Genomic DNA, 144,179 nt, shown 5'->3' with positions numbered 1-144,179 from the left:
AGAGAAAATTTTACAGATTCTCAATGAATCCATCTTTCCTTTTCAAGGCCAGTGTTTCCAGTTTGAAAAACCCATAACTTATATGTATAGTGGGCATATTTCCTTTGCTAACTTTCATCTGCTTTTAAGGTGATCCTCAATGTCATGTGGTTTAGAGGGCTATTTAAAATAGCCATCTAAAATAGACAGATTGGCCTGATAATTTCATCTGCAGTTGCTTCTCAAGGAGAATTAACTGATCTTTTCTCTTAGCTGTTACAAAGACAGATAATATACAACCAACTGTTGTGGATGCCCCTCCCTCCTATTTTAAATACACAATTTCACGGAAAAAAAATGAATAAAAATAAAGAGGAAGGGATCAAAGAGGTTTACAATATTTGGTTATGGGTTACTTAAATGGCTATGTTAAATATTTTCTACATTAGGATAAAAAATTAAGGAACAGATTGATAAAGACAGGAGGTGAATAATTTTAAAAACCCATGAAGAGTTTTGAAAAAAGACCTTTATCACGACACAGTGAAACTAGGGAGAGTGAAGAGCTATTGGCTTCATAGCCTTTTTAGACATACATTGAAAATTCACAGAGCCACAGAATTTGAATGAAGTGAATGACCTCTCCACAGGTTTGCAAAAGCAAGACTATGGCTGCTGAAGGAATTTCAATACAATGAAAGCATTTGGGGAGAGCAATTTTATCACTGTTGATAACTAAAAAGTGCACCTGGCTTCTGAACTGCAGAGTTATTTTTTTTATCATTATGAAAAGCTTTTTAAGATTAAAGGAAATCATCTAAGATTTTATCTGTAAGAAGGTAGAGGAAGAAGTAGGACACACAAAAGTACAGCGAGTGAGCAAAAATAGCAACGCTGAATAAAACCAGATGAAGCTTGAAGTACGAACATATTATTTATTCATTTGACAGTCTTTGGAATCAAACAAGAATTACATGTTCTGAATACATCAAATATTAGAATTATCCAGGGATCACAAATAAATAAAAAGAAGGAAAGCAGTGGCAAGGATCAAATTATATCTTAAGATGAAGCTGCAGGAGGGTAGCTGTTCTTGCTCTCACGGTTGCAATTAAGTGCTCTCACTACCACCTTTCAAATGTTACTTCTTCTCAACATTTACTTTGTTATAAAGAATCTCGTGAACTGTAATTGTCTAGCTTGGGCTCTAGGATATAGTGATAAATTTATTGAAACTATCCAGTAATGGTATTTTACTTAGATTATCTTATGTAAGCCTCACAAATATTTAAGAGACCCACATAAGTACACAGCTTTTCCAGATGAGGCAATGGTAGTTAATTATGTGACCAAGGAACATAGTAATTGCTACAGCATAAATTTGGACATTGGAATCCAGAGCCCCTGCTGCAAGTGGTGAGCCTCACTGTCTCCTGAGGAAGCACCAGCAGGATTCTGATTATTTCACCAGGTGAAGCAGGGGCAGCACTAGTAGCGACAAGGTCAACTAAACTGAATAACTGAATAGGCTTTGACACTTTCTCCAGGCTTTTGAGTGGTTGCCAAGGTGAGCTGGAGAAGAGATAGAAAGCGAAGAGAAGGCATGCGATAATACAGTGGCTACGGCATACATCTGTAAATTTTCATGTCTCTTGAAACCCCCTCCCTTTTTTTATAAACAATATACTCTTATTCTATGCTGAGCTTAAAACTGGGATTTGCATTTTTAAAACAACAATGTTGCTTAAAGGGGGTGATGGGGCTCAGTGTTTTAAATGAGGACTGTTTCTACACCTGTAACAATAGCTGACACTATGTTCCAAGTACCGTTTAGAGAAAGCACTTTATAGATATCAAGTCATTTAATGCTAGCACAATCTTAAATTTAACCTGTGACAAAGCACACAAATAATATATAGCAGAGCTGCGAAAAGAATCCAGGCAGTCAGGTACCAGAATCCCCCTGTTTACCATTACATGGCACACAAAAAAGATTGAAGAGTGAAAGAAATAGAGCAGACCACAGTGGCAATTACTCTGTCCACAAACTACTTTGAGCAAGGAGAAACATAAGCCTCTGGATAAAGAAAATATAGCACATGTACACCGTGGAATATTATGCAGCCATAAAAAAAGGATGAATTCATGTCCTTTGCAGGGACATGGATGATGCTGGAAACCATCATTCGCAGCAAACTAACACAGGAACAGAAAACCAAATGCTGCATGTTCTCACTCATAAGTGGGAGCTGAACAATGAGAACACAGGGACACAGAGAGGGCAACATCACACACCAGGGCCTGTCGGGAGTGGGAGGCTAGGGGAGGGATAGCATTAGGAGAAATACCTAATGGGGATGACAGGTTGATGGGTACAGCAAACCACCATGGCATGTGTATACGTATGTAACAAACGTGAGCATTCGGCACATGTATCCCAGAACTTAAAGCATAATAGTAATAAAAAAGAAAGTCTAAGATTTTTATTTCAAAAGTTAAGTTTCTTCATCCAAGAGGCCCTCAACATTTTGTGATGAAGAGTTAAAGCTTTTAGTAAAGTTGAATGATAATGGAAGATAGTTTACAGCACCTGGAGGCACTGCTAAAAGACATCAAATCAGGTATATTTTTGGTGATGGTGCTTGTAGCAAAGCATTTAACCAAATTCAAAAGAAAATTACTACTAGTGGAATCCAGACTATCTCAGCCATGTCAGTGTAGAAAGGTCTCCTGGTCCAGAAAATTGTGGTATGGGCAGCATCTATAAAACTGCTATTGATCATCAGGTTCTTCAGGATCTATTGTTCTATGACAACTGATCACTTAAAAACATCAGTTCTAAACCTCTAGGGTAACCCAGACCAGGGGAGTGCAGATGCACAAGTATGAGTTTTCACTACTCCTAACTCTTTTCATTACGTGGGTTGCATATAATATTAATTCTCCATCATTTCAGTGCATTGATGGCAGAAATGTGACTCCATTACACTACAAATAACACAGGGACATGGAGAGAAAAAGATGGAATCCTAACCATCTCTCCGTCTTCACATTATTATAAAGATAATTATTTTAGAAATTGAGAAGTGGATTGTAGAGAGAGTTTATTCAAATTTGGAGCCTAATAATAAATACATCCATTATAATGCAAATGTAGAAATCATCCCTTTTGAAAATAAACATTTATCTCAAATGGATCATTTAAAACTGTCTAAAGTTTAGGCCAGTTTTTGCAAACACTATAAGTATTCACTATATTATTCCACAAAACAAGAGATACTTAAAGAATTTGCCAGTCCAGAACTTGAAAGATATTTCATAAGAAAAACTTATATATTTAATGAAAATATATCAAATTCGAAAATGGCTGGGCACAGTGGCTCATGACTGTAATTCCAGCACGTTGGTAGGCTGAGGTAGATGTATAGCGTATAGCTTGAGCCCAGGAGTTCAAAAGCAACATGGACAACACAGTGAAAGCCTGTCTCCACAAAAAAAAAAAAAAAAAATTAGCTGAGTGTGGTAGCATGCACCTGTAGTCCAAGCTATTTGGCAGGCTGAGGTGGGAGGATCACTTGAGCCTGGGGAAGTCAAGGTTGGAAGTGAGCACGATAGTGCCACTGCACTCCATTCTGGATGACAGAGTAAGATACTGTCTCAAGAAAAAAAAAAAAAAAAGCAAAAAAATCTATGGTTATGTGTTAGATTATTCAAAGGAAGGTATTGTCATGTAGCCTTGATGTAACTTTGGGTTGAAATCATGACAATGATGAAGAAACATCAATCAAAGAAAATAAGAATACACACTCTGTGACATCAGTGACACCAAATTGTCCTCTCTTTGCTAAGTTTTATATTTCTGTCTCTATTTCTTTTAACTTTATCTCTTTTGACAAGATCATAAAGTAGAAAGTGTCTAAAAGGAACCATAAAAATAGGAAATAGGCAAGCAAGTAGATATGGTTGTTTAGTATTTTAACTTTTTCCTTGTCATTTTTATTAAAGAAAATCTATCAATATTTATTTATCTTACAAAATAAACACAACAAAAATCAGCAAAACCTCATAAAAGCAACTACTGGAATTTTAGTTTAGGAAAATATATCTAGTTTAACTGGAAAAATATTACTTATTTTTATATTTATGATACATTTATAAAAATATATTGAACATTCAAATGATTTTTCTCAAACTGAACTAAAGAAAGGTGCCAGGGAAAAGCTAAAAGCACGTGAGAGCTTTGCAGGATGACCTGCACAGTGATGGTGAAGTGAAAATATGCGGGAATCCAGGAGACTTAAGTTTTTGCCATATACTCCCTTGGACAGTACTGTCATCAGGACTAATGAAATGAATGTGTATTAGCATAAGTTTTGAAGTCTTTATACACATACACACAAATACACACGCACACATCATGTATGTCGCTTGATGATGGGAATGCATTCTGAGAAGTCATTTGGCCATTTCTTCCTTATGTGAACATGATAGGGTATACTTACACACACCTAGAAATACAGCCTACTGTACATCTAGGCTATATGGTATAGGCTATTGATGCTAGGTTACAAACCTGTACAGCAGGTTACTGTACTGAATTATAAGCAATGGTAACACAATGGGATTTGTATATGTAAACATATCTAAACACAGAAAAGGTGCAATAAAAGATTGTTATAAATCGAACACCTTTTTAGGGCACTGACAATGAATGGAGCTTACAGGACTGGAGGCTGCTGTGGGTGAGTCAGTGAGGAGTGGTGAGTGAATGTGAAGGCCTGGGAAATTCCGGAACGCTATTGTAGACTTTATATGCACTCTACACTTAAGCTACAATGAAGTTATTTAAGCAATACTCTCTTCAAAAATAGCTTAAGCTTAGTTCACTATACCATTTTATTTTGAAAATTTATTTTTTTTAATTTTTGGACTCTTTTGTAATAAGAGCTTAAAACACAAACACATTGTATAGCTGTCCGAAAGTATCTTTTTATATCTTATAAAGTATACGTATATTTACAATAATTCTATAAACTTTTTTCTATTCTTTTTAAGGTTTTTAAGCTGTTTTATGGAAAACAAAGACACAAACACACATATTAGCTTAGACACACACAGGTTCAGGATCATTCATATCATTGTCTTTCACCTCTATATCTTGTCTCATTGGAAGGTGTTCGGGACAATAACATGCTTGGAGCTAAATCTCCTGTGATAGCAATGCCTTCTTCTGGAATATCTCCTGGAGGACCTGCATGAGTCTGTTTTACAGTTAACTCTTTTTGTTTTATGAATAGAGGGAGTATACTCTAAGATAATGATGAAAAGTATAGTGTATATGTAAACCAGTAGCATAGTCACTTAGTATTATTGTCAAAAATGGGTTACTGTACATATAATTTTATATGCTATACTTTTATGTGACTAGCAGTGTAGTAGTTTTGTTTACACCAGCATGACCACAAACACATGAGTAATGCATTGTGCTATGTCTAGGTGATGGAAATTCTTCAGGTCCATTACAATCTTATGGGACTAACTCTGTACATGCAGTTCATCATTACTGAAATGTCATTTTGCAGGGCATGTCTATACACACACAACACACACATACATATTTTTGTGTAAATACATTATTTTATGTTTGAATTTAGCAACTAACCAGAGGAAAAATGTGCTCGACACAGAAACAGATATGTAATAGGTACTAACTATGCTTTTTTATTATTTTAATTTTTATCTATTTATTTATTTAGAGACCAGGTTATAAGACCGACTAACTTTTGTATTTTTGGTAGTGATGGTGTTTCATCATGTTGCCCAAGCTGGTCTCGAATTCCTAGGCTCAAGTAATCATCCTGCCTCAGTCTCTTAGAGTGCTGGGATTACAGGTGTGAACCACTGCCTGGTTTATGTTTTTAGTTTTGATTTTTGTTTGTTTGTTTAGTGAGAGCAAAAATAATAAAAGCCAAAAAAGCCTTGTAGCACATAACAATTCGGGACTTGGGTTTTGGCATGTTAAAACAAGAAATTGTAGTGCATCAGAAGAGACACGGACTGGAAACCTGCCTCTGACATTCAATGGGTGTGACCAGAGAGGAGCGATTAGTTTATTTAGTTTCAGTTTCATCAACTTTTAAAATGTACTTTTGTTAAATATCCTTTCATTTGTAAGTAACAGAATTAAAATTTAGAATAACTCTATAAAATGGAAAATTATTAGCTTTAGTATGATCAGTTCTAGAGCTGAAAACATTGTTTTTAAGGCTCTCTCTCTGAAGGCTCCTGTGCTTCTGCAGAAACTTCAAGTTTGTTTGCTTCTCTGTGTCTCTGTGTTGTCATCATTATGTAAATATATGCCTTCATATGGCCAGGGGGAGGTTTTGCAGGCATCTCTAGATTTACAAGGTCTCTATGGTTCATGATTCCAGAGAAAGATAAATCTTCTTTCTTCTGGAACCTATGTGTCAAATTCTCGGTAAAGTTCTCCCTTAAGCTGGAGGAGTTGCACGGCTATTTCTGAATTGCTCTCCATGCCAAGACCATACAGTACTCTAAAGTATAAGTTTGCATGGCCTACGAGTACCCCTATGGCTGGAACCCAGGCATGCTATGATTTCAGTTTCAAAGAGGCAGTGGGCTAAAAGTGAACTTATTTCCCAAAGGAAAGAAAGAATAGGCAGAACTGGCCAGGCATGGTGGCTCACGCCTGTAATCCCAGCACTCTGGGAGGCCGAGGCGGGAGGATTGTCTAAGGTCAGGAGTTCGAGACCAATCTGGCCAACATGGTGAAACCCCATCTCTACTAAAAATACAAAAAAATTAGCTGGCCGTGGTGGTATGCAACTGTAATCCAGGCCACTCCGGAGGCTGAGGCAGGGTAATTGCTTGAAGCAGGGAGATGGAGGTTGCAGTGAGCCAAGATCGGGCCACTGCACTCCAGTCTGGGTGACACAGCGAGACTCCATCTCAAAAAAAAAAATTATTTGTAATTATACACAAAAACCACATGAAATCCAATATGAAAGTGGAAATAGGTATTTTTCACACATACAGGCCTCTTAACATTTATTTCCTATGTCTTGTCTTTCATGAAACTATTGGTGGATGTATTCTAGATAGATGAAGGATTAAACCAAGATAAAAACATGTACATGAGAAAAGTGGGAGTAACAGGGATTCCGAGAGAAAGGTAAACAGAATCCCCAAGATGGTGGCAAAAGATGGTCCCCTGGCAAATACTATACAGTTGTGTTAGAAAAATTGGATAAAAAGACAGGAGGTTATGAAGCAAATTGAGAGAATACACGATGTATTTAATGAAATTCAGAAGAATTTTAAACATCTTCAGAAAGCTTTGGGACTAAATTAATAAACAATATATAGAAATTAAGCAAAAGAAAAATGAGACAATTAATACACAGGAAAAACAACCGTTGTTCACGATGAGGCAGGATAATTTTGAATACTTCTCTATGAATTGCTGTTTATATTATCTTTAGTTTGGATGCAGGTTGGATTTACGAAAAGTTTCACAAGAGGATTGTGAGGCTGATTAAGTAATAAATTGAAAGAATAAATCAAAGCACTAAAGCACTAAAAAATGTAGATGATTCAGAGAGAGAGAGAAAAAAAACAACTTTATCTCTATTTGAGCATCTAATTAAAGAATTGTTCACTATATGGATAAAGCTTTTCCCCAACCTCAAGACTGTGGTTAAAGAAAGCTTCCATAATCGTTACTGGGTCAGCCCTGTGTTAATGTGAGAATTAACCAGAAAGCAGTAGCCACTCTCAAAGTTAGTATAAATGTGAGTCAGCATCACCTGGAGAGATGGCAAAAGGCAGGACCAAGGCCACAGAGAAACGAGGAGGGAAGGCCAGCATCAGTGCAATCAGAGGTGAATGTCACTGGCTGTGGTGAGAAGATTTTAGTAACTCAGGAACTCTAACAAGAGAAAGGAGAGAACTGGAGCAAGGCTAGTGTGATGACTGCGATAAGGAAGTGCCAGAGTAGCCTCTGAGACAAAGGCTACTTTAGAGTACTTTCATTATAACCTATATCCCCTAGCTCTTTTTTTTTTTTTCTAGTTGGGTCACACTGGGAAATGTGAATAACAAAATTATTATAGACAAATATGAGGCATGGTAGGCAAGTAATTTGTATAAAGTGCATTCTGCCTATATATCAGCAGTCTTCTATCTGGGAACATAAAAATGTAACTGTACTTTTTTTATGGATTTGACTTATAAGAGATATCACTTTCATGTTAGCTAAACTTGTGTCTATATATCTCTGTGTATTCAATTTCATACTTGTTCAATATTGTCCATGGAACAAAATAATTTTAAAAATTATCATGGCCTAAGGCCTCCCTGATTTATTTACAGTGCATCAGTGGAAACATTGATGAGAGAGATATTAGACAGAATTCATAAGCACTATTATCAGGATAAAAAGGAGAGATCTTTAAACTGATGCTGCAAATTGCATTTATAAATACTGAGGGATAGTGAGAAATTTGCCATTGAAAATAATTTTAAAAAACAGTAGAAAAAATGAAATATTTTAAAAAATATGTAATATGCAATTATGCTTCTAAAAAGTTAGATGTATATGTGTCTGTTTGTGTCTCTATGCATTTAATGTTGTCAGTCTTGGGAACTCATTATCTTCCATTCATGCGGTTTCCTGCAACTGATGCTGTATATTCACTGAAAAAGCTGACATTACTGCACAGTCGGCTTGAAATTTTCAATGCACCACAGTGCAAAGCCTTAAAGTTAAGCTCTGTTTCCACAGCAACCACAGTTGAGCTCCTCAAGCATAGTTAGACCTTTTTTGTGGTCTTAACCTACATGTACACAGTAAGGATTGCTGATCTTTGACGCACCATTTGTGTTTTATTGGTTATATAAGCCTATGTTTGTGGGTTTTTTCCTGCATTTGAAAATTCACTGACAGTTTTGCATAGGAGAAACTGTTGAAGTACATATTGGGGGGAAAATCATAATTGTGAGCAATTGGGTGGGTATTCAGATACATTTTCTGTAAAACTGATGACTAGTTCACTCAAAAAATAAATACTTGATAATTCATCTATGAAAACAAGTTTGACCCAATTTTTGAGGGCCCTCTTCTTCACTCACACACACGGGCATACACACACCCTAGAGTAATTATGTTTTTTTCCTGAGCCACAAATGCTCTCTTTACAATTAATAATCTTAGTTATCACTGTATGATGACTGTCTTACAAATCTACTAAACTAAATGGTTCATGTGCACTGCGGATCACAGTCTTTTAATCACTCTTCTTCTAAGTCACTAAGTCTCTTGGCTTCCTATAAATTAAGTCACCCTGAGTCTATCACACTTACAGGGCTACTTCACCCTCTGCAGAAAAAAAAAAATGCCCACTTTTTGTATTTATAAGTGATCCCCACTTCCCCATTGTTAAAGAATCAGGAACAACGGAAGTGAACCCTGGACAGAGCTTTATTATACACATGGAAACATTCACACGGGAGCAGTCAAGAAAATGATTCCCAAAAAATTTTAGGGGAAGAGTTTTCATAAAGCTAAGGAAAAGTAACATTAGTTATCTACCAAAATATCACACTGGTTGCTTCTAAAAGAATGATACTTTGTTTTGATCTTTGCTGATCAGATTTTTAAAAAAATCTTTTGCAAGCTTTATTAAATCATAATGCAAACCAAAATCTACCAAGCAAATAGAAAACAGTTCTTGATCAGATCTTAAAGACACAGCTTACACTCAGATTCCATTCACAACACTCCATGTTCAGAAGTTTTTGTGTCATACTTGAGAATTATTAGATACAATCCAATTGTAAGATTTCTTCTCAGTGATTTCTTTTTACTACCATGATCACAACTTTTATTTACCATTGGAAATTTATGTTTTACACACACACACACACACACACACACATATCATATTATCTTTTTCTCCAAGTTGTCCAAAGTCATGGTCAAGGCACATGTGAAAAGAAGGCAGACGTTTCTATTTCAGATGTGCAAATAATCCTTTTCATTGTGTAAATACTTCACTTATTTTTTGAACAAAATGACTGGACAAGATCATTTTACTGGGAGGATTGGTAATCCTACAAAATTGTGATTCATAAACACATCTACTGTCAGTAATTCTTAGTAATTAATCTATTTATAGACATTGAGAATCTTTCACATTACTCGGAGCTGTATTCAACATCTTTCACATTATTCTCTAGCTTTCTAACCTCTTCTCCTTTAGCATAACTTTTTTTCTATTCTGTATGAGAAACAGATATCATCCTAAACAGTGTCTACCACCAGCTGCTTTCCTCATCCAACCTGCAAACTTTTGTATACCCATGATTATTTTGCTCTCATCTCTAAAGAAATAAATCTATTCCTTTTTGAAGTATGTTACCTTTATTGACTAAGTTCACCAGCACTCTATTGACCTTTTCTCCAGTCATTAACATATTTTGTTCTATATTGACAATGTTTTCCAATGCTAGTTCTTCCTCTCTGCTTATGTGTCAAGTGTTTTCTACCTTAAAAATTAAAATATAAATAAAAACGTTTTTACATCTGCCTTTGAATTTATCTCTACCTATTATTTCTTCTTTCTTTCACTTCTAGAGTGACCAAAAAATACCTTAAACTCGTTATCTTTCTTATATAACTTTCTCTTATTAGTTCATTATGTTTGGATTCTTACTACTGCCTCATCATTTCACTAGAATTGCACTAATTAAGTCTTAAAATAATGTGCTGATTGCTAAAGCAAAAGTTATTTTTCTATTCTCTTCTTATTTGACTGTCACTTTCAGCACTGATTACTATGCTTTCTTAAATGTCTCATCCCTTGGTTTCCATAGTATCATATTCTCTTCCTCATCTGATTCTCCTTCTAGCTCCTTTACAATATTATTTGCAATTCTTTTTTGGTTGCTTTACTCTGCCCTACTCTCTCATCAGCCATTTTTTCTTTCACTATGTATTCTACTCCCTGGAGATCTTGTACACTGTAATGGCTTTGATTGTCTAAATTTGAACCAAATGCCTTCTCTTCTTCTCCATCAACCTGTATTTTCTACTTTTATCTTTATTTTCTTCAGTGACAAGGACAACCAAAAGGCCAAAATAGAATACTGAGAGTTACAGTCCATCCAGTTCTACTTATCACTTCCTTCATCCATTGTCTAAAGTTCTGTAAGTTCTTTGCTTCTAATTATAACTTAAACGTACCCTCTCATCTGCATCTCTGCACTTATTATTTTGCTTCAGTCTTACATAGATCGCCTGGAATATTGAAATTGCCTTTTACTTGCCCTATCTCCAGTCTCCTTCTTTATCAATATATTTTACATACTTTTCCCAAAGTGATTTTCTTACCAATACAAATATGACTATGTCAGATAGTACCTAAAATCCTTCAATGACTTCCATAATTTTTTGAATTACATGGGAGACTTTTCATGGGATATGTACAGTTCACCATCACTTATTTTCATGATTTTTAGCCTTTCTAAATTAGTCATGATCTCTAGTGGAAGAAGGAAGAAGGTCACATGCTATTCAGTATTTGTATTCCCAGTGCCAATCACTGTCCCTTAGAAACAAACAAAAATGAACAAATGTTGCTGAAAGGATGCAAGTGTGAGTGAAAGATACACACATAAAAAATACAGTCCAAATGCTATATTTTTCAATTGGATTTATCAATTGGATTTAATCTCCACTCTATTTTTTCTGTATTTTTATCAGCTAACATAGTCATTTTAGTTCAACAGGATACAAATATTTTTAGGTAGGTGGCTTATTGGGGAATTAGATCAGCACCTATAAGAGAGTGAGAGAAACAGAAGATGAAGGCAGAAGTTGAACTACAAAGTTATAACAGGCTTCATACAATCCTACAGTGGACTCAGCTCATAAAGGCAGCCGTGGACCTAAAGAGTGAGCAACAGCAAGATTTATTGCTAAGAGAAAGAACAAAGCTTCCAAAGCTGGGAAAGGGACCTGAGCAGGTTGCCACTGCTAGCTCAAGCAGCCTGCTTTCATTCCCTTATCTGACCCCACCCACATCCTACTGATTGGCCCATTTTACAGAGAGCTGATTGGTCCATTTTACAGAGAGCTGATTGGTCCATTTTACAGAGAGCTGATTGGTCCGTTTTGATAGGGTGCTGATTGGTGTGTTTACAAACCTTTAGCTAGACACAGAGTGCTGATTGGTGCATTTATAATCTTTTAGCTAGACACAGAGTGCTAGACAGAAAAGTTCTCCAAGTCCCCACAAGATTAGCTAGACACAGAGCACTGATTGATGCATTTACAAACCTTGAGCTAGACACCGAGCGCTGATTGGTGCATTTACAATCCTTTGGCTAGACACAAAAGTTCTCCAAGACCTTACTAGATTAGCTAGACACAGAGCACTGATTGGTGCGTTTACAAACCTTGAGCTAGACACAGGGTGCTGATTGGTGCATTTACAAACCTTTAGCTAGACATAAAAGTTATCCAAGTTCCCACCCTATTCAGGAGTCTAACTGGCTTTGCCTAGTGAATCCTGTGCTGGGCCACAGGAGGAGCTGCCTGCCAGTCCCACTCCACAGGCCTGCACTCCTCAGCCCTTGGGCGGTCAATAGGCTCTGTGGAGCAGGGGGCAGCACCCGTCGGGGAGGCTCAGGCTGCCGGAGCCCACAGTGGGGTGGCAGGGGGAAGGGAGGGTGGCTGGCAGGGGAAGGCGGGGGCGGTGGTGGGGGAGACATGGCTGACGGCAGGTGCGGAGTCCTGCCCCATGGGGAGGTAGCTGAGACTTGGCGAGAATTCAAGCACAGCACGGGTGGACTCGCAGTGTTGGGAGACCTGGTGCATCCTCAGCAGCTGCCAGCCCAGAGAGGGGCTCCCACAGTGCAGCGGTGGACTGAAGGGCTCCTCAAGCATGGCCAGAGTGGACGCGGAGGCCGAGAAGGCACGGAGAGCAAGCCAGGGCTGCTAGCATGTTGTCACCTCTCAACTGTGCATGGGTTGCCTAGTCTGCCCACCTTGACAGTGCAAGGCTTGGACTGAGGAAACTTCCCTTGTCAATGGGAATCTGTGAGCCATCACCACATCACACTCCTGACAGCTGGATGAATAAGATATGCCACTTACCATAGCAAGAACTCTCCAGGTTTTTGGTGAATGCTTCAATCTCTCTTTCCCACTATAAATGCTGTCGTTGCAACTGTCCAAACCCCACATGAAACAATAAGCTACTTAGACTCCTTTGGCGTCTTCATATATTTCCGAGACACGTTCCCCATGCCCAACCACTACCTCCTGAGAGGATCAAACTAATAATGTTATTAACCAATTAAATCACAATTGGGGAGACACATACTGCCAAAAAAGTATGGTATACCTTTCAAATTGGGAACTTAATTAATTTTTAGATAATTTTCTCTCTTAGAAGATAATCTGGTCATAGACTTCCCTTTAGAAAAATTAAAGAGATGACTTTAAACTGCTTTAAAATAGTGTCCATATATAGTGAGATATATCTATATATACGTTGGAGGTTATATAGATATATATCTCTATCCATAGAGATCTATATATATACTTAGCAATATATCTATAGAGATATATGAGTATATATGTATATGTATGTATATATAGATATACACACGTGTGTGTATATATGATTTTATGTATATAAGTATAATTATTTATATTTATGTGTACACAGCATATAATGCTTACCTGGTACCTTGAAAAATAGTGGATATGAGATATAAAAATAGTGGAATGAGATATAACTGCCTTTTGTTATTGCCCTTTTTAAACACATAATATCATGTATAAATATTCACTTGCCCTAAGAACTGCTTGAATACTGTAGTGTTTCTGTTTCTAAATAATCCTCACCCCTATGGCCATCGGTTAACCCACGTATGCCAGAACACACAGCTGGCAGACTTTCTTAAAACAAACAAATGTAATTTATTTAAATACTTTTCTTGACTTCTAATTGCCTGCATATTAAAATACACACTGGTACCCCATCACATAGAAAGTCATTTTAGCAGCCTTTTTAATTTTATGTTCTCTTGGTCTCTGTGCCACAATTTTTGAGGACTTTTTCATGACTGAAGCAACAATGACCTTGTGATAATCTAAATTTTACACATGTTCTTTCCTCTTCCTGGAGCTAAAATCCTCATCCTCCATCTTCAAGGAGCATTTAAAGAGCTCTCTCTTTTTTTTTTTTTTTTTTTGGAAGGCCTCCTCCAGCATCCTCAGATGTGATGAGTCTCTTCTGTGTTTTCACTAATTTGTTCATCAGCAATGTTAGAATATTCAATGTTGTAATTCCATAATCTGCCTTAAATGGTGCTCTTTCTTCCTGTTTTAATCTCTGTAATATCAACCATATTTTTGATCGTCAGTATCAAATATAAGTTTATTAAATGAATGAAAGAATATGTGAATGATTTGGTTGATTGAGGAGGCAAATATGGTGAACATATATAAAATATTTTTATAGGAAGATGTGTCAAATGTACTTTCTCTGTTTTGCTGTTGTTTATGTTCTTTTTTCCCATCACTTAAAAAGCTAGAGAAACTATTGCTTTCACCAACATTTTCTCAAATGCCTGAAAAATCACCAAATATATGAGTCATGTTTTTCAGGCGATATTCTAGGAGCAAATCAATATAGTATAATATTAAGGGATTTTCTAAGATTATATATTTTCTGTTATATTCTTATAATTTACTTATTCCTCTCTGTAAATATTATACACTTAATCTTATGGGTAATTTTGTTTGATCATTAAATAGTTATTTGGATATCTGTTACTTTTAGCATATATTTTAATTATAATGATAATAATAACAATGAAATATTTACGTTGTTAAATACAACTTTTTCAAAGCTTCCTGTAGCAACCATTAATTGATTTTTTAAACAAATATTTTATGGTCCTGATAAACCTCACACTTATTTTCCAGGACTACCTAACACAAATTTTCCAATATTATAATAACTTTCATAGAACATTATCAGAATTAATCACATCTTTACCTCTGTTCACACTAGTCATAAGAAGTCCAAGACTGAGGTTCATCCTTTAGTATTTAGATTCTCGATGCCATAAGAAAATCTAATTCCATCTCTTAACCCTTTCCAACTTCTGAAAGCTTTTCAACAAATCTCTAGAACTCAGACTATATGGTAAGCAAAATATCCCATATAATTTACTTCTTCAGTCAACATTCCCTCATCTCCTTAATCTACCTGTAATAACGACTTTCTCAGAGGATGGTGTTCATCCCAGTATCAGTTAATTTGGTCTGGAAAAGGGAAATTACTCTAGAATTCAAAGTAAAAAGGCATTAACAAAGGAAATTAGAGACTTGCTTGTCTGCTGGAAGGGTAGAGTTTATGATGATCAGGGAATATTCTGCTAGAATTTATGAAATCAAGAAATGCCTGCACCACCACTTAGTCATCACCAATCATCTCAGCAGCCTATAACACCATAGAAGGTGATCTCCAGGAGCACTCCCGGAAGCTGCTGAAAACCATTTTCCGTCCACTCATATGTCTGCCTGTAGGTGTCCCAGAGAATAACAGCTTCTCTTTTTCCACCATTCACATCTTAGAGGCCAAGTACATCCTCTCAAAACCTTTTCCGTATAGATAATAGCATAGCCATTCTTCCAGTTGCTTAGAACAAAATTTTTAGAATCTTCCGTGACTCTTTTCTTCTCATATTGCACACCTGATCAGAAAGCTCTCATGTCTCTACTATAAAAAATGTTTTTAACCTGACTAATTTTCTAGCTCTGTCACTATGACTCTGAGCAATGTCACAATCATATTTATCCAGGATAGAAGTAAAGGTTTCCTAGCTGATCATTTGCTTCCATCTTTGACACCAGATCATCTACCAGATAGTATAAAAAAAAGTTGTAATTCTCCATAAAGAGAATATATTATATAATGCTCTATAATGTACATGAAGATAGATATTCATATTTTAATATTCTGGACCAAATTTTAACATCATTGATCTACAAATATTATACTAAACATCTTCAAGGCAACTTGATCTAAAAAATATCGTTTTTCTTATTATTTTGTATTTAAGTGGGAGAAAGATGTAGGTACATAGAATAAGAAGAAGAATCAACTGAATTTGGAAAGATTATAGACATAAGAGAGACAATATAATTGGATAAATATATTCTACAGGAATTTGAAAGACTAAGAATCAAGAAAAACTAAAGGATTTACTATTTCAAGAGGGGAAACATCTATTATGAGACAAAAGGGAGAAAAATTAGACATTGAGAGTGTGGTCAGACTTTATTATGCTCTAATTGTGAGCTGTGTGATAGCATAAATTATTCAAATACTGTGTCTCAAAATTCTTGTTATTTATCATTTTTTAAACAAACACTATTCCATCATTTGTCACGTGCTGTCATGCTGCTATGCACTGAAGATGTCTTGGAGAAAATGGAGCAAGGGTACATCGATTCAGCTTATGATCTTATTGTACTGGGTCCAAAAGAATTGCCATGCAAATATGTTTAGAACTATGATGAGAGAAGCACAGGGTGTTGTGTTATGGAGGTAATAAGGGAGGTGTATATAACAGTGGTAGAGGTCAGGACAGCACTCTTGAAAGATTTGCGAGAAGCAAATGGACTTAACAAACAGAGTTTGACTTGGAAAGGATATATTGGTGTGAAAGTAAATAATAGTGCTCCAGGCAAATCTAATAGTATATTCAGAGGTCTAGAAGAAAGAGTTGCCCATGACTTAAAAAATATGTTGGGGCTGGATCACAGAGTATGTCAGAGAATTAAATGAAAAAAGATCATACTGGAGTAGTGGGTAGGCGCTAGGTGAAAAGACTATAAATCAGTGCTTCTCAAAATTGATGTGCACAGCAATCATCTGGGATCTCGTTAAAACCTAGATTCCTATTCAGTAGATCTTGAAGGGAGCACTGATATCTAACAGGCTTTGCAAGTAATGCCAGTGCTGCTGGTCCACTTGTCATTCTTTAAGCAAGAAGGATTTAAATCATGTTCACGGATTTCAGTCTTATACCTATTCTTGTGGGGACTCAGGAATAAACTAAAATAGAAAAGTAACTTGATCAAACTTACATTTTCACAAGATCTTTCTCATTCTTTGTGAATAGTAGATTAGAAAGTAAAAGTTCTGGAGATAAGACGACGTATAAAAATGTAATAATAATAATATTCAAAAGTATAGGGTAAACCTGGAAAGTTAAACTGGGGACAATGAGATACATTTAAGAACTAGAATCAAGAAGATATGATGATAAATTAAATGCATGTTGAGAGAGGAAGGGAGGTATCAGGTATAATGCCCAAGTTTATGGTTAGTAAATGTATGCATAGTGATGACAATGATGACGTTGCTAATGAAACAGCTAAAGCTTATTCAATATCTACTACATACAAGGAACTACATTATTTAATTCATAAAAAACATGAAAATGTATAACTGTATCCCCACTTTATTCGTGAGGAAGCTGAAGCATGAGTTTAAAAATTCAGAATTACTAAAGTGCAAAACAAATTTTCAGAAAAAATGGTTAATATTATCATTTATATTATTGATATTATTATTCAAGTATGTCTGGAGTTGGAAAATAAAATTATTGAAGGAATCCTTTCATGAAAAATAATTATTTTTTCTTGGTGTTGTGAGAGGTAAAGTCACACCCTGACAGGGAGTTAGGATTAGGTAAGAAATGCTTGAAAGTGGAGAAAATTTGGATATCTATTATCAAGAGAGGGGAAAAACCTGATTATAAATAAACAAAGGCACTGAAAAGTAGCACCAACAGCCCACCAGGCCAGTCTTTGTGAATTTTTAAAAAGTTAATTAGATTTATTTTACAGATGTCAGTAGACCTATGGTAGAAACAGAGAAAATGAAGGGATGCTTTTATCCAAGGTTGAGACAGCTTCTGGTGAGACCTCAGAGAGATTTTTGATCATGGAAGAAGGTGAAAGGGGAACAGGCATGTCACATGACAAAAGCAGAAGCAAAAGAGAGAGAGTGAGGTGGGAGGTGCCACACACTTTTAAATGACCATATCTCATAAGAACTCACTATCATGAAGACAGCACCAAGCCATGGGGTATCTGCTCCTATGATCAAAACATTTCCCACCAGGTCCTGCCTCCAGCATTGGAGATTAAAATTTAACATGATGTTTAGGTGGGACCAAATATCCAAACTATGTCAGCAAGCAAACAAAATTAATCAGCTGGAGTTCTCTGACCTCCAACACTCTCTGGCCTAGAGCTTATTCCTTGCTTTCTTTTAAAACTCAAAGAGATTCATAAAGACTAAGGATTATGATCCTTCTGTAATATACATTATCAGACTGAGTAACCAATCCTCAGCCTTCATCACCCTGAAATATGGAACATGGACTTACAAGCCTGAGACATACATGGGTTTATATACTGAGACATTTTTAAAAATTTCAGAACTCTAAATGTATACTTTTCAAAGCAGATGAAGTAATAATTTAAAATAGGTATGATAAATATGCTTAAAGACATAAGAAAATATATTAACAATAGGAAATAAGAAAAAATTGGCCGGGCTTGGTGGCTCAAGCCTGTAATCCCAGCACTTTGGGAGGCCGAGGCGGGCGGATCACAAGGTCAGGAGATCGAGACCACAGTGAAACCCCGTCTCTACTAAAAATACAAAAAATTAGCCGGGCGCGGTGGCGGGCGCCTGTAGTCCCAGCTACTCAGGAGGCTGAGGCAGGAGAATGGCGGGAACCCGGGAGGCGGAGCTTGCAGTGAGCCGAGATCGCGCCACTGCACTCCAGCCTGGGCAACAGCGTGAGACTCCGTCTCAAAAAAAAAAAAAAAAGAAAAAAAGAAGAAAAAATTAATTAGCAATAGTAAGAAAAATATTAAAAATAAATATTAAGAAGAAAGGTTATAGAATGATAAAATAGTATCTCAGATTGTGTTCTCCAGGAAACAGACAATGAAATGGAGGTAGGAGTGCAAAAGGTTAATTAGAGAGTAACAAGTGCGAAAGTATAAGGGAAAGAAAAATAATTGCACAGGGGGAGCCGTCCGACCATGCGACAGACATGAGGACCATCTCTGTCAATCCACTGAGGAACTTGTAGATAAACACTGGCTATGTGAGAAATACCACTTCTGATAGAAATATCTAAGTCCTTAGGCCACAAACTTTCTTTGTTGTAGGTTAGAGACAGGCCCAATAAGAGCAAGCCCAATAGCTGAGACCTATTATAAATAAATTAATAGCTAGGTCCTCTCAGATAACCTCACTCTTCAGTTCTTTGTGTGTATCACTCATTGTTTTCTGGCAAACAGTGTGGCAATTAAGACTCTAACATCAGTCAAGAATCTGGTTCCATTTTGATGATTTTTGCTTTTATCTGGAAGCTTTTACAATTGTTTTAGATTGATATCTTAAATTTATGAAAATATGTTAAAGTACATTTTTATGGTTCTCAATCTTCAATTTGATATATTATAAAACATTTCAATACAAGGTCTTTCATCTTATATTGTTGGAAAATTTTCTTCATTATTTCTTCAAATATTTTCTCTCCTCTATTCAAGATGTCTCCCTCACATAGCTGGCAAGTTGGAAGCAGGTATTGTCAGTGGGCTCAACTTGGGTTGTTAGCTGGGCATTGATTCTTCTTCACCTGGGCTGTTGGAACTTGCTCATTGTATCACTGGGAGCAGTGTGGGTTCCAGAAAAGTGGAAGAATTATGCCAGTCCTCTTAAAGTTCAAAGTGAGAACTGGCTTAGGGTAACTTCCATCAAATTGAATGCTATTAGTCAAACGAATAAAAAACCCAACCTCAATGCAAGGGTTGTACTTCACACCTCTGATATGAAATGCTTTTATTTTGTGTGACTTACATTGGGTAAAATAAATGATTGGGTAGGAGACAGAATATGTATTTTACTTACATAATAAATTTTAGATTTTGGTCAACTATTATTTTGCCTTAACAATGTAAGTAACAGAAATATCAAATACAAATATCTTTCTTGGTTCATTTCCCTGAATCTTCTGGCAACTACTTCCTTCAATTGTTCCTACTATCTGAATATCTATTCCTGGGCTAAATTAATAGAATTTTATTTATTTTTTCTTTTTCTTTCACAGGTGAGAGGAATTAGATAGACAGCTAGATAGCTAATAGATATAAATTAGATAGATGATAGATAGATAGATAGATAGATAGATAGATAGATAGATAGACAGACAGATAGATAGGTGTTCAGTCACGTGTTCAGGTAAAACGATATTCTACTCTTGTATTTTTGACTCATCTTTCACAAATAACTGGAGAAGGAACCTAATACTTTTTTTCTTCTTGCCAAATGAGTGTAATGTTGAAATGAAAGGATCAAGAAACATTTAATATTTTTATTTATGTATTTATTTTTTTAATTTATTGAGATAGGGTCTCACTCTCATCACCAGGGCTGGAGTGCAGTGGTACCATTATGGCTTACTGCAGTCTCAACTTTCAGGACTCAGGTGATTCTCCCATATCGGGATAATTTTTTTTTTTTTTTTTTTTTTTTTTAGTTCAGACAGGCGTTTTACAATGTTCTTCACATGGTTGGAAAGTTGGAAGCACGTGTTGTCAGTGAGCTCAACTTGGGTTGTTAGCTGGGCATTGAGCTTCCCTCAGTCTTCCAAAATGCTGAGATTACAGGGGTGAGCCACTGCCCCTTGCCACATTTAATATTTTGACATAGCTTCAGTTTTGAAATGGTTTATTTCCATCTGATTCAAGCGTTCACTCTTCCTTACTTGTTCTGTTCTCCTTTAGTCCACTGATTGAACTCACTAGTGAAACTATTTTTCAGTTGGTGTATAAAAAGGAAGCTTATTTTTTTATTTTTTTTCTTCAACTTATTTCTTCAAGTTGAAGAAAGATTATCCACGAGACGATTTTAATGTTTTAGATTATTTTGCTTTATATTTTTATGAAAAATGGCTGGATATGTTTATTGGTGACACAGTGAAATCGTGAATGATTTGTTCCTCCAAACTAGCTTCTAATATATATTTTTTAATTTATTTATTATTATTATACTTTAAGTTGTAGGGTACATGTGCATAACGTGCAGGTTTGTTACACATGTATACTTGTGCCATGTTGGTGTGCTTCTAATATATCTTACATCTCATTCCAGTGTTTGTGTTTTATTGCAAAAAAAATTTTTTAAAGATGCAAATGTGTGTCACATGCTTCTTTCCCATTCAGAAATACAATTTCATTTTATTACTAACTTTCAAATGAGCTCATCATCTTTCCTTATATAAAGTGATAGGAAAAAGTCTTTCCTGAGATTAGAGTTGATTCTACAAAGGGCACTTTATTTCCTAACCTGATTTCAGATGAAAATTATTAAATGCTCAAAACATATGGATATGTAGCTATTTGGATGGTACATTAAATATGTACATAATCATACACTGTTCTCTGCTTTCTTTGATATCATGCGTATGTTTTTTTCCCTAACTGTCCTCCATAAAATGCACGTTTCCCATTATAAAGCAATTGTTCTTTCCTTCTTTCAGAGAGTATCTTCTTTTGTATCATACACTTATATATACAGTAAAAGTAAAAAGCAGCTACTTTCACATATATGAAAGGGAATAACAAGGATAAATGTCGCTCCCACTTGAGTCAACTGATTGTTATAATTGGAATTCATTTGTTCATAAATAACTCTGGACCATTTATAAAATTAAAAATATATTTACTCACTTCTGTAAATGGGATATTTCTAAAAACATTAATAGCATAATAAATCAGATAGCTTCTCTTTAAATATATGTGAAAATTGATGCAGAAATAACAGGATTTCTCTCTGTATCTTATGTATGACTATAAAAATAAATATTTAGATAAATATTATTTAAAATAATTTTCATTTTATATATATATTATATATATACACATATAAATATATATATATATTATATATATATATTATATATATATACACACACACACCTGGATGCTTCTACCCAATTCCAATACTGAAAATTAGAAAATATACAGTTTTAAGCTTTGAAATACCAAATAATATTTATATTTATTGGCTACTTTTCTACGAACTGTGATTTCATTTACACTTTTCACTATATTAAAAGAAAAACTTAAAATGTAGCCAATTTTGTACTCAATGGAACCAAATATTTGTGCATTTGCTCCGTCTATATACAAAATTGAATAATTTGTGTGTTGTACCTCCTTTGGTGCTTGCTCAACCAACAGACTTTTAAGTGATACGTATTAAACAGGTCCCATTTACCCAGCACTATGCAATGGAGGATACTAAATAAGACACTGTTTCTGTCTTTAGAGAGCTTATCATGTAATGGGGAAGAAAAGAAACAAAAAGTAATGAGAAAGCACTTTAAGTGCTCAGGAATTTGGTGCTTAATATAAATACACTAGCAATTCAGAAAAAAGAAAGATTGATGTGGAACAGAAGTATAAGAGTCAGTCAAGGGCACAATAGATATTGTGTTGAACTTACTACTCTTATCTTTCTCTTCTCTCCTTATCCTATTCACATTATGTTCATTCTTCATTATCAAAATCAACTCAGAGTTCATATTTGAAATCAATCTGGATTAGGTCTCTCTACTTCTCTTACCTGAGCTCCTGTTTTACTAACCATTTTAGTATTTATTGCCACATATATGATCATTTCCTGTATGGAAAATTATTTTATTTACATATGTATTTTAGCACACATCCTCAATAATTTTCAGAAAGTCTTTTTCTTTTATTTTTCTTTGAGGTAGGGTCTAACTCTGTCACCTATGTTGGAGTGCAGTGGTACAATCTCAGCTCATTGCAACCTCTGCCTCTGGGCATCAGATGGTCCTCCCACCACAGACTCCCAAGTAGCTGGGATTACAGGTATGCACCACCACATCAGGCTAATTTTTGTATTTTTTGTAGAGACAGGGTTCCACATGTTACCCAGTTTGGTCTCGAATTCCTGGGTGCAAGTGATCCTCCTGCTTGGGCCTCCCAAAGTGCTAGGATTACAAGCGTGAGCCACTGTGTCCTATTGAACCTTCATACGTTAAAGATTGTTCCACATTTTTATATTTTACTATTGCCCCCCAGGAAGTTTGTGTCTATTTACACTTCCACCAACCAGTGTATTTTACATTTACTATTTTTTATATATTTGTCAATAATGGGAAGGAAGCATGATTAATCCTTGCTAATTTTAAAGAAAAAAATATTTAGTTTTTGAAATTATTTGATTATTAATAAGGTTAAATATTCAGCCAATATGCTTATTAGTGTTTTCACTTTGTAGGAGACTCTTTTTGTGTATTTCACATACTTTTTACTCAGTGTGCTTGTCTTTTCCTTAAAATTCAAACATTTAATTAATGTGTTTCTATAATTCCTTAGCTTTTTAGTTTAATAATAATAATTGGTCTTTTAAAATTTAACCTTCTGCTAACATTCATGTAGTTTTTAATTGTATTTCCAGAGGAAAAAAAGTCACTTTTTTTTTAGGTATGCTTTTACTTTTCTTGTCTTTCTTAGATAGTAGAACTATGTAATCAATGAGTATATATTAAGTGCTGGACAAATATTTCTTGAACAAATATTGGAAATCAATGATCCTATTTACTGATAACATCAGCTAGCTAAAGGTCACACTTAATTGAATTTAAGTTTCCTGCCTATTGCTTTATGGAAATCTTGACCTAAGGAGTAAAAAATATTTTCAGTCATCTTGAGACAATCACAGTTGATAAAATATAGTGAGTTATTTATTTTCATAACTCAAAAATTAGTCAATATTAAATAAAAATTGACATTTTCTGTGCAAACAGAAGAATAAAAATTAGATAACAATTTGCATACATGCTGTGGTGGTTTTTAAATACGTTTTCAAATTCAGGTAGAATCAAGTTCTCCTCCCCTTGAACTAGGGCTGGTCTTTATGACTGCTTCAAGGAATAGGATTTGATGGAAGTCATACTGTGTGACTTCCAAGGATGGATTTTTTAAAAGCCATGCAGCTTCAATCAATTTCTCTTGGAACATTTGTTCTGACTGCCTTCAGCCTTCATGTAAAAAGTCTGACTACATGGTGAGAGAGAGACTTACGTTTTAAGTGTCAGACATGTGAGTGAAGAAGACTTAGAAATGACTCCAGCCTCAGATCTTATTCTGACTACAGTCCCGTGAGAGACCCACATGAGAACTGCCCACAGCCCAGACAAGCCACAGAATTGAGAGCAAAAGAAGTGATAGTTAATGTTTTAAAGTACTCACATGAGGTGGTTTTTTTCCCCCTAGTAATAGATAATCAGACACACGGCAAATGGCTTTGTAAGATGAAACAATTTAAATGTTGCCATTATGTATTTTACTGAAATGTCTATGTCTGAAGGATCAAAAGCCGTCTTATAATATATTGTTTTACTTGTACTAAAAGTAACTAAAAAGTAGACTTATACTTAATTCTGGAGGAGGGTGGGGAAAATTAAATCAACTGTACTTAAATTAAGCTTTTAAAGTTTTATGTTTTATACTAAATTATCAAAAATAACTACCATCTATACTTTTGTTCTATTTTAAATATTTGGTCTCTTTCAAATGAGAATTTCATTTGAAGTAAATACGGTTGGCTCTCTCTGTGGGCTCAGCATCTGTGTATTCAATCAACTGCAGATGGAAAATATTCAGAAAAAAAATTCACAAAGTTTCGGAAACAAAACTTGAATTTTCTGTGAACTGAGTACTACAATGTATCCACACAAATGAAGAGATATGTATGCATTGTGTTAGATATTATTAGTAATTTAGGGATGATTTAAAGTCTGTGCAATGATATTTGTTGTTTATATGGAAATAATACACCACTTTAAATGAGAGACTTGAGCATCCACGAATTTGGGTCTCCATTGGACGTCCTGAAACTAATCCTCCCGTGAATACTGAGGGATGACTATATATAGAAACAGGCATACTCATTCAAAAAGGAAATAGCAAATTAATCTAATTGTCAAGAGCTAAAACCACATTCAGTACAAATCAATGTTCTTTGAATCAAATTTATATAGAAATAAAAATAAAACTGGTAGTTAACTAATTTTGTTTTAATTATGAAAAGCCTTTGTCTTTATTTTCCTTAATAAGTATACACAAAGATGGGAATAGAAAATAAACTTAGCAGAATTCAAGTATACCACATATTCCAGGCTTGGATGTAACAAGGTAAAAATAACAACTAAGAAAATAAGTAATTACTTTGAGTTTTTCCTAGTTTCTCCCATTCTCCTGATTTGTAAAATTGATCATGGTTTAGGATTTAGTTTATATGTGGCTTTTCTCCTATTATTGTACAGTTCCTGACCACACATGCCAAAGAGGCTTGTGAGTGTTTGCTAAAGAATGCTTTCCTGCACTCTACAATCACATTTAATAAAAATATGCCCTTATGTACAGCAGCATAAAAGAAGAATGGACAATATTTATAATTAATGTTCTTTGATTTGCTTACTTAACTTACAATGAATCCATGTCAATTATAACTGACTGCAGAAAGAATTGCAGCCAGGGAACTTAAAAAAAAAAGAAGAAGAAGAAAAAGAAAGCAAAGTGAGTATTTATTTTTCTTTATTCCTTTTCTTCTTATTACATGTACTTTTAATCAGCTTCTCTGTAATGAGAACATTTAAAGGTCGAATTAGAGTTCATGAACCTATGAGAAAGAGGATTTTGAAAGGGATAAAAGTTCAAAATATATTTGGTAGGAAGAATCAAATGATACATAGTTCACTGATAAGGTAAGACAGATTAAAATATCCAGATAAGAATTTTTTAGTCCAGCTGCGGTGGCTCATGCAGATAATCCCAGAACTTTGTGAGGCCAACGCAGGCAGACCACTTGAGATCAGGAGATGGAGACCAACCTGGCGAAATCCCATCTCTGCTAAAAATACAAAGTTAGCCAGGTGTGGTGGTGCATGCATGTAATCCTAGCTATTTGGAGGCTAAGGCAGGAGAATCGATTGAACCTGGGAGGCAGAGGTTGCAGTAAGCTCCAGCCTGGGCAATGAGAGTGAAACTCCATCTCAAAAAAAAAAAAAAAAAAAAAAAAAAAAAAAAAAAAAAAAAAAAAAAAAATTAGAAAAGTACAAGAGCAAAATATAAAAAGAATCATTTTAAGTAACAATCAGTGAAAGGAGATAAATTTGATGAGGAAACCAACATTTGGTGGAATTTTTTTCATCCTTCAATTTTCATCTCTTTCATGAATTCAAAACAACACGATCAAAACCATTGTCTACATCTGTCATACTAGGCACACTACTCTCTCCTCAGATGCAGGTTCTTCATTCCTCCCTAAATGTTCTTCATACATTCTTGTTGCTAAGAAATCACAAAGAAGCTCACATGCTTTCTCTCTAGGCCAAACAGCTCTTTGCTGTTTCTCTAAATCCTGCATTTCAAATTCCAAGCCATGCAATCCTAAAATATTATACTCCTTTTGATTATGCCATTTAATTAGACCTTGCATAGATAATTTTGTATTTTATGAGAACTTTCTAGGCTTTGGTTTTCTCATTTGTAAAATGCAAATAAGACTATCTTAAAGGATTTTAATAAAAACATAACACATATAGTGTATAAATATAGTAAGTTCTGTATCAGTGGTATTTTTAACATAATATTAATCTTGTATAGCCATTTATATTTTAAGTATATGTCCTCCTTCAGCAAATATAAGTCATTGAATTTTTGTTGTGTTTCCAGCATATTTCTCATGAAATATGTTCAATAATAATTTACTGTCATTTTCTATGTCCAATTATATGTTCCCTATTTTTAAGAAATCTATTTGGTTCTATTTTGAGCTTTGTCTCTCTTATCTCTCTATATTATACCAAGGAACTATGACACAAAAGATGATCAAGCTGAATCTCAAAGTTGCACTCCAGCTATATAATAACCAACAAAGCAATTTCCTTAGCATCTAATTTTGTCTCCGTGTCTACAATCATGTCTTATTGTTCAGTCTTTTACAAGCTCAATTCTAGAATAAGCAAAATCTCACAAATTAATGTTAGTTCCACAGAATTCTAGTTTAATCATTTGTAGCTAAATTCAGACTATAAGCATGTATTACCTTTTTCTTCTTAGAAGAACTGGTAATTGATGTGGGGCCAAACAGCACAGTACAGCAGAAAGGATCTAAATTTGGGAATTATACTGAGGTATGCTATTTTTTCATATATAGCTTTTTTTGTCATGTAACCTCAGGAGAACTACTCAGACTCTTTGAGTCTCACCTAACACATTATTGTAATAAAATATTTCAAATTTGATCATTGTTATGAATACTACTGTGCTAAAGGATTTTTAATGGTATCTGAAACAGCCTAGGCTCCCAAGATATGCATGAGTTCCTCTCTTCACCAGGGTAGCTATTACAAAAACACATTGGCATTGCTTCTAATGGAATGTCTGCTTTTCTGGAATACAATAGGCCCAAGGAGATTTACATAGTGCTAAGTAACCAGGTATGAAAATAATTAATTGCTTTCATTCCATCTTCATTCTAGTTACCTAGAAAGCAATCTGAATACTCTTAGCCCAGAAAACAATATGTACATGTTACTACGAGTACATAAGAAACATTGTCTAGAATTGGAAATAAACTCATAAACACCACACACAGTGTTAAAGCCAGTACAAATAAATATAGAATAGTTAAAAAACTAAAATCAGATTTTTTTCAGAGTCGTTACAATTTCCAACTTTTGTGTGACTATGTATTTTTAATCGTAACGTAGTTTTTTTCAAGATGAAAGAAGAAAGAAATATAGAAATACTATTTGCTGAAATTGTTCCAATACTTTAATTTCAAAATGAGTCTAGGTATTTTGAATGGTTATATAAAATAGAAAACATTTACATTATGTCTCAGAAATGTTTATAGCCTTGGAGGCAACTTATTTGTTTTCTTAATATGAGAAAATGCTCAAGTAAATTATACTTTAAGTATTTGCATACAAACAGTAAGATCATATCTGGGACTCCAGTCAAATTTATTTGGCTACAGATATTCATTCAAGATAGTTTGGATGTTAGTGACTCATGCTTTATTGCTTTTTAAATGGTTACTTAATATAAGCTTCTTTGAATGTTTCTTGAATTCCCTATCTTCTTTACGGCTTAATCTTTATGTTTTATTAAGCATGTATATAAAATACTAGTTATTCAAGGATTATTTTACAAAATACATAAATTGTGTTGTTTAAAACTTTTACTTTTAAAACTTAAGAAAGTTTACGTGTGTGCTCTTTTCTTAGAAAATGTGAATGTTATCCTTTAGAGCAACTTATTGATGAATTAATTTCCTTTTTATACAGATTCAGACCTGTTAAATACCACAGATTGTCTTTATTATTTAAGGATTATTAAATAGTAAATATGATTAAGTATTAAATTTTCTTCAGACTGTATTCCTGACTACATGAGGAGGAGAAAGGGGAATTTGGAACCTGAATTCTGAATCTTCTTATCATTCCACTCTTCATTTTGTGTTATTTAATATTGACATTATATTATCTCAAATCAGTTTAATCATAAAATTAATGTGGAAAACATATCCAATAGCTCCTCATTAGCAAATAAAACCAATTATTTATCCCAAGTCAGACATGCCACAGAAATAGTAATAGCTAGGTTTGTTCGTATCCCTACCTAAAGATTTTTAATTTCCATCACGCCTGGTATAGTAGTATGTCTAATCAATTTTTAAGAACATAAAATACAAATGCTGGGAGCTATACACTGAATGTTTGTGTCCCCCCAAATATCATATGCTGAAATTCTAAACCTCAAGGTGATGGTGTCAGAAGGCAGGGCCTTTGAAGGCGATTAGTGCTTTTATGAAAAGGAACCCCAGAGCTCCCTCATCACTTGTACCATGTGAGGTTACAGTGAGAAAATGATAGCTTGTAAGCCAGGAAATGGACCCTCCCCTGACACGGAGTCTGTCAGTGCCTTAATCTTGGATTCCAGCCTCCACAACTGTGAGAAACACATTTCTGTCACTTAAAAGTTACCCAGTCTGTGATATTTTGTTATAACAGCCTGAATAGACTAAGATAACAGGAAATTTTATGTGAAATAAAGGGGTTACTATTTGTATAATAAAAGAAAGTGAGCCTGGCACACATAGTGTTACATGTTTGGAGATTAAAAGTAAAATATCTCTTCAAATAGATGATGATCACTACTTTCTAGACAGTAAAGATAATTATTAAAAATTACTTTAAAAAACAATTTTGATTAATACTGTAGAGGTCCCTGGGACAGGGCGATTATACTCTTGACTGCAACCATTTCTTTACTAGGGACTTATCTGTCAGCAGCCATAGCTGAAGTGGGCAATTATCCCCATTAACCTCCACCAATGCTTATCATTATTGTTGTGCTAAAACATGGTTGAGGAATCCATTCAACTAAACATAAATATACAAATGGTCACCAATTTGACAGTTTATTTACAGATAAAAGTAATATTTTACAGATTTTTCTAAATTCTTTAAATCATTTTTAACAAATCTTATTTATAAAATGAACAAATTATTATAGGCAAATTTAAAGCCCCTTCCAATATTATGGATGTGACACATACGCAAGTTCATTTTTTTCCCCACAGTGTTCCTTATGTCATTAATTACAGAAAATACTGTCTTTTTCTACTACTCACACTATGATGCATTGCTCTTTGCACAAAGTAATTGATGGGAGAATTTTTTTAGAGATCTAGCGTGGACATACAGTAATTGCTGCCTGTTTCTAGGTGATAAGTTCCATGAAGCTCCAGGCCTATATTGCTCACCACTGTATTCTCAGTGCTTACTATACTGCCTAGCACATAGCCAGAGCACACCAAATATGTGACAAATGAATTAATGAATGTTTTCCCTGTTCTCATCTGAGACTCAAATTTTCCAAAGAAATCTTTGTTTCCCTGGGAGGTAGAAAAAAATATATTCTTTCACTAATCATTGCCATTTAATTTTTAGTCCACTTTAGTAATGTTCAATCCCCAGAGTTATCTTTCTCCCTTGTCTCATGTATTTCCCAAAAGACCTGCCTTTTGATAGGTAATCAGTGCCTGTCTCCAATCACTTTATACCTCTAAACTCTAATTCTCTTTTTTATTGGCAGCTCTCATTTATTAGTGACAATGATAGAGAGGAGGAAATAACTACATTAAACTGACATATGAATTACAGATATACAATTCAAACGATTATTTGAATCAAAAATCTTATTTGAGAAATTAACTGGGGTTTCTTTTTCTCTTCCATATTTTGCCATTCACCTTGTTAGAAGTGTGACTGAGAAAGGAAAGGATAAGATGCCTGACATAAATAATTTACAGAAATATTGAGAGGTTGACTTTGATTATGATGTTAAGATGATCTTGACTTTTTTGTTCACTCATACATTTTCATCTACGTCTCATGTAACATTGTGGGAATTACAGTGGTTGATTATCAAAAACACATAGATGTTCCATATGGACGGTGATGCAAATATCTGTGTGGAACTAACCCATCACACATCATCACTGAAACCTTGGCAATAAATGGGGGAAGATAAATACCATAGACAATGGAATTACTTGTTGCTGAGAAAAGTGTTATCAAAACTAAAGGTACCAAAACCTTAAATGTTCTAATTATTTTTGTTAGATTTTTCATTTGTCAAAAATTAGGAGTACTAATCAGTAGTGTTATGAAAATAATATCCTAATTGTTACAGTCCGGAAGAAGAGATGATAACATCTGTCCCTAAAAAAAGGTAAATTCATTTTTTAAATGACTGTTTACAATAATTACTTGTTATGGTTTTGATTAATTTATCCAAGAGCTCAGATGATGTTACAACACCTGGTACCAGAATTCCTCTCAGGGCAGGATAATCTTGGTTTGCTGAAACACTTTTTTAGCCACTTGGGAGACAAGTTAAAATTTGAAGAGCATGGTCTTAGTAGAAATCTATTAAAGAATACGCTAAACTGGCTTGCAGGAAATGCAGAAGAATTTTATTTTCTTCCTGTGAGGTATGAGAGAAAAAAAAATTATTAAAAGTAATGTAGAAAAAAGAAAGGGATAATAAAGGAACCAGAGATGTGGAATGGGTTAAGAGAAATACAGAGAAAGCCCATTGAAGAAACATCAGGGTGGTGTAACAGAAAAAAACTTTATTTTAAGCAAAGATGCATATAATTTTTAAGATTCTTTTTTGGGCTGAGCATCAGCAAAATGGTGGAATAGGACTTTCCACTCCTTGTCCTACTGCATAAACATCAACTTGAACAACTATCCGAAACACACACAAAAAAACCATTACAGAGCTAAGGAAACCAGGTAAGAAATTACAGCACCTGGGTGTAGCACAGAAATAAGAAAAAAATTCATCAAAGAGGATAGGAAGGACAGTTACTTGTATCACTCCTTTATCACCTCCAGGCAGCACAGCATGGAGAGAGATACGTCTGCTTGGGTGAAGGAGAAAACAGTGAGTACTAGACTTTGTTTCAGATCCCAACACTCAGTGTTGGACAGCACCCATGACCCCAGACTTCAGGCCAATACCTACAGACTAAGCCTCCGGGGTGGTTCCAATGCCAGGCCAGATCCCACAACTCAGACTCCAGGCTTGTTCCGAATACTTGGTCTCTGGGCCCATAGCAACACCAGGCCAAACCCAGTGACCTAGCCTCCAGACTGACCCCTTTGGATACAGGCTCTAGGCTGATCCAGCATCAGGCCAGCCCCTGTGATCCTTGGCTCCAGGCTCACCTCAAGTTCCAGCTCAGCCCTGACATATGGTCAACCCTATAGCCCCAGGCCTCAGGCCCATGCCAGTGCCAGATAAACACTCATGGCCTCAGGCACCAGACTGGCACCTGTAGATACAGGCTCCAGGTTTGCACAATGCTAAGCTAGTCCTTGCAGTTCCACACTCTAGGTCAGCCCCTATGATCCCATTCTCCAGCAGAACCAGAGTACAGGTTTTCTCTAGATGACCCAGGATCCATGTAGACTCTAGTACTAGGATATCTCCAATGGACTCAGACTCTAGGACTGCCTCCTGTGCATCAGGTTCCAAGTCCACCTCCACAACCCTAGAACCAAGGTCAGACTTTGCAGACCTAGCTTCCAAACCAACAACTGCACAACCATCCTCTGTAAACCCAGGCTCTAGGCACTAGGATAGCACCTATGATGCCAGGCTCCACAGTAGCCCTTTTGGGTCCATTTTCTATGTCTGTCCCAGTACCAGGCTAAACCTAGGCTCCAGGCCAGGCCTCAGACTCCAGAGGACCCAAAGTCCAGTAATACTCCAGCACATCTAGACTACAGGCCCACCCCAGTAGACCCTGGTGTCAGGCCAGCTACCAGAGACAGACTGAAGCTCCAATACTACCCCCACAGACCCAGGATCCAAGCCAGGCCAACCCCCTTGGGTCCAGAACGCAGATCTTCCTGAACTGACTCAGGCTGCAGGCCTACTTCAGCACCAGGTCAGCCTCTGTGAACTCAAGCTTCAGGCTTGACCCATTGGAACCAAGCACCAGGACAATTCTAGCAACTGACTGACCTCTAAAGACTCAAGCTCAAGATCAGTCTCAGAGTCAAGTTAACCACTGTGGATTCAAGCTTTAGGAGGGCCCCAGCTGATGAAGACTCCAGGTCTACCCTCACATACTCTTGCTCCAGGTTTATCGCCAGAAACCCAATCAAAATATCTACTCCAGTGGGTCCAGGTTCCAAACTCGACCCAGTTGACCCAGATAACAGGCCCACTCACCTGCTAAACCAAGCACCAGACCTGCCTACCTAAGGACCCCAGCAACAAGCCAGCCTATGAACCATGCCAGACAGCCTGCTCAGAATCTCTAGATGGACTGACTGGTAAAGAGCTTTCCCAGACACAGCCAATCTGCAGAGAGGGGAATAACTCCAAACTTCTACAATAAACAGACACCAATACTAAGCCACAAAAATTAAGAGCAATCAGGGAAATATAACACTACCAGAGAAACAAAATAAAACACCAGTAACTGACCTTAAAGAAATGGATATTTATGAGCACCCCTATTTAAAAAGAAATTCAAAATAAATGGTTTACAAAATCTCAGTGAAATTCAAGAAAATACAAAGAAGCAATTAAATAAAATCAGAAAAATAATAAGCAACTAAAATTAGAACTTAGACAGATACACTGAAATTGGAAACATTAAAAAAACCAAAAATTCTATAGCCTAAAAATTAAATAAAAGAAATAAAGAATGCAACAGAGAACATCAACACCAGAATTGACCAAAGTTAAGAAAAAAGTATGTGAACTCAAAGGCAGATTATTTGAACATATGCAGCCAGAAACGGAAAAAAATAATAATAAAAAGGAACAAGGAAAGCATACAAGATTTTTATGGCAACATCAAAAGAGCAAATATTTGAGTTATTGGAGACAAGGTGAAATGAGAAATAAAGGGAAGAAGGCTTATTTAAGGAAATAATAGCAGAAAATTTTCTAAATCCAGGAAAAGATATTAATATCTAGGTAGAGAAAAGTCAAAAGTCTCCAATCATATTCAATCCAAATAAGTTTAAACCAGGACACATTATAAACAAACTGTCAAAACACAAAAAGAGAATTCTAAAAGCAGCAAAAAAAAGAGAGAATTTTGTTTGTTTGTTTGTTTGTTTTGACAGAGTCTCCCTCTGTCCCCCAGGCTGGACCCCCATCTAGGTTCACTGCAAGCTCCGCCTCCCGGGTTCACGCCATTCTCCTGCCTCAGCCTCCAGAGTTGCTGGGACTACAGGTGCCCGCCACCACGCCCTGCTAATTTTTTGTGTTTTTAGTAGAGACGGGGTTTCACCGTGTTAGCCAGGATGGTCTCGATCTCCTGACCTCGTGATCCGCCTGCCTCAGCCTCTGAAAGTGCTGGGATTACAGGCATGAGCCACCGCGCCCTGCCAAATAAGGGAGTTTTAATAAGTCTAGACAAGGAGTTCTTGGCAGAAACCTTACAGGTCTGAAGAGAGTGGGATGATATATTCAAACTGCTACAGGAAATAAACTGTCAAGCAAGTATACATTACCAGAAAGATGTCCTTCAAAAACAAAGGAGAGAGGAAGATTTTCCCAAACAGAATCTGAAAAAGTTCATTGCCAATGGCCTGTATTATAAGAAATGCTAGAGGAGATTCTTTAACCTGAAAGAATAGGATGCTGTTAATAATTAGTAGCACAATGAAAGTAGAAAACTCACTGATGAAGGTAAGTACATGATCAAACTTAGAATATTCTAATATAATAATTACATATCTTTAGTATGAAGGCTAAAAGAAAAACTACTAAAAATAATTACAGTCATAATAATTTGCTAAGGGAAAAACAATATTTAAAAACATACATTATGACAACACAAATGTTGTAACGTGAAGGGAGCGAAGTAAAAGTGTAGAGTTTTCTTATGTAATCAAAATTAAGTCGTTATAAACTTAAAATTATTTACCACAACTGTATTTTATAAAAGCCTTATGGTAACCACAAAGCAAAACCTATAGTAGATACTGAAAAGACAAAAAATGAGAAATCAAAATGTACACTAGAAAAATCACCTAATCACAAAGGGAGAGAGCAAGAGGAAGAAGAAAGGAACAAAGGAAGCATTCAGAAAACATTTAATGAAATGACAATAGTGTGTCCTTGCTTATCAATAATTACTTTTAATGTACATTAATAATATTATTCAATCAAAAAACACAGAGTGACCAAATGGATTAAAAAAAAGGACCCAACTATATGCTGCCTACAAGGACTCACCTCATCTTTAAGAACACACATAGATGAAAAGTAAAAGGATAGAAAAAGATATTCTATGCTAATGAAAACCTGAAGAGAGCAGGACTAGTTATGATTATGCCAGATAAAATAGACTTTAATTTAAAAAACTGTAAAACAATATAAGGAAGGTCATTATATAAGAATAAAGGGGGCAAAAAGAAGAGTATATAACAATTGTAAATATATATTCACCTAATATCAAAGCACTTAAATAAACAAAGCAAATATTCTTAGATTTGAAAGGAAAGATAAACTATGATACAACAATGACAGGGGACTGCAATACCTCACTTTCAGTATAAGACAGATTATCCAGACAGAAAATCAATAAGGACACACTGATCTTAAATGACACTTTAGACCAACTGGACCTAATAGAACTTTCTATCCAACAACAGCAGAAGATACAGCCTTCTCAAGTGCACATGAAACATTTTTCCAGGATAGATTATATGGTAGTCCACAAAACAATATTTATCATATTTAAGAAGATTAAAATCATATGTTTTTTTTTTCAAATACAATGGTATAAAACTAGAAATCAACCAACAGAAAGAATTTTGAAAAATTCTCAATTGCATGAAAATTAAACAACATGTTCCTGAACAATCAATGAGTCAAGGAAAAAATAAAAGGAGAGATTAAAAATATCTTCTGACAAATGAAGATGGACACACAACATGTGAAAACTTATGCAATCTAGCAAAAACAGCTCTAAAAGAGAAATTTGTAGCAATAAACCCCTACAGCAAAAAAAACCAAAGATATGAAATCAACAACTGAATTTTATAATTCAAAAAAGAGCAAACTATAGTCCCAAAGTTAGATATAAATAATTAACCAAGATCAGAGCAGAAATGAATAGATACTAGGAAAAACAACAGAAAATATCCACAAAATTAGATGTTGGTTTACTGACAAAAAAAAAAAGGAAAAAAATAAAACTTCAGCTGGACAAAACAGGGGGGATAAAAGAGAAAAGACACAAATAAATAAAATCATGAATGAAAGAGGAGACATTACAACTGATCCCACCAAAATCCAAAGGATCATAAGAGATTATTAAGAACAATGATATGCTGCACCGTGCAGCACACCAACATGGCACAAGTATACATATGTAACAAACCTGCACGTTATGCACATGTACCCTACAACTTAAAGTATAATAATAATAAATAAATTTTTAAAAAAAAAGAACAATGATATGCAAAAAAACTGGATAAAGTAAAAGAAATGGATAAATGCCTAGACATGTACAACCTACCAGGTCTGAATCATGAAGAAACTGAAAATCTGAATAGACTAATAATAAGGAGACTTAATAATGAAATGAAGTCTTCCATCCAAGAAATGCTCAAGACCTAATCATTTTTTAGTGCTCAATTCTACCAAACATTTTAAAAAGAGCTAGTACAAATCCTTCTCAATTTTTTTCAAAATATTAAAGAAGAGGGCATACTTCCAAACTCATTTTATGAGGTCAGCATTACCCTGATACCAAAGCCAGACAAGGACACTACAACAAATAAAATTACAGAACAGTAATATCCCTAATCAACATAGATACATAAATTCTCAATAAAACACTACCAAACCTAATTCAACAGCACATTAAAAGAATCATTAATCATTATCAAATTGGATTCATATTAGAGATGTAAGAATGTTTCAGCATATGGAAATATAAATATGATAGACTACATTAACTGGATAAAGGACAAAGACCATATGATAATCTTAATACATGAAGAAAAAGAATTTGAAATAATTCAACATCTTTTAAAATAAAAACTGTCAATAAATTAGGTATAAAAGGAATGAACCTCAACACAGTGAAGGTTATATATCACCACCCACATCTAAGATTATACTCAACTGACAAAAGTTGAAAGCTTTTCTTTAATAACAGGAACAAGACAAGGATGCCCACTCTTGCCACTTGTATTCACCATTACTACTGGAAGTCCTAGCCAGAGCAGTTGGGCATGAAAAAGAAATAAAATGCTCGAGACCAGCCTGACCAACATGGAGAAACCTCATCCCTACTAAAAACAAAACAAAACAAAACAAATACAAAATTAGCTGGATGTGGTGGTGCACACATGTAATCCCAACTACTCAGGAGGATGAGGCAGGAGAATCACTTGAACCCGGGAGGTGGAGGTTGCGGTGAGCCAAGACTGCACCATTGCACTCCAGCCTAGGCAACAAGAGTGAAACTCTGTCTCAAAAAAAAAAAAAAAAAAAAAAAAGGAAACAAGTAAAAGAGGAATAAATGACTTTTTTTTTGCTGTTTGCAGGTGAAATAAACTTAAACATAGACAATTCTATAAAAACTTTACCTAAAAACTATTAGAAGTAATAAAGAAGTAATCTTGCCTGGCCCAAAATCAATTCACAAAAAAATAGTATTCCTATAAACTAACAAGGAATATCTGAAAGAAAGAAAGAAAGAAAGAAAGAAAGAAAGAAAGAAAGAAAGAAAGAAAGAAAGAAAGAAAGAAAGAGAAAGAAAGAAAGAAAACAATACCTTTAAAATAGCTACAAAAGTAAAACCCTTAGGAATAAATTTAGCCAAGGAGTGAAAAGTCAGTACACTAAAAACAAAAAATTATAAAAGTGATGAAAGAATTTGAAGAAGACATAAATAAATGGAAAGTATCCCCTGTTCTGCAGCCAATAAACATATGAAGAAAGCTCAACATCACTGATTATTAGACAAATGTAAATCAAAACCACAATGAGATACCATCTCACACCAGTCAGAATGGCAATTATTAAAAAATCAAAAAATAACAGATGCTGGCAAGGTTGTGGAAAAAAGGGAATGCTTATACACTTTTGGCGGGAATGTAAATTACTTCAACCATTGTGGAAAACAGTGTGGTGATTCCTCAAAGACATAAAAACAGATATATTATTTGACCCAGCAATCCCATTACTGAGTATATACCCAAAGATAAATTGTTCTATCATAAAGAGACACTTCTCAAAAGAAGACATTTATGCAGCCAACAGGCACATGAAAAAATGCTCATCATCACTGGTCATCAGAGAAATGCAAATCAAAACCACAGTGAGATATCATTTCTTGCCAGTTAAAATGGCAATCATTAAAAAGTCAGGAAACAACAGGTTCTGGAGAGAGTATGGAGAAATAGGAACGCTTTTACACTGTTGGTGGGAGTGTAAATTAGACCAACCATTGTGGAAGTAGTGATTCCTCAGGGATCTAGAACTAGAAATATCATTTGACCCAGTGATCCCATTACTGGGTATATACCCAAAAGATTATAAATCATGCTACTATAAAGACACATGCACATGTATGTTTACTGCGGCACTGTTCACACTAGCAAAGACTTGGAACCAACCCAAATGTCCATCAATGATAGACTGGATTCAGAAAATGTGACACATATACTCCATGGAGTACTATGCAGGCGTAAAAAGGATGAGTTCGTGTCCTTTGCATGGACATGGATGATGCTGGAAACCATCATTCTGAGCAAACTATCACAAGGACAGAAAACCAAACACTGCATGTTCTCACTCATAAGTGTCAGTTGAACAATGAGAACACATGGACACAAGGCAGGGAACATCACACACTGGGGCCTGTCAGAGGGTGAGGGAGGGGGGAGGGATAGTATTAGGAGAAATATCTAATGTGAAAGACGAGTTTATGGGTGCAGCAAACCAACATGGCATGTGTATACGTATGTAACAAACCTGCATGTTGTGCACATGTACCCTAGAACTTAAAGTATAAAAATTAAAAAAAAGAAACATGCACATGTATGTTAATTGCACCACTATTTACAATAGCAAAGATATGGAATCATCCTAAATGCCCATCAATGGTAGGCTGGATAAAATAAAAAATGTGGTACATCTACACCATGCAATACTACTCAGTCATTAAAAAAACAAACAAACAAAATAAAACAAAACAAAAAAAAAAGAGATCATGTCCTTTGCAGGAATACGGATGGAGCTAGACGCCATTATTCTTAGCAAACTAACGTGGAACAGAAAACCAAATACCCCATGTTTTCACTTATAAGCTGGAGCTAAATGATGAGAACACATGGAAACACAGAGGGGAACAAAAGACACTGAGGTCTACCAGGGGTTGCAGGTTGACAGGAAGGGGAGGACCGGGATAAAACAACAAATGTGTACCTGGCTTAGAAACTGAGTGATGAAATAATCTGCAAAACAAACCCCCATGTCCCAAGTTTACCTATATAATAAACCTACACATGTACTCCTGAACCTAAAAGTTAAAAAATACATATCAAAAAAGGTATCCCATATTCAAAGATTAGAAGAATTTACATTGTTAAAATGTTCATACTACCCAAAGCAAACTACAGATTTAATGTAATCCCTATTAAAATTCCAATGACAGTTTTCAGAGAAATGGAAAAGACAATCTTAAAATTTGCATGAAACCACAAAAGATTCCAAATAGCAAAAGCAATCTTGAGTAATAAAACCAGAAGCTAGAGGCATCATACTACTTGACTTCAAAATATACTACAAAGCTGTACTAATAAAAACAACATGGTACTGGCACAAAAACAGACACATAAGCCAATGGAACACAATAGAGAACCTAGAAAGAAATCCAAGCATTTATTGTCAAATGACATTTTGACAAAGGTTCCAGGAACACAACATTAGAAAAGGAAAGTCTTTCAATAATTTAGGTTGTGACCACTGTATGTTTACATGCAGAATAATGAAATTAGACTCTAATCTCATACTAAATATAAACATTAACTCAAAATTAATTAGAGATTTAAATGTAAAACCTGAAACTGTAAAACGACTAGAAGAAAACATAGGATATAAGCTTCATGACACTGGTCTGGACAACCAATTTTTGGATATGACCTCAAAAGTACAAGTCACAAAAGTAAAACTAAACCAGTAGGGCTGCATCAAACTGAAAAGTTTCTGCATAGTAAAGGAAATAAATCAAAAGAGTGAAAAGCCAATATACAGAATGGAAAAAATATTTGCAAATCATATATCTGATAAAAGTTTAATATCCAAAATATATAAGGAACTCAACTCAATATCAATAAAACAAATAACCCTATTTTAAAATGGGCTAAAGACCTGAATAAATATTTCTCAAAGTAAGACATTTGAATGGCCAACAGGTATATGAAAAACTGCTCCGTATCACTAATACTTAAAGGAATGAAATTTAAACCACAATGAGATATCACCTCAAAACTGTTAAAATATATTTTATCAAAATATGAAAGATAAATATTGACAAGGATATGGAGAAAAGAAAACCCTTGCATATTCTTGATGGGAATGTAAATTACTACAGTCATTGTGGAAAATAATATGGAAATTTCTCAAAAATTAACAATTGAACAGTTGTTCGTATAATCCAACAATTCTACTCCTGAATATATAACCAAAAGAAATGAAATCAGGATATACAAGAGATATCTGTACTCCCATGTTCACTGCAGCATTATTCATAATAACCAAGATATGGGCTCAACCTAAGTGTCCATCGGTGGATGCATGGATTTAAAAAAACATGGTATATATACTATTCAGCCTTAAAATAGAAGAAAATTCTATTCACTTGTAATAACATCGATAAACTTGGAGGACACCATGTTAGTTAGAATATGACCGGCAAAGAGAGACTGCATAATCTCACTTACATGTGGAATCTAAAAAAGCTGATCTCATAGAAACAGAGTAGATGATAGTTACCAAGGGTTGCAGAGTGGAGTGGGTTTAGGAGATGTTGTCCAAATGATACAAAATTTCAATTAATCAAGAAATCTATTGTACAACATAGTGACTATAGTTAATAAAAGGTATTCTTGAAAATCTCTGAGAGAGTAGATTTTAAGTGTTCTCTCCACAAAAAATTGTAAGTTTGTTAGGTAATGCACATGTTAATTAATTCAATTTAGTATTCCACATCGTTCACAATTTTCAATACATCATTTTTCAATACATAACAAATATATATGTAATTTTACAATTAATTAAAAATTAATGAATTTTTTAAAATATTCTATTGGGGCATAATGAGAGCCTCGCCACAAGCTGTCACTATTCAAATATTGATTTTATTTGTATGTTTGTTTGTTTTTGAGGTTGAAAGTCTCATGTCTTCATTGATATAGTGTGGGATTGGGACATCAGGAATAGTAGCAGTAATTACTATTAATGACTAAATACTAATTTGCATTGACTAAACTATCAAAGGACAGGCCAAGAAAGTTGGAGAATATATAAGAAAACATGTATTCAAATTTTATTACACTGTTAATAGACTACTAAAGATAAAACTCAGAAAAGTGATACAATACATTTCTTAGTTGCCTTTCTAAAATAGGTATGACTTAGTTAAAGAAAAGTAAAAGGAACATATTTATGTCTAGGTGTACATACACACACACAGAAGTCTGTCTAGGTGTACACACACACACACAGAAGTCTGTCTAGGTGTACACACACACAAATACATTTATACATATTTGAATTATTTGAAAATTCCATGTTTTGGGGAGGAAAATTAGGTAGTTGGTGAGATGATAAACCATACTCAAAAAATAATTTTCATTAAAATTATACTTCAGTCAATAAAATTATTTTCATTTATTAAATATAGTTTATCATCTCTTCAACTACCTAATTTCCCCCACAATGGAATTTTCCACTAATTCACCTATGTATATATGTATTTGTGTGTGTGCGTGTGTGTATACACCTAGACAAATGTTCCTTTTACTTTTCTTTAAGTCGTACCTATTTTAGAAAGGCAACTAAGAAAATAGATTATTTTCAATAGATTATACAAAATAATGTATTCTATAACTTTTCTGAGCTGTATCTTATCTGAATATTGAACAAGTACGCTAAACATTATTAGCTCAGGTATCAAGTACAAATTTTATTGTTTCAACATGAAAATACATTGGTTTTTTTTCCCACTTTTTTGTTGAAAATTAACGTGACTAAAACATATCAGATGATTTTTTTCAAATTGCCTGACACATTAGTAGCGATTGAGAAATCAGCCTGACAGCAGGATTAAACCTCCTGATTAGACCTCACTGGGAGAACAACAACATGCTTGACTGTGTGAGTTCCCAGGAAGTAGATTCTGAGAATTTGCACTCAGAATGTTTACTAAGGGAGGGCTTTTAGGATGAATAACTTAGGAAGGGAGATTATGGAAGCAAGATGGAACAAAGGGAGAAACTGAATTGTGATAAATGCCCAACTGCTGTGGGAATGCTAAGGCAGAGATAACCTGCAGGAGTTGTCCTATCTTGCCCCATGTGGTTGTGCCCTTATACCCAACTGAGAGGGGACAACGTTCTGGCGGCCCTCGCTTGCTCTCAGGGCCTCCTGGATCTCAGCGTCCGCTCTGGCCATGCTTGAGGAGCCCTTCAGCCACCCGCTGCACTGTGGGAGCCCTTCTCTGGGCGGGCCAAGGCCAGAGCCAGCTCCCTCTGCTTGCTGGGAAGTGTGGAGGGAGAGGTGTGGGCAGGAAAGCGGGGCTCCCAGGCCAGCGTGAGTTCCAGGCGGGAGTCGGCTCCACAGGACCTTCATTTGTAGCTGCTGGCGGGCGCCGCCAAACCCGGGGCAGTGAGGGTCTTAGCACCTGGGCCAACAGCTGCAAAGGGCGCGCCAGGTACCGCAACACTGCTGACTCACCCGCGCCGCAGTCGAATTCTTGCCAGGCCTCAGCCGCCTCACCGCGGAGCAGGGCTCAGGACCTGCAGCCCGCCATTCCTGAGCTCCCCCTCGGTGGGCTCCCGCGCGGTCCGAGCCTTCCCAACTTGGGTGCCGCCCCCTGATCCAAGGCGCGGGGTGCCATAGACCACCCAAGGGCTGAGGAGTGCAGCCCCCTGTGCAGGACTGGTGGGCAGCTCAGCCCATGGCCCTGTAACGGGATCCACTGGGCAAAGCCAGCTGGGCTCCTGAGTCTGGCAGGAACTTTGAGAACTTTTATGTCTACCTAAAGGATTGTAAATGCACCAATCAGCACTCTGTGTCTAGCTCAAAGTTTGTAAATGCACCAATCAGTGCTCTGTGTCTAATCTAGTGGGGACTTGGAGAACTTTTGTGTCTAACTAAAGGATTGTAAATGCATCAATCAGCACACTGTGTCTAGCTCAAGGTTTGTAAACGCACCAATCAGTGCTCTGTGTCTAGCTAATCTAGTGGGGACTTGGAGAACTTTTGTGTCTAGCTAAAGGATTATAAATGCACCAATCAGCACTCTGCGTCTAGCTCAGGGATTGTAAACACACTAATCAGCACTCTGTCAAAACAGACCAATCAGCGCTCTGTAAAAGGGACCAATCAGCAGGATGTGGGTGGGGTCAGATACGGGAATAAAAGCAGGCGGCTCCAGCTAGCAGTGGCACCCCCTGGAAGCTTTGTTTTTTTGCTCTTTGCAACAAATTTTGCTGCTGCCTACTCTTTGGGTTCCCACTGCTTTTATGAACTGTAACACTCACCACAAAGGTCTGCAACTTCACTCCTGAAGCCAGTGAGACCACAAACCCACTGGGAGGAACGAACAACTCCAGAGGTGCAGCCTTAAGAGCTGTAACACTCACCGGGAAGGTCTGCAGCTTCACTCCTGAAGCCAATGAGACCACGAACCCACCAGAAGGAAAAAACTCTGAACACATCCGAATATCAGAAGGAACAAACTCCACACACGCCATCTTTAAGAACTGTAACACTCACTGCGAGGGTCTGCGGCTTCCTTCTTGAAGTCAGTGAGACCAAGAACCCACCAATTCCGGACACACAGCCTTTATCATGCATCAGACTTGGTTCATCCGTGAAAGAGCTTTACCTTGGGGAAGGTGGCTCTCTACCTGCTACTGAGAAAATGAAGGCTGTCCACTAACAGCATTCCAAGTAATCAGACCCAATTCTCCCCATGAAAGCCAGGTTTGTGATGATTATGGGCAATAAAATTAAATATTATGGTAGAGTTATTTAGTTTAATTTGTTTTTGTTTTACTTTGACTTTGTTCCTATTGTGGTGAAATCACAACATGACATCTATCCCCTTCCCTCTTTTTTTTATTTTTAAACAGGGTCAGCTTCTGTCACCCAGGCTGGTGTGCACACAGGACTCACTGCAGCCTCGATCTCCAAGGCTTAAGCGATTCTCCTCCTTCAAACTCCTAAGTGGGTGAGACCACAGGCACACAGCACCATGCCCAGATAATTTATTTATTTTATTTATTTTTATTTTTTGTTGAGACGAGTTCTCACAATGTTGCCCAGGCTAGGCTCGAACTCCTGGGCTCAAGCAATCTTCCCACCTTGGTCTCTCAGCGTGATGAGATTATATGAGTGAGCTTTCATGCCGAGCCAAGATCTAACCTCTTAACATATGTTTAAGCATTGAATACAGTATTGTTAACTAAAGGCACAATGTTGCACAGCACACCTCTAGAACGTATTCACCTTGTATAACTGAAAGTTTACACCCATTGAACATCAGCTCCTCCCTCTTCATTTCCCCTTGTGCCCAGACCCTGGCAACCATCATTCTAACTTCCTGTTTCTGTGAGTTTGACTCTTTTGGATACCTCATGGAAGTGGAATCATGCAGGTTTGTTATTCTGTAACTGGCTTATTCCACTTCCATAATGTCTTCCAGGTTCATCCTTCATGTTGTGTATGGCAGGATTTCATTCGTTTTTAAAGCTGAATAATATTTTATTGTATGTTATACCACACTTTCTTTATCTATTCGTCAATGGGCATTTGAGTTGATAATCATATCTTGACAATTGTAAACAGTGTGCAAAGAACACAGGAGCGCCAATATTTATTTGAGATCGTGATTTCATTTCCTTCGGATATATACTCAGAAGTAGAATTGCTGGATCACATGCTACTTCTATTTTTAACTATTGGAGGAACCACCATGCTATTTGTCATAATGGCTGAACCACTTTTACATTTCCACCAATAGTGTAATAGTGTTCTAATTTCTTCACATTGTTGTTAGCACATATCTTTTGTCTTTTTGATAATAGTTATTCTAACGGTTATGATAAGGTGATACCTCATTGTAGTTTTGATTTGCATTTCCTTGATGATTAGTGATTGGGAATGTATTTCTATATACTGTTGTCCATGTGTATGTCCTCTTTGGAGATTCCCATTTATGTTTTTTCCCATTTTCTAACCAGGTTATTTGTTTATTTGCTATTGAATTGTTTGAGTTCCTTATATATTTTGATTACTAACCCCTTACCAGATGTATGATTTCCAAATCTATTCTCTGAATTCCTAGATTATCACTTTGCTTTGTTGATTATTTTCTTTGCTGTGGACTAATTTTTCCTGGTTTATGTAACCCCATTTATCTATTTTTCCTTTTGTTGCTTGTGCCTTTGATGTCAGATTCAATAAATCCTTACCAAAACAAATGTCATGGGGCTTTTCCCTCTATGTTTTATTCTAGGAGTTTACACTTTCAGGTCTTACTTTTAAATCTTTAATCTATTTTGAGTTTGTATGTGTGTGCGTTGTGTGTACAATGTAAAGTAATGATACAATGTCATTCTTTTGCATGTAGTATCCAGTTTTTCCAGTACCATTTGTTGCAGAGTGGATAATACACCATAAGCAAGTGAGATTTATCCCTGAGATATAAGCATGGTTCAATTAATGTGATATACCACATTAGTAGAGTGAAGGATAAAAATCACGTGATCCTCTCAATAGATGCAGAAAAAGCATTTGACAAAATCCAATGTAGTTTAATGATAAAAACTCTCCATAAACAAGAATAGAAGGGATTTACCTGTGGGAATTTCTTGTTTATTGAGAGTTTTTATTCTTTTTTTTATTCTTGTTTATTAAGAGTTTCTATCATAAAAATATGCTGGATTTTTCACAAGTGGCCTTTATACTTAATGATGAAAACCTGAAAACTTTTCCTCTAATATAAGGAATAAGGCAATGATGTCTATTTTACTATTTCTGTCCAATATACTACTAGAAGTCCTAGTTGGAGCAATTTGGCAAAGAAAAAGAAATATAAAGATTCCAAATCAGAAAGGAAGAAGTGAAATTATCTCAGTTTGCAGATTACATAATCTTATATTAAAAAATCCTAAAGAATTCTCACATAGAAACTGTAGGATTGATAAATTCAGTAAAGTTGCAAGATACAAAATCAACATGAAATATTAGTTGCATTTTTACATACTAATAATGAGCTATCTGAAAAGGAAATTAAGAAAACAATTCAATTTACCAGAACATTGAATATAATAAAATACTTAGAAATGAACTAACTCAAGAAGGTAAAAAACTTTTACACAGAAGACTACAAAACATTGATGAATGACTTCAAGACACACATAAATAGAAAGACAAATTGTGTTTATGGTTTGGAGCAATTAACATTATTAAAATTATACTACTGAAGGCTATCCATAGATTCAGTGCAATTCCTATAAAAATCAAATGGCATATTTTATAGAAATAAAAGAGAACAATCCTTACATTTATATGGAACCACAAGTAAACTTCTAATAGACAAAGTAATCTAAAGAAAGAAGAGAAAAGCTGGAAGGCATCAAACTTCCTAATTTCAAAAACATATTTCAGACTTCAGTAATTAACACCGTATGGTATTGGCATAAACATGAACATGCAGACCAATAGAGCAGAATTGAAAGTCCATAAATAAACCTATGAGTATATCGTCAACAGGTGTTCTACAAGGATGTCAAGAGCACACAGTAGGGAAAATATAGTCTCTTCAAACAAATGATGTTGAAAAAACTGGATGTTCAGGTGTAAAGTTATTTTAATATAACCAGTTCCATGCTGCATCAAGTTGGTCATTTAAAAAAATTATTGTAATTTGCATAGATTATCAATGACATTTATCTCTTATGCCATCTTTGTATTATCTTAACTTCTACCCCAGAAAGAGCAGTGTGACAATGCCTATTTTTCACAGTTGTTTGATGATTTTTTTAAAGCTGAAAATGTAGCAATCTGTGGTGGTAATCCATTTCCAAATATTCTAGCAAATTGTAGATATCGAAGAGACTATCTTAAAGAATTTCAGAGCTGAGTTGTCTTTTCCCTAACACTAGCAATGACCATTTTCACTTTGATTTTCACTTTGACTTCACAGCAAGTCATGATGTTTCACTTGCTCACAATTTACTCCATTCCCCTGCATACTTCCCACTCACAACTGTTGATGCTTATATTTCCTCTACCACCCCCTGAGGCTCTGCTCTTTCCATGACTGGCTACAGATTTGGTACTGAGGAACTTATACCTTGTTTCAAAAGTCTGTGAAAATTTTACCTGATCAACTAGAACATTATTTCCATTAAAGAATCATGTGTCTTTTACTTCTTCCATCCTATCTAATACCCACCCAATCATTGACTTTCAATTGTTTATAACATAATGACAACTTGACTATGAAAATATTATGATATTCAGATAAAATCCTAGGCCACTGTCCACCACCAAGTGTACAATTTGCCATTTCTGATTACAGAAATATGTCTTAACCTTAAGGAATCAAGGACTCCAAGGATCCTTAAGTTCTAGTAGTGAGGAAAGTAAAAAAAGGTATATCTCACTAAGGAGCCAGTGAAAAGGTGAGAACATCATTATCATATTGCAAATTTAGAACCCAATGTAAAGTTGAATTTTAAAAACAGAGTCAAGGCTGGGCATGGTAGTTCACACCTGTAATCCCACCAGTTTGGAAGGCCAAGGCAGGAGGATTGCTTGGGCCTGGGAGGCAAAAGTTGCAGGGAGCCATGATTGATCATGCCACTACACTCCAGCCTTGGCAATAGAGTGAGATGCTGAAAAGAAGGAAGGAAGGAAGGAAGGAAGGAAGGAAGGAAGGAAGGAAGGAAGGAAGGAAGGAAGGAAGGAAGGAAGGAAGGAAGGAAGGAAGGAAGGAAGGAAGGAAGGACAGGAGGGAGGGAGGGAGGGAAGGGAGGGGAGGGGAGGGGATGAGGGAGGGAGGAAGGAAGGAAAGAATGACTAGAGTCAAGAAGTTTAAGAATGAAGGAAAGAAGGGAGGGAGGGAGGAAGAAAGGAAGGAAGGAAGGAAGGGCTAGAGTCAAGAAGTTGAAGGTAAATAATGAAACCAGGTTTTCAAGGGCAATGGATCATTTAAACCAAGGATTTAGGCAAGAAACAATTCAAAATAATTTCTGCAAAGAACAACCATAGTATAATGACGTTACCGTCCTAAAACTTAACAGCGCGAAACATGCCATTTTGATGACTGCAAATATCCAATATTCAGGCATTTCTCAGTATAAATTAGTTATATATTTTTGTATGAGAAATTCAACCATTACAGCTATAATATGGAGCTAATATTACTAAATGTCTTCCATATGCCCAACACTTTATACATGGCATTTCAATAAATTCTTTCAGTGGCTTTATGGCATGGGTTTTATTAACTCCCTTTTAAAAAGAAAAAAACTGAGGTTCAGGATAGTAAAGCAATTTGCCAACACTAGGAAGATCTGCAATGAAAAATTTGCCCAACTCAAAAGTACACTTAATTTTCACTAATGTAGGCTGTCTATCTATGAAGGACATTATCTTAAAGGACAAAGTGTATTTATCTTTTGTTTATGGCCAGGCAGATACACACTCACACAAATCATGGGTGCTTCAGGTCCCATGTTTCAGTGTGTATGTGTTTGTTTACTTATTCTAATCTGAGACTGAAATACTCTTTTCTATATCTTTGGTTTGGAATGTCTCCTCTCAGCATTGGTTTTGTGTGTCCTCCACACTGCACTGCATTACGTGGTGCTACTTGACTCTTCAGGAAAGTCCTGACTTTTCTATTTAGCATTTATAAAAATGAGAAAGATAAGTATGGCCATATAAACAATTAATGTTAACACAAATTGTTATGAGACTTACTATGACCTGAATATACTGGACAACAATTTAAACAAATATTTTTAGAAGAAGCAAGAGCAAGTTGGGCAGCCACCCTCTTCTTCTAGTGCCTTCTTTCATGTCAGGGCATTTTATTATGCCCCAGCTGATTTTGTATTCAACTATAAAGTCTCTGGTATTCAACCATTATCTAAATATTCCCCAGCCCCTGAATTGCCTTACAGATACCTGTTAGATCTGTCATAATATGAACACAGATAGAATGAAAGCAATAAACAGAGATTGAAATTGGTTAAAATACCACTATAGTGCTGCAATAATGTCAACCCATTTTTTTCCTCAGCAACTATAGATTACAATTCCTTGAAAATACAATAAAAAATAAATGTCATTCTGTAGAAGCTTTGGGAAATGGCTAAATCCTCACAAAGTAAATGTTCTAAAGAAATCCTGTGGGCACGTTGAGCCTTTTAGCAAAGAAAATAATTTGATCCAGATTCTTTTTATAGATGCTCACCAGGGGAAAGGGATTATTCCTGCTACCAACATGCTCACCTGGGATCAGAGAAGACTAGAGTTTGCTAACAGGCTCTACTGCAGATGCATATATTTCTTCCTTGCATTTTCACAATGAGATTGTTTTTATATGGTGGAAATACTCCAAATGTAAACAAGGAAAAATTAAGCTGAAAACTGCTAATGCTAAGTTTAGGGCTTGCAGAAAATATCAGCTAGTGAAGAACAGCTGCCAGAATAAGACACTTGTGCTTGTAGAGATGATTTTTCATACAAATTTGAAAGAAATTATAATGATGAATCATAAGCCCTGCTATAAATAAATTATGACCACAAATTGCCGGATACAGAAATATTCTCATTAAAGTCCATTGTCTTTGAAGACAAAAATTGCCTCATTTATTATTCCAGTAGACTCAAGCCAATTTAGAACAATTAAAGCCTGCATTATCAAACATGCTTGATATGCACTGAAAATACATTAGAAGAGAAACAGGTGCCATTTCAATCTAATAGGATCAATCACTATCTACTATAAGAAGCATGCCACTTTGTTGTACAAGAAATTTAGAGTGTCTCATTGAATGAATGCCAATTTCCAATCAGCCAAGGACAATGTGGCATTAGTCTATGCCAACTGGTTCATGCACTCATTTATTAATTCATTCATTTATTCAATCAATCCTTCTACATGTCTACTATACTGATTATATGCCAGGCAACTGGTCAAGCATGGTAGAAAACCAAAAAGATTAGAAAAACATTGTAATTTAAAATATGTATTTTCTCTAGGAGACTAGGAATGACATGTGCTCCAATCAAAGGTACTGTAAGGGTGAAACTGAGTTGCACATGTAGTGCCTAGAAGTTGAAGAAAAACTGTTCTGATTGGAGAGGACAGGGAAATCTATGAGACATTAGCATGATGTTAACTGGCACCTGAGAACTATAAGATTACTACATATAGATATAAAGGGAGAATACTTCACATGGAATAAAGAGTGAAAAACTGGGCAAATAGGGGGTGATAGTGAAGAGTTTAGTTTAGAGCAGATGGAGCATTAAAGAAAGTTGTGGTAGATAAGGTTAAAAAAATCAGAGCAAGGTTGGAAGTTTGTCTAACAAGATTGTCCAGCAATGTCTCCTTTGTCTCTTTTGACTTTGGTTACTTGAAACTTCTCTCATATTTGTACTACTCAGTTATACCAGAAATTTCCCATTTTAATTACAAATTTCAGGAAATTGATTTTTACACATTTTATTATATATTTTCTATTTTATTAATATTTATTTCTATGATATTCTGACTTTAACATTCTCCAGATTTACTGTTCACTTTTCTTAGACTGGTATCTAAGTACACTAATTTTCAGATTTACATTACAAAACATTTACATTAATTTTGTCAAAAATTAGAAAATTGAAATGAGATAGGTGATATAGAAATATACACGGTATATACAAAACTGACACAAATAGAAATAAAAAGCCTTAATAATTCTGGAAACATTTAAGAATTTGATTACGTATAACAAAATAAATAAACAAAACAATTCACAAATGCACTTTCTGGCCAGATGGTTTTATCAGTAAGTTCTATTAAACTTTCAAAGAATAAATGTTTTTCAAAATATGTTAACATATGTCAGAGAAAAAGAAAATTACAAAGATTTTGCAATTTATTATATGAACTCAACCTTATCTTAATCAAAACCTGATAAGAACCATATAAGAAAAGAAAATCATATGCCAATATTACCCCATAAAGCCTAAATAAAATATAAGTAAAGCAAATGCAGCAGTATATGTAAATATGTTACACCATGTTCAGTTGTTAATATCACAGAAATTTGAAGTTGGTATTGTGTTCTACATTCAATAAATAAAATGTGTTGCATTAACAAATTAATGAGAAAAATATCATGTCAAAAGTTATATAGTAAAATTCATAATCCATTCATAATACAATTTCTTGATAAACTGGAAATGCCATGTAACTTCCTCAACATGATAAAGGCATGTACAAAATCTTACAGTGAACATAAAAATTAGACGTTTGATTACTTTCTTCTTAGAGTTAAATATGAGTCAAGTATTCTTGCTTTTACTATTTCTATTTAATACTGAAGAACTGAGATTGTCTAATGCACAAAAAAAGATTGACAAGAAATAAAAATTCTGCGATTGTGCAAGTAGTATTTCAAAAGAAGATATATGTACATACATGCATACGTGCATACCTTATCAAGTATGCAAGATTTTACATTAATATCTAACACTTAACTGGCTCAATGATTTAGAAATAAAGGGAAAATTGCCATTTAAGATAGCAGAGAAATATCATGTATCTAGAAATAACGAAATATTTACATTAAAATATATATATATACTTTGTTGACATAGAATATATGAATAAATGGAGAATTATGCTAGGTCAATGAATTAAAGTATTCAATATTTAATGTGCTGTGACTTCTTTTAAAATTGCTTTATAACCACAGAATCTGTGAAATGTGGATGGTAGGTTGGGGGTGGGGATTCATACATTTATAGGGAATGCAAAGGACAAAATAGCCTAGACGGCATAGCCTAGATAGCAGTCCCGCTGAAAGTCCCATAGAAAAGAGAATCTGAAGAGAACTTAATTACTAATGCTTAATTATGAGTGTGATTTTCAGGGGAAAAAAAAATAAGGAAATAAAGATTTGAAGCCGAAAAATAAATGGGAAGCAAATATATTATGGTGCATTCTCAAGATGGCCGCTGCTTCACAAGGATACAATCACTTGGCCACATAGGATGTTTGAAGACGTTGTACAGAAACACTACAACTCAGAAGTCCATGCACGATTGCAACGGAGAAAGACTTCATCAGCTGCCTCCTATCTCTGATGTGTTATTGATCAAGTTTGGTGTTATCAGGAGTTAGCCTGGCCCCTTTGGCAGCTGGTGGGAAAGTCTTACCTCATATCTTGCCACACAGTGCTCACACAAAAATAGAAAATAGTTGCAGAAGCCAGGGACTCCAGGTGTTGACCTTAGTGAAGAACGTAGCTGCCCCTCACAGGGTCTGTCTGCTGCTTTGGAGTCAGGTTGGAACAAGCATCTCAGTGCCCAGGAGGCAGGAGCACCTGACAGAATCCAAGGTATCGTAGAAGATGATTATAACAAAGTCGGAAAGTTTTACCAGATAGCAAGACTTAATATTAAGCTCCAGTGGTTACCATCATGTGGCACTGGGACAGAAAGTAGGCCAAAGGATGAAATCAGAAGACCCTGAGGTAAAACCAGGCATATATGGGAATTATTTACGACAGATAATTTTGTGGTACTGGCAATGCTCAGTGTGTTGATTTGGGTATCAGTTACAATAATATTGACTTTACTTGTTACATTCTATCTGTAAAATTAATTTTACTTGGTAAATTGTGTGTTTGAATACTATAGTCTGTAAAAAAATAACATAAAATAAATGCAACTGTTTCTGTCAAACATATGCATCGTCTTTCTACATCCAAATTTTAAAAATCAATTTGTCTGTACTTTAAAAATATCCTTCAGGGATTTTTATTAGGTTTGCTTTGAATTTAAAGGTCAGGATAGAAAGAACAAAAGCGAGCCTCCTGATTCATGAACACATTTCTTTCCACTTATTTGGGTTGTCTTTGATTTATTTCTTAGGTGTTTTACATTTTTCACCATACAGATTCTGCACATATCTTATTCAATATGTACTTCAGTGTTTCACCTTCTGATGTCATTGTAAATGTTATTATTATTTGTTTTTAATTTTAAATTCCAAATGTTCATTGCTAGTATGTAGATATGCAATCGATTTCTGTAAATTTAACTTGCATCCTGTGACCACCCTAAACTCACTTATTAACTCTAGGAACTTCTTTTGCAAATACTTTGTCATTTTTCTAAGTATGCAATCACGCAGTCTGTGAATAAAGACAGATTTATTTTTTCTGTTCTAATTTGTCTTCCAAGAATCCCTGGGAAAAAGTAATTTTTTATTATTTCAAGTTTGAATGTGTTGGTTTCAGCATTAGATTAAAAGAAACTAAAAGTATCTTAAAGTAATTTATCAGAAATATCAGATGCTAAGTAGAAAAGGCTGTACTTCCAAGTACAGTATCATCCCTTGGCCTGTCGTCCCGGACCCTCTATGAAAATCTAGGAAACACAACTCTCCAGGAAATAATTTCCTGGACTGGCTAGCAGCCACAAGCAGTGTGCCTTATCATCTTGATTGTTTTCACTATTTGTGATTTTTAACTTGCCTATGATCTTTTATCCTCACTATATAAATGATAACCAACCACCCAGTTTGTCCCAGACAAGTCCTGTTTTATCCTTGCTAGTGCTACGTCTTTAAAAACAAAACAAAACAAACCTCAGTCCTACTCAAACCAGGTTTTGAGTCATCCTTGATATAGGTTTTGGTCATCCTTGACATAGAATGATATGTATCTTAAGAAAATATTGTTTCTGCTGTGAAAAATAACATCTAATATTTCTAGAAATATTAATTTTAACATTTTAAGGTATAATGAATATGAAACATATGAAACACTGCTCATCAGTCTTAACTGTTTTAACACTTTAAAATCAGACTACCTATTATTTTAGAGGACTCCCTCTATAACTTGGATGTATTGTCACATTTAAACATCATTTCTGTAAACACTTTACATAAAACATAAAAATATTATAATTTATATGACAACCTTATTTATATGAAACCCACCAATATTTAGTGCATCCTTCACCTGGTAATATAGAAAATTTTAATTTTTCTTCACAAAATCTCTCTACGCTGCCCTGGAAATAGCCATGCAAGTTATTGTAGAAACAGCTGGCATTCAGACAAATGTATCTGCCATTTATCACATCTCAATGAGAAATGAGCTTCATTAAACGCTACTGACTTTGCCTTCTGAAATTTTCCATCATGTTTACCTCCTTCCACCTGCTGTGTGAAACAACTAAACAGTATGTTCACTTTTGAGGCTCCCAGAACACTCAGCAAGAAGTGGAAATCTAAGGTCTTCTGTAGTACTCATTTTGATTTATGTAATGGAGAGAGTTTTTTTATACTAGATTAACTACTTCTCACTACAGGGTGTAGAAGATGCCTTTGTTCAGGAATGATATTATTAATTGTGGCAAGAAATAGGGAAAAGATTCTATAAATGATTCAGTATAATATGTGATAACATGAAAATAAGGTCATAATATATTACTAAGTGGAAAAAAAGACTATAAAGCAGTATGTGAATTGTGATTCTGTTTTTAAATACATATATAAGTGTACAAAGTCTGGGAGAAAATTCACCCTAAATGTTACCACGTCACTGAGTGATGTGATATAACTGGAGATTTTTACTAACTTTATTTTGCTTCTCTATTTTTAAATGTTCTATAATTCATATATATTTTCATAAAATTCATTCAACTAATCAAATTATAAAAATTACTAGTTTCTGAATATTTGCATGGCTAATATAAGAGCATTAGTGTGTCATCTAAAATGCACTGGACAGCCAGTCAGGTGACTAACAAATTTTGGCTGTAACACTACTATGTAACAAGATGTTCAACCTTCATCAGCCTTACGTTTTTCATTTGCAGAATGGAAAGAAATGTCTCATATGGCTTCTGGGAAAATGAGATTATATACACAAAGATACTTTGAAAAGTCAGCTGATATATAAATATCCAATTGTGCTTTAAAATGATAGTTTTGCTAGGCCGGGCACTGTGGCTCATGCCTGTTATCTCAGCACTTTGGAAGGTTGAGACAGGTGGATTGCCTGAGGTCAGGAGTTCGAGACCAGCCTGGCCAACATGGCAAAACCCTGTCTCTACTAAAAATACAAAAATTAGCTGTGTATGGTGGCACGTACTTCTAATCCCAGCTACTCCAGAGCCTGAAGCAGGAGAATCACTTAAACCCTGGAGGCAGAGGTTGCAGTGAGCCAAGATTCGCCACTGTTGCCTGGGTGACAGAGTGAGACTCAATAAATAAATAAAAATAATAATTGTTATTTTATTGCTTTTAACCTATAGTTAATGTTCTTAGGCTAAGATTTTAAGCTTACTGCTGGTTGGTTTGTGTATTTGAAAGAAAAAATAAAACCATGGTAAAATATAGAAAATTTTGTATAAAATGTCTTTAGTCAAATCCTAAGTGGATCATACTATGTTCTCTATAACATATTACTGTATGCCTTTTTAAAAAAATTCTAAGTGATATTTCCAAAAAAAATTTTTCCGAGCATTAATATATTTTCTACATTGAATATATAAATAAATAATTCTCTCTAAGAGCTATATGGTTTTTAAACAAAAATAAGATCAATTTAGAAATTTTTATGCAATAGCAGATTAGAAAAAGAGGTCTAGAAATTTGATGTACATTCTCCAAGTTTTAAAAAAATTCTTATCTTACAAAACAACTATACAATCTTTTCCGCAACCATGTTCTTCGGCACTACTGGTAGAGATTGAGATAGTTGTGCCATTTGTCTAATGTTTATATGTTCATCTCTGAGTGGGCATGCAATGAAGATTTGGCTCATACATATTTAGGAAAACTGTTTTTGAGAATTTGATCCTGAGAACACTGAATGCCTAAATATTTTAAATTGAGGTTGATTTCACTGGTTATATCCATAATATCTTCACCTTGTGTCTATTTCAGCTTGTAATATTCTAGATTTATAGCAAACATTTCATCTCTCTGGTCTTATACTTTGATTGCCCTAGTTATTAATTGCTCACTCACATGTGTTTGCATCCACAGAAGCCAAAGTATTTTACTAAGTGTGAGAACAAAAAGTAACAGAATATGAGGTATCTGCCATTAATAAGTTACAGCTCTATAAAGCTCTCAGATTTCCCCATATAGTTAAGGAGAAAACATCTTGGAGATTTTCTTTTTTTCTGACAGTCTATTGGTATTGATTCAGTACTTCATAAAACTTCAGATCTCATCTTCTCTCCCATTATTCACCTTTCTAGAGAATATATATATATATAGCTCCTGGTTGTGTTAGGTCTAATTTAGGTCCTCACTTATTCATGTGGGATTAATTCTAAATCCCTTATGCAGAGGAAAGCTGTGCCAAATAGAAGTATTGGAAGATGCTAAAGTCCCAAGAAATGTTTATATATGGTTTGTAAGCCTTGTTCACGAGAGGCCATTTTTAGCAGTATTTTATTTATCTCTACCAATTGACAGAGATTGAGGGCTGTGTTGTCATGTGTCTTGCTGTTTATGCAAACGTAAATCAACTCAATAACCGAAGTAAACAATCTTTTCACGTTGTAAAGGGTTCTTTCTGATTTAGGTTATATTACTAACACAAGCTAAAGCAATAACTGTCAGATTTCTTCAGGGGAAAATGGTAAAGTGTTTCCCCCAACTACCTCTGTCTCTAAATATTTAGCAGAATCTTTATGATGCAAAGTAGATTTACACATTGTCCTGAAATCCTTCACTTGGACTAATTTTTACCCTTTGGTGATGTGCCATTTGATTCTCTGTCATGCTTAAAATAGAATTGCAATGAAAAGGAACAAACATGGTCACAGTTAATGAGCTATTACGTGGGTATTTGAGCATAAAGAGACTTCAAGACTTAAGGGAATGAAAGAAAGTACAAATGAAAACTTTTAATTGCAACCTAATTTTATTTGTTCACAAATATTTTCTTAGTCATAGAAAGTTTTTTGGATGCCTGATTATTGTTTCTTTGAAAATTAAACCCTTTCTGTTTCCCAGACCTGTCTCATATTCTGTTTCCTTGTGTTACTATGTGTTCACCCCCTTCATATTGGAATGTATGTCTTTCAATAACATCAATGGAACACATATGCAAGACTCATTATAGACCCATAAAGTAAAAAACATGAACATTCACAACTGTATTTCCTGTGCCTAGAACAGTGTCCGGCACCTAGGTGAATAATGTACTCCTCACAATGCATTTGACTTGAAAAATCAAATGTCGCCTCTTGTACTTCAGTGATATTACACAAAGTACTCAAATTTTCAATATGTGTATTTTATGTATGAGTGAAGCTTACAAATATCTCCTATATTTAGCTTTTCATCAACGTGTGCTCATCCTTTTAATTGTAATTTTTAATTTAAGTTTCTTTTAGGTTGTGCCTGCTCAGCTTTATTCATTTCCCATTACACTGGAAATACTGAGTTTTATGAATTAATCATATTATCCATAAAGTTTTGCATAGTTTTAATAGATTCTTCTAAAATCAGTACAGTTTCCTTTTGCAATTCAACTCCCAAGTTTGACCTACTCTATCTAAAAAATCCTCTCTGAGTGTCCCTTTCAAAATCACTTTTCTAAACTATTTTGGCAAAATTTTATCACTCCGTGGAATAAGTAGGCAAGTCAGGGACAGTTTTCTCACTGTTATACCTTCAAGATGAGGGTTTATACATAACATTTATAATCTCTTTGCAAAGAAAGGCCTAGATATAAAATGAACAATTTTTAAATACAAAGTAAATTTGTTAAAAAATTTAAAAACAGGTAAAATATTATTCTTTTCTTTCACCTTTAGAAATCATTGTTTATTTAACATTTAACTCACAGAATTAGTGCAGATTTGGCTAACACTATGTCCTATACATTTTATAAAATATAAAACGTGCATGTGTCAGAACTATTTGAACCATGTGTAGGAAATGGAAAAGTCCCCTTTCAATTTTCATTCCCTGCTATCATCTGTTTTCTATACAAAGGCAGCCAGGTCTTAAGCCCCAGGTACAGGAAATAATCCTGTCTTTACTGACCCCTGAGTTACAACGTCTAAAAATGTACCTTTTCAGACTCTTAGTTAACAGCTTATATGACATTCATCTTTTACTCCTGATAGGGGCAAGTTGTAACATGCAGTAAAGCCTGTGTTACATGCTATAGGTATACAAAGATGGCACTGTATCTTTCCATGTGCTATCCTGTAAAGAGAGAGACCAGTCAGATAAAGAATATTTATGCATTATGGCATTTAAAGAATGCCAATAAAAGGTGCCAGGGCATCCACGGCAGGAAAATGTTGACTCTAATGGACAATATCGTAGAGTCATCTGAGCCTAGCAATGAACAGGTCTGGAAATGATTAATGAATATTGTAGGAGGCATGCCAGAAGAATCTCAAGTTTAGAAGGAGGAAATGGTGCAAATAAAACCACAGAGGTGTGAAAGAATCATAGACAACATTTTTAAAAAAGAATTTAAAAAAGATGTCCAATTTAAAGAAAACAGTACAGGAGAAGTTGAAAAATAAAGTAACTAAATCATATTCAAAGGTGTGTCCCTTCTGTAAATGAGAAGAAAAAAATAACTGGGTGTTTCATACAAGTATCTCTGTGTTAAAAGATATCCCCAAGTTAGTGCAAGAAATGTTGTGAAGGGAAAAAACAGGCCTGTATATGAAACAGATCAGATGTTGCACTGTGTTTGGAAAAGCCTTCGTTCATAAGCCTGTTTTGAAAGTTTTGTTCTTTCTCTGGAAGAGACATTTTTTTTTTCTGTGGCTTCTGGAATATCAAGTGAATATCATTTTTGACTGCCATCATGAATCAGAGAAAGAAATACATCTTACAAGTTCTGATGTCATATTCTCCTCCACACCGCCATGTGCAGACTCCTGCAGATCTTCAACAGGACCTAGGAGAACATAGAGTGACGGTCAGTGCATTGGTGCTGCTGAGGAATCCCACAAGGGGCCTTGGGGGATGTGTACCCGGGCTGGAGTCTATGGACTGAGCTGCTGCTGGACCATTCTCCTTGGTGTTGAAGGAAGACAAAGGAGAGGGGCAGAAAGAATTGAAAGAGCCTTGGCTTTCTACTTAGGGCAACCTCATCAGTGTGAAATAGTCACCTTAAGAACAGGTTAATACAGAAAGGCACTGTACTATAGAAACAGGAAGTACATTTGTGGCTGCCTAGATCCAGGGGGGTGGGAGTTGGGAAAAATAGAGGAGTGACTACTAGTGGGGTTTCTTTGAGGGGGAATAAAGAGGTTCTAAGATTAGATTGTAACAATTGTTGCACAACCCTGTGAATATAGTAAAAACGCTGAACCACCTACTTTAAATGGAGGAGTTGTTTTGCATGTCAACTACATCTAAATAAAACTGTTTTTTAAAAAAAAGAATACGTACAGTGGTGGTACTAGGCTGTAGATGTTTCCTGCAACATGAGAAAAAAATAAGAAACACGATGAGGATCAGATCATGCTGGGTTCTGTTGGCAAAGGCCTTTTATCCACTTGTTGAAATAAAAAACCGGATGTCAAACAGTGATCAAGTCACTGGCCCCCAAATAAAGCACAGAGGATGCTTGTGGGGAAAAAAAAAAAAAGTTTCATTCTGTTTGAAGTAGGAGACAAGGTGGAAAGCAACAAAGAAGACTGAAATGTCTAAAAACAGCCTTGTGCATTGCCAGAGAGTGAAGGGATGCATGTAGATGTGGAAAGGGGTTAAAACAGCGAAAGATTGGATATGTTACAGTAACTGCATCCATTCTGCACATACTCAACCATCCGTTACAATCAGAAGTACAGAAATAGGATTATATCAGGAAAAATCATTTGCAAATGACAATACGCAAAAAACAGCCTGTCATTTGCATAAATAAGTTTTGTCAGTTTCAAATATTAATTCTTCTGACAAATTATTAAACCAACAAATAATACAATTAAAGACAAAAGGGATATAATATGTTTAATAGTACATAAAATTGTTATTGGCAAAAATAAAAGTGCAACTCAACTAATCAAATGCAGTTACAATTATACTAAAGCCCCTACTAGATGAAAGAATAGATAATTTGCAGGTCAGAATTGCACTAAGATAAAGTCCAGGCCCAAATACACATATCAGTGTTGTATTCATAATGATGCCTGACTCTCAGCTCTCCAAACCCAGTATTTTCTAAAACTAGTGAAGAGGAGTGTCAGTGAGGTGGAAAAGTTCATTCCCATGCTATCATTACTTAAATTTATGCAAAACTGCTCTTTGCGTGAACTAAATCACTAAAAGAAAAAAATCTCATAACGTCACAATTAAGAATACAATTCTGAAAGTAGATATACTATAAAATGTTCAATCAAGAGAAAAAGAAAATTAAATATTTTGACATATGTAACTATTTGTCTACTTTTGTAAAAATTTGAAGTTTATGGTGGGGACTTACTGAAACATCGAAAATTCGAAAAGGAAAAAAATTTTTATCTGCAGGAACTTCTCCAGCTTTACTGCTATTTAGTTCTCAGGTTATGCTAACAATGGAATCTATAAACCACTAAAAGCATTAATACGATAAACCATCACTAACTAAAGAAAGGAAAAGAAAAGGAAACTTTCAAGAAGAGAAGTCATTCTAAATTGCATGATAATCATATGAGAAAAAAATTTTCCAATTACTCTGTATTTTGGAGAGGATTCTAGAAATGGTAACATCAAGGTAAATTAATCATGCCATATAATACGTATTTTTACCCAGTACTTATTTTGTTTAATAAATGCCTTAAAATGAATATCAACCCATATATTTAATATATTTTATAGAGGTGTATCTCTCTGGAAAAAATGACTACAGATATAGTAGTCTGATTACTTATATGAGGTAGAATATTATTGGTTTAATAAGGTAAACATCCAAAATGTCCAGTTAATATTGCTCTTTTAATATTTAAAATTTATACATTTCCCCCATATTTTAACAAATTCTTAATTAGTGAAATTGAACTTGGGGAGATATACTAGTACAAGAAGAGAAGAAAGAGCATACGAGCTGCTACGTTTCAATAAAGGACATGCAAGTAACCAACATCTGCGAAGATGTTTTGAATTATCAGTAATTCTGTAAACATCAGCCAACTCATTGGGTTTTTTTAACTTGCAGATTGAGAGATATTGCAATACAATTTTGTTCTTATGCAAATTGTGCACATTTATCATAAATAGATAATCTAGAAGTTTAAATGAACCCTGTGATACCAGATCACCTGCGTTTAAGTCCTGGCTCTGCAAATTGCAAGTTATTGTAACCTTAGGCGCAATGCCCTGCCAAGCCATATCAGAGTTTGAGACAAATGGAAAAATGTTTATCCCCGTACATACTTACCTAAATATCCTTGTTTATTTTGAACCAAGTGGAGAAAGTTAATACAAGCTCACTAAATGTATTAACTAAAAAGTTAATACAAGCTCACTAAATATGGTATAATTTTTTTATTATTTTTTAATTTTTTATTTATTTTTTCATTATACTTTAAGTTCTAGGGTACATGTGCACAACGTGCAGGTTTGTTACATATGTATACATGTGCCATGTTGGTGTGCTGCACTCATCAACTCGTCAGCACCCATCAGCTTGTCATTTACATCAGGTGTAACTCCCGATGCCCTCTCTCCCCCCAACCCCTACAATAGGCCCCGGTGTGTGATGTTCCCCAAGTGATCTCCTTGTTCAATTCCCACCTCTGAGTGAGAACATGTGGTGTTTGGTTTTTTGTTCTTGCGATAGTTTGCTGAGAATGATGGTTTCCAGCTGCATCCATGTCCTAAGGCACACCTGTTTAGGGTACTTACTGTAACTGGAGCTTGCAGGCCTGGAAATTGTGTGTGAGTCAGTGTGTGAGTGGTGAGTGAATCTGAAGGCAGAGAACATTACTGTACACTACAGAAGACTTTATAAAAACTGTACACTTAGGTTACATTAAATTTATTTATATTTTTCTTTCTTCAGTAATAAACTAAACTTAGCCTGCAGCAACTATTTTGCATTAAAAACTTTTCAAAGTTGTTTAACATTTTGACATTTGTAATAACAATTAGCTTAAAACACAAATATACTGCAGTACAAAAATATTTTCTTCCCTTATATCCTTATTTAAAAAGCTTTTTTCTATTTTTTAATCTTTAATATTTTTAAATGTATAATTTTTTGTTAAAAATTAAGATGCAAACATACACATTAACGTAGGCCTACACAGGGTCATAATTACCAATATCTCAGTCTTCCACCTCCGTACTGAGTCCCACTGGAAGGTCTTCAGGGGCAATAGTACTCATGGAGCTCATCTCCTACAATAACAGTGCCTTCTTCTAGAATACCTCCTGAAGGACAGCCTGTTTTATAGTTAATTTTCTTAGTAAGTAGGCATATACTCTAACCTAATGATAAAAAGTAGAATATAGTAAATACATAAACTGGTAATATAGCCACTATTATTATCAAATATGAACTGTACATAATTGTATGTGCTGTACTTTTATGCAACTGGAAATTTAATAGGTTTGTATACATCAACATCACTACAAACATGTGAATAATATGTTGTGTTAGGATGTTAGGACACCTGCAATGTCAATAGATGACAGAAATGTTTTACCTACATCATAATCTTATGGAACCTTCATCATGGTCTGTTGTTGAGTAAAATGTCAGTATGCAGTGCATGACTGTATACATACAGACACACGTGTGTTTTATATATATACCATATATGTGAGCTTGTGTATATATGTATATGTATGGGTGTGTATGTGTATATATATATAGTGATATATATATAAAAAAATACATGTGGGAGGGCATATATATGTAGATATATAGAGAGATTAGATATAGATAGATATGGATATATATATGGAAATATGAAATGAAATCTATATGTGGAAGATATATAGAAATATCTATGTGGATATATGGAGAGAGCTATATAGGAAAACATATACAGTTGGCCCTTGAAAAATGGGTTTGAACTGCACAGATCCACTTATATGTGGATTTTCTTTCACCTTTGCTACTCCTAAGATAATAAGACCAACCTCTTCTCCCCATCCTCCTCCTCAGCCTACTTAATATGAGGAAGACAGGAATGAAGATCTGTAGGAAGACCCCCTTCAACTTAATGAATAGTTAAGTGGAATGATTTTTTTCTTCCTTATGATTTTCTTAATAACCTTTTTCTTTTCTGTAGCTTACTAGAATACAGACTATAATTCGTATAACACACAACATATTTGTTAAGCAACTCTTTATCACTAAGGTTTCTGGTCAACATTGAGTTATTAATAGTTAAGTCTGGGAAAATTAAAAGTTATATGTGAATTTTTGACTATGTGGGCTCTTGGTGCCCCTAAACTTCATATTGTTCAGGGTTTAACTGTATACATACATCTTTTTCTCTCCTTTTCTTGTCTCCCCATCCATATATATGTGTGTGTGTGTGTGTATGTGTGTGTGTGTGTGTGTGTGTGTGTGTGTGTATATATATATATATATGGATATGGCCTACAGTTTCCTGATTAAATCTCCAGCTCCTCTGTCTGTTACTCTTGAATGTAGTGTTCACTGGAGCTGTCATAGGTCCTCGGTCAACAGCAGCATTCTTGGGGACCTGCTGTCTCCTGCCCTCCCCTTGCTCCTACCCACAGTAGATTTGAAATCCCCTCTTATGCTAATGCCCTGCTTGCTTTTCCTCTAGATGCTGAGAGAATGAGTGGCCATCGAAAGCAATTCTGTTCATCAGACAAGAGTTCTTCCCATTTACACCACATCTGCAGTGAATTCCTCCACTGCAGTATTGAACCTTTTAAAGTCATCCATGAAGGTTGAAATCAACTTCTTCCAAACTCCTCATAGGATTGATATTTTTACCTCCTCCCATAAATGACAGATTTTCTGAATGTCATCTAAAATGGCAATTTTTTTCCAGAAGGTTTTCAACTTACTTTGCCCAGATCCATTAGAGGAATCACTGTAGCAGTTATAGCCTTAATAAATGTAATTTTAAAATAACAATACTTGAAAGTAAAAATTACTCCTTAACTGTGGGCTACAGGATAGATATTGTGTTAGCAGTCATGAAAACAACATTAATCTCCTTGTACATCTTCATCAGAGCTCTTGGGTAACCACATGCGTTGTCAGTGATCAGGAATACTTTGAAAGGAATTTCTTTTGCTGAACAGTAGATCTCAACAATAGGCTTAAAATATTCAATAAACCATGCTGTAAACAGATGTGTTGTCATCTAGGCTTTGATATTTCATTTCTAGAACAATCGCAGAGTATATTTAGCATAATTCCTAAGGGCCCCAGTATTTTCAGAAGGGCTAATGAGTATTATCTTCATCTTAAAGTCACCAGCTGTATTAGCGCCTAAAAAAGAGAGTCAGCCTGTTCTTTGAAGCTTTGAAGCTGGGCATTGACTTCTTCTCTCTAGCTACGAAAGTCCTAGAGGGCATCTTCTTCAAATAGAAGGCACTTTGGTCTACATTAGAAATCTGTTGTTTAGTATAGCCATGTTCATCAATTATCTTAGGCAGGAGAACTTCAGCTGGAGAACTTGCTGTAGCTTCTTGCATTTGTTTCTTTTGCGCTTTTAGGTTGGAGATGGTTTTATAAAGATAATTTATTTTCTTAAACCCCATGAATCAACACCTACTAGCTCAAACTTTTCTTCTTCAGCTTCCTCACCACTCTCAGACTTCATAGAATTGAAGAGGTTAAGGCCTTGTTCTGGATTAAGCTTTGGCTTAAGGAAATGTTTGATCTTTTTTATTCAGAACACTCAAATTTTCTCCATTAAGCCATAAGGCTGTTTTGCTTTCTTATAATTTGTGTGTTCACTGGAGTCACACTTTTATTTATTTTTTTTAGAGACGAGGTCTTGCTCTATTGTCCAGGCTTCAGTTCAGTGACACAATCATAGCTCACTGAAACCTTGAACTACTGGACTCAAGTGATCCTCCTGCCTGAGCCTCCCAGGTAGCTGGCACTATAGATGTGTACCACCACACTTAACTTTTAAAAAAAAATAAGTTCTCACTATGTTGCCCAGGCTGGTCTTGAATCCTGGTCTCAAGCCATTTCCTCAACTTAGCCTCCCAAAACTCTGAGATTACAGGTGCAAGCCACCACACCTGTCCTGGAGTAACACTTCTAATTTCCATCAAGAACTTTTCCTTTGCATCCACAACTTGGCTACTTGTTGCAAGAGGCCTAGCTTTCAGCTTATCCTGACTTTCAATGTGCCTTCCTCACTAAGCTTAGTCATTTCTAGCTTTTGATTTAAAGTGGCTCTTCCTTTCACTTGAACATTGTAGAGCTATTAATTGCCCTAAATTTTTATTGTTGTTTTAATATTTGCTACTACCACCAAGATCTGCACCTTCAGTGGCTCCTCCCAGGCCCATGTTCTATTAAGGGACACTGCAATGGCCCTTCTGCTCATCTTGACAGAGCGTCTTTAGGCTTAAGAGATCTGGGCACTGCTCCACCATTCCTGCTCTAGTTCCTCTACTAGCAATAGCTGCATATTGGCTCAACTCCTAAGTACTATCCATTTTCAGGGGCAGTTGAGTACTCAGTTGATTTGTTGCACACTCCTTAGTGGATTCTGACTTCTATGGTCAATGTACTGTTGTATAATCAACTAGCCTAATTTCAATATTGTTGTGTCTCAGGGAATAGGGAGGCCTGAAGCTAAGGAGACATGGAGCAATGTTCAGTCAGTGGAGCAATCAGAACACACACAACATTTATCAATTAAGTTTACTGTCTTATATGGGCATGTTTTGTGGTGCCACAAAACAATTACAATAGTAACATCAAAGATCACTGATCACAAATCACTGTAACAGATATAATAATAATGGAAGTTTGAAATATTGCAAGAATTACCAAAATGTGTCACAAAGACCTGATGGACTTGCTAGAGGCAGGGTTGTCAAAAACTTTCAATTTGTTCAATATGCAATATCTGCATGGTAAAATAAAGCATAGCACAATAAAAAGAAATATGGCAGTATACACTATTTATAATGTATATCCCTACATATAATATATATCTATGTATAATAAATGTACATATTGTTATATATCTGCAAATATATATGGTGAATATATATCCATGAGTTGCCAAATCTGTTTTCACATCATTATGAACCCTCACAAACATGCCAGCAAGGAGCCATGATGGCTGTGCATACCCAGGAACAGAGTTGATTAAAAACAACTGTCCCATTTACACAATGATACTGTGTCATATGACAAATAAATAACAGCAACCTGCCTATATGTAAAATTTTGACATCTTGCTTCTCATGAATTTTTTAAATTTTGATTTTTTAAATTCATTGACTTAAATATCATTTAACCTGATTACTGAGTTTTGGCACCAATTTTTAAAAATTAACTCATTTATTTTAAAATGATTTTCATTGTATACATTTATCGGGTACAATATGACTTTTTCATATATGTATATATAATGGAATAACCAAATCAAAGTAAATAACATATCTTCATCTCATAAACATCATTTCTGTGGTTAGAACATTTACAATCTACTTTCTTAGCACTTTTCAAGTATATAGCACATTATTATTAACTATAGTAACTCTGGTCTGTAACAAAATAAATGTCCAGAACTTAATCTTTTCTTTTAACTGAATCTTTGTATATTTTGACCAACGTCCATCCTAGTCCCCAGCCTATGATAACAACACCCTATTCTTTTGAGTTCAACTTTTTCAGATTCTACATAAAAGTGAGATCATACAGTATTTTTTTCTGTGCCTAGTTTATTTTACTTAGCATAATATCCTCCAGATTCATCCATAGTATCTCAAATAGTAAGATTCCCTTTATTCTAAGGCTAAATCTTATTCCATTGTGTGTATCCATCCCAATTTCTTTACCTATTCATCCATCAAGTGATATTTAGTTTATTGTCATATCTTGGCTATGAATGAATAATAATTCGCTATTATAAATAATGCTGCAGTGAACATGAGGCTGTAGATACCTCTGTGACATAACTGATTTCATTTCCTTTGGATATATACACAGAAATGGAATTGCTGGATTATGTGGTAGTTCTATTTTTAATTTTTGAGAAACCTCCACACTACTTTTCATAATGGCTGTACTAATTTACATTCCCACAAACAGTGTGCAAGGTTCCCCGTTCTCTATATATTTGCCAATACTTGTCTTTTGTATTTTAATAAATGCTCTTCTCACAGGTGTGAAGTGATATCTCATTATGGTTTTAATTTGCATTCCCCTGATGATTAGTGATGTGAACATTTTTTCCTATACCTATTGGCCTTTTGATTCTCTTCTTTTGAAAAATATTTATTCAGGTTCTGTGCCCATTTTTTAATCAGTGTATTTATTTTCTTTCATTGAGTTGAGTTCCTTATATATTTTTTACATTAACCTTTTATCAGATATATTGTTGATATAGTTTGAATATTTGTCCCCACCCAAATTTCATGTTGAAATATAATCCCCAGTGTTGGAGTTGGACCCTGGTAGCAGGTGTTTTGATCATTGGGGAGGATCCCTCATGAATGGCTTGGGCCATCCCTTTGGTGATAAGTGAGCTCTAGCTCTGAGTTCACATAAGATCTGGTCATTTACAAGTATGCAGCAGCTCCTGGCTACTCTTTCTCTCACTTGCCACTGCTATGTGGTATTCCAAAGCATAGCAAAGGCATCCCCTTTGCCTTCCACCATAATTGTAAGCTTCCCGAAGCCTCCCCAGAGGCTGAGCAGATATCAGCACCAGGCTTCCTGTAATGCCTGCAGAACTGTGAGCCAATTAAATCCTTTTTCTTTATAAATTACCCAGTCGCAGGTATTTCTTTACATCAGTGTGAATGAACTAATACAATGGTTTACAAATACTTTCTCCTGTTAAACAGATTGTCTCATTAATAGGTTGCTGAATGTTTCCTTTGCTGTGCAGAAGCTCTTTAGTTTGATGTAATCCCATTGGTTTATTTTTCCTTTTGCTGTCTGTGCTTTTGTGATAACATTCAGTAAATCTTTGCCAATACCAATATCATGGAGACTTTCTTCAATGTTCTTGCCTAGCAGTTTTATAATTGTAGATCTTACAGTTAAGTTTTTAAATGATTTTTAATTGATTTTTTATATGGGGTGAGTTTCATTATTTTGCATGTGGTAATCCAGTTTTACCCACCACCGTTTATTAAAGAGATTGTTCTTTCCCCGTTGTGTGTTCTTGGCACCATTATCAAATATCAGTGGACCACAGAATGTAGGTTTATTTATGGGTTCTCTATTCTTTTCTATTTGTCTATACGTTTGTTTTGGTGCCGCTACCATGCTGTTTTGATTATTATAGCTTTGTAGTTGACTTTGAGATCAATTGGTGTGATGTCTCCAGTTTTTTTCTTTTTGGAAAAAAATTTTGAGTATGCAGGGTCTTTTCTGGCTCCATGGAAATGTTAGAATTGCTATTTCTATTTCTGTCCAAAAATGTTATTGGGGTTTTCTGGAGGATTGCACCGAACTTACAGGTCACTTTGGGTTGCACAGATATTTTTGCACTGAATTTAACAGTGTCACCTGTCTTACCTTCATCTCGGCCCTAATTAGGCAAGTTACATAACTGCTCTGTGCCTCAGTTTCTCCACCTAAAACTGTGTTGTTTCTTATAAAACACTTAGAACAATATCTGCCAGCAAACAATAAGTACATAAAAGATGTTATTGTCATTATTATCATTAACATTAACCTTTTTGTCTTACCTCTGCTTTCATTTTCAGAAAATGTAATTCTTCTGAGTAATATCTTCCTGGAGATCTGCATCCACTGGAGAAATGACTCAAGGTAGTATGAACCACAAAGCAAAGATTAGGATTACACTGATTTAATAAGAAAATATACTCATTCTCAACATGTCATTATCATGGCTAAGAAACAGATTTTAGAATATTTGATTTTCATTAAGGCTCCTTAGCCATAGAGCCTGGCAATTCAGTAATAAAGCATGACATAGCTAAGAGAAGAACAGAGGAATCAGTCTGTCTTTTTGAGAACATTCTTTGAATTGATTCCTTTTCGATATTCTTAAAGAATATGCTGACTCAATTTATAGTTATTTCAATGATGTAAAGATGCTAGAGAAAGGAGTGTGAAAGCAAGAAAATGACACACTGAAAGAAGATAGTCAAGGTCTGGCGCTCTTTCTGGGTATTAGCTACCTCTCCCTGCCCCTGCTAGCCCAGTTCAGTGATGTCAGAGCCAGGCTATGCCTCTGCCACAGGAATTAGAATTCAAGTCCTTCCCCTATTGGGAAAACAGGCTCTCTGTACTTATGACAAGATTATCAGCATGACAGGAACACTTTGTGTTATGCCAATAAGATATTATTTTTCCAACAGCTTCAACAGGGAAATATATTATTCTTAAAAATTTAGACAGAAATAAAAGTTCTATTTATGTTTTCTGGCAGATCTTATTTCTCTATTTATTTGCACTTTGAATAGCAGAGTTCCCTTTCATGAATATTCTAATCAGATTGAAGATATCTTCCATAGCAGAGTTCCCACAAATGGCAGTACCAAGTATAGTAGAGCAACAAATATCTGCCTTTGGCAGCAGGTGAAAGTTCTGTTTTTCACAAGTAGTTCCAATGCATCTTGGGTACTCATATCAAGAACCTCAGACAATTTTAAACAAAGAAGAGCTGTCATATTTTGCCTCCACATTTGCTGTTACATCAGGATGAGTTTTAGAGTCTCTGGCTGTTCTTTCAGTAATTAGTTCATTTAAATATATGAAAAATGTAAATTAGGATTCTACTGTTTCTGAAAGAATGAGCTAACTTTGTGAATGACTGAATAAATGAATGACCCGTTGACAGAAATAGTACAAAATGTCTGACATGTTTTCTTATTTTTGACACCCCCAGTTAATCTTCCATGGCAATAAAACTTGTTCAGTGAAAAAGACTATTTTTTTCACTGGTAAAAATAAAATTAGCCTAAAATGTCACTGGAACAGTTTTGAACTGGGGAAAACATGCCAGCTTGAAGAAACTTTTTTCTGTCAAATATTTGGTTAGGAGAAATGACAGAACCAGCCAGTAAAAAAAAGCTCCACATTTTAAAATAATAGAATAAATCTTCTAAAAATACAAAAGTGTATCAATTACCTTTAACTAACCATTAAACATTTAGCCATTTATATTAGAGACACTCAGTACAGATCTTAAAGGAGATGTGCCCTATCAATAATGCTTAATACCATTTCTTGGACTCTGGCAGATAATGACTTGAGATTTTTAAGGCATAAGAAATTCTATAGCAGATTAAACACGTTTTATCTTCTTTACTCATTTAAGGTAAGAGAGAAAAAATGTATACACTGCTCTCCATGTGACAAAGATATACTTTGAGGATTCTGTGATAATTATATCATAATCTCCATCCTGAACTGAATTATAGTACAAAGGATGAGACACCCAGGCCATCATGGGGCCACTGAATAAGTGCTGCGATAGGCCTAGGGGAAACCTAGCCTTGGAATGAGAGGATGAGGAAAACTTTTTTGGTATATGTGGTGGCTAGAAGAATCATAACTAACCCAGGAGTTAATTATAATCCTTCATAAGTAGATATGAATATTCCTGAAGATTTCAAACTGTGTAAAATATGCCAAATTGTGGTACCTGCTATAATTACAGATCCTTTTAAGAGAAATTATCCCAAACCACTTCTCCATGTTATAGCTCATGACTGAAGGGCAACCATTTCTTGGGCTCTTATCTTGTCATCTGCCCAGCCTTAAAGGTTGACCTCTACAATAGCAATATGATAAGTAAATCATATTAATGTTCTTTAAAAAGTAAAAGAGTTGGCAGTTTTGGCTGAAGTCCAAAGAATGCCTTGAGAAAGGCAAAGAGATAGAATAGAAGATACACACAATGTGAGGTTCTAAGGAAACAGGTAATAGCAGTAGACTCTCCCTGTAGATACCATGTTGAAGATGTGGCAGTCAAGAGTAATAGGGAAGCAACTATGTTAAGGGGAGAGAAGCAGAACTGGAAAAACAATTCATAAGTCAAAGGCAGAAGAAAGGGAGGAAAGTTCTGTTTCTAAGATCTCAGCTATGGGTCAAGCTTCAATCTCCATAAGACCGTCTACCTTTAAATTTCTCATATTTATTGAATCCCTGCCTTCCTTACTGATCACGGAAGTAATTTTCCATTACTTAAAATAATATGAGTGTCTGTCCCTTTCAGCCAAATGGGTCTAACTGCAACAGAAGTTATCAATCTTGTTTACATCTACAGAAAAATGTTTTAAGATCCCCAAATTATTCGTAATAATTTAGTAAAAATACTTCTCAGGGAAAGGGGGCAAAAGCTTAAAACAGTAAATATGTAGGACAAGACTATGTAACTTAAATATTAAGTGAAATTATTGGTATTCAATTTTATTCATAAAAGAAGAGAAGAAGAAAAGCATCTCTTGCTAATATCCTGCTGTGCACACTGACATTTAAATGGATACGGAAGAACCGTGTGTCTACATTGAGTTCCTGCTCACTAATCAAAACTGCTGTGCATCACCTCAGAAAATGGCTCTGCAGTCCTTCAGGCCAATCTACATAACTCTAACGATTTTCATGGTTAAGTGACTCAGAGCAGATCTTTTCCCTAGTCATTTTAGAATCTTCATTGAGTTCCTCGCTTTAGTGGACAAAGCCAGGCCCACTCTGTGATGCTTCATTATTCAGTTATAAAGGATAAGAAAACAGTGATTAAGCAACTCGTGTATTATGTGCTGGGCCCTCTCCATAGGCCTTCTTATTTAATTTTAACAATAGCTTGGTGAATTTAGGTTACCCTTCCTTGGCAAATAAGAAAACTGACATTAGAAATTTGCCCAAAGGTCACACCATTAGGATTTGAATTCAAGTTTGTCTGACTCCAAATCACCTACTCCATGCTCTCATCCAAACCCACAAAGATATTTTCTGTCCTCATGCTTGGTTTGATCCCCAACTGACTCTTTTACGCTGAAACACTAGACACAAGGACACCAAGAACTTCAGATGCCATAGTGGGTCAGATAGGCACAACCATGATACTGAAGAAGAAACTGTTAGAAAAACATACTAGGTAATGGTTAGCTGTTCTCAATAGACTCTTCTGGTGTGATTTATCTATTTTTTTCTATAGAAATTTTCATCTAAGAAGTTAATATTCATAATCTAACAGAAGTCACTGGCTAGTCACAAGTTAAAAAATGCATATCTTACTTCCTTAACATTCAGTCTTTTCCTTCCTTTTTTAAGTAGAGGGGAAAAAGAATAGGGAAGTTTTTCTCCTCCACCTTTTCCATTTTACATTGACAATATCCTTATGTTTGTTTCTCATTATCCACAAAGTCAGGCTGGGGGCAGGCAAGAGAGAGATGATTAATTTTGTTCAAGCCTATCTTTAAAATCCACTGTTCTTGTTAGTTATTGCTGTGTAACAAAACATTCAAAACTCAGTTACATTTTTTTTTAAAATCCACTTTATTAGGCTTACAATTCTGTGGGTCAAGAACTTTGTCAGGGTTCAGTAAAGATGGCTTGTCTTTGTGCCATGATGTCTGGGCTTCAGGCAGGGTAGTTCAATTGTCAGGATATGGTGGAAAACCATGTGTTCTTGGACCTCACTACTGTTCGTTATGGCATCTGCTGGGTCTGGAATGTCCAGAATGGCTTCTTCACATTCATAGTTAGTGTCTAGACTTGAATGTCAAAACAACTGGCAGTTAACCAGTATTGCTTTCTTTAAAAAATATATCATCTTCACATTTTACATGACTATTTTGGATTTCTTCATAGTGTGGACTTCTCAGGGTGGTCAGACTGCTGATGTACTGTTCCACTTCTCCTAAAGAGAACTTTTCAAGAGACAAGAAGTAAAATCTAGCAGATTCTTAAGGTCTGAGTTCAGAAATGCACGAGGTTTAATTTCTACTTTATCCTCTTAGTCAAAGTAGTCACAGAACACACTCAGATATGAAGAGAGATGACATGAACTACTGGGAGGGATATAAAAAATGCATGCTTTCCATCTGCCACACCTTATCTCCTGCATCTTTCCTCTCCATTCTACCTGTGTCACTATTAGCATGAAGTCCTTATTTAATGAATACTTTTAATTTTTTTTAATTAAAGACTTACTCTGTGCTACCTACTGTGCTTATATGATAAGGAAATAAATAACATGCATAATAGGGGTTCTACTCCTTACTAACTTGCTGTGAAAAAAAACATTTACTAACTGAGCAATTCACTTCTTCTCTGATCCATTTTTGTCAGTTGTAATAAATGTACCTCACAGAGATGTTTTGACAATGAAATGAAATAAGACAGGTAAATTGCCTAACACAGTACCTGAAATATATTAGACAGTGACCAGTCAAATTTCCCTTTCCTAAATTAAGATAATTATGGTTAATGTGTATAGTTTAGATATGCATATATGTGTTTTAGGGGAGGAGAAAAAATTAAAGTAAAATTCTATTCTGGCAATGCCAGTAGCATAACAGAAATAGATTATTTCATGCTCCATTTCTGGAAAGTGTGGAGTAGTGATGGATAGGTTTATTTTGGGACATTGAGAACCTAGCAAGTCTACCATCATTTAACAGTGGAAAGAGAAGCAACCTAGGAAAACACTCAAATAGTAATAATCAGTTAGGCCTAATGCATTACTTTGTCCTACACACAGTTCTCTTCTCATTTATGGCAGTCTTCCTTATATTATAGCAGTGTTTGATCATAAATGAGTGCAAACATTTTTATACCACATTATTACCATTTAAAGAATAAGACATATTAAATTCACTTTTGTTTTACATTCTATAGCACTTATAATAGTAGTTTGCACGTAGTAAGTACTCAATAATTAATTGATCCATCAATTCAAGGGGTAATAGTGACAGTAGACTAATAATATAGAGATTTTGCATTTTTAGTATATGTTCAGTTCAATGCTTGTTCCTATTAACAATAGGTACTATAATGTAACCATGTTAATTTATATTTTAAAAGTTTAGGTATATAATAAATTTCTCTCTTAAAGGGCAAAAAGAGGTTAAACCTAGACATGTCTAAACAGAGGCCAACTGACCATATGTTAGGAATATTAAGAAGGAATCCTTTCCATTGCTTGGCATGCACTGGCTGTAATTCTATACAAAAATCACAATGTGCTAAGTGCTGGACAAAATATAAAATGTAAACATAGTTCCTGCCTTGTAAATATCTAAAATAAATTACACTAAAAATTATCCTTTTATTTAACTAAAACGTAGTTGCCCTACCCGGAAGAAGATGATTAATGTACAAGAAACTGCTAAAAGCCTTCAAACGGCTGTGTTCCAATTACAGAAATATGATCATGAGTCTAAAATACAAATAGAATTGCATACAATCAAAGGATGTTATGGCAGTGTTTTCTATTTGAATCCAGATTTTCAGAAACCAGGTCAATGGTAGCTAGGAGCTTTTCTATTAGGTCCAAAGGAACTTACTTAAATCTGTCATTGTTAGTTTTCATAAGTGAAAAATGCCTTAGTCTGCTGTTTACATACCTTTAGATAAACTATCCAAATGTTGCCAAAACTACTGTAACTGAAAATTTATATACAGAGAAATATCTATAATCCTAATCAGAGGATTAATTTACATCTTTGAAAAACAATACCAAGTTAGAATGGAGAGAAAAGTTCATGAAATATTTTGTGTGACCATGATACCTAACAAACCTAACACTGTGATTACTAAGTGCCCACTCCATTTAATAATACAAGAAAAGTGTCTTTTATTGATAATACACACAGTTTGGTTTCCTTGGCTATACAAAACAAAATTCAACCATTATACTCCCTTCTAGACATCAAGAAGAAAAATGATGTGGCCTGAAATTGATTTCTGAAAAGCAAGAGGGAAACCAAACATCTGAATGAACAACAACAACAAGAAATTTAAAATATATAAACACTGGTGTTGTAACAAAGATGGACTGAATTGTGGGCCACTCTCCACTTGGTAGCTGAAACCATTTGAACCCTATGTTCTTAAAATGCAGACAATCATTCCATCAAGTTACAAGATAATTTAGAGACAATAATGAAATGAATGAGGTATAACTAAGTAAAATGTTGGTTATGTTGTTAGAAAAACTAGACCAGTATATGTAAAGCAATTAGAAAATGTGGAATAGTTTGTTATTCAGTATTGAACTATCTGGTACAGATAATAGGTCTCTAGGAGTTCAAAGAAGGGAAGGATTCATGTAGCATAACATGATTTTGCAAGACTGCAGAGGTTTGAACTCTGAGTCCCACAGGATAATTAGGATTTGGAAAGGAAAAAAGATTTTTAAAAATGCTTTTATACACTTTCCAGATGGAAAGACTATACGACAAAAAGAAGAAGGTAAATAATTTTATTATGTACAATGTGTTGGTTTTCTTATCAGTAAAATAGGATAAAATTGTATAAAATTGTTTTGAAAATTTAAAGCGATAATATGTATGAAGAATTCATGTTAAGCCTGAAACATCAGCCTAAGAATTTAAATAAAATACCTTTTAAACATACACCTAAGAACTTAATAAAAAGGATTGCTTAACAAGAGTTTGTCAGTTAAAAATTAAATTAATAGGAGCAAACAGTGTTAACTGGTTGCCACAGACTGAAAAAGCAAATAAAGGTTCTACTATGTAGCTTAGTTTTCTGTTCCTGGAAGTGACGAAAACCATTTCGTTACTTATTAAGGGGAATATGAAGCAATGTCATATTGTGAAAGTTGATGTGATGAATTCCTACTAGCTCTTCCTTTAATCTTTGAGTTTTCAAGTTGGCGTGGCTCTATCATGGACTACCCTGAGGTTTCTGAAGAATGTGAACCATTCCTTATCTCTAGAATATAATAAGAAAATGGTAATTCCTGTTATTATAAACTTCCTCAGAAACTTGCAGAGTATTTACTTTGCTGAACTTTGGCTATGTGTGTGTTTGTATGTGTATATCCGTGAGTGGGGGTGGGTATGTGAGTTGTGTTTTTTTAAGAATACTTATTGTCTGAATGGGGCTTAACATAACTTTCTCAGAAAGAAATTTTACTACTTTATTTTTCTACTTAGAAGAGAGAAGTTTTTTTAATAAAACCTTAGTCTATATTATTATAGTGCCAAATGATAATAATCCACCATGGAAAAATTCTTAAACAATACTTTTGTTAAATTAATTTGAAATGTATATAAAAAGAATGTCCTAGGCTAAAATATCTATAATATTTTTTCTTTAAAGGGCCAGATGGTAAATATTTTAGGCTCTGTGGGCCATATGGGCTCTATTGCAACTACTGAACTCAGTCATAACCGTTGTAGAAAACACACAGATGAATGGATATAGCAATGTTAAAATAAAGCCTTATTTACAAAAGCAGGTTATAAACAGGATGAATTTGGTCCACAAGCCTTGGTTAGACAACTCCTGTTCTAGGAGCACAGTTGAAAATATTTCTTATATAAATTAGATGGCTTCTCAGATTCATAGTTTTAAAAGTTATCTGCAAAATCCCCAAGGATTTTTGAAGAAAGGTTTTCTCTTTAGATACTTGCATACCAAGGGTTACCTCTGTGATAAGTTAAGACTCCCTTTTAAGAAGTAAATACTTAACTAAGTCTGCAGAAACTTCTTTGGAAACATGACTCTCACAATTAGACAACATTAAGAAAGAAAAACACAGCTGGATAGAATACTGTGGACTAGTAATCAATAGAATTGCTGGTTATGTCATGTGAGGACAATAGATCTTAATTTAGTTTCATTCTCTTCTCCTCTTTTCACACTATATACTCTTCTTTATCTCATAATAGTACATATTAAATATGTCATTGCTCAAAACCACATAGTAGACATATTATATTTTTGAGGATGATTTGGTTGTTATAATTTCAATGTTTCATTATGTCAAGCAATCTTTATCCTACTTTTCTTGTTATGAGAATTTATAGCATCTCTTTCTTCCCTCCTAACACAGAACCACAGGTTACCAGGGTATTAGCAAAAGCTTTCTCAGTGTGATGAGGTAGGATTTTCATTTGAATTAAAAATTAGACCTCATTGAATAGAGCATATTGAATAGGATAAAGAAGATATGTGTCTCACTTCTGAACAAGAGAAAACATCTTAATATTATATACTTCTGTCATTTGACAGAATGTATTGCATCTTAGAAATATATTAACCAATTGTCTGCTCTTGACACAAAGATTTTTTCCAATTATTTGCTATTTCAAATAATGTTATGATGAATATTTAAGAACAAATCTGTAAGTACTTAGGAAAATTCCTGGAAATAGAATACATCCAACTAGTATTTTGAGTTTTTTCCTCAAAACTTTGGATTGGTCTGGGATATTATTGTTTTAATTAATTTTGCCATCTTGATATGTAATAGTATTATAAATCAAAGTTGTTTAACCTATATTTTATAAAGTTTAAACATTTTTATGTTTATTTGTCATTTGTATTTAATCATTTAAAACTTTATTATTTCAACCAATATTTATCATTGTCTACTTCGGCTAGAAACATTAGAGGGTATTTGAGAATACAAGGTTGATGCCCTCTAAGAACATATGTATCTGTCAATCAATTAATGGACCTTTACTAAAGGTCTTCAAGGCACTGAGTATATAGAAGTGAAGTAAAAAGGCCAGGCACAGTGGCTCACGCCTGTAATCCCAGCACTTTGGAAGGTCATGGTGGGTATGATTACTTGAGGCCAGGAGTTTGAGACCAGCCTGGCCAAAATGGTAAGACCTCATTTCTACTAAATTACAAAAAATTAGCTGGGCATGGTGGCATGCATCTGTAGTTCCAGCCACTCGGGAGGCTGAGGCAGGGGAATCACTTGAACCTGGGATGTGGAGATTGTAGTGAGCCAAGATTGCACCACTGCACTCCAACCTGGTGACAGAGCAAGACTCCGTCTGAAAAAAAGAAAAAAGAAAAGAAATGAAATAAACAGAAAGTCTTTGTCCCAAGGAGGAAGGGAAAAGATATTAAATATATATATGTTAATGTATCATACATTTTTTAGATACTAACTATTTGAAAAAAGCAAGAGTAATATGACAGAGAATTATAAGGAAGTTTAGAGGGAGAAGCTTGTTTACTTACATGGGCCTGATGAAGTAGCATTGAAGTTAAGACCTCAGTGATAAAAGGAAAGTCATGGTGTCTGGAGGGTCTTTAAGTCTAATGCAAAAGCAGTTATAAAAGGTTGTGATATAGTAATGAATTTACTGTCCTGGAGGATTAGGAAAACAACAAATGAAGCCAGAGTATGAAGCTGTGATTGGAAGGAAATGAAATCAGAAGCTAAGAAGTAACTGGATCATGCAGGACCCTATAGGCCAAATAAGAAGCTGAACTCTTTTTTAAGCTTAATAGAGAGCTACTTAATGTTGAGTAAGGAAATGATCAGTAACTTTCTGATAAATTGTTAGAAAATAGAGTAAAATGAGTAGAAGCCTTGATGAAGTAGTAGATCCAGAGGACAAAATAATAGGTAAAGCTAAAGAAACAAGATTAGTCTGAATGCTTTAACAAGGAATGAATAAAAAAATAATGAACTATGGGATTGTGTAAAGAGACCAAACCTATGGCACAATGGCATTCATGAAAGAGAGGGAGAGAGAGCAAGCAACTTGAAAAACATATTTGAGGATATTGTATTTTTTCATTTTTGTCTGACTGAGTTGTTTCAAAGAACCAGTCTTCAAACTCTGATATTCTTTCTTCAGTTTGACCTATTCTGCTGTTAATAGTTCCAATTGTATTAGAAAATTCTCGAAGTAAGTTTTCAGCTCTATCATATCAGTTTGGTTCTGTCTTAAAATGGTTTTTTTGTTTTCCAACTTTTTTATTATTTTACTGGATTCCTTAGATGCCTTAGTTTGGGTTTCAACTTTCTCCTGGATCTTGATGAAGATCATCAAAATTCTATCCAGATCCTGAACTCTATGTCTATCTTTTCAACCATTTCAGCCTGGTTAACCATTGCTGGATACTTAGTGTGGTCATTTGTAGATAAGAAGACACTGGCTTTTTGAGCTGCCAGTGTTCTTGCACTGTTTCTTTCTCATCAACATGGACTGATGTTAGTTTAATCTTTGAAGTTGCTATCATACTTAAGGATATTGTCCACAAAAATATCCACAAGCTCACTAGAGAAATTGATATCAAAATTCAAGAAATCCAGAGACCTCTGTGAGACACTACACCAGGTGACCATCCCCAAGATACATAGTCAACAGATTCTCCAAGGTCAAACTGAAACAAAAAATATTAACGGCAGCTAGAGAGAAGGGGCAGGCCACCTATAAAGGGAACTCCATAAAGCTAATGGCAGACTTTTCAGCAGAAATGCTACAAGCCAGAAAAGACTGGGGGCCTATACTGAGTATTCTTACAGAAAAAAAAAAGTGCTAACCAAGAATTTCATATCTGGCCAAGCTAAGATTCATAAATAAAGGATAAATAAAATGCTTTTCAGACTAGAAAATGCTAACTGAATTCACTACTACCAGACCTGCCTTGGAAGAGGTCCTTAAGGGAGTGCTAAACATGGAAACTAAAGAATGCTACTGGCCACCACAAAGCACACTTAAGTACATAGACAATGACACTATAAAGCAACTACACAATAAATCTGCATAACAGTCAGCTAACAACATGGTGACAGGATCAAACCCACACATATCAATATTAACCTTAAATATAAATGAGCTAAGTGCCACTTAAAAGGCACAGAGTGATAGATGAATAAAGAAGCAAGACCTGACTGTATGCTGTCTTCAAGAGACCCATCTCACATGCAATGATACCCATAAGCTCAAAGTAAAGGGATGGAGAAAAATCTATCAAGGAAAAAAAAAGAGCAGGGGATGCTATTCTAATTTCAGAAAAAAACAAACTTTAGACCAGCAAACCAACAATGATCAGAAAAGACAAAGAAGGACAATAAACAATGCTAAGGGATTAAATTAAACAGACTTAAATATTTTAAATATATATAAATTAAATGCTCAAGCACCCAGATTAATTAAACAAGTTCCAAGAGACCCACAAAGAGACTTGGATAACCTCAAAATAATAGTAGGAGAATTTAATACCCTACTGACAGTATTATACAGATCACTGGGACAGAAAACTAACAAAGACACTTGGAACCTAAACTCAACACTTGATCAAATGCACCTAACAGATGTCTATAGAACAGTCCACTCAACAACAACAGAATATACATTCTTCTCATCTGCACATGGCACATACTCTAAAATAGAACACATGCTCAACCACACAACAATTTACAACAAATTAAAAAAATATATACTAACCACACTTTCAGACCACAGCATGGTAAAAATTAAATTAAATACTGAGAATATTTCTAAAAACCCAAAATTACATGGAAATTAAACAACCTGATCCTGAATGACTTTTGGGTAAACAATGAAATTAAGTCAATTATTAGTAACTTTTTTGAAACCGATGAGAAAAAAGATACAACACATCAGAATGTCTGGAATAAAGCTAAAGCAGTGATAAGAGAAGAGCTTATAGTAATAAACACTCACATCAAAAAGTTAGAAATATCTCACATTTACAACCTAACATCACACCTTGAGGAACTAGAAAAAATAAGAGCAAACCAACTCCAAAACTAGAAGAAAAAAAGAAATAACCAAAACCAGAGCTGAAATAAATGAATCTGAGATGTGAAAAAACATACAAAAGATCAACAAACCCAAAACTTAGTTCTTTGAAAAAATAAATTAGATTGATAAACCATTAGCTAGAATAATGAAGGAAAAAGAGATTCAAATAAACATAACCAGAAAAAAGAAATGGGACATTACCATCAACCCCACAGAAACATAAAAATCTCTCAGAGGCTATTATGAACGTAATAGTCTATTATGAACATCTCTATGCACATGAACTAGAAAACCTAGAAAAAATGAATAAAGTCTTGCAAACATACAGTCTCCCAAGATTGAACCAGGAAGAAACTGAAACCCTGAAGAGACCAAAAATGAGTTCTGAAATTGAACCAGTAATGAAACGTCTACCAACCAAAAAAAGCCCTGGACCAGATGGATAAAAAGTCAAATTCTACCAAATATATAAAAGAGTTGATATCAATCTTACTGATACTATTCCAAAAAAATTGAGGAGATGTGACTCCTCCCTAACTCGTTTTATGAGGCCAGCATTATTCTGATACCAAAACTTGACAGTTACACAACAAAAAATAGAAAACTTCAGGCCAATATCCCGGATGAACATAGATGCAAAATTCTTCAACAAAATACAGGCTAACCAAATCCATCAGAACACCAAAAAGCAAATTCAGTAAGATCAAATAAGCTTTATCCCTTGATGTAAGGCTAGTTTAACATACATAAATCAAAAAACATGATTCATCACATAAACAGAACTAAGAATAAAAAACACATGATCATCTCAATACATGCAGAAAAAGCCATCAATAAAATTCAACATTCCTTCATGCAAAAATCCTTCAACAACTAGGCATTGAATAACATACCTCAAAATAATAAGAACCATCTATGACAAACCCATAGCCAACATCATACTGAATGGGCAAAAGCTGGATGCATTCTCCTTGAGAACTGGAATAAGATGAGGATGCTCACTCTCACCATTCCCTTTCATCATAGTGCTGGAAATCCAGTATTTTATTGAGGATTTTTGCATTGATGTTCATTAAGGATATTGGTCTAAAATTCTCTTTTTTTGTTGTGTCTCTGCCAGGCTTTGGTATCAGGACGATGTTGGCCTCATAAAATGAGTTAGGGAGGATTCTCTCTTTTTCTATTGATTGCAATAGTTTCAGAAGGAATGGTACCAGCTCCTCCTTGTACCTCTGGTAGAATTCAGCTGTGAATCCATCTGGTCCTGGACTTTTTTTGGTTGGTAGGCTATTAATTATTGCCTCAATTTCAGAGCCTGCTATTGGTCTATTCAGGGATTCAGCTTCTTCCTGGTTTAGTCTTGGGAGAGTGTAAGTGTCCAGGAAATTATCCATTTCTCCTAGATTTTCTAGTTTATTTGTGTAGAGGTGTTTATAGTATTCTCTGATGGTAGTTTGTATTTCTGTGGGGTCGGTGGTGACATCCCCTTTATCATTTTTTATTGCAGGTATTTGATTCTTCTCTCTTTTCTTCTTTATTAGTCTTGCTAGTGGTCTATCAATTTTGTTGATCTTTTCAAAAAATCAACTCCTGGATTCATTGATTTTTGGAGGGTTTATTGTGTCTCTATCTCCTTCAATTCTGCTCTGATCTTAGTTATTTCTTGCCTTCTGCTAGCTTTCGAATGTGTTTACTCTTGCTTCTCTAGTTCTTTTAATTGTGATGTTAGAGGGTCAATTTTAGATCTTTCCAGCTTTCTCTTGTGGGCATTTAGTGCTATAAATTTCCCTCTACACACTGCTTTAAATGTGTCCCAGAGATTTTGGTATGTTGTATCTTTGTTCTCATTGGTTTCAAAGAATATCTTTATTTTTGCCTTCATTTCGTTATGTACCCAGTAGTCATTCAGGAGCAGGTTGTTCATTTTCCATGTAGTTGAGCGGTTTTGATTGAGTTTCTTAGTCCTGAGTTCTAGTTTGATTGCACTGCGGTCTGAGAGACAGTTTGTTATAATTTCTGTTCTTGTACATTTGCTGAGGAGTGCTTTACTTCCAATTATGTGGTCAATTTTGGCATAAGTGCGATATGGTGCTGAGAAGAATGTATATTCTGTTGATTTGGGGTGGAGAGTTCTGTAGATGTCTATTAGGTCCACTTGGTGCAGAGATGAGTTCAATTCCTGGATATCCTTGTTAACTTTCTGTCTCGTTGATCTGTCTAATGTTGATAGTGGGGTGTTGAAGTCTCCCATTATTATTGTATGGGAGTCTAAGTCTCTTTGTAAGTCTCTAAGGACTTGCTTTATGAATCTGGGTGCTCCTGTATTGGGTGCATATATATTTAGTATAGTTAGCTCTTCCTGTTGAATTGATCCCTTTACCATTATGTAATGGCCTTCTTTGTCTCTTTTGATCTTTGATGGTTTAAACTCTGTTTTATCAGAGACTAGGATTGCAGCCCCTGCTTTTTTTTGTTCTCCATTTTCTTGGTAGATCTTCCTCCATCCCTTTATTTTGAGCCTATGTGTGTCTCTGCATGTGAGATAGGTCTCCTGAATACAGCAAACTGATGGGTCTTGACTCTTTATCCAGCTTGCCAGTCTGTGTCTTTTAATTAGACCGTTTAGTCCATTTCCATTTAAGGTTAATATTGTTATGTGTGAACTTGATCCTGTCATTATGATATTAACTGGTTATTTTGCTCATCAGTTGATGCAGTTTCTTCCTAGCATCGATGGTCTTTACATTTTGGCATGTTTTTGCAATGGCTGGTACCAGTTGTTCCTTTCCATGTTTAGTGCTTCCTTCAGGGTCTCTTGTAAGGCAGGCCTGGTGGTGACAAAATATCTAAGTATTTGCTTATCTGTAAAGGATTTTATTTCTCCTTCACTTATGAAACTTAGTTTGGCTGGATGCAAATTTTCTGAATAACAAGAGTGAGTGATATGTTCTGTGATGAGACTGAAGAATGAAGGGAACAAATTTCCCTGAGAACAGATGTGACTGAGACACTTTTTTGAGGGGTTGGAGTTGATGAGAGTAAAGGAAGAGTTTCAAGTGGTATAAGAATTAGTTTATGGGTATGGGATATGATCACCTTTTATCAGGGTTCCAAACAATAGTTATGTCACCTTCAAATAATCCATAAAAAACAGTAATCAACTGATAGTGATCCCAGTACTCTCATTTCATGGCGAAAACATCCACAGTCCTTAGTACTGAAAGGATTTAGGCTTTTCTTCATTCATTAATTATTTACTAAAAATCACTGAAGCAGTAGCAGTCATGGTGGGTGCTAGAATTATAAAATAAAGAAGAAATAATCCCTCTCCTCAAGAAGCTTACTGTTGGATAGAAAGAGGCAGAATATATATTTTTAAATTTGTCTTTAGATTAAGTACAACTAATTATGTGTAATTTCTTAAAGTATTAATCACCCTTATTTGTTCTGTGATCAATGTTCTCATTTTTAGTATTTCAAAAACTCCATAATACTATGATTTTTGCTAAGTCATAATACTATGATTTTTGCTAACTCCATAATACTATGATTTTGCAGAATTCTACACTGAATTCTGGCCTAGATAATAGCATCAAGAAGCTAATGAAGTGTGTATTTTTGAAAGGGACCTTGTGTAATAGGAATTCTTCTAAGACAAATCCTAAATACACCTGAATAAGGGCCTAGGTTCTTCAGTCCATTCCCTCTCTTTACAATGCAAAAGTTCCCTTATGTTATTTTAGGATGGCTTGGTTGGTCCCTATTTAGAGCAAACTGAGAAAAGTTGTTTGCTTAAAATGTATGCTGGACATGTCAGAAGTAGTCAGGTTTTGTCATGCACTCATTTTATGACAGATCCAGGCCACGGACACGAAGCTTGGCAAATATCTTATAAATTATAGCTGTGCTGAAGCCTACAGCAATGGCTTTTAACTCAGGCTCACCTACCAAATATTCTTGCAAAAACAAAAATGATACAGTGACATAACAAAGGAATGCAAAATGCAATTTCTTCAATGTCTAAGTACCAAGCATCCAATAGTAGTCTCAGATTTTTAAATAATCTGTTTAATTTTCTTTCCCAACAAACCTAAAACAGTCACTATCCATAGAAAACAATGTTATGTTATGTAATGCTTTTCTTTAAAGTTTAACAGCCTTAATTTTATAGTCCTAGCACAGTTTTTATTTCACAAAATTTTATCCCCAAAAGATTTGACACTAAGTCATTGTTTGTTTCATAATGAGTAATTATTTCATAATCTTGAGATTCTAAATGAAAATGTTCTGTATTATTTAGATCCACTTTGTAAGAAGGCAAGTAGGAAAGGACCTTCATTATTTGGAAGAAGAATTTATTTCTCTATACTCACCAATTTAGAAAAAAATCTTTCTATGTTAACTGTTTAGGCCAAGAAAGAGATTCTTCTCAGATGTTTGATTGGAGTGACACTGAAGAGTCTAGTATAAATCAAATCTAAACCAGGAAGAAAAGTCTTTTTTGATAAAAGCCTTTAGGTTTTACCCTAAAGTGTGACATAAGAATCTGTGTTTAACTAGTACATTAAGTTTTCACCCTTAGATAAGAATTTATGTTAGTTTGTATAGCTTCATTTAAAAGATCTTTATAGTTTGTGCAAATTGAAAAAAAAAAGAAAACTCTAAGCTAATTTGTATTAGCTATTTTTAAAAATTACCATTTTCTTCACCTTTTCGAATTATCATAGTCTTATTATATATTTTAATTAAGTTTCAAAAATTTTATATCTTTTCTAAAAAACGTTTGCCAATAAATGACTAACTTCAGTCTACCAAGAAAGATGAATTTTTCCTTTCTTCACCTATTGTTGCAGGATATTGTCTATGGACAAACAAAGATTTTTAAATCAATTCCAAAACTCCTTAAGAAAAAATGCATTTTCAGTTAAAATAAACAATCTGTGAAATCTGGTACTGAAAACATAACTATTTAGTTGGTATTTTGTGGACAAATATGAAATAATGTAAGTATTTCTAATTTTCCAGTATTGTTAACCAACATCCTCCATTCTTCCATTCTTAGTTTTGAGATAATGACTTTCATATAAATAGTATCCTTAGTCAGGGGAACAGTTTCAATGGGTACAACAGTATTCTTATAAATAGCATTGAAGAGAACAAAATTTGTCTTCATTCTGAAACATTTTATGCCAAAATAATACTAAAGACTTGGGTTTGATCTGCTTCAAAATGAAAAAAAAAATTCCAAAGAAAAATAATTCCAAATAGCTTCACCTTTTAAAAATGCAACCACATAAATAGAAACAACAGTATGGAAAACAATTTAATTTTTAAAAAGAAAATAACTATTTTGCACTTTGGCTATGATAGGGAAATTGCATCTTTGCTATTAACAACTAACCTGGATAAAATATGAAACAATACTTCAAACATTCTGGAGAAAAGAGGAAACACATGAGGAAACCATGATATTCATGCTGTCTTTCTGTCTAAAGCCACATTCTTGAACACACGGCATGCAAAAGGAATCCAAGCAGAGCACAGTTGTATCACTAAATTTAGGATATACCGAATCAATTTTGTGACGAGGCCGAAGCAGCTATTGTGTAAAGTAGAGAAATGCAGAGGAGAGAAATACACAGAGAAGAAAGTTCCAGGAATTTGAATAGGGGTTACCTTGAGTCTTTGGAAGAATAATAACCTGTGTATGCTCAAGGTTAACCTCACTGAAGCACACCAAAAACGTACCATGGAACTGTAAACTGAATACTCCCAAAGCTCTCAGAGGATGGAGAGATGCCCAAATTTTAAGCAGCTAGAGAGAAGAAACTCTGATAAACATCTAAGTGTTCATTAGAAACTCCAGAAATTACACCTTAGCAGTAAAGTAGCATTAGAAGTTACAGCTATTCTATGTGTCCTAACAAAGGTTAAAATTCTCAAAAAAGTAAGTTGATCCACAAAAATGCTTATAATGAGAAGAGAAGCAAAAGATATTTAAAAAGACCCAAATGGAACTTCTAGAGATGAAAAATGTAATATATAAAAAAATTTACAAGATAGATTTAATATCAGATTAGATAATACAGAGAAAATAAAACACTATCCAACCCAAAACTGAGAGAGAAAAGACTTTAACAAATCAATGGAGCCTAGGTGGCATGTAGGACAATATCAAGCAGTTTAAAATACATATGGTTGGAGAGGAGAAACATTAAAAAATTGAAAAAAAATGACCACCAGAAAATTTTATATTTATTTAGATGAACAAGAATTATAATTCTGTCAACTTCAGAAACAGTATAAACCAGAAAAAAAAGAATTTTTTAAATGCTGCCAAAAAGTAATCTGTCAAATTAGAATTCCATATCTAAAAAAGATATATGCTTAAATGAAACTCAGACCAGGCATGATCATTGACACCTGTAATCCTAGCACTTTAGGAAGCTGAGATGGAGGATTGCTTGAGCCCAGGAGTTGGAGACCAGCCTGGCAACATAATGGGACACCATCTCTACAAAAATTTAAAAATTAGCCAGGTGTGGTGGTGCTTACCTGTAGTCTTACCTACTCTTGAGGCTGAGGTAAGAGGAAGGCTTGAGGCCAAGAAGTCAAAGCTGCAGTGAGCTGTAGTTCTGCCACTATACTCCAGTGGAGGTGAAAAAGGGAGACCCTGTCAAAAGAGAGAAGAAAGAAAGAAAAAAGAGAAAGAAAGAAAGAAGAAAGAGAGAAGGAGGGAGAGGAAGGAAGGAAGGAAGGAAGGAAGGAAGGAAGGAAGGAAGGAAGGAAGGAAGGAAGGAAGGGAGGAGGGAGGGAGGGAGGGAGGAGGGAGGGAGGGAGGGAGGGGGAGGGAGGGGAGGGAAGGAGGGAGGGAAAGGAGGAGGGGAAGGGAGGGAGGAAAGGAAGGAAGGAAGGAAGAAAGAGGGAAGAAAGAAAAAGAGGAAGAGAAGAAAGAAAGAAAGAAAAGAAGAAAGAAAGAAGAAAGAGAAAAGAAGAAAAGAAAGAGAAGAAAAGAAGAAAGAAAAGAAAGAGAAAGAAAGAAGAAAAGAAAGAAAAAGAAAGAAAGAAAGAAGAGAAAAGAAGAAAGAAAGAAAGAAAGAAGAAAGAAAGAAAGAAAGAAGAAAGAAAGAAGAAAGAAAGAAAGAAAGAAAGAAAGGAAAAGAAAGAAAGAAAGAAAGAAAGAAAGAAAGAAAAGAAAGAAGAAAGAAAGAAAAGAAAGAAAAGAAAGAAAGAAAGAAAGAAAGAAAGAAAGAAAGAAAGAAAGAAAGAAAGAAAGAAAGAAAGAAAGAAAGAAAGAAAGAAAGAAAGAAAGAAAGAAAGAAAGAAAGAAAGAAAGAAAGAAAGAAAGGAAGGAAGGAAGGAAAGAAGAAGGAAGGAAGGAAGGAAGGAAGGAAGGAAGGAAGGAAGAGAGAGAGAGAAAGAAAGAAAGAAAGGAGAAAGGAGGGAGGGACAGAAGGAAAACAAGAAAAGAAAAGAGAGAGAGAAAGAAAAAGAAATTACAATGAAATAAAGAAACTTTCCACAAAAAGAACAAGAAAAAAGAAAAAAATGTCAAGAGTATTCTTAGCTAATACATTTGAACTACAACATACTTTAAAGGAAGTCTTCTGGCCAAAGAAATATAGTTCTGCCTGAAAACAAAAACAAAAACAAAAACAAAACAAAAACAAACAACAAAACAGATACATAAAGGAACTGAGAGTATCAAAAACCATAATTATGTTGGTGTGTTAAAAAATAAATATTTTTCTTTCTTGTCTAAAATTGATTTAAAATATAAACACTTGTTATTTTGTACATTCACTTCAAAAGTTTATTAACTGGAAATTGGAAACAGAGTGTTTAGTTTGGAAAAGTTAACTCTTCATTATCAGCAAGATCAAGTAAACTCTGACTTCACTGATTCATTCAGGAATATTCAAATTGGAGAAAAAGTAAAAGAAAAAATTAAGACATTGGAATTTGAAAATTTTAAAAACTGAAGTTCAAGGCTCTGTATAACATGACCTAAAACTAACTTTCTAAAGTTATTCCCCACTATTTCCCAACATGTTATAGAGGAACTATGGCAGCTGAACTGCCTTCTGTATTTTTTAAATGATTATAATTTCTCAGAATTTCTTGATGCTATCACTACCTCAAATAAAAGTTTCCCTAATTCAACTTTAACTATTTCTCTTTAGCCCCAGTCTACTCATTATTTGAAGTCTGTCTCAAAAGTAACTTCCTCCATGGAGCCTTTCTTAATTCTCTTTGACAAAAAAAAAATTTTTTGCTTTGAACCTCCATGATACATTGCAAGAAACATTCACTACACATGATCTGAGTTTAATATATATTACTTATGTACTTAGGTCCTATACATGACTAACTATAAGCAAAGGTTTTTCTTTGCTTACTATAATGTCATCTGTATCATACAAGATAAATAGAAGTAACATTTACTGAGAACCTACTGTGTATCTTTATGAAACTAATAATTTTTAAAATGCTAATTTTAATCATAACTCAAAGAAACAATTATTACTATGCCTTTTTTGTACATGATTAACTTTCCCATTTAGAAAAAAATGTTCAACTCGTGTATAATTTTACATAAACACACTCTGAGGCTGAAGCAAATCTGACTGATTATCAATGTGAAATTAAAATATAAAAACTGTTCTTGTAGTTATTTCTAAACAGAACTAACATTAGAATTGTCTGAATCATAAGAATCATCTATTTTGGAAAGATAAGATTCATCAAATGAATCTTTGGCCAACAACTGTTCTAGAACGATGCTAACATCACATGTAGGAATGCTACATTTTCTAGGATTTGATATTTTCAGTGATCAAGAATTGCTATATTTTCTAAATGGAAATACCACTACTAAAAACAGAATGCTATAAGTAGAATGTCTTTTGTTTCCAAAGTCAGTATACTAGAGTGATGTGAAAATAATAACAAAAGCAAGATATTTCGTGTCAAAGTTTACTTGGGATAAATGCTGTAGCCACGAGCACTGCTGGCAAGTATTCTCAGGGCAAACTGGAAAAAAGTTAAATAAAAACTGTATAAACTTGTCCAAGATCACATGAATAGTAGCAGCAAAGCTACAAGAATAACCCAGGGTTCTATTAATATGATCCAAAGCATGTATTTCTTTCACTAAATATATAGGTAATTGCTAAATGTAAATAGAAACCTAAGAGTCAAAACCAGTAAGTTGTTAAAGTATTACATATCTCAAAAGAGAGAGAGAGAAGGGAGTAAGATGATGAAAGACAGAACAGAGGGAAGGAAGGGAAGGGAAGGAAAGGGAAGGGAAGAGAAGGGAGGGAAGGGAGGGAAGAGAGGGAAGAAAGGGAAGGAAAGGAAGGAAAGGAAGGAGGGGCGGAAAAGGAAAGGGAAGGGAAGGAGGGAGGAAAGGAGGAAGGGAAGGGAAGGAAGGAGCTAGCATGTATTTGAAGCAGAAATTCTAAGTATTTCGGTTTAGAACATTTCATACAGAACACCCAAAGAAGTAAAGAAGAATAAATCAGAGTTACTTTCAGCACAATATAAAGAGAGCTATCTTTAGAATAATAGCAAAATTACTAATAAAAATTATTAACTTGAAGGGATAAAATTGCTATTGACTTGGAATTATTAAAGTTAGAGGAAGTAACTTCAATAAACCATGTCTTGAATTGCTGTTGGCAACTCTTGACAGTAATCTTATACATCTTAAAATGCCTAAACAAGGAAATACATTTATTTAAAGTAAATCAAGTTTCTTCAATATGTGTTGCTTATGTATATGATTAAAGATATAGTCTAGGAACTAAAATGATGCTGATGAAATAGTTTTTTGTATATCATTATTTAATAAATTTCCCTCGTTATACCCAAATGTGTCAGGAACATTGCTATGAAGCTTCAAGGAATATTGGGGTTTTGCTCAATGACAGTGATTTTTGAGATGAATAAGGCCATGAACTCTACCTGGATAGGGATCCTGTGGTTTGTGACAAGTGTCTCACCCACATACACACAAGATAAATCTAATTACAAATATCTCTGAATCTTGTGGCAGAACACTAAAAAAATGGTACTTTCACATATATATATGTGTGTGTGTGTGTATATATATATATATATATATATGTTATTCTAATAAATATACTTCGTGACCTAATGAAATAGTTACAGAATTTATTAATATATTTCAAAAAGTAGAATGGGCAGTTGTTGCTACTTCCATTTTGGTAACTCTTAAGTTATGGATGTGCAACTTGCTCATCACTAGCACTTTGTAAAAATTGTGTGATGTGTTGAAGCATGTACAATTAATATCTAAAAGATGTATACATCTTACAAAAATACATATTTAAATCTGTCTCTGAAAAATATTAAGAGAGTTTTACCAACAAACAATTTTAGGATATTAAAAATATTTTAGGACAGGTACAGTGGCTAATGCCTATAATCCCAGCACTTTGGGAGGCAGAGGCAGGCAGATTACCTGAGGTTGGGAGTTTGAGAGCAGCCTGGCCAACATGGTGAAACCCCATCTCTACTAAAAGTACAAAATTAGCCAGGCGTGGTGGCGCATGCCAGCTACCTGGGAGGCTGAGACAGGAGAATCACTTGAACCCGGGAGGCAGAGGTTGCAGTGAGCCAAGATTGCGCCATTGCACTCCAGCCTGGGCAACAAGAGTGAAACTCCATCTCAAAAAAAAAAAAGAAAAAGAAAAAAAATTAGGATTAAAAAAATGTATTGCTAAGCCTTTCTTCTCAACATATATTCCAAAGTGGTTCATAGCAACAATAATTAAAATTTAGAATAATGGTAATATTCAGTAATAGGAAGCAATTATTATGGTAATTATCTGTGGAAGATAATTTCAAGCAACTAATAGCAAAAGCAAAATTATGGAGACTGAATAATGGTGGTAATCAAATGAACAATTTCCCAGCTAAAATGCTTATTTGACAGCAACCTGGTTAATTAACGTCAGTTGCATGTCAATTCAAAAACAAACAAGTATATTAGCTAAAAAAATAAGCAGAACACCTTTCAAGATAATTGAGAGAATTATTCATAAGCAACACAGAAGATCTAATTGATAAATATTTGTGAAAATATACCTCATACAGGTAAGTAGGTAACATACATAGGCAAGAGATATCTATATAAATACTTATCGATACAATTTGCATCCTCTCACAAATATTACCTAATGGTCCATGAAGTCAGTGTATTTTGTTTACCACTATATCGATAAACAAAGCACTGGAAACATGGTAGATGTAATTTGTTGAATTAAGTGAATTAGCAGATAAAACATTTCTGAGACTGTCCTTTGCAAAGAAAGGATTCATGTTTACTGCTTTTCAATATTTCACATGCACTTACTCTTAATGTCTATTCTCTTCCTACTAAGTCTGTGGGTTATAAGGAAAAAAGTGCTAAGTTGCCAACAAAGTGCATAGCGGATATTTTTGTTTGTTTTGTTTTGTTTTGTTGCTTTATTTTATTAAACAACACGTGGCCCAGGGGAACTGGAAAGCTAATCATTTGGGTTAAAGTGTTCCTTTTGGTATTTCACTGTGGCATTGCACAGTAAAGTTTTATAAGTTCCAGGAAAACAAATGAAAACAGTAATTCAGATTCCAGTCTATCTCTATAGCCTCTAATTTTTGTTCTCACTTATGGCATAGCCATCTTGGGAGCTCTTATTACAAAATTTAAATTCCCGAATCAACAGAGCATTTCAAACAGCAAACTGTTGAACTCCTCAGAGAAGTTCATGTTGCAGAGGGTAACGGAAGTTCAGGAACCTCTTGCAATTCATTCTCATCATCTCAGGAAGTAACACACTCTTTATGGTGTCTTAAATCCCATGCCATTAAAGCACTCAGTGTTCTTATAATATTAAAACAAGTGTTATCAGCCCCTAGTCCCAGCCCTAACATGTACGTTCAATATTTCATGAGAGATGAGTTGTCAATATTGCCAACTTTTTTAAATATGAAAAATAGGTAGAAAAGGAATGTTGTCAGTGATTATGGGGTTAAAAATCTTTTTAAAAGAGAGTATTCAAAAATTCTAAGAAAGTAGTATCTGGTCTTTGCAAACAACAACAGACTCAAATTTAATGAAGTGGGCAAAGACATTTCATTGTTGAGGAAATGTTGAAGCTGAGCTATGTATTTAATCATGTCTGCTTCTCTCCATGAATAAGGGAATAGCATAAAGAACACAGCTTTCTTGGAGTTAATGAAAAAGTAGGACAAAGAAAGCAACTCTGTCAGGTGGCAGCTCCAGTTCCTCAGATCTAAGCAGGGAACAGTAAACAACCACAGTGTCACTCTCCCGAGTTGCAGGAAACACAGCCTATTATCAAAGATCCTAAAGATGATGATGCAGGCCCTCCAAGTGACATAAGTCCTTGTGTAAAGAAAATATAAACTTGCCTTCAGTAAAATGGTCTGTTTTCTTGATTATCCTTTTAACTGTTTGATACATACCACCTCCACCCACTGAGACATGGTTAGAACAGCAACAAATTCTGGATTTTCTGAATCAGTGCCAAATTAAGTCTTTGGCCCATTTGTTGAGGTGTTCACCCTAGAGTTAGATTCAGAAAGTAATGTTCACTTCCACCTGACATCATTTGGTATTAAAACATTCCAACCTCAATTCAGGCAAGAGCAGAGAAAAGAAAAGAAGGCTTCCCTAGAATTTCTAAGTCCCATCCCAATTTCAACTTCTTAAAAGAAATGATTCAGGCTTTAACACATTTTTAAAAATCATGATAGTAAAGAAGCTAGCAGAAAATACAGGGGCTTCTTTGTTTGTTTGGTTTTAGGTAAGGGAAATTTAAGATGATAGATTAAGCTTGGACACATCTGTGGAATCTTTGGCGTGAGACTGGTATAGCTATCCATCTAAATTATAGAATGAGCTTGTTCCTTATCTTTGGAGCAGTCAGAAATGATCCTAAAATGACCAACAGAATTGAGATAGATATAAGATAGATGCACTTCTCTTATCTCCTTCATTACTTGTTATACGGTATACAGCAAGTGTGTGCTTGTATGTGTGTAAACTTTCTCAGAATCTCCTCCACTATATTGTGAACTTCTTTAAAGTAGGGATGCATTTTTAAATATTTGATAATGTAAACTATGACATGGAATAGTCACATAATAAATGCATGGTTATTACATCAATATATTCATACCTGAATGAATGAATGAATGAATGAATGAAAATTATTCTCAAGACAAGAAAAGTAAATCAAACAATAGTTACATTGGTTTTAGCTAACATTCACGTATACCTTGGTTAAGAAGAAAAATCAAAGGGGATGACAGTTGAGTCGTGTTAATTCATTTTTCTAGCTTTTATGTAAGAAGCAGTAGAGGCATAGATTTAGAATGATTGCCTAGCAACTTTTTACCAATAAAGAAAATTTTCGTGATTTTTGTTTTCTTGTGTGTGTGTACGTTTTTTTGAAACAGTTTCTCACTCCGTTGCTCAGGCTGGAGCACAATGGTATAATCACAGCTCTCAGGTTCAAGAGATTCTCATGCCTCAGTCTCCTGAGTAGCTGGAATTACACTCATGTACCACCACACACAGTTAATTTTTGAATTTTTAGTAGAGACAAAGTTTGCCATGTTGGCCAGGCTGGTGTCAAACTCCTGGCCTCAAGTGATCCACCCACCTTGGCCTCCCAAAGTGCTGGGATTACAGACATGAGCCACTGCACCTGGCCCAAATAAACAAAGGTCTTAAAAACAAACCTGAAAAACATGATTCTAAAACAGAATTTAGTTTTTCGCTCAGGTACAGTTATTTTTTGATTATTTAATTCAATTTCTTAACATGATTCACAACTCATTGTGGATTACGTGGCTGGGCTTTAAACATCATAGAACAAGTAATATTCTCCATTTGCTTTAGTTCAAGCAAAACTTTGCCTTCTTATCTCTGCCAAACCCAATGCTAAAGAGATAAAGCCGTCAACTTTCTAAAGGAACAGATGAACTTGAGCCAATGAACAGAAAAGCATATACAAAATACAGAGAGAAGGGACCTACTTGTCTGAAACCAAGTCAAGTTATGAGGAAAAGCCACATGGAGAAAACATGCTCACTCTTGATGGTCTTGGAACTTGATGATGCTGGGACCTTAGTGTATCCAATGTAACTAATTGTTACTCACTTCTCAGTTCAAAAGCTGAGAAATTTACATTGCCTTTACCAACTCATGGCCTTCAGACAGGATATTTCTGACAGACTTCTTCACTCAGGGATAATAAATATTAGCCCTGGTGGTATTTTAAAAATTGACTTATTTATCAACAATTACAATTTGGGATATGTCATAAGCAAAATGTGTAATTCTATTCTCTTAAAAAATTGGATGCTCAGGTAGCACTGGGTGATTTCACTTGGAGCTTAGTATTAGCCACTTCCCTTAGACAAAAGAGACATATACCCAATATATCACAATCCCAATCACTTTTAAATGATAAAACATGACATAATAACTCTTTTCAGGAACATGAAAGAGAGAGGTGGGTTGAAGCAGTAGTGTGGGGTGGGCAGCTCCAGGCTCTAGCAGAAGAGCCAACTACTTGTGAGGCTGCAGATGAAGCAGGCATCCCACAAGTATCTTCCACGGATGGCATTAGAGAATGCAGCGGCACCCGGAAGCTTGAAGGCACCAGGAATCACAGAGCTCCAAAGAGGGTGTCACAGTCCTGGCTTGGGGAACTCCTAGGTCTGGGATCCCTGAAGGACTGCAGCTCTTCTCTCCTTCTTATCACCCACAACATGGCGAACAAGGGGCGTGTTTCAGCCCTGTTTGTGTTACAAAGGGCGTATTCAGCCATGCCAGTTGGTGGGTCCTGAGTTCTTGTCCAGTGCCCAGGAAGAATGAGGTATGCTGACAAGTGGAGGGTTAGCAAGGTGAAGAGGAGCTTTACTGAGCAATAGAACAGTTTAGAGGAGACTTGAAGTGTGTGGCGTTTGTCCACAGCCAGGGTGTCCAGATGAGTGTTCAGCTCTCAGCAGAGAGGAGACCCTGGAGTGGGTAGCTCGTCTTCACAGCTAGTAGTCTCAATGTTTGCTCAGCAATCAGCAGAGAGGAGAACCTGGTGTGGGTAGCTCGTCTCCCCAGCTGGTCATCTTATCATCTCCTCAGCTCTCAGTAGAGAGGAGACCTTGGATTGGGTAGGTCCTCTCTGCAGCAGGCCATCTTGTTGTCTTCCTAAGTCTCTGTGAGTCCAGCACTTTTATGGGCCTCAGAGGGGAGAAAGTGTACACTGATTGGTTCATGGGCAGCTATGGGCAGGCATGGAAAAAGCACAAGTTCCCATTACAGTCTGCAGGACTAGCAGCCTGGCCCCCAAGCTTCAGGCCCTCCCTGGCTTGAATATGGAGCTTCAATAGGGACCTGCCCCCTTCTTCCCAGGAGCCTGTCTGCCTCCTGCTGCCATTCATGGCACTCAGGCTGTTCATGCCAAGGGGCTCCTGCAGGCCAGCAATGACCTGCCCTCAGCCCTGCCCTTGGCCTCCCTCTTGTGTTAGTTGGTGCCCAAAATCTGGAGGGGACGAAGCTGGCAGAGGGTTGGTGTGTCAATACTTCCCTGAGTGTGTGCACACCTGGTCAGCCTGGGATAGCAATCAGACTCGGCCCCAATCATGCTCTGAGATCAAAGCAGGTGCTAGAAGTGGAGAGAAGCCAAACAGTGGGAGCAGACACTTCCAAGCCTGTAGGGGTAACGGGGGATCTTCCCAGGCCCCTGAGAGTGCAGAGATGCCTGGATTCGCAGCTGTGACGTGGGCAGCTGCAGCTGTGCCTGGGAAGGTGGGGCTCCTCCTGCCTGTTCCTGGCTCCCACCAGCTCCCTGGAGCATGCAGTGCTGGCTGTACCTGCCCGCTGCAGCTGGCATCATGGCAGCTGCCACTCTAGACAGGCTGCCACTGCCATCACTTCCAGAATATTACATTGCTGTTACCTAGTAGATGTTCAATAAGCTTCTTAATTTTAATAAGCATTTAGCTAGGAACATGATGTTCTTTATACTTTGAGACATTACACACCTGCTTGTTATTGCCATGAGTGCGTTCTGTCTCTTAACTGAAACATGGCTCCCAAGCCTGAAACATCAGGGATAAAGTCTGGTGAGGGAAAGAAAAGCAGAGAAGAGAACCAAGAGCCAGCATGGTTCACCAAGGTCACAAGGCTCTTGGTTACTGACTGAATCCAGACTGTAGTCTCATGCTACTGGCAACAAATCTGTTCTTTACATTGGGTCTCAGCTGCTTTCCTTTTTTTAAATGCAAGTAATCAAACTTTTTCTCCCTACTTCTAAACATTCTAGTACAGGTATTATTTCTATACTTACTGAATGCACAGTTTTTCAATAACAATCCTAGACAGATAGTGTCACTATTTAACACCTTAAATCTCTAATTATGATAAGTCAATTGTGACCTTTCCTAGAGTTCCTCAGAGGCATCCCTATTATCATCTTATCATTAAGATTTATTAGTATCATTTCATTTACAAACTGCCGTTTTCATTTTATTTTGGGGCATATGTTCAAACTGGCATCTTCCCCGGCTGCAATCGATGTACATAATGCCACAGCTCCTTGATTGGTTTAAGAACATTTTCCTGTCTACAAATAGGAAGACAGTTTAAGGTTTCTGATGATGGCACATTTCAAGTGACGCTGCTTAATTCACCTGCAGTTCTCAGTGTCTTGGTTGTCTCATATTGATCTTTAAAAATAAACTTCCTGATGTTGCAAACTAAGAAGTGGTCCTAAAGAAAAGAAGATTAAAACCATGGATGGTGCAATATAGATACCAGACATCCTATTACACTAACTATGAGTATTATAATTAATGTAATAAAGAAAAACTTAATTTAAATGTGTTGGCCTAAGGAGTTAGATAAGCCCTGGTAGGTGAGAAAGTTGCTTACGGTGACTGTTGTTGATTTCCTATTCCCGATTGTTGGTTTTTCTTTTTTACTGTTCTGAACTAGAAAAAAATGTCTTGGATTCATATAAATAACTTTCATGATCTCTAAGAAGAATCATTGCTTACAGATGAATGTTTTCAGGATAATTGTCATATAGATTTGGTTATAAGAAATTAATAAAAATTGCTCCAAATAAATTTAATATAATATATATCATTTATATGAAGTCTGTGTCAACTTCTAAAATATTGCTTTTAAGTGTTTTATTTATATTAAAATATGTAGTCTATATTCATTGGAAATATTTTCCTAACTTTGTTTTCATATAATTGCTTTTATTATTGTAATTTTTGTTGAACATTTACTTAGTACTCATTGATTAAGTCCATACGACAAAGAAAAGTTTCTCTAAATCTCCATTGAATTTGACTGTGCTCTGATTATTCCCGCTTCCCTAGCTTTCAAGACAAACAAAAGTGTCTAAAAGTTTTAATTGTAGTTGATAATTCTGAAAATGGAGTAACTTTTAAAGGCTCTTTCACACAAAAATCCTAAAGAAAACTCATAAATAATTAGTCTCGGTAAACCCCCTCACGTTTTTAGAGCTTTTTTCACTTTATTTCCTTGATGTAAAGTGTTAGTTTTTAGGTAGATTAAAACAACCTATTAGAAAGTCTTGCCAGGTGTGTTGGCTTACTCCTGTAATCTCAGCATTTTGGGATACCGAGGTGAGCAGATCACCAGAAGTCAGGAGTTCAAGACCAGCTTGGCCAACATAGTGAAACCCTGTCTCTACTAAAAATACAAAAAACAGCCAGGCGTGGTAGTAGGTACCTGTAATCCCAGCTACTCGGGAGGCTGAGGCAAGAGAATTGCTTGAACCTGAGAGGCGGAGGTTGCAGTGAACCAAGATGGTGGCACTACACTCCAGCCTGGGCGACAGAGCAAGATTCAATCTCAAAAAAAAAAAAAAAAAAAAAAAAAAGTAGGCTGACTCTACATTTATTTGTACTGTTCTATTTTAAAATATTTTAAATAATTTTTAACAGAATTTGCACCACAGAATGTCCAGGATACATGAGGAAGGAGCAATGAAGTAAGTGTTCCTCAAAGTGACAGTTATAAGTGACTAAGACATAGGGAGATGAATCACTTGGTCATCATATTGATTTGAATTCTGGGAGGACATAGATTATACATTTGAAGGAGAAAGGCAATGCATTTCTGCAAATGGATACTGCTTAAAGTCCCTAAAATGCTCCTTGAAATAAATGGGGCAAAATAGAGGTTATTTTACCCTAAAGCAATCTTACCTCCAATCTTGGCAGATTTCCAAATTTTTGAGGCTTGACCATCATCTTATATCAGAGTGACTTTAAGGGGACAGGCAATGGGATATTCACTGGATGTAAAATCAGATGATTTTGGTTTGAAAGCAAGCCTTTTCGCTTATGGACTTTTTGACTTTCAGCAAATCACATAACATCTCGAATTATTAATTGCCATATTATCTGTGAATGACTTATATATACACATATAAGCCAAGAATATTTTGTAAGCAGTGAATTGCTTTACTGCCATATTCAACAAAGGAACCAGTTGTTAGGTGATAGCCATTCATTTATTCATTCAATCATACTGTTACGTTGGGTGAAGGATACTGACATCCATAAAAAACCATCCCCTAATTTCAAGACTTACACAGTCCAGAAAAGGTTGTAGACTCAACTCACTGTGGCTCACATTTGTATTTTGTCTGCTAGCATATTTATTTAAAGTTGCAATTGTCAGGCCTTTTAATACCCTCTCCAGTTAGTCACATGCTCAACCTCTCCTTTTCTTACATTAACCTGCTTTAGTCAAACAAAGTCACATACTATAGGTACTCTCTTTAGTCAAATTATTTTTCCAGTAGATATGCCTTATCTATGTTGCAGTTTGACATTAAAGCTACATTCAAGAAAATGTTTCTCCATGCAAGCTGTTGGAATAACATCCATAAGAATTCAGCCATTCTTATTTGTATATTTGTCCAAAATGCTCCTTTTCCCCCATTTTACTTCTAGATTATGTATATCTGTAAATGTTTCTTAGATTTACTTTGCTACATTATAGTTTTGCCAAAACATACCCCTGCTGAACAGGATACGCTTTTCTCACCTCATTCTGAGGCTTCTATTTCCCACAAACTCAACAATGCAAATTAGATCCTATTAGGTTGGTGCAAAAGTAATTATGGTTTATGCCAACTAAGCAACCTATACTAACAGACTATTCCAGTCTTAGCTAATTGCTCCCTTTTCTGAATTTCTGTGATATTCTGAATGCCTATACCACCCATTTGGGAATGTAACCACATTTGGAAACATTTCTTTAGCTATTTCATGTCAGCATATCTTTCTAAAACATGTCATTTTTTGAAAACACAAATTGGGTCTTAAATTCTCTTGTTTCTAGATCTTCTCCCACTGAAATCTTGGTGAAATAAATTGACAAATAAGGAGTGAAAGATGACACAGCTAAATATGTGACCTCCAAAACATAGATCTAGTTATATTTATGGTATAATAATATAAAATACAAATTATCATAGATACAGTAAAACTTATTCTTAATTCTCAGAATCAAGCTAAGACTAATTTTTCCACTTCTTTCATCCTTAAACAGAAGCATACATAGAAAATATATATATATGTGTGTGTATATATATATCCCAAGACCCAAACTAATTTTCTAGCAATCAACTCAGTGACTTACATTTGTAATTAGAATAATATTATCTGTGGTGCTATATTGCGCAATTGCTTCCATAGAGCACTATCCTTATGTTCTGATATACTTAATAACCTCTTGATTTTATATATAAAGTAATTTTCATGATACTTTTCTGCAAATAAAACCTGTTGTGAGAAATTGTAGGATGAAAACCCAGAGAATATTACCTTCATAGTTTCAAATAATGCCTAGCTATATAGTCTACTTCTCTCAGAGTTTCCATGTAATTCCTAGGAGACTACAGTCCATTACTTTGATGTGCATGATTTTGAGACTACATTTGACCATGCTTAGGCAGGTCAGTTTTCCTTTGTGGTTTTATACTGTGCAGGACTGACCTTTTCTTGTGCACATTTATTTTCCTTTTATTATCTTTAATGGCCCATTGCATGCTGGCCATTCTCAAAATGACTTCCAAGTAGAAAAATATGGATTTATGATATATTTTTTATAACTACCCCACAATGAAGTGATCTTTTCTGTGTGAACTTCAAAGAGTTACCAGAAAGCAAAGATTGTGATTGAAAGAGGAGTAGACTTCAAATTCAAAGATCAAAAGGATCGTAAGAAGCCATTCAGTTCTGTCAATTAATAACTATATGACTTTGGTTGACTTTGCTAAATATTTTGAACTTAATTTTCTTATCCATAAAATAGGGTGATAATAATAATAATGCAAGCTCCTTCTATGGGAAGTTGGTACAATTAAACAAAATTTTTAAGCAGAGAGGTTTGCAAATTTTTAGCATTACAAAAAATGTACATAGTATAACTCCTGGGAATGAAGAACAATGACTAAAGCCTTATATTTGGCACCATCTGTTCTTAGAAATCCACAGGACAAGCCACACAGAATAAGAGCTGAGTATACTGACTGACCTATATAGAATTATGCAAAGTCAAAATGCAGTTCTTCATATACAGAAAAGGTGAGTTAGAAATCTGAATGGTGAACATGTAAGCACAAAGTAAGTTTGAAAATAAGTTGAAAATTAGAAAATTCTGCAATATGTACCCCCCAAATTAAAATTATATATATGTATTATATGTGTTGTGTATACATATAAGAAAATTGCATGCAGAAAAAGCAACAGATGAGATGTGATAAATAAATAATATAATGGTGACTGTTATAACTCTAACAGTTTCCAAAATTCAGGAAGTTGGTTTCAACAGAAGTGGAACAAATAATCACTAAAGAATGAAGAGCTATGCAACATAGCAGTCTAGTAATGTAGATGGGAAGCTGGCATTCATGGGAATTTAAGTAAAAACTCAGTCTAGGCCGGGCGCGGTGGCTCAAGCCTGTAATCCCAGCACTTTGGGAGGCCGAGGCGGGTGGATCACGAGGTCAGGAGATCGAGACTATCCTGGCTAACATGGTGAAACCCCGTCTCTACTAAAAATACAAAAAACTAGCCGGGCGTGGTGGCGGGTGCCTGTAGTCTCAGCTACTTGGGAGGCTGAGGCGGGAGAATGGCGTGAACCCGGGAGGCGGAGCTTGCAGTGAGCCGAGATCACGCCACTGCACTCCAGCCTGGGAGACACAGCGAGACTCCGTCTCAAAAAAAAAAAAAAAAAAAAAAACTCAGTCTAGTCATGCTGATATTGGGCATATTCTTAATTTTGTTGTTGTTTTCTTTAATATAGTGGAGTGGTCAAAAACGGTTATGACTAAAAGGTAAATAATATAAACAGAATCTTTTGGTGGAGAAACCACAAGATGGATTTAATATTTGGTCATATGGCAGTGACCAAAGGCATCTTTTTACCCTTTATTTATTACAATCTCAAAATTCAAGTTGGTACTTCCAAATTGCAGGAAGAGATTAAAGAATGACATTAACAGACTAATCTACTAGTATTATAGGATTTTTATTTAAAACCCATTATATTTCTTGTCATTAGTGAACTTACCATATATTAAATGATAAATTAATCTGAGAAGCATGAAAAGTTATAAAATTAACTATTATAAGTACTATGTCAGAAAGCTGCTGACACTATTAAGCTTATACATTTGGCATTTATTTTTTTGTGTATGGCAGGGAAATTGCTCTGAGAAAGTAATAGCTGAATTGAATATATAAGGAAGAAAGTTAAAAGTGGTGGGGAAGATAAAATAAGGAGGAAGCATTCAGGCATAAGAACAGCCTGAATATAGCTCTTATAGCCTCGTCAAATGGTCAGTGAAACCAGAGCACTGAAAGCTGCAGGAAGAAAGGAGAAACATTCAGCTGCAGAGGTAAGTAGAATCAGCCTTGAAGGCCTTGTCTGTAGGCCCTGTCGAATATTTTTTTGTTTTATGAATAATGGCACATATGTAGGTTTTGTAGCAAGAGGTGACATATCTAAACCTACATTCCATAAAATACTGTGGTTGTAGTGTGAAGAAAAGGTTTAATGGTGCAATATTGGATATGGGGAGAATGGTTGGGGATTATTGCAGCAGACAGCAGACCACACAGCAGGGCCAGGGAAATAGAAGTGGAGATAGAGAGAAGACTGACTTAGGAAATACTTAGGAAATAAAGTCAATTTACAGTACTGAACTCCATGTTGGAGAAAAGGAGAAAGCAATGTCACAAATAATTCCTAATTTTCTGGCTTGGATGTTGATGCTAGAAACACTAAAAAAAAATTAATTGAAGTGAAGGGGGTCAATATGAGTTTAGGGGTGTTGACTTGTAGTTACCTTTGAAACATCCAAATAGGGAATATTGAAATCCCAGCTGGACGAAAGTTTTTGAGTCCAGAAATTTCAAAACTGTAAATATAAGTTTTGGAGTTTTTTGCATATATGCATATATAATGTAATATAATTATTGAACTTTCAGACCTATTTTAATTTGATAATCATTTTGCCATGTTGTGAGAATTTTTTCAATAGAAATTAGCTGATCAAATGCATTCGTTCACTGAGAGAGCAAGGAGTTGGACTGATTCACAGATGGGGTTTGGCTGAATGAATGTGACAAAGTAGCAAAAAGACCAGGTAATTGAGAGCATTATCAAGAGTGTATTGACATATGAACAGTAGACTCTAACTAAATATAGAGATATTTGAGGACAGGGAAGAAGAAAAACATGAAAGGTGGTCAGCAGACATAAGATATCAATGAGATTACATGTAAAAGTAGCTGAAATGGGAGAAGTTTGAGATCAGAATGTGATGTGATTTAATTACTGGTTGAAGATAGGGTACTTACAGGTGCAGCGATGTATTCAATCAAAATAAATGAAATGGTAGAGTGGAAAAGCAGCTCATTGGCAGTGAGGTCAAGGAGCTGAAGAGGTTGCATGTTGAGAGTTCATGCCCCAAAATGAATAATAAAAAGGAAAGATAAAAAGATGCAGAAATAAAGACAAAATAGTTCACATGCTTAAGAATATTGAGGAATCAATAACATATGCTGTTGCAGGAGCTTTAAAGAGATCATCATTATAAATGCTCTGGGTTCTCTCAGTTTTGAATTTAAACACCAAATACTTGTACATCAGAACCTAGTGTTTTTGAATATTTTACATTCCAGCTGACACTACACTTCTTTCTCCCATTACGCATTCTCCCATTACCCACCCCACTTCCACACACACCAGAAAACATAGCGCATAAAAATATGATTTTGACAGTTCTATCATTAGGAATCAATGAAGACAGTCACAAGATATTTCCCAGCGAGCTCTTGGACAGAGAAAGGAAATGTAATTAAGATGTTGACTAATTTAATGACGTATATTCTCCAGAGCATATCTACTTTTACTGCTGTTGCTATTTCCAGATCCTATTTTCCAGCCAGTGATTTTTTTCATGAGTTGTGATATTCACTTGAAACCTTAATCATTCTCAAAGATCCAGCTCTAAAATGGAAACTAGGGCTTTTCCCTCCATCTGAAACTCACTTGAAAGAACTAAACCTGCTGTGTCAACTGCTTTCAAGAATTATAGAGGGCAAAGCAAGGGAAGTGCTTAAGAATAACGTAAAAGATTTTTATTCTAAAACATTCATTACCTAGACTATTCCTGTGGAAATTTAAGTGCTAAATTTCCAGGTCCCAAATTGAAATGAGAGCTAGATATACAATATGGCCTAGGTAAGAATCTCTAATAAGGACTGTGCCATCATAAAATGAACTGCATCCAAATAATGTAACACAAATTAAGTGGGAAGCAAATTTTTATGCCTAAAACTCGAATTTTAAGGGTTCTATTAATTAACGTACAATTTATGGTTAACGTTGTTTCAATAAACTTGATTGTTAAATTCTATTTTTATCTAATAGTATCTATAAACTTTTATCTTTGTCCCTGGCTTTTAAACACAGTCCTTGTTCAGTCTCTAATTGCATTCTCAGTTTCGTCTCTATTGGTCTCCTGGCTCTATCATTGTCCCTATGCAGTATATTTTATGAGATTATCCAAAATGTCTCCTCAACTTTGCAAATGCTTTTCTTCCTCAGAATAAAGTAAAGTGCAGTGGTTGATCCCATCCCACCATTGATTTCCAAGCTATGGTAGGCAGAATAATGCCCTTGCCCCTGTAGATGTCTATGTGATAATCCAGGACCCTGTGAATCTGTTACGTTATATGACAAAGGGGAATTAAGTTTGCAATTGTAATAAATTTGCTATTCGTTTTTCCTTAAAATAAAGAATTTACTCTGAATTATCCAGGTAGATCCAATGTAGTGGCAAGAGTCCATAAAAGTGAAAGGAGACAGAAGAGGGCTCAGGGCCATATATATTTAAACATGCTATACTGCTAGATTTGAAGATAGAGGAAAGGCTTTGAACCATTTTCAGATTTTCTTCTCTCATTGCTAACCATATCCATTTGGAGTCAAATTCATTTGATTATGCCTTTATTATCATCCCAAGCCTGTTTATAGGATATCTCCTAGGACTGCCTTATACCTATACCTTATTTTTGTTGTTGCTTATCAAGATAGTTTCTAAAGTGTCTCTTCTTCCCAAGTATTCCTCAACTAATTAGAAGACAAATGTTTATCTTCTCATCTGTCTAAATGAACAGCAATCTCCCAAATGTAAAACTCAACTCACTGCTTATAATAAGCATCTGACACATTTGTCGTAAAACCGTCCTAACTCATACTACCTGTGTTAAAAAGATGGAGAAGACAAGTCCGAAGAAGAGAAAATAAGAATTCTATATATAAGACACAAAGCTTTAAATTTAAATCATTCAACTCAATATAACTTGCAGCTATCAAGTATTAAATTATTTTTCTAAAGACAGCATCAAAGTTATGAATAGACTGTCAATTTTTTATACTGAGAGATGATTCCAGAGTGTGAGAAAGTGCCCTCCTAAAAAAATTAAATATCTTCCTAAAAAAATTAAACATCACTCTAGAATGTTCATTATTCAATTTTCTTATCTTTTCTTTTTGAGAAAGTATAAAACCAAGTTTTTTATGTTCAAAGGTGTGATTTTTAAGTAACTAAGAGACTAAGTATTTAAGTTTTAATTTATGACACTGTTGTATATGGTGCATACTTCATGTATTTGCCCACATCTATAATTTTTATACTTTGTTATATCATCAACACATAGGATTTCTGAGTTATGAAACATGGATAAGGGTTTAATGAATAAATCATTTTCAAGTTAATAATGATAATAATCAGTTATCATTTTTTTCGTCTTTGAAATCCCAAGTCCTAAATGCTCCAGCAAAATATTATTTATAGAAAACAGGGTTATTATAAATACGTTATCTTGAAGGACTATCACAAAAACATTACCCTAATTAGGTACCTAAGAAAATAATTATAAAATATATTTGAAATAATTCATATATTGATAACACAGCTAGAAAATAGAAATATTTGGACTGCCCTTTCAGTGATAAAGAAATGCCATGCTATATAGTTTATAGAAAACACGAAGAATGGAAAACAAATTAACGTTTTTAAAAAATGTAATTATTATTATTGTTTATTAACTACTGCCACCATGGATGGAATATATTCCTTAGCTGATGTTGATTCAGAAAGGTATTTTGGGAAAAAAAGATCTTCCAGAGAAACACAGTATGTTAAGGAATATTTTCTCTAGTCTGGTTGTCTATATAAGAATGTAACATGTCAGAGAATCAGAATGAAATAAATTCAGACCAAATTTTAAAAAAACAAAGCCTAGTTAAAAAAATTTATGAATCTCCTCTTCTCACCCTTTCTTTTCTTTCTTTCTTTCTTTTTTTTTTTTTTTTTTTGAGACAGAGTCTCGCTATGTCGCCCAGGCTGGAGTGCAGTGGCACAATCTCGGGCTCAGTGCAAGCTCCGCCTCCCAGGTTCGCGCCATTCTCCTGCCTCAGCCGCCCGAGTAGCTGGGACTACAGGCGCCCGCCACCACACCTGGCTAATTTTTAGTAGAGACGGGGTTTCACCGTGTTAGCCAGGATGGTCTCGATCTCCTGACTTCGTGATCCACCCACCTCGGCCTCCCAAAGTGCTGGGATTACAAGCGTGAGCAACCGCATCTGGCCTCTTCTCACCCTTTCTTATGGAAAGTTCAAGTAACTAATCACGGTTTTAATCCATTTGTGGAAAATAGCTATTCACTAAGAGTAGATATACAATGAAAAATAAGGTGAGTTATCTTTAATTACTTTAAGGAAATACTGTACTATATTAATAATAACCTTAACGCTACAGCTAAGCTGAGGAAAGAGAGAATATAGGAAAAAGAGAGGGAGAGGGAGAAATGCGGGTGAATATTATGACCAAATAGAAGTGGCCGAAAGTCATTTCTGATTTCTGCCAGAGTCCAAAAGTCAGGCGTTTTTACCTGTATTTGAATACACCCATTATGCCTAATTAAATGTTTCAACAGAATTATTTGATGTCCAATTACCTCATCTAGACTGCTGCCTAAAGCAATATTCTTCATATTCTGCATTTGAAAATGGAGTTGTCAGGCTCACATTTTTAGCATTCTGAGTCATTAAACAATCTATCTAACTTGAGATAGAGTTTTTAGAAAATAAGTACTTTGCCTGTCTTTATACCACATTATTTCAGTGGTCAAGATCCCTTAATTAGTTTTCATGAAAAAATATATGCCACACAATGTGAGTGATGTTTTATTATTATCCAACGTTTTCTACTGTAATTAGAATTGTCATCCAAAAAAAAATTATAAAATAAAATAAAAATATCTGCATTCTTTAAAAAGTACAACTTCTTACATTTTTATTTACAGAATTGAATGGCCCTCCAATTATTTGAAGCTTAATTAACTTCAATTGCTAGAATATGAGCTTCAATTCTGAAAGCTTACACCCTTGAAGAACAACTTTGCCGTATTTGTTATATTACCCAGAGGATTATAAAACAAATTTGATTTTGGGTTACATGCTCAGTTTTAAATTTGGAACAATTTCCATGCTTACTAGTGCCATATATTTTCCATTGTCTAAAAACCAGAAAAATATTTAAGGGAAAAGAGTCAAAATAATTAAGAGTAACTTGGATTTTAAAATCTCATCATTAAATCATAAAATAAGAAAACTCTGACTTTTATTTAATTATGCTCCAACAATAGAAATCTACTTAAAGTGAAAAAGAATGTAGAGTACGATCTTTTAATATTTTATATTATCTCTATGTTACATTTTTTGCCTGAGCAGGTTAGAGCATTAAACATTATTTTGATTTTTGTCAATTAATTGAAATACAAAAATCAATGTATCAGAAAAAAATCAAGTTGTTGATTTTTGATAGAGCCAATATGAAATTTTTTTTAATTTCATCTTTAGAGTTTTAAAATAAGTAATCTAGAGCATCGGCTTTCTTGTGGAAAACAGTCTTTGTCTCTTTTGTTCGCTAATGTATCCTGAGTACTTTAAAGGGTGTTCATAAAATACTAAGCAATCGATAAATATTTTTACCATACTCTGAACTAAAGCCACCACATACTCAACAAAATTTGCAATAAATTGTCATTCATCTCTCTGATCCTTAGACATCAATACTCCAATGTTTATTCATTCTGATCAAGCTTACATGAATAACATATTATTAATTGAAAATCATATTAAAATATAATCGACATTTTGGAATAATTGTTTTTGAATTGTTTCCTTTTTTCCTTTTCATATGAAATCTCAGATATTCAAAATATAGTATTTACAGTATCCATTCCATAGTCCATTCAAATTACTTCCCAATTCTGTTTTGTTTAAGTTCCAGCTGTTGTATTAAAGAACAATAGGTTTACAATCACTTCAGCAGTTTATATTGTTTCCTAAAATTGAAATTTCAAAAGATAAAGGTGTTTGGATTTTGCCTTTATAAAAGCAACATACTGAAACTTTTTATTTAGCTCTTTTTGCTTCTGGCTTAGGTTTATACCTGGCATTTATTCTCTGTGGTGCCAAGAAAATAGGATATCTGATTATTTAATGAATGTTGCTTTTTTAAACAAAATGACACTTAATCTAAGGAGTCTGGTTCCTTCAGGTTTTATTCAGTTTCAGAATAAAGATATTGAAGTGAGAATAAATCTCAAATTGAAAGTTAAAGTAGTCCTTTGAAAAATGGCATGTTAAAAAAGTATACCCTTTGTGATCATCGCTATTTAATGCAGAAACTCTATATAGTACTGTGTAAGCCCAATTTACTCATCTTAGTACTTGTAATTCCACTGCCAGACCAGAGTTCCAGACAACAGAAAGTGAGTGCATGTTTTATTATTACTTTTTAAAAACTTTTTATTGAGGTATCATTGACATACAAAAAGCGATACATATTTAATATATACAGCTCAATGAGTTTGGAAATTAAGTCTATACTTGTAAATGCATCACTATACTATAATTCATAACATAAACTTATCCATCACCTTCAAAAATTTCCTTCTACCTTCTTTATTTTGTTTCTATGGGTGTGTGTGTTTAATAAGAATGCTTAAGATCTACACTTGGTAAATTTTTAAGTACACAATACAGTATTGTTAACTATAGGAAGTATGCTGTAAAGTAGATCGCTAGGACTTGTTCATTTTGTATAGCCAAAACTCTGTACTCTCTGTAATCTTTGTCTAATACCTCCTCATTTCCCCCTTTGACCTAGCTTTTGGCAACTACTATTCTACTCTGCTTCTATGAGTTTGGCTATCTTAGATTCCTCATATAAATTATACCATGTAGCATTTGTCCTGTGTCTGGTTTGTTTCACTTACAATAATGTTCTCTAAGTTCATTCATGTTGTTTCAAATGACAGGATTTCCTATCATAAAGCTGAATAATATCCGTGTGTGTCTGTCTGTCTCTCTCTCTCTCTCTCTCTCTCTGTGTGTGTGTGTGTGTGTGTGTGTGTGTGTAATGTGTAATGTTTTCTTTATCTATTCATTCATCAATGGACAAGTAGGTTGTTGTCGTATCTTGGTTATTGTGAAAAATGCTATAGTAAGCATAGGAGTGCAGATACCTCTCTGACCTCCTGATTTCAACTCCTTTGCATATCTATACTCAGAAAGGGGATTGCTGGATCATATGGTAGTTTTATTTTTATTCTGTTTGAAGAAACTCCACACTGTTTTTTATAGTAGCTGCACCAATTCACATTCCCACCAACAGTGTAAAAGAGTTCCCTTTCATACACATCCTTGCCAGTACTTACCTTTTTTTATTTTTTAAGTAGCCATTATAACAGGTGTGAGGTGACATCTCATTACATTTTTATTTGCATTTTCCTGGGGGTTAGTGATTCTGGGTATCTTTTCATATACTTGTTGGACATCTGCATATTTTCTTTGGAGAAAATGTTCATTTATTTATTTTTCTCATTTTTACGTTGGGTTCTTTCTTTTTTATTGAGTTGTAGTTTCTTACATATTTTAGTACTAAAATTTTCATATGATAAATGTGAAGAGAGAGCTTTGTAATGTAATTATTTCATTTCTCACAGTATTCAATTTTTCCACTGTCAACAAGTTTGCTTTTTGTTTTTTTGTTTGTTTGTTTTTACATAGTGTTGAGAGGTTCTTTTATTTAATGATTCATGTATGTGAATATTCTGGAGAAAGTGCTAAGGAAATGTATTTCATATAAGTTTATTCAGTCACAAATACAAAAATTCACTTCTGTGTGGTTTCTTTGTAGGATATGATCATTATTCAGATCTGTTAATCAAACTGATAATGTTCAAAAATAAAATGTATATATCTTGGACAGCTACATGGTGTTTTTAAGCTACTTGATATTTTAGGCCAATTATTTTGACTTGAGCTACTTTTTATGTTGTTTTTCTTCTCTGTTGAAAAAATTAGTACTGAGGTTATTTCAAAGAAGGTATTTTGATCCAGGATTTTATTGGAGATCGTTTGAGACAATTGAAAAAAACTGTATCTCCCTTATCTGATTATAGTTTCGTCCATTCCTAATGCTAATCTCTGGGGCTACTTCAAATGGTAAGTCACTTACAAACTGCCAAGTAATAAGCCCAAACAAGAAGTTGTCGGATAACATCCCTGGACAACTGCAAGTAACTTTAATGTATCTACCTATGGACTTTCAAATAAATGCTCTCCTCCTAATTCTACCAGCTCCAATTCTGTACTTTACTTTTCCTGGGGGAAAAAAAAGCAAATTTTGGTGATTATTTTGAAAATAAATATTATCTGAATTTATTTTTCCCTTTGGTCTCTAGATGAAAAGAATTGTCTTAGCCATTCCCAGTAGTTCACAGTTCTTATTTATTTTGCACATTTGTCAGCATCAATACCCCCTGTATCCATTTCTTACATAGACAGTCATTTTCTAATATTTAATATTTGACCGGGAAAATATCATATATGTAGAAAGCATAGGACCATCTTGTGTGTGTTTAAATTGTGTTATAGATCTCATTCTTTCTTCCATTATTCTCTTGTCATAATGGTTTTAAGACTTCTTTATCTTGTTATATAATATCCTGTTTACTATTATATTCCTATTGCTTTACAGTAACCCATATTTCGCTTTTCAACTGAACTAGAAATGCAAACTTAGATTGCTTCCATTTCTTTGAAAATTAAATTCCATTTCTTTGGAAATTTCTTTCCAAAATTAGTGTTAAAATGTGTGATTTTCTTTGGGTTCCATAGCTGGGTGTGACTGTAGAGTACATGTACACTTACTTTCGCTAGGTAGGGCAAGATTGTTCTGTATAATAGTTGTATTCATTTACACTCCTACTGGAAACACAGGTTCTCCAAATTTCACCATGCTTGGAAACACTATGACCTGTTAAGTTTACCAACCAATCAGAATAAACGAACATTACATTGTCATTTTAATTTGTACATTTCTGATGAGGTTATAGGAACCATTTCATTTGCTTATTATTCATTCATGTTTCTCTTTCTATGAATTACCACTTTTGCCCATTTTTTCAACAGAAATTTCTGAGTGTTGTCTGTGTGCACATGTGTAGGCATTTGCATATTTTCTTGACAGTTTTTAGAATTTTAAAGTGATTATTTCAAAGAAGGAACTATTTGTTACACTTTACAAAAGGTGTCATTTTTTAACCTGAAATCTTTAATTTTAATGCAAATTTATCACATATTTCTGTTATGGTTGTCGGCTACATTTTTTTTTTTTTTTTTTAGACAGAGTCTTGCTCTGTCACCCAGGCTAGAGTGCAATGATGCAATCTCAGTGCACTGCAACCTCCGCTTCTCAGGTTCAAGCGATTCTCCTGCCTCAGCCTCCCGAGTAGCTAGGAATACAGATGCACATCACCACACCAGGCTAATTTTTGTATTCTTAGTAGAGACAAGGTTTCACCATATTGGTCAGGCTGGTCTCGAACTGCTGACCTCGTGATCTGCCCTGCTGACCTCGTGATCTGCCCACCTTGGCCTCCCGAAGTGCTGGGATTACAGGGGTGAGCCACCATGCTCCGCCTACGTTTTTTATTTGTTCAGAATTATGCCTTTCAAAGTAAGTTGTTGATTCAGTCAGAATTCCACAGTAGTCAAACTATTTCATAAAATTAGTCAATTTTCCTATTTTATTTCCTATTGAAGAGTCCATTTTCTGTACACATTTTTAAGTTTATTCTATTCCACTAGTATATATGTCTATTTTGTCATAAATATCACACTGTATCTTTGACCTATATTTTAGTTTTTCTAGAGTGAGTTCCCTTATTTGGTCTTCTTTTTCAAAATTGACACACCTATTCGCTCTAGACTAAATGCTTGTGTCCTCCCCAAATTCGTGTGTTACATCCTAATCCCCAATAAAATGGTATTTGAAGGTAGATTTGGTAGGTGATTGAATAATAAGAGTAGAGACTTTATAAATGAAATTTATGCCTTTATAAAAGAGGCTCTAAAGAGCTCCTTTGCCCCTTCCACTATGTGAGAACCAAAGAGATAATGGCCATCTATGAAGAAGGAAGTGGGTCCTCATAAAACACAGAATCTGCCATCACATTTATTTTGGACTTCCAAGCCTCCCAAATTGTCAGAAATAAATAATAGCAGTTCAAATGAACTAATGTATTATTCAAGAATATTTTATGTTTTTATGTAAATTTTAGCCTACAATTACAAAATACTTCAAAAATTCTGTTGAGATCATATTTAGATTATAAAAACTAACTTATTAAGAATCAATATGTTTATAGTAAACTATTTCATCCATGGAGAGATTTGTTGTGTGGGCATGAAGAGATTTACGTTTGTCTGTGTATTACTTTATGTCTTTCAATAGAGTTTTAATTTTATTTCCATAAATTTTTCCTACATCTTTACTTGGGCTAATGCATAAATGATTTTTAATTTTTGTTATTTGTGAATGATGTATTTTCATATGAAATTTCTAGTTGATTATGCTGTATAAGGGGCATTATTTTTTTTTTGCAAGTTAATTATGACAAATTAATTTTTTATCCAAAAGCTTTGTAAATTATTTTATTAGTGCCAATAGAGTTTCAGGTGATCTGTGGGGTTGATCAATCTGCAAAAAAAAGTGACAGTATTTTTCTCCTTTCTTGTCCATATACTTATTTTTTCTTCCTTTCCTATAAATTTTGTTAAAACACTTAATAAAATGTTGAAGAGTAATGGTGTTGAGGTACATGTCTGGTCATATTAATCTTAAACAGAACATAAATATTTCTTTCTACACTTTCTGTTGGTAGGTGTTCAGTACTATGGCTTTTGGTATGCTGTGGAAGGTCCCCTCTATCTGTAGCTTACTAAAGTATTTTTTTCTTTGGTAATCTTAACTAGATATTAATTTTATTACTTATTTTTCTAATTCTATTGAAATAGTTCATTGTTTTCTTTCAATTAATATGGTAAAATGTTACATTTTCTGTTGTGGAACAACACTTGCATTCCTGGAATAAATTCTAATTGATTATAATGAACTATTCTAAATAGTTGTTTGTTTGTTTGTTTGTTTTTGCATGTGTCATCACTTAAATGATCCAATTCTTCCTTTTTTGTACTTATGCTTTCCAATTGGAGTAAAAATTACATTAACTTCATAAAACTAAGTTGAACACTTCTATTTCTGTATTCTGCAACTGTTTATAGATGAATAACCTTAAATGTGCAAGAACTCGTCAATAAAACTCATTTATTCTGTGACATTTTGTTGAGAAGGAGGGTTGTACTCTAATCATTATTTGAGTTTATTTACTAGGTTATGATCTATTCAAGTTTTCCATTTTTTTTTCTGTAACACTTTGGCATTTTACATATAAATTTCCCACCAGTTTAACCATTTCTCTTGGATTTTCAAATTTTATTGTATGATTGTTTATAATATTATTTTACTATCTTACAAACACTGATGTCCCTGTAGTTAGTCATTTCTTTTTCATTCTGGATTTTCTCTCTTTCTAAATTGCTTCTATTTTTGTTTAGTGGTCACCTGATAATTGTCTAATTATTAATATTTTTAAAGAACCAGATAGTGAATGGTTAAACTTCTCTTATTTTGTTTATTATTTTCTATTTCATTGACTCTTACTTACCTCCTTGTTTAACTGGATTTACTCCGTAATTCTCTCAGTGTTTTACTAACTTATTGAAATAAATGCGTGTCTCAAGTTTTTTCCTTTCCATTCTTTCTTGCTCTGTATTTAATATACTCAAAACTATAAATCTTTCTCTAAGCCAGATTTTTCTGTATCACATAAGTTTTTACATATAGAATTTTCATTGTCATGCATTGTATTTTCTAATTTGTCTTACGAAAACCCCTTTCACACAAAAATATTTGGTAGTACACTTTTTAGTTTCCAGATGTATTAGATTTAAAGTAATTCTCTTATTACCAATTCTATTTCATTGTGTTATAATCAAAGTAGGTAGTTTTTGATGTTTATGTTTTTTATTCATTGTTTCTTTTACCAGAATATGACATTTCTATTTGCATTTTGTGAAATTTTTAAAGTAATCATAAATTAATTATATGGAATTAAAATTGCTAATACATTTTCCTTTTGTTTGATATTTGCCTGAAATACTATTTTCTATGCCTTTGTGTTCAAACTTTTGTTATTCACTCCTTTCAAGTGGGTTTCAGGCTTTTATTTGTTTTATAAAGAGTTTTTTTAGGTTGATTGTTGTTCTATCAGTTATTATTAGTCATCTTATTTTAATTTTATCTCCCTTCTTAGTTATTTTATATTCCTTTATGCTTTCTATTAGATACATAATTTCTTTCTGATCTGAAGGTTACATATGATAAATTTTATTTATCTTGTGGTTACTCTTCACTTTCTACAACAATGTAGGCATGTATATATATAATCTGTTCCTGTAAATTTCTTCAGCTTGACAATATTCATATCTTCATCCAGAACAAAGAGATGCCTTAGTGCATTTTGTAATTTCCTAGTCTCCACAAAGTCCCTGACTCTCTACCCTCTCATCATAGTGTTATAATCTGTAAGTCTAGTTAAGTCATTTCATATAGAAAAGTAGGTATGTAGATAGATAGATGGCAGATGTATAGATACATATGCAGATATGCAGAAGATTAATAATCAAATAGATATATAGATGTATTTAATCCTTGTATTTTTAGTCATTTACCAACACTTTCAAGGTCATATACAATATTCCTGAGTTCATTTTATCATGTTTGAGTACTTCCTCCAAGAATGTCATGAAAGTCTTTGGATGATAAACTCTTCAAGGCCTTACTGCTAAAAATATTTGTAATTTAACTCTTATGCTTAGGTGAGCTGGTTCAAAACTCCTTTTCTTCAAAATTTAGAAAATGTTACTTTTTTTTTTTTGCAGTCAAACATGCTAATTAAAAAATCAATGTGGTTTGATTATTTATTCTAGATGAGCTGCTCTTCCTCTCTAGAAGTTTTTGGTAGCTGTTTTTCCCATCTTTGAGTTTGAAATTCTCTGGGCCATTTCAGTCTAATACTTAATTCGTCTTTATTTCTGAGACATCTGAGTCATTACTTACTCAAATATTTTCATCTCTCATTTTTTTCTCCCAGAGGGACTCAAAAAATTGTTGAGAATTCTACTTTTATTATAAAATTTATTATTTTTTACCTGTATTCCTCATTTCCTTATTGCTTTCAGTACCATGTAGAAAAATTACTAATCTTCATTTTCAAACCTATTAATTTTTGGTGCTTTTTGCTGTGCTATACAAAAATATCTAGTATCTCCATCCCACCTTTAATACTTTTCCTACCCAGAGTCTCTCATGGATGTTGTGTGCAGGACCACTCTAATTTCAATAGAGTTTGGGCACTTCCCTGGATTTGGACCTGACAGGGAATCATTTCAGGCTCCACCCTTGACCAGGAGCTCTCTCCCATCTATTCCTCAAGTGTAGATGGAGAAGAGTTGGAGGAAAGAGAATATTCAGAAGCTGGTGGGTCTGCTTGAATCTCTTTTCAAATTTTATCTTCTCAGGAAGTCCCTATCTCTACCCTGCCCTTGTTCCTTGATCATAGGCCAGTACCAACAGGCACGGCTGTTTTCTGCCTCTCATTTGCAGTGGGACAGGCAGGGATCTCTTAGGGGAAAGACAATGACCATCCAGTGAGTTTTCCTTCCTAGCAGACCTTCCATTTATGGCCTCTTTGATTGTCGATTTATCCTCCCACCAATGCCAAAATGGCTTCTTTCTCTACAGATGTTTCAAATGGTCTATATTAGATATTAGGCTTAACAATTATCTTCTCTTTGCTTTTGTGGAATCTTTGGCACTGCGATTGGGAAAAGGTGGTGACAGACTATGAGTTTTTGGGTTTGTTTTTTTTAACAACCTTTTCAGAAGTGACAGCTGGAGTTAACTTCTCTGAGTCTCTTTTTTCTCCTTATTCATTTTTATCAACTCTCTATAAAGGGAGTAAAAGAGGTTTTCAGACTTCCAATTGTGGTTTGGAATAATTGAAATTAAATTTTCAGAGAAACAGCATTGCATGGGCTGAAGCTTAGATATATGTTTAAGGTCAGAAGGGATATTGCAGGAATCACTCAGTAATTGTTTAGTATTTTAAAAACTTTGATGGGTATACTTATGTGAAGCTGAAGAAGATTAGGAATAGGATGAGGCTCAGATAAATAATAATTTTCAGGGATGGTTTTGTATGTATAACTTGTAAAATGGTATTTTGACATGACTGATTTCATGAGGCTGAGACAAAATTGCTACTTTTAAATGCCATAATTCTAGCGAAGCAAATCTTAAATATTAATGTGACTCTTTTATTTATTGCTACAGTAAGCTAAGCACTACAATATGCTTCTACTTCTCAGACAGGAAAGTGTTTTCACATACATTGCCCTGTCTGATTCTTCAACTTCATGGCTTACTGAAGGACTCGGGTCTTCTGCTCCTACGGTCTTAACACTTTCTACCAGACTCTAGCTGTTATTCCCTGAGCAGAGTTAACCCTGAAAATAATTAATATAATTAAAGATATAAGTTAAACATCTGCTTCTATTTCCAGTGCTCTCATTCTGATTCTCAGCTGTGCAGGGATCCCTTCTGAATAAAACTTCCATGGAAATGCTATGTCCACAAACTTTGACATTCATGGCCTCATGAAACCTCACCTCTGCCCCATTCCCACAGTGTCTTACTGGGTGACTGCCCAGCTAATTGGATTTGAAAATATTTTTACACAGTTACAGATTAATTTGCCTCTCCTCTCAAACAGTATTTAGATAATTATCAGCAACCTCCAGTGCCTTAACTCAATGAATAATGTGGTAACTTCCAGCCCTGTGGCAGGGTTAGGAGAGAAATGTTTTTAATCACGGTGTGTGGGAGTGGCAAGAACTGGGCTGGACTGAACTGAATTGCACTGTGTCAGCAGCTCTGCCCACCCAGCCCACACAACAGATTACACTCTCTCTTAGTAATCAACCTAGAGTCACAGGTATTTAGAGACTCAAGATTCAATTTCAAAAGATAAACAAATATCAACACTATTAGGACCATTGAAAGCCAGGCAAATGCATGAACATATTATTTATGTATATATGATATTTATAAAGCACATTATTATGAAATTTAATGTTATCCAAGGAGTATTTTAAAGGCATGTTAGTAACCTGATTTGCTCCTATGCTGTATAGTCATATTACATGAAAAGAATTAAGTCAGGTAATTAGATCAACTAACATCATGATTTTGAGGGTTTTTTTTTTTTTCCATGAAGTTCTTAACTATGGCTTAAAATGCCGCATATAATCTAGATTCCAGCATATTCCCAACCTTCTTCTTGCTCACTCAGCTCCAGCTGCACTTGCTCCTTGCTGCTCTTTGATTACACCAACTGTGCTTTGGCATTTTTATCCCTTCACACTGAAATACTTTTAAGCCAGATTTCTTCTTGAGCCACACGTTCCTTGACCATCCCACATATCATGACAATCTTAGTATCCACTTCCTATCCCCACATCCGTGTTTATTTTATATCCTTTATTACCATCTGACATAGCACTTATGTATTTTGTTTTTTTATCCATAACAATGTAAATTCCATGACAGCAAGGATTTTGTCTGGATTGTTAAACTACTATAACTAGTTTATTGTGTCCTCAATAAGTAAAATTGAGTCCTCAATCATTTTCCTTGTCTAAAAAACTAGGAAACTACTTTGTTAAACTAAAAAAAGAAAAAGATTGGGGACTTAATAACTACTTGTTAATGAATAAAAGAGTGGAAAATTTATGTGCCATATATATAGGTACATAGGAATCATATAATTTTGAAATAATTCCATGTCAACGAAAACAGAAAGATGTTTATGAGAATGCCTTAAAGTCCATAATGTTTTTTATAAATAAAAGCATTATTAATTTTTTTAGTTGTTGAAACTTTGTATAGTTTCTAATTATGATTTTTAATAGTCCAAGATTGTGTAGGACTGACTTTTTAATCACCTGAATAATTTACCTTTGATTTGGATATGTAAGTGTGATTGTTGATACTGAGTGTCAATTTGATTGAAGGATGCAAAGTATTGATTCTGGTTGTGTCTCTGAGGGTGTTGCCAAAAGAGATTAATATTTCAGTCAGTGGGCTAGGAAAGGCAGACCCCTACTTAATCTGGGTGGGCACAACCTAGTCAGCTGCCAGCACAGCGAAAATATATGCAGGCAGAAAAAAATGTGAAAAGACTGACTGGCCTAGCCTCCCAGCCTACATCTTTCTCCCATGCTGGATGCTTCCTGCCCTTGCAGACGGCCTATTTTGGGATCTTATGATCATGTGAGTTAATACTTAATAAACTCCCTATTAGTTCTGTCTCTCTAGAGAACCCTGACTAATACAGATTTTGGTGCCAGGAGTGATTCTAGAGGAACAGAATATTAAGGATGGAGTTCTTTTATTGGGTTTAGTGTTTCTGGAGTTGGCTGCTTAATATGATTAGGCCCCAAAATGCTAAGGACTCTACTTCTAATAGTATGGAGAACATAGATAGTCCTTGGCATTAACTGTTTAGAGAGTTATGCAAAATAAATGCATCTGACATTCTTGATTCATCGCTTGTGAGAGGCAAGGAGTTTAGTGACTCTATACAATATACCTTTGATCATATGTGGAGAACAAAGAAACATAATGAAGCTGGTTGGTTGCTTGTAAGTTCAGTGAACAAAATGATGAAAGAAAATGATGAACTCAGAGCTTCTGTCTCCTGGCTTCAGAAGTGAATATTGAGCCTCAAATCTGCTAAGATTGCCCTGAGTGAGAATCTTATCTCCTGCAAAGAAAGAGCTTAAATTGTGGAAAAATGGACACAAGTTTTTATCACGCAAGTGGCTGACCTGCAACAAAAGGTTTGTGCACAGCCTTTCCAGGTATCTGCTGTTTAAGTGAGGGCATTCATTGGAAAAGAATGGGACCCTGCAACTTGGAATGGGGATGTGTGGGAGGACACTGGTGAAGCTGGGGACACTGAGTTTGTAAACTCTGATGAAACTTTTATGCCAGAAGAAACAGTTTCCCCATCCCCAGTAGTGGCAATACCCCCTCCCCAATCCATACTGCCATCAGCCTTTCTCCATCTTTGTCAGAGGAGATAAACCCTGTGCTGACTGAGGCAACAGTGATGGCCTCCCCTGAGGCAGTTGCCAGGAAAGATAATGTTGATTCTCCTCAGGAGCCACCCCTGACACCCCTGTTTGCTTCTAGACCTATAATTAGACTAAAGTCCTGGTGATCCCCTAGAGGTGAAGTTTAGAGTGTGACCCACGAGGAGGTGTGCTACACTTAAAAAGAACTGCTTGAGTTTTCTAATTTATATAAAAAGAAATCTTGAGAACAGGCATTGGAATAAATATTAAGGGTGTGGGATAAAGGAACATAGAGTTGGATCAGTCTGAATTTATTGATTTGGGCCCACTAAGTAGGGACTGTGCTTTTAATGTTGGAGCTCAGGGAGTTAAAAAACATTCTAATAGTTTATTTACTTGGTTAGACGAACTATGGATTAAAAGATGGCCCACTATGAGCAAGCTGGAAATGACTGATCTCCTCTGGTTTAATGTAGAGGAAGGGATCCAACGGCTTAGAGACATTGGGATGGTGGAGTATATTAGTCACTTTAGACCTTCTCATCAAAGCCAGGAGGGTCCAGAAGATATACCCTTGACCAATGCCTTGCAAAATAGATTTGTGATGGCAGGACCTGCATCTTTGAAGAGCCCTAGAATTGCTGCTCTCTGTATGTCAGGTTGAACAGTGGGAACCATGGTCACTCAACTACACAATTTAAATGCCATTGGAATAATTGGATCCCAAAGTGGCCGGGTCCAAGTTGCAGCACCAACTGTCAAAGGCAAGGTGGCATACTTACCGTAATAGACAGCAGAGGCAAAGCAACAATCAGAACAGTCTGACTTGTGTAGAGCTCCGGCATTGACTAATTAATTACAGTGTTCCTAGAAGTGAAATTGATAGAAAGCCCACTGCCTTCCTACTTAATTTAAATAAGTAGAACACTTCTAGGTCAAATGGGCAAAAGAATAATTTGAATTATAAAAACAGATAATAATGGCCCCTCAATCAATTTCCAGACTTGAGCCAGTTTGCAGACCCAGAACCCCTTGAATGAAGGGAAGGCTGGTTTCCCTTCAGGAAGGAATTCACTACATTAGGGATTTATGCAGTAAATCCTTCTCACATCCTTCCCCAAGGAGACTTCTGGCCTTTTACCAGGGTGAATGTTAATTGGTGAAAGGGAAATGATCAGATATTTCAGGAACAACTAGACACTGACTCTGAGCTGACATTGATTCCAGGGGACCCAAAACGTCATTGTTGTCCTCCAGTTAAAGTAGGGGCTTATGGAGATGAGGTAATTAATGGAGTTTTAGCTCAGGTCCCCCTTACAGTGGGTCCAGTTGGTCCCCAGACTCATCCTGTGGTCATTTCCCCAGTGACAGAATGTATAATTGGCATAGACATACTTAGCAGCTGGCAGAACCCCCACATTGGCTCCCTGACTGGTAGGGTGAGGGCTACTATAGAAGGAAGGTCAAATGGAAGCCATTAGAACTGCCTCTACCTAGAAAAATAGTAAATCAAAGATAATATTTCATCCCTGGAGGGGTTGTAGAGAGTAATGCCACCATTAAAGACTTGAAAGACCCAAGGGTGGTGATTCCCATCACATCCCCATTCAACTCTTCTATTTGGCCCGTAGAGAAGACAGATGGATCTTGGACAATGACAGTGGATTATTGTTAGCTTAACCAAGTTGTGACTCTAATTGCAGCTGCTGTACCTGATGTTATTTTTATTTCTTGAGCAAATTAACACATCTCCTGGTACCTAGTATGCAGCCATTGACTTGACAAATGCCTTTTTCTCCATTCCTGTCCGTAAGGCCCACCAGAAGCAATTTGCCATCAGCTGGAAAGGTCAGCAGTACACCCTTACTGTCCTACCCCAGGGCTATTTAAACTTTCCAGCTTTGTGTGATAATCTTATTTGGAGAGACCTTGATTGCTTTTTGCTTCAGCAAGATATCACACCGGTCCATTTCATTGATGACAAAACTGGGCTTTGGAGAAACTGAATGTTTGAATATGGATCATCAAGTTACCATGCAACCTGAACTGCCTATCATGAACTGGGTGCTTTCTGACCCATCTAGCCATAAAGTTGGTCATGCACAGTAGCATTCCATCATCAAATGGAAGTGCTATATAGCGATTGAGCTCGAGCAGGTCCTGAAGGCACAAGTAAGTTACATGAGGAAGTGGCTCAAATGCCCATGGTCTCCACTCTGGCCACCCTGCCTCCTATCCCCCAGTTTGAACTGGTGGCCTCATAGGGAGTTCTCTATGATCAGTTGACAGAGAAAGAGAAGACTAGGGCATGGTTCACAGATAGTTCAGCATGATATGCAAGCACTATCCAAAGGTGGACAGCTGCAGAACCCTAGCCCCTTTCTATGACATCCCTGGAAACCTTCCCAAGTCAGCAGAACATCGAGCAGTGGTTGTGGATTTTGCATGGAAGGAAAAATGGCCATATGTGTGGTTATATACTGATTCATGGGCTGTTGCCAATCGTTTGGCTGGATGGTCAGGGACTTGGAAGAAGCATGATTGGAAAATTGGTGACTGGACCTTTCTGACTGGTCAAAAACTGTGAAGATATTTGTACTCCATATGAGTGCTCACCAATGGGTGACATCAGCAGAAGAGGATTTTAATAATCAAGTGGATAGGATGACCCATTTTCTGGACACCACTCAGCCTTTTTCCCCAACGACCCTTGTCATCACCCAATGGGCCCATGAACAAAGTTGCCATGGTGACAGGGGTGAAGGTTACACCAAGGTTACACATGGACTCAGTAACATGGACTTCCACTGACCAAGGCTGACCTAGCTACATCCACTGCTGAGTGCCCAGTTTGCCAGCAGCAGAGACTAACTCTGAGCCCTTGATATGGCACCATTCCTCAGGTGATCAGTCAGCTACCTGGTGGCAGGTTGATTATACTGGACCTCGTCCATCATGGAAAGGTCAGAGGTTTGTCCTCACTGGAATAGATACTTACTCCTGATATGGGTTTTCCTATCCTGCAAGCAATGCTGCTGCCAAAACTACCATCCATGGACTCATGGAATGCCTTACCCACTGTCATGGTATTCTAAACAGTATTGCTTCTGACCTAAGCACTCACTTTACAGCTAAAGAATTGTGGCAGTGGGCTCATGCTCATGGAATTCGCTGGTCTTACCATGTTCCCCATCATCCTGAAACAGCCGAATTGATAGAAAGGTGGAATGACCTTTTGAAGTCACAATTACAACGCCAACCAGATGACAATATTTTGCAGTGCTTGGGCAAAATTCTCCAGAAGTCCATGTATGTTCTGAATCAGTATTGTTTCTCCCATAACCAGGATTCATAGGTCCAGGAATCAAGGGGCGGAAGTGGAAGTGGCACCACTCATCATTACCCTTAGTGATCCACTAACAAAATTTTTGCTTCCTGTTCCTGCAACATTACATTCTGCTGACCTAGAGGTCTTAGTTCCAAAGGGAGGAGTGCTGCCACCACGAGACACAACAACAATTCCATTAAACTGGAAGTAAAGATTGCCACCTGGACACTATGGGCCCCTCCTACCTTTAAGTCAACAGGCTAAGAAGAGAGTTATGGCGTTGACTGGGGTGACTGACCTAGACTATCAAGACAAAATCAGTCTGCTACTCCACAATGGAGGTAAGGAAGAGTCGTGTGAAATACAGGAGATTCATTAGGGCATCTCTTAGTATTACCATGCCTTGTAATTAAGGTCAATGGGAAACTCCAACAGCCCAATCGAGGCAGGACCACAAATGACCCAGAATACAGACTGGGTAGTCAAAAAAGGTAGTCATTAATACCAGCTATGACCACATGACCAGCTGCAGAAATGAGAATTGTAATTGTCATGAGTATTTCCTCCTTCTTTTGTTAAAAACATGTTTTTACATGTATACACTTGTACTAAGAAAATATCTTCATTTTATTTCCTTTTCCTTTATCATGTGACATAAGATTTAATGACTTCACATCAGCATTTAAGTATTGTTAACTTTATGTAATAGTATTTGGGTTGGGGACTGATGCATTTCCAGTTCTATGGAAGACAGTTGTAATGTTATGAGTAAATATTGCTGCAGGACTTTTCTAGTTTAGCTAAAGACAAGGTTCTTATCCATCCTACAGACATGAAAATTTAGGCTCAAAGATGGTTTAAAGGGTGAGTAAAGCAAGGTTTTATCGGGTGAAAAGGGGAAAAAAAGGAGGAGGGGGGACAGCCATCTTCCTGTTTCAGAGTCCCCTGCTAGAGAGCTTCCTGCTGCCATTTGAATACTGGGTTCCACATAGGAAGAGGTGGGGTCAGGCCCCTTCCCACTACAAAGGGCGTGAATTTCCTGAGGCTCCACTTCAATGGGCAGACTGATTGGAATTTCTCCAGGACTCCCCTCCCACCTGGCTCTCATTCCCCCCTCTAAAGGAGTACGTGTAACCACTGTTAGATTCAAGGTAAAGATGAAGATGATCTTAACTGCTTCCTGCTGACAGGGGGTGCAGTTTTTGAGAAACTGCAGTCAGAGCTCCCTCAGAGACCTACTTAAAGGTTCCTGGCAGAAGGGGCCATGGTTAGAGGCTCTGGTTGCATGGTTGTTTGGAGTTTGATGGCCTGAAGGCAAGAACAAACAAACAGGGTTATTAGAAAACATGTATCAAAATGAAACAAAGGGAGGGGTAAGGACAACTCAAAAATTCCAAGGCTCTTTACCAGTTTGCACAGGGAGAGGGAGGCCGAAAGCCTGACTGGCAAAATAAAAACTTTACCCTTTTGCCAGCATATTGGATTTCTGGATTACCTTCCCCTGAGTCCAATCCTAAGCCAACCAGCTTAAGGTTTGGGAAATTAACTCTTTCCATTTTGGAGGATACATCTGAGGGAAGTGTCTCATAGTACAAAGACACAATTACCTAACTGAAGAAAGGACTGAGGAGGAAAAAGGAAAAAGAAGGTGCTTTTCAAAGAAGTCCCAGCAGTTCAGGATGCATTTGGAAGGGGTACAGACTGAAGATGAATGGCTATGCATCTAGAAAGAGGGGTGCAGACATCCCTGGTTCCCTTCTCTTCCTAGCAGATACCTGGGGTACATGAAGGAGAGAAGAAAGTGTTCTCTTTCCCTCTTCCATCCTTGCATCCCAGAGACCCAGCAACTTTGGCAGGCACCGCCATGAGTTCCAAAGCAGCTTGCACCCATGAATCAGGGAGTGCCTAGAGAATGGGAATTGTCCACTCTCACCTATGCACCTATCCCTTCTACTGTCAGTAACATTGGAGTTCCATAGACGTCATGTATACCATGGATACTAACATGGTCTTTATCCATGAAACAGTAAGCTCGGGTTTTGCTTAATCGGCAGGAAGCAGCCATTGTCACCTGTGCTGTGCCTTTTAACCTCCATTGTCATCTGCCTCTGGAGCCCTTACATCCAGTTTTCTTTCCAGGGCTTTGACTCAAAGCTTGGAATTGAGTCTGGGACAAAAATGTGTCTCTGGGAGGATTGCATGGACTCCTTATCATAAGCCAAATGCTAAGGTGAAACTGTAGAACTGATTTTTCCTCCAACAAGGGAGAGGAAAGGATGTCATGTGACACACCCAGCCCAGTAGCTATAGTTATGCTTGCTAGGATTTGGGTGCATGGTGCTTGGCTTTGTTAGTTCCCTTGGTCTTACTTTCCCGAAAAGGAAACCTTCACCTGATGAGCACTCTATTTAGTCCCTATTTATTCCAACTCCAAACTTCCTATTTCATGGATGAAGGCCACATTAGTATCCATGGCACAAATGTGCTCTAGGGAACTCCAAGAAACAAATGATCATAGTACTGAGTTGTTTAAACAGACTTTGGTCTTATACTTGGCCTGATTATTTGCATAAAGTACAACAAGAATAATTATTTCTACATAGGACTTTTGGAATGGCTTTGATGGAAGTGTGTTCCACAAGGAATCACAGAAAAGACCTTTTAAAGCCCAGCCCAGCCATGGGTTTGCATTCTCAAATACCTGTCAGTGGGGTGATCCTCTCCTCTTAAGGTTCCAAGATAAATTTGGAGCTCCTGGACCTGTTAGAAAGTGACACTCTTTACTGACCACAGGTCAGGAATGCTCTACAGGGACTGTGTAGACAAGAGTATGAGGCCAGTTCCCCATGAGGCTTTTATTGGCCCTGAAAATCAAACTTGACTCCTTAAAGGGAAACATACCCTTCCAGTTAAAGCCTTGATAAAATAACTTTATCCAATTGTGTCCTGTTGCAAAAGAAAAATGGATTCTTATTGCACTGATGCAAACAACTATATTGCCATAAGGATACTTACAGATAGTTTCCAAATTCTAGAGGAACCAGGCAGAGGGAGACAAAGGTGCTCCAAATTTTGATCACAGGAGCATTTAACTTAATTATTAAAGGCTGTAAATAGTTTAAAATAAGTTTCCTTGATTCTGAAAAACAAAACATGGATCAGCAATATTCCAAGCAAAAGTCAAAAAGGTTGCTTCAGCTTCCTGAGTTCAGTCCATTTAGTTAACTCTTGTTAAGCATTATATTCATAAGCATTTCAGCTCTTTATGAATTCTGTACATTTTCCTTTATTCTAATGTTACAATCTCTAAAGTTATCAGAAGTCAGCATTTGAGAGCACCTGTTAAAGTTCTATAGCTCTTATAAGCCATCTTTTGAAAACGATTAAAACAAGACAACAATTGTCTGTGAATAGCAAAATGTCAAGGTTAGTTACACTTAGAAACACAGTTGACAAAGAAGTTTGGTTATCTCCGTAGTTTACAGTAACTTAACATAAAAACCTTAATTATGATTGGTAGCATACACTTAGACATTAGAATTTTAGATATATCATACAATTTTGGAACATATATTAGCATTATTCACCAAAAACCTACAGAAGATTGAGCATCATTTTGGCAATCCCATGTACCTAAATATGTCAAATAATCCTGCTTACCTCTTTTTTCTGGACACTTCAGGGGCACTCTGAAGTATTTGAAAAGCCAGGTGCCAGAGAAGACAATTTTAAAATGGTAGTTTGATTTGGGGAAGGCTATTAAATGTTTGAGGTTTAAAACACTTGATATTATGAAATAAAATTCCAGATTCCAATAATAACTAATTTGTTTTGCCAAAATAATGACTCAGAAATTTTAAAGAAGCAAAAACCTTTTATAATCCTTTTGAATTTAGTTAATATGTTTACACAGAGAGCATCTTATGCAAGATTAATTTCCACAACTTTTCCACCACTTGTTTGAACCTTCAGCTTTCCCTATCTAACTGAAAACAATCCTTCAACTCTAGGCAAAAGTTTTTTCATGCCTTCTTATAGCCTTTTAAATAAAAACACATTTTACTGTTTTTATACCTTTTGCATGTAAATTTATTTTCAGTAGTTTCAATTACATGTTATAATAGTAACTTCTACCAATTGTTGACTTTAAGGTAAAACTTGGTAAGTTGCTTTAATTGTGCGTTAACTGCAGCCAAGGTTTTCCTTCTTAGTTAAGAGCCTGGTTAGTTCCATATGTCCCTAGGCCTTACCAACTGTGAAGCCAGCAAATCAAATAATTCTGAAAACCCAAAAAGCAGTTCTTAACCTTAAAACACTTAGAAAACCTTGCATCTGACTTGCATTTTACCAATAATCTTTAAGACTGTTTTTATTTCTCAAAGACTAAAGTCACGTGAACTGAAAGGTACTACAGACTTTGTATTCCCATTAAAAAATATTTGATCCCAGAACTTGTCTTTCTTTAGGCAAAATTAATTAGAACTCTTTTGACAGACATTACATACAGTACACAGACAGACAGGCAGAAGAAAACCCAGTCACTAGGTTGGGCCCTTTAAGAGACAAGGCTAGAAAAATATGCAAATATCAAACCTGAGCGTACTCATCCCCTCAGGCAAGATTGCTAAACAAAGTCTTGCCAAGCAGTTACTAGCCATGCCCTCAGGGTGTAAAGCAAGATGGAGGCTTGATTTTACAACCAAAACTTAGCAGAGTGATAGTTGCACAGTGATTGTTGGGGGAGCCTAGCCGAGTAAAACATCTTCTAAAAGAAAAACACTTTAAAAGTTAACTTGCTAATGGGGTAGAAAAGGGGAAAGAAAAGAAACAGTTTAAAAATGCCTGAAGAAGAACCTCTCATTCTTATGCAAGTTGTTCCTCCACCAGGGAGAAAAGTTTAAGCTTAATTACTGTCCAGTGGAATAAAATCCCTTGGTGGGGGAAGGGGAAAGCTGAAGAAGCTTGTGGCTGGGAACCAGCCAGCCAGTTGTCCATAATCCATGGACCATGTGTCCCAGTCTCAGCAGGGAGCAGGGAGTGTGGCAGGGAGCGGGGACTGTGGCAGGGAGCTGCCATTCACCAATGGGTCCCTACAAAGGAAGGAAAAGGCCTTGAAAAGGCCCAGGAGTGATTGGGCTGGGGGCATGGTTTCCCCTACCCTAAGAAACCTGAGGATAAAAAGGCTTAGAAGCAACAGTGAGAGGTTTTGAGTCCCCATTTCAATCACTGCTTCTTGAGCCCCATGTTCGGCGCCAAAAATGTTGCAGGACTTTTCCTTAGTTTAGCTAAAGATGAGGTTCTTGTTTGTCCCACAGCTTCACAAATTTAGGCTTGCAGATGGTTTAAAGTGTGAGTAAAGCAGGGTGTTATTGGGTGAAAACGAAAAAAATGGGTCCCCCGCTAGAGCAATTCTCACCCATCATTCAAATACCAGATTTCACACAGGAAAAGGTGGGGCCAGTATCCTCCCCACTACTAAGGGTGTGAACTTCCTGAGGCTCCACCTCAGTTGCAGGCTGGTTGGAGTTTCTCCAGGAACCTCCTCCCACCAGGCTGTCTCAATATGACCTTTTTATTGTCTTTATTTGAAGATTACATATGATCTCAGGAGATGTATATGGGTTCAAGCTGAGAAGGGGTGGACTTGTGATGGTTAATACTGAGTGTCAACTTGATTGGATTGAAGGATACATAGTATTGATCCTGGGTGTGTCTCTGAGGGTGTTGTCAAAGGAGATTAGCATTTGAGTCAGTGGGCTGGGAGAGGCAGATCCACCTTTAATCTGGGTGGGCACAATCTAATCAGCTGCCACTGCGGCTAGAATATAAGCAGGCAAAAAAATGTGAAAAGAGGCCTAACCTCCCAGCCTACATCTTTCTCTTGTGCTGCATGCTTCCTGCCCTCAAACATTGGAGTCCAAGTTCTTCAGTTTTGGAACTCAGATGGGCTCTCCTTGCTCCTCAGCCTGCAGATGGCCTATTGTGGGACCTTGTGATTGTGTGAGTTAATACTTAATAAACTCACCTTTATCTATATATATCTGTTCCATTAGTTCTGTCCCTCTAGAGAACACTGACTAATACAATAAGCATGCTAATAAAATAAACAGATATCTAAATACCTGTGTGAAAATTCCTAGATATTTCTTTCCTTCCTTCTACATTATGAATTCAAATATCAGTAACTGATTATGTTTTCTGGTTGTTATTCCAGGTAATCAGAATCCTAATTAGAAGTATAATACAAAAGTGTGGTTTTTATCTTTACTCCATAAATTAAATGCAAGGGATATCATGTGACTATATTTTGACAATCAAATTAAATCTAACTCTATACATTTCTCTGCCACTGTTACATGAAATTCAACTACAGTCATTGTTGAAATATTCCTCCCTTTTTGCCCCTGAGATATGAAGATTCCAGAGTCTTACACAGTTCAGAAAATGAAGGATCCCTGGTCTTTTGTTCTTTTTTTCTCACTGGTGGCTGCAGAAATGCTTGTGTTTCAACCTGACATTTCTTGAGGAAGATAACATACCAAGTGCAACAGAAGCTATAGGCTGCCTGAGCCAACCTCTATTTTCTACCTTGTTCTCTTTTGCTTTTCTCCAACATAAAAGACTACCAACACTAAAGACTGAATTTACCAGCCCTTATGGATTGGATAATCCATGTGATACAGTCTGGACAATGATTTGAAAGTAAAAGCTCACTGGTATTGCTTTTCAACCTGGGTACTTTCCTATTCTGCTTTTGTGAACAATAATATAAGGCTGAACATACAGATGCCATATGAAAAACAAAAATATAAAAAGCCAGTATGTTATAGTTGGCAGAATAGAGAGACAGCAAGAGTCTGTGTCCTTAATGATATTGCTAAATGGCTGAGACAATGCCAAGAACCTATGAACTAAATACTATGTCAGAAAAATAAACAGCTATTTGCTTAAAATATTTTAAAATTCTGCCTTGTAGTTGAACATATCTATAATTTAAGCCCCAGACTTGGTTAAGGGTATCCTTATCTAGTATGATAGCACTGCTGCCAATGGTCCCGCTTTACTACATATATCAGGCAGTCATTATCCATAATTAGGGCTGTCTTTCTGGGATATTGTGACAATGTATGTACAGTTCTCTGTTGTCTTAGTTATTTGGGGTTGCTATAACAAAATATCATAGACTGAGTAGATAAGGAACAACAGAAATGCATGTCTCACTGTTCTGAAGGCTGGGAAATAAAAGGTCAAGGCATTGGCAGATTTGGTGTCTGGTGAGGACTGCTTTCTGGTTTACAGATGGTGCCTTCTAGCTGTGTCCACATGTGGTAGAGGGAGCAAAACAATTCTCTGTGGTCTTTTTTACAAGGACCCATTCATAAGGACTCTTTCTTATGATTTAATTAACTTCCAAATGCCCCACCTCATAATGACCATCAGATTGGTGATTTGGTTTCAACATATGAATTTTGGAAGTACACAAACACTCAGACCATAGTATCTGCTTTCACTGATAATACCCCAAAACTTGTCTCCTTTCCAGTCTTGGAGAATTTCACCCTTCCCCATAGTGGTAGATGCAGCCTCCACTCTCCAAACACTTGGTTTATCCTCTTTCCCTTTGGAAAGATTACATATATGCACTAAAGATAGTCTTTTAGATCTCTAATTTGGGATCTCCTCTTAAAGGTGGGATAGCAGAAAGAATGGAGTAGGGAAAGTAAATGCTGATACTAGATACATTTTTCATATTAATCTGTCAAGTTACACTATTATAACCTATCCTATCTGGGGGTAAGAATTTGATTTAGTCATTCAAAAGATCAATTTTAAATTCTAGGGTCTGTCTCAGCTGCCAGTCAATCAATTAAATGATCAACATACCCAATACATTGCTGGCTTAGATAGCAAAGAACAAATTCCCATGTTTTAAAATTTAAGGTCTACTATTAAAGATAATAACAGATAAAACTAAAATTTAATTTGAAAACAGATATTATTACCAGGAACAAAAGAAAATACAAGTCCCTTTTCAGCTCTATGTTAGCCACTTGAAATCTCCTACAATCCAGAGTCCCCATATTGTGTTCTCATAGAGTACAATTTATAAACAAGTTTTTTTTTTTTTTTGTCCAGAAATAAGCAGAGCATATTTGTAAGACAATATTAAAAGTGCAGCCTTGTTGTTTTCTGGATAAAGAGAAATATGCTGTCATTTTTCCCATCTTAGGGGAAACAGAGAAAACAAAAACAATGACTTACCTTGACTTCTCCCATTTGCAATTCTTCTGTTTCTCTGTTCCCCTTTGTAGAAAATCTCCTCTGAGTGTCTACAAGTGCTGTTTCCAGTTATACTCCAGACCCTTAAGCCTATTTTAATCAGACTTTACCCTCAACAGTGCACAGCACTGATCTTGTCGAGGTTGCCAATGACCTCTTCATTGCTAAATTAAACTGCTAGTTCTTACTCCTTTATCCTTCATTCATTTTACTTCTAAATTTTTGGATCCTTGAGATCTCTTGCTTTTCCTCCTATCTCACTATGTGCCCATTCTCAATCTCATTTGCTGTTTCTGACAATCTCTCCTTACCTACTAATATGTAAGTGCCCTAGGAATCAGTTGTAGATCTTTTTCCTGTACACACACAGCACCTTGGTGATCTCACCCATTATGATCATTGTAAGTACCATCTTTATGCCAACATCCCCCAAATGTATATCTCCAGCCCCATCCCAGATCTTTTACCTGGTCTACCTCATCTCCAGATTCATATATCCACCTCATACCTGAAATTTCCAATTGGAGCTATATGTCAATTCTTTTTCCTAATAATTCAAAATAAAGTTCATCGATTTATTTTCTAAGGAGTAAATATATGGACAAATAAATATAATAATAAACCACTTTTTGCACCTAGCCAGATTTTTCAATAATTAAATCTTTCACAGATTAATACTCAAATGTTTGAGATGATGTATATATTCTCTAAAATGTAATTTCTAAAATAGTCAAATATGTGCTTCAGAAGCATTAAATAAAGCTTATTCTTTCTTAATTCAAAGAAAAATATGCCAAGTTGCAATCTCAAAGGAGGAGTTATCTTAACTTTGCATATTTTTGTCTCAGAAAACAGCAATCCAACATCTTGTGTCACTGCTATTGTTAACAATGCTGCCCACTGCTTTTCTCCTTCTCAAGCTAAATGAGAGCACATTGTCCATTTTGCATAGGATTGTGAACAAACAGCCATGTAGTCACTACAACTACTTTAATCAGTTCAGAACAAAAACTCTTCATGTAAAAGAACCAGACAAGCAAGGTACTTCTGGGGATTTGGTAGATTTCTAAAGAATCCTCAAGAGACCAGGGATGTACCAATATCATACAAAAGATTCTGTTAATTTTGGGAGATCTTAGTGTGATCCTGGGGTAATATTAGAATCTATTCAGCCTGCTCTACAGAATATAATTGATATCTTATATATTAATATATAAAAATTATATAGATATGTAAAATATTCAGGAATTATGCTAAGAATTTCCAATCTTATCAAACCTTTAAATTGCCAGATAGATGCTGTTAATTTCTATTTATCACTATGAAATGTAAATATCCCAATTTCTGAAGACTTAGTCTGTAAACAGTAAGAACATCATTTGAAAGTATGTTCATGTTGATGCTGGGATAAACTTAAATAAGAATTTAATTCTCTTTAAAGGAAATTAGAAAAGGGTTTAAAAACTCTTGCCAAAATTTGTGTTCAATTATAACTACCAGAAAGAAAATCAATACTAGAGAAAAAAATTACAAGTTGCTAAACCATAAAAATTATGTGTAAAAACAATCAATTGTAATGTGATAATTGTAATCATAATAGCAGTTCATAGTTACAGAGCAGAATTTCTGTACACAATACTCTGTTAAATATATTACACATATCATCTCATTCAGAACCCATAACAAAATTATAACGTAAGTATTACAAGTTTTTTTGTTTGTTTGTTTTTGTTTGTTTGTTTGTTTGTTTGTTTTGACAGTGTCTTGCTTTGCCATGCTGGAGTACAATGGCAATCATGGCTTAACTCAACCTAAACTGCCTGGGCACGACTGATCCTCCTGCGTCAACCTCCCAAGTAGCTGGAACTACAGGTGTGCACCCTCATACCTGGGGAATTAAGTTTTTTATTTTTTGTAGAGATGGGGTCTCACTATATTGCCCACCCTAGTCTTGATCCTGGACTCAGGCAATCCTGCTTCAGCATCCCAAAGTGCTGGGATTATAGGCATGAGCCAGTACACATAGCCAGAAGTCATGTAGGTAGTAAAGGATGATAACAAGATTCCAACTCATATACGCTTAGACTCTAAAACCCATTTGCTTTACCACAGGTCAAGTATGCTTATCTACAAAGCATAACAGGACCCAATTACTTGTGCTTGCTATATAGAGGGAGGGGGCACCAGGGGAGATGATGAATGTGAATTTCTGGCCTTGGGAACTAACTCAGGCATTGCTGTTGAAAAAGATTAAAGAAATATACAAAAGGTTTGAAATATACTAACCATAGAGTCAGTGGCAAATGGAAGTGAATTAACTACACTGGTTAGTGCCTGGGAAAGTTCAGTCCAGTGAGTGAGGCAGGGCAGCAAGGAGTCCAGAGATAGCAATAAAAACTGTGTCTATTATATTCCAATCACTTCATTAGGCTCTGTAGATACTGAAAGGAAGAGTTGTATAAAAGCATTCATAGTTGACCCTACACAGGTAAGAAGGGGCAAAATCATAAAACGTCTTGAATGGCAGGCTTTAAAAAGTTTGTGTTTTGTTCTGAGGTTGACACATAAACATCTAGGGAAGAACATGGCGGGATGTGAATTTCAGAAAAATCAGCCTAGGTAATGGTTCGATTCAACAATATATGTTAAGAATCTTCCGAGAGCCTGGACTTGGGATTGTGCCAGGCAGTGGAGATACAGTGACAAACGCTTACTGAAGGGACAAACACTTGCTAAGGGACAATGTCCAGAAAAAGAGCAGTCCTGATGGCATCTTTTTAGCAAGTTTCCTGGCAGTAAAGTGAAAAAGGATGAATGACAGCAATTTAGTTTACTTACAGCTTCCTGTCAATTTAGTCATCTGAAAAAGAGGGGACTGAACTGTTTCAAAACAGAAAGCAACTGATTTTTAATGACTTTCCAATATTTATCATAGTATTAAAAACTTTTACAAGTTGATTTCCAAATTAAAATAGCTTATAGATTAATTGAGACTTCTCCCCACCTTCACCAATCCCTGTAGATCCTTAAAGTTTTGATTAACCAAAACTTAAAATGTCTATCAAAGAACTGTCAAAGAAAATTGCATCAGATCAGTTAAATGGTCAAGGAAGATGTTATTCAAGAGTCTTGCGGTGGTAGTCAAGACTATTGCAGTGAAAAAGAGAGATTGAACTCAACTTCACTAAAAGAGAAATGGGAGAGTTTTTAAGTACTGGGATGAGCTAGCAGAAAAGTACTGGAGAATGTTAGTTTGACGTTGATCAATTTGATAAGGCCATCTGTGTTTGATGATAGGTGTTTATTGAAGTTGGCTTCTGCATTCCCACCAAAACTGGACGACAGGAGCCCTATCTTTCTTGATAATTATATTCCAAAGGCTTAGCTCCCAGATCCCTGAGAAAGATGTTTCTTAGTTATAAAACTGACAAGAGGTTAGGAAAAGACTCACATTTCACAGCGACAGGGAAAGAATTTACACTTGCAAGTTTTCTAAAGTAAGTGATTTAAGAAAAGGAAAACAAGGAGCCTACAATAAAAAAGAAACTAGTCCAAAGTTTATTCAAGCTGAGGAGAACATTAAAGCCATCTTGCTCATTACTAGCAATGGTAGTTCAAATTTTTTAGATAAAATGAAACAGTCTCATATTTAACCTGGTTATGTTAGATGAAGAATTATTTTGATAGTTGGTGTTAGGATGTAGAAATTTCTGCCTGTGGCTCTCTAGTGGACCACATGTCAGAGAATGCTTTCTAAGTATTAGGTTGGTGAAAAAGTAATCACGTTGCCATAAAGTAATGGAGTTTTTCAGTGCCATAAAGTAATGGCAAAAAAACGCTATTACTTTTTTATCAGCCTAATATTAATTCTGTGCGCCCTTTTTCCACAAAATGCATATTAATACTTAGCCATGTATTTGGTGCCAGGGAAAGTTACTACCAAAGGGAAACAGTTTTTTTCTCCAACCTTATCATTATACATAATATAATCGTTCTTATGAATAGAATTATTGGGTCCAAAAATAAGTAGAGAGATCTAAGCTTAAAACATTTTATTTTGAAAAAATAAATCTCATAATGACATTTGTCCTAGGGATTTCCAAAAAAAAAAAAGAAAAGAAAAGAAAAAAAAAACCCAGTCATGTTAAAATTTTAAAGATTTTATTTAAGCAAACAGGAATTCATGAATTGGGTAGCACCAAACTGCAAGTCATTCAGGGCTCCACCAAAAATCCAAGAGGGGAGCTTTTACAAGGTATAAAGGCAGACACCCAGATAGACAGATAGAAGCAAGGCAAAGAAAATGATTGGTTGGACAGAAGAGTTCTGAGGTAGAGGTTAGTTAGCTGTTTCTGATTAGTTAAGCTTAAATTCTGTTTTCCATGGCTTTGACTCTTCACCCTGAGTTTGGTTTTGGTTTACATAGGAACTCAACACATTGAAACTGTTTCAGCCCAATGCTTCCAAATTAATTATTTAACAGAATCTAATTTGTAACATTAAGGAATTTCACATTAACAGGTAATATGTTCTCTGTAAAATTATATCATTATGTTGTGCTCTTGTAACAAATGAGACAAAGAAAAAAAACTTGTGTGAATACATTTTACAAAAAATACAAACAAATATAAACCCAGAAATATTTTATATGTTGACAGTCATTAGTTGATTTTGAAAGCATTTAACCTCAGTAGCAATGTAAATGTAAAGAAACAATGTTTGTTTGTCAAAACTATAAGAAAATAGTAACAGAAAAATGTATCTAAATTCATTTCTTCATAAGAAATGTGAAAATTGACGATTTCTTCTCCTGCCTCCCTGTTAGGCATTGCAAACCTTCAAAGTTCCCAGTGAAAAGTGTCTCTGATACTTAACACTGACTTTATTCTAACATAGTTCATTAAGCAGAATTATAGAATTGTTTCTTTACTTTCAGCTTATTTTTTTTTTATTTCACACTAAAAGACCTTACTTCAGGCAATGTTCTATATCTGCTGCTTAATCTTGTGCCCTCTCTTTGACTCTGTATATACAGCTGTGTGTGCACACGTGTGTGTGCGCACGCACACAAGAAAGCGTGCATTATTATCTTAGATTCTGGAGATCTCTACCAGACATCTCCCCAGAATCCTGCCAGCACCCAGTGTGATAAGGAACAGTATTACAACAGAAAGAACATCATGTAGAGCATTTAAACTAGTGGCCTTTATTGCCAGAGAAACCATGGTAAAATGAAAGCTCTGAAGGAAAAAAGTTCATACACACACAGTCACAGACACACACACACACACACGAACACACACACACACTCAGTCCTCAGGCACTAACTTCATACTTAATTCTTTGCAATAAAGTTACAAGTTATTGGCTTGTTTTTCTTTTGTTTTTGATCGAGAAACTAAGAATAATATAGCTTCTCTTGGCCATTAGGTAATAATTGGATTTAAGTAACATTTTAGATCATCCCTAAAATATCTCAAAAGGAAACAAATTAAAATGCTGAGGTACTTGATTAAAGAAAAGTTTCAGGGGGGCGGAGCAAGATGGCCCAATAGGAACAGCTCCAGTCTCCAGTTCCCAGTGCCAGTGACACAGAAGACAGGAGATTTCTGCATTTTCAACTGAGGTACCGGGTTCATCTCACTAAGGAGTGCTGGACAATCAGTGGTGGTCAGCTGCTGCAGCCCAACCAGCCAGAGCTGAAGCAGGGTGAGGCATCGCCTCACCTGAGAAGCGCAAGGGGGAGGAGAATCCCTTTTCCTAGCCAAGGGAACTGAGACACACAACACCTGGAAAATCGAGTAACTTCCACCTCAATACTGCACTTTACCAAGGGTCTTAGCAAACGGGCACACCAGGAGATTATATCCCACACCTGGCCGGGAGGGTCCCACACCCGTGGAGCCTCCCTCATTGCTAGCACAGCAGTCTGTGATCTAAGGGCAAGGCAGCAGCCAGGCTGGGGGAGGGGCGCCTGCCATTGCTGAGGCTTCAGTAGGTAAACAAAGCCTCTGGGAAGCTCGAACTGGGTGGAGCCCACTGCAGCTCAAGGAGGCCTGCCTGTTTCTGTAGACTCCACCTCTGGGGACAGGGCACAGCTAAACCAAAAAAAAGCAGCAGAAACCTCTGCAGATGCAAACAACCCTGTCGGACAGCTTTGAAGAGAGGAGTGGATCTCCCAACACGGAGGTTGAGATCTGAGAATGGACAGACTGCCTGCTCAAGTGGGTCCCTGAACCCTGAGTAGCCTAACTGGGAGACATCCCCCACTAGGGGCAGACAGACACCCCACACCTCACACGGCAGAGTACACCCCTGAGACAAAGCTTCCAAAGCAAGAATCAGACAGGTACACTTTTGTTCAGCAGTATTCTGTCTTCTGCAGCCTCTGCTGCTGATACTCAGGCAAACAGGATCTGGAGTGGACCTCAAGCAATCTCCAACAGACCTACAGCTGAGGGTCCTGACTGTTAGAAGGAAAACTAACAAACAGGAAGGACACCCACACCAAAACCCCATCAGTACATCACCATCATCCAAGACCAAAGGCAGATAAAACCACAAAGATGGGGAAAAAGCAGGGCAGAAAAGCTGGAAATTCAAAAAATAAGAGCGCATCTCCCCCTCCAAAGGAACGCAGCTCATCGCCAGCAACGGATGAAAGCTGGATGGAGAATGACTTTGACGAGTTGAGAGAAGAAGGCTTCAGTCCATCAAAATTCTCAGAGCTAAAGGGGGAATTATGTACCCTGAGCAAAGAAACTAAAAATCTTGAAAAAAGAATGAATGAATGGATAACTAGAATAATCAGTGCAGAGAAAGCCATAAAAGAACTGACAGAGATAAAAACCATGACACGAGAAATGTGTGACAAATACACAAGCTTCAGTAACCGACTCAATCAACTGGAAGAAAGAGTATCAGCGACTGAAGATCAAATGAATGAAATGAAGTGAGAAGAGAAGTATAAAGAAAAAAGAGGAAAAAATGAACAAAGCCTTCAAGAAGTATGGGATTATGCAAAAAGACCAAACTATGTCTGATTGGGGTGCCTGAAAGTGAGGGGGAAAATGGAACCAAGTGGGAAAACACTCTTCAGGATATCATCCAGGAGAACTTCCCCAACCTAGTAAGACAGGCCAACATTCCAATTCAGGAAATACAGAGAAGGCCACAAAGATACTCCTCAAGAAGAGCAACTCCAAGACACATAATTGTAAGATTCACCAAAGTTGAAATGAAGGAAAAACTGTTAAGGGCAGCCAGAGAGAAAGGTCGGGTTACCTACAAAGGGAAGCCAATCAGACTAACAGCAGATCTCTCGGCAGAAACTCTCCAAGCCAGAAGAGAGTGGGGGCCAATATTCAACATTCTTAAAGAAAAGAATTTTCAACCCAGAATTTCATATCCAGCAAAACTAAGTTTCATAAGTGAAGGAGAAATAAAATCCTTTACAGATAAGCAAATGCTTAGAGATTTTGTCACCACCGGGCCTGCCTTACAAGAGACCCTGAAGGAAGCACTAAACATGGAAAGGAACAACCGGTACCAGCCATTGCAAAAACATGCCAAAATGTAAAGACCATCGATGCTAGGAAGAAACTGCATCAACTAATGAGCAAAATAACCAGTTAAAATCATAATGACAGGATCAAGTTCACACATAACAATATTAACCTTAAATGTAAATGGACTAAATGGTCCAATTAAAAGACACAGACTGGCAAACTGGATAAAGAGTCAAGACCCATCAGTTTGCTGTATTCAGGAGACCCATCTCACATGCAGACACATATAGGCTCAAAATAAAGGGAGGGAGGAAGATCTACCAAGCAAATGGAGAACCAAAAAAAAGCAGGGGTTGCAATCCTAGTCTCTAATAAAACAGACTTTAAACCATCAAAGGTCAAAAGAGACAAAGAAGGCCATTACATAATGGTTAAGGGATCAATTCAACAGGAAGAGCTAACTATCCTAAATATATATGCACCCAATACAAGAGCACCCAGATTCATCAAGCAAGTCCTTAGAGACTTACAAAGAGACTTAGACTCCCATACAATAATAACAGGAGACTTCAACATCCCACTGTCAACATTAGACAGATCAATGAGACAGAAAGTTAACAAGAATATCCAGGAATTGAACTCATCTCTGCAGCAAGCAGACCTAATAGATATCTACAGAACTCTCCACCCCAAATCAACAGAATATACATTCTTCTCAGCAACACATCGCACTTACTCCAAAATTGACCACATAGTTGGAAGTAAAGCACTCCTCAGCAAATGTACAAGAACAGAAATTATAACAAACTGTCTCTCAGACCACGGTGCAAGCAAACTAGAACTCAGGACTAAGAAACTCACTCAAAACCACTCAACTACATGGAAACTGAACAACCTGCTCCTGAATGACTACTGGGTACATAATGAAATGAAAGTAGAAATAAAAATGTTCTTTGAAACCAATGAGAACAAAGATACAACATACCAGAATCTTTGGGACACATTTAAAGCAGTGTGTAGAGGGAAATTTATAGCACTAAATGCCCACAAGAGAAAGCTGGAAAGATCTAAAATTGACCCTCTAACATCACAATTAAAAGAACTAGAGAAGCAAGAGCAAACACATTCGAAAGCTAGCAGAAGGCAAGAAATAACTAAGATCAGAGCAGAACTGAAGGAGATAGAGACAGAAAACCCCCCCCCAAAAATCAATGAATCCAAGGGTTGGTTTTTTTAAAAGATCAACAAAATTGATAGACCACTAGCAAGACTAATAAAGAAGAAAAGAGAGAAGAATCAAATAGATGCAATAAAAAATGATAAAGGGGATATCACCACCGACCCCACAGAAATACAAACTACCATCAGAAAATATTATAAACACCTCTACACAAATAAACTAGAAAATCTAGAAGAAATGGATAATTTCCTGGACACTTACACTCTCCCAAGACTAAACGAGGAAGAAGTTGAATCCTCTAATAGACCAATAGCAGGCTCTGAAATTGAGGCAATAATTAATAGCCTACCAACCAAAAAAAAGTCCAGGACCAGATGGATTCACAGCCGAATTCTACCAGAGGTACAAGGAGGAGCTGGTACCATTCCTTCTGAAACTATTCCAATCAATAGAAAAAGAGGGGATCCTCCCTAACTCATTTTATGAGGCCAACATCATCCTGATACCAAAGCCTGGCAGTGACACAACAAACAAAGAGAATTTTAGACCAATATCCCTGATGAACATCGATGCAAAAATCTTCAATAAACTACTGGCAAACTGAATCCAGCAGCACATCAAGAAGCTTATCCACCATGATCAAGTGGGCTTCATCCCTGGGATGCAAGGCTGGTTCAGCATATGCAAATCAATAAACGTAATCCAGCATATACACAGAACCAAAGACAAAAATAACATCATTATCTCAACAGATGCAGAAAAGGCCTTTGACAAAATTCAACATCCCTTCATGCTAAAAACTCTCAATAAATTCGGTATTGATGGAACGTATCTCAAAATAATAAGAGCTATTTATGACAAACCCACAGCCAATATCATACTGAATGGGCAAAAACTGGAAGCATTCCCTTTGAAAACCAGCTCAAGACAAGGATACCCTCTCTCACCACTCCTATTCAACATAGTATTGGAAGTTCTGGCCAGGGCAATCAGGAAAGAGAAAGAAATAAAGGTATTCAAATAGGAAAAGAGGAAGTCAAATTTTCTTTGTTTGCAGATGACATTATTGTATATTTAGAGAACCCCATCGTCTCAGGGATTGCATTGGGAGTTATACCTGATGTAAAGGACGAGTTGATAGATGCTGATAAGTTGATGGGTGCAGCACACCAACATGGCACAAGTATACATATGTAACAAACCTGCACGTTATGCACATGTACCCTAGAACTTAAAGTATAATAATTAAAAAAAAAAAGAAAAAGAAAAGTTTCAGGAACCACAATATTCAGATTATGTTAAGAATTGTTTTCATATACTTGTAATTTTAGTTATTTCATATCACTTTTCACTACTCCTAAAAGTACAATTTTCACTAATGCCAAATTATTTTTATCATTTTATTGTGATGATAGATCTTCCTGACTTACAGGAAAAATTTTAAGTGCTTACCAAATTTAAAAAAGATACAAAAATATTTTCTCCCCAAAAAGTAGGTTAGTTGATTTTGAGTTACATGAAATTTCCTTACCTAATTTTTATTGTAAAAAATACTTAAAAATGAAAATATAAGTTGTGTCAATTTGCAACACATTGACATTATTTTACAAATGCTGTTGTCTCAAATTTATAATCAAATTTGGTCGTTGTAAAATAAATGTCCTAAGAAAAATATTTGGGCTCTAGTAAGTGACTAGGTAACCTATATGGTATGCAGGAGCATGATATTTTTGAAGTCTGTAATGGTTCCACTCAGTTTCTATATTTTGAACTTAATCAAACACCATTAATAAATCATCACTGCCAAAATACATGTCAATGATGTGATATTTTATCACAAGCACAAAATTAAGCAAAACAATGTGTTTTCAAATCATAATAGAGTTAAGAAACTGTCCTGATTATTTTAATTTCATCTACTGTTGGTGAAATGTAACATTGATATGACTAGTTTTTAAAGTTTGGTCATGATTTTTTAAATATTTTTTGACCTAATAATTTCATCCTTGGAATAATTTTCAGGAAAAATCCTGCCAAAAAATAAAATAAAGTGGACATATGGAAAACGGTCAATGCTTTCTTACATATAATGGAAAGGAGGAAAAAGAAATAGAAATTATGAGTGACTTAGGGAAATGAATAAGTAGGGAACAACAATTTACTGGGATAATTTGCATCCTTTTAAAATTTTAATTGCTAAGAAAATGCATCAGTTTGAAAAAAAAATTTCAGAAAGAATACTATTCTATTAATTGTAATTTCAAGGATCTGTCTTCCATTATAGGCCATGCTAAATAAGAAAAATACATGTGGAATTTTTTTTGTCTCTTCTTTTTTGTTTTGCTTGTTTGTTAATAATACACATAGATAGAACTTATCTTTAAAATATTATACATGCCTAGGGCTCATCCCTAGAACCTCTTAATTTCGAAAATTAAGGTTGCATACAAGGATCTGTATTTTTAAAGAGCAGCAACATTTTTTTTTCTTAACCTAGAGCTTGGATTAGAGACCAATACATTAGATGGAGTTTTTCAGTGCAGAGACTCATCATTCAACTGTTCAAGTATGCTTCTATCAGGATGAAAATAGTTAGAACATAGTCTGTGAGCAAAGAATAAAGTAAGACTACAAAGGTAGATGGATTCCAAATTGAAGCATGGATTACATGATGTTAAATACACATACACACACACACACACACACACACACACTCACGTTAACAAAATAAAATGAGACTACAAAAGGGAAAAAGGCAAATTGACAAAATGAAAACATTTGGTTTGTGAAGTGGAAAATTACTGAATTATAGTTAATTTTTTCCCTTTTTTGATTTTTATGAGAGCTTTTACTATTTTGTGGGGAAAATCTTATTTGTTTTAAAGAGAAAGAATCTTCTGTGGATAACAAACCAACATATTTATATCTTCAACTGAAGTGACAAATTTATAAATAACTCATGTGTGGTGTACACGACCCACACTTGAGAAGATAAATTAGAGAACTGCAGTTTCATTAACTGTTTAAGAGAATCAAATAAAAAAAATGAGCATTAACTAAACCAACTCTTACCATATGATCCAGAAATTGTGCTCCTTGTTATTTACCCAAATAAGTTGAAATTTTATTTTCACACAGAAATCTGAACACAGATGTTTACAACAGTAAGATGTCTGTGACAGCTAATTTTATGTGTCAACTTGTCAACTTGCCTGGATGCCCAGATATCTGGTTAAATAATATTGCTAGGTATGTCTCTGAGGGTGTTTCCAGAAGACAGTAGCATTTGAATTAATAGACTAAATGAGGTAAGTTGCCTTCTCCAATGTGAGTATCATCCAAATTTTTGTGGGTCTAAAAGGACAAAAAAGATGAAGGAAATAAGAATTCACTCTCTCTTCTTGACTTTTTGAGCTGGAACATTGATCTTCTGTGGCCTTTAACTGGGTCTTATATAACCACCACTCTTGGCTCTCAAGACTTT

General features: G+C 35.5%; 1 long non-coding RNA gene across 1 annotated transcript; it reads left to right on the top strand.

The window, feature by feature from the left end:
- The first annotated feature begins 52,201 nt into the window (after positions 1-52,201).
- Positions 52,202-135,765, top strand: LOC105473348 (uncharacterized). Its single transcript, XR_011609029.1, has 4 exons — positions 52,202-52,638; positions 69,132-69,195; positions 75,269-76,320; positions 133,768-135,765. It is a non-coding gene; the product is annotated as an uncharacterized lncRNA (long non-coding RNA).
- Positions 135,766-144,179: the final 8,414 nt, after the last annotated feature.

This window comes from Macaca nemestrina, chromosome 10 (genome assembly GCF_043159975.1).
Source record: "Macaca nemestrina isolate mMacNem1 chromosome 10, mMacNem.hap1, whole genome shotgun sequence".
Classification (NCBI taxonomy): Eukaryota; Metazoa; Chordata; class Mammalia; order Primates; family Cercopithecidae; genus Macaca; species Macaca nemestrina.
This window is presented reverse-complemented; position numbering and strand designations above follow the sequence as displayed.